Source organism: Drosophila nasuta, chromosome 4, assembly GCF_023558535.2.
Source record: "Drosophila nasuta strain 15112-1781.00 chromosome 4, ASM2355853v1, whole genome shotgun sequence".
NCBI classification, from domain to species: Eukaryota; Metazoa; Arthropoda; class Insecta; order Diptera; family Drosophilidae; genus Drosophila; species Drosophila nasuta.
In genome coordinates, this window is record NC_083458.1 from 18,278 (window position 1) to 122,409 (window position 104,132).

A 104,132-nucleotide genomic window follows, 5' to 3' on the forward strand; every position below is an offset into this window, starting at 1 on the left:
AGAGGTGGGTAAGCTCGTCCGCAAAATCAGGAGGACTCGAAAAGGAGAATTAATATTAGAAATGGAGGGAAAAAACACTGGAGACCGGAACATCAAAGAAGCGATCGAGAACTCCCTCAGCAATATTGCCACCGTGCGCTCAGGATCACAAAGAACGGCCCTGAAGTGCACTGGAATGGACGAGGCAACGAATGCTGAAGATCTTGCTCAAAGCATGATGACCCAATTTAGGGGAATCGGGAGACCGGAAGTGCAAAGCCTTCGAATGATGAGAGATGGAACACAGACAGCAACCGTTATGCTAGATGCCAGTGATGCTATCATGGTGCTCAAAAAAGGGACACTAACGGTGGGATGGTCACGGTGCCGCATTACTCAGGATGTACAACCGAAGAGATGTTACAGATGCCTAGGGTACGGGCACCAAGCCAGCAACTGTAAGAATGCTGACCGATCAGACTGCTGTCTAAGATGTGGAGGCAGAGGACACAAAGCAAAAGGATGCGTAGAGAAGCCTTCCTGCTTAATATGTAAGGAGGATATGGACAGAAACCACGCTACGGGCAGTTCTGGATGTCCAACTTATAGGAAGGCCAAACAACAAGCAGGAGCTAGCAAATAGCACAATGCAGGAATACATTAATGTTGCTTAATGTTAACCACTGCGGGGCCACGCAGAGCCTCTTACAACAGACAGCAGTGGAACGGAAAATTGACTTGTTCCTACTGAGCGAACCCTACATTCCAAGTGGAGGGAACGCTGACGTAGAAACAATATTCGACGAGACAGGCAAGTCGACAATAAAGTGCTGCGCGGGATTTCAAGTGCAAGAAAGACAAAACCCCCCCTACGCGGTTTTGCCTATGGCAAAGTTAAAGGAGTACACTTCTACAGCTGCTATGCCCCTCCTAGTGACAGCCTGCAACAATTTGAGGGGATGTTAGAGGCGCTAGTGGAACACGCAAGAGACCGTGGCCCTGTCGTAATAGCGGGTGACTTCAATGCCTGGGCGTTAGAGTGGGGTAGCAGAGCATCAAACCGTAGAGGTAGAGCACTAGTGGACGCGATGTACATGCTGGACCTGGTTTTGTTGAACGACGGACTCAAGCCGACTTTTGACAATGACAGAGGCTCATCATATATCGACGTTACCTTTGTTAGCAGATCTATAGCAGCGAATGCCAAATGGGAGGTTCTGGACGACGCCACGCTGAGTGACCAGCGCATGGTTCAATTAACGAGTGGGACGAATAGACTGCTGAGGAGGCAAATGGGTCGTGCTTGGGACACGAAAAGAATTGATAATGCAATGCTTAAATACATTATTGACGATCTGGAGAATCCAGTAGGCCAAGCGGACCCTATGCTGGCGAATCTGAACTTGCTACTGGAAAAAACATGTGATGCAACAATGCCGCGAAGGAAAAACAGCCGCAAGAATAAACCCCCGGTATACTGGTGGTGTGACACCCTGGGAAATATGAGGACAGAATGCCACTCAGCGAGAAGAAGGGCGCAGCGGGCGAGAGGGCACGACAACCATCCACAGCTGATCGAGCAGTACAAACTAGCCCGAGCTGCACTACAAAAAGAAATAGCAAAAGCTAAGGCAGGAGCGTTTAAGGAATTACTCACAAGCATAGACGAGGACCCGTGGGGAATGGCGTACAAGATAGTCTATAAAAGGATCAAAGCAACAGGAGGGAAAGGACAATTAGGGTCAGAATTGTCGAGGAGCTATTCCCGATGCAGACCACCCTCTGGCAACCAGCACAGATAACGACTGGTGAGCAGGTCATGAGGATAACACCGGAGGAAGTAGTCTCGGCCGCTAAGAGGATCAAGCCCTCCAAGGCCCCTGGACTGGACGGAATACCAGGAGGGGTGATTAAAGCCATAGCTGAGGCCAAGCCCGAGATCTTTTACAATACATTCCAACAATGCATTCCTGAGGGAATGTTCCCTACACGCTGGAAGAACCAAAGACTAGTACTCATCCCGAAAGGGAAAGGAGCCTCGACCAATACTGTTGGCGGATATCGCCCACTGTGCTTACTGGACATAGTGGGGAAGCTTTTTGAACGCATCCTGTACTGCCGCTTGGAAACGTACACAGAGGGAGCACGCGGGCTGGCGCATCAGCAATACGGCTTCCGGAGAGGGAGGAGTACACTTGATGCACTGGAAGAGGTCCGTGAGATAGCCTCAAAGGCGTTAGCGGGGGAAAGATGGCTGGGAGGGGCCAAAAAGTACTGCGCTGACGTTAAAAATGCCTTCAATACAGCAACATGGGCCAGCATACTCAGTGGCATGACTAAGATCGGTATCCCTGAGTATCTAAAGGCGGTGATCGGTAGTTATTTTAGAGACCGGGTACTTTGGTACGATACGAAAGACGGTCCCAAAAGCTACGAAGTTACAGCAGGCGTTCCTCAAGGGTCGGTCCTTGGCCCGATCCTGTGGAACATAATGTACAATGGGATAATTAAAATAACAAAACCAAGAGACACAAAGCTACACTGCTTCGCAGACGACGTGGCAATCACTGCAGTTGCAAAAACGCTCCCTGAATTGCAAACAAGCTGTAATGACACCATAAGGGCAGCTACAGGATGGCTTAAGAGCGTAGGTCTCAAAATTGCAGCACAAAAGACGGAGGTGGTACTGCTAAGCAGTAGGAAAGCGGTTGAGAAGCTGCAGATAACAGTAGACGGGGTCCACTTGGAGTCGGCAAACTCATTAAAATACCTGGGAGTCCTAATCGACCATAGGCTTAGCTTTAGCGAGCATATGAAATATGCCAGCAGGAAAGCGTCTATGGCAACCACGGTTCTGACTAGGCTAATGCCGAATACGGGTGGTCCCAAGATGCCGGCGAGGAGACTACTGGTATCAGTAGCGAAGGCGACACTGTTATACGCAGCTCCAATCTGGAAGAGCGTAACGGAGAGAACATCCTATCTCAAAGAGGCACGAGCAGTATACCGGACAATGGCCCTAAGACTCATCAGAGGGTTCAGGACCATATCCGAAGATGCGGCACTTGTACTCGCTTGCATTCCGCCCATCGATTTGGAGATCAAGGCTCCGGCGGCAATGCGCGAAGGGGTCAGTAGAACTAGCGCCAATGAACGACTGTTGGTGGACTGGCAGACCAGATGGCAAGATTCACAAAAGGGACGCTGGACACAACATCTAATCCCGGACGTCGCAGCCTGGATTAGATGTAAGCAAAAGGAACTGGACTACCACCTAGTACAGTTTCTTACGAAACACGGCTGCTTCCGTGGATATCTAGCGAGGTTCAAACACGTCGATAGCCCCCAATGCGTGTACTGCGAGGACGAGGTGGAGACTGCAGAACACGTACTCTGCAAGTGCCACAGATTCTCAGACGAGCGAGAGAAACTGACTAGAATGACAGGCACCCAAATGAGACCGAGGGAACTGATTAAGACTTGATGGCGGATACAGACTCCTGGAAGGCGGCCACTATTATTAAGATAATGAGACGAGTCCGTGCCGACGAAATGACAAACCGAGGAGGCAGACAATAAAAATGCGCCTGATGCCCGTGAGGTCGGCGGGAAAGAATACCACCCCAGCCCAGTCAGCTTGTCATAAAATGCGACTAAAGACAACCGAGGAACCGCAAACAGCGTTGCAATAGAAGGAGTGCATAGGAGCACTTATCCTGCTCACCGAAGTACTACCATTATTGACACGTCCCGGTGAGCCGACACAAAGGACAGAGGAGCAGGCGGAGGTTTTTAGTGCGTAAGAATCGCACATACCCTTCTACTGGAGTAGAAGGGATCTTTCAAAAGATTTTCCTACCGTGGTGCATACCAAAAATAAAAAAAAAAGATGTCCAACACTCAGCACTCCAGCCAATCAACGAAACGTTTCTCCAGCCAGCTCCGATTGCCCTGTTATCTGCGAACACGGTTGCCATTCCAAAAAAAATTTAGTGTACCAAAATTTTGCAAAAATGTACCAATTTTAAAAAAATGTACCACAATTTTTTTTTGGTATTTTTTAATAGTATATTTTGTTAACGTTTTTTTAAATTATTTTTTATTATTTCATATTTCATTTTTTTAGTATAATATTTACACACAAAAACAGAACTTTTATTTAATCAATTATACTTTTCAAACATAAAGATAACAAAAACACAACTTTTACTTGAATAATAATAAATCAAATTTTAAACTTAGTTAATTTTTAATAATGAACAGTCTTTTGTAGACCAAACATAGTGAATGTATTTACAATCAATCAATTTCTTGCAATACATTAAGTTATTTAGTGTTTTAAATTCTAATTTATTTGGTAATTTAGTTTTCATTAACGAAATTTCAAAAAACTTTCGCTCTGCTGCAGCAGAGCTGTGTGGCAACGACATCAAATTGTTTATGGATTTTATTAAGCTCCTGAACAGCGGTTCGTCAACGCCGTTTTTTACTTTCAATGTCTGTCCAAAATTTACGAATATCTTATTTCTTTTCCCTGCTTAAAAGAAAGTCGGAGTTGCAACTCTGCAACTAGTTGGTTACGTCGGGATATTATATCATCAGGATCACCATTGTATAAATTTTCAAAGGTTTTCTTAGAGGTACTATGGAAAGTTCTTCTTCGCTTAGAAATTTGGCTGACACAAAACATCGCAAATCGACTGTATGCTATATTTTCCAGTGCTAGTCGATATGAAAAAAAAGTGATCCAATGTACCAACGCATAAAAAATGTACCAATTTTGGTACATTTGTACCAAAAATGGCAACCGTGCCTGCGAATAACAATAAAAACGATATCATTGTAATTGCGCCTACTTATTGCCCGCCCGTAATTAGATGGTCTGACATCTTGGCTACAGATGGAGAATCACACTTCCCGTTTGAAAGAAAAAGGCCATCGGCAATTAACTGCGCGATTTACTCTGGAATAAAAAGCAGACAAATTAAAATTTCACTCAACAATTGAACGCCTCCATTACAAACCACACACAAAACTGACGCTATTACACTGCCCCCACGAAGCACATGTGACGCAGTGCTCAGCCCACTTTCATAGAACGATAACGTTAATAAATACAGCTTACACCCAAGATGCAAATGCACACACACCACTACACGCAGCAACAAACCCTGTTGCCAGACTCTCTGGAGCAAAAATTGCTGGATTTCAGAAAAAAAATTGCTAAAAATTGCTAAAATTATACAAAAAATAGCCAACAAAATTGCTAAATATTTTAAATGGCATTATTCATCAAGTTTGTACATTTTTAATTCATTTAAGAATAAAATCTTGAAATTAAAAAAAAAAAAACAGGATTAACAAATATTACAGTGAACTCAAGTAGCTCATATAATCGAACCACATGGTTAAATACAAGCCCCGATTTCATTGCAAACTGTTAATCGCAATTTTTGCAGTAAATGACAAAAGGAATACATAATAAAAAGGATTTAAGTAAAATAGCTCAAATTGCCAAAAGAGAAATAAAAAGTTGCTAAATTTGTAGCTAATAGCATTTTTAAGTTTAAAAGTTGCAAATTAACTAAAGCAACTAAATTGCTACACTAGCAGCACTGCTTCACAGATTTTACAATTTCACAATTTGTATTTAGCTAATGAGTGAACGAACTAAGTTCGCACATGAACTATAAACAGAATCACACTATAATGCAAATTTTTGTGAGTAAACCTCAAAATACATCCTATCGGTAAAAGAGCTATCGGAACTTTTTAAAAAGTGCCAAAAGTAGCCGAAGCTTTGAAAAAAATGCTAGATTTCTAGCTAATAGCATTTCACAAAATCTTATAGCTTTTGCAGTTTCAAAATAGCTAAGCTAAAATGGCAACACTGCCCTGGGGGCAGACGACTCGCTGCTTCACATAACCACCAACGGGTAAGTGCAACATGCTCGCATTGTACACTCAACACAGACGACGCTCCAATTCGGTGCAGACCCTGGATGAGACGAGCGCGACAGCTGCAAGAGACAGCTCATCGCCATGATGAGAAAGAGCTGTAAAAAACATTTATTTTAATTTTTATAATTGAAAATTTGTATAAGCGTTGCATTGTTTACCTTTTCCAAACGTAGTGTGACCAGAATTGGTAACTAAATAATTCCATGTTCACTCCAGTATATTCTAGTATACTAAGCGTTGCCATTTATTTAGCGTTACCATTTAATTGGCTTCTCCACTTAGCGTTACCACTAAGGGAACGAGCTAAAAACAAAAAACATTTCTTTAAATTTTATGTAACATAAAAATTGTATAAGCGTATTATCACTAACCATACAATACATAGATGCTTCATACCATACAAATTTTTGTATCATTAAAAACTGAATTATGGCGACCCCAGTCGGGTCGTGCGCTGCGATTCGAAGTTCGAACACCAGAGCCTCTTCGGCTCATTCGAAAATTCGAAGTTCTAACCAGTGTTGCCATATTAGCTATTTTATTGCTAGATCTAGCTATTTTGAAACTGCAAAGCTATAAGATTTTGTGAAATGCTATTAGCTAGAATTCTAGCATTTTTTTTTAGATTCGGCTACTTTTGGCACTTTTTAAATAATACCGATAGCGCTTCTATCGATAGGATGTATTTTGTGGTTCACTCAAAAAATTTGCAGTATCGATTCCGTTTATAGTTCATGTGCGAACTTAGTTCGTTCACTCATGAGCTAGATACAAATTGTGAAATTTTGAAACGGTGAAGAATCTGTTAAGCGAAATACTGGTGAAAATATTTAAAAGACAAGTTAGATAATGTCGAAAGTTATCTATAAACAACATTTTCACGACGCGTGGTTGCAGAATGAAGAGTTTAAGGATTGAATACGCTAAGATGTGACAGATACAACGAAGGCGCGAAGCTGCATGACATCAAGTCGCACTTGGCTGCACCTTGTTAAAACAAAAGTGAGGAATGGACGGCATTTGAAAACTCTAAATGCTATTTTAGCCATAAGGTAGGCTACATTGATAACTACAATTCTAAGATTTACACTAATAAAATGAATGTTCATTTACAGATATGGACTCAAAAGAAGTGGAATGTGTTGTTATAACTACACATTGCCAACAAAATATTTAAAAATGATATCTGAATCAGATAAATATAAAGATTCGGTTGAGGACACCATCGATATAGACCGAATTTCTGTTTTATTTTAATAAAAACCATTTAAAAGTAACACACAAACATTAGCAATTTTTTTTAGCAGTTTCATATTTTTTTTTGAGTTATTTCTAGCATATTTTTTCTATCAATTTAGCTATTTCAGCTCATGAAATTCTGGCAACACTGGTTCTAACGCAGCGCGCAGCGTTGAGTTCAGTCGCAAATCAAATGCGGAGCGATGAGCACGGATGTATTTCGTTGCGCTCTGCTTTCGTTTCTATGTATGCGTGTATGTATCTACATACATGCTCGCCTATATTAGTATGTGTATGCATATGAAGTTTTGCAACGTGCAGTTGCCTCACTGACAAGCAGCTAACGCACGACAATTTTGTTTTGCCGCGACGAAAGTCTTGGAGATGAAGACAACAACAATTGCTTGCGTTCTATATGTTTGCAGTTAAATGGCACTTGCACATGCATATGTATATGCATATTTTGTTTTTTTTTTAATGCGATTTAAATTTTTTCATTCCCTTTCAAGTTTACTGACAGAAGTAAAATCTAATCGCGCATTGATTTTTGATGATTTACAAATTCCTTTTTGCAAACACTTTTTAAAACTCTATTTAAAAAAGTTTGAACTTTAAAATTTTTTTTTTACATTTTAAGAACGAAATACACCCGTGCTCATCGCTCCGCATTTGATTTGCGACTGAACTCAACGCTGCGCGCTGCGTTAGAACTTCGAATTTTCGAATGAGCCGAAGAGGCTCTGGTGTTAGAATCGCAGCGCACGACCCGACTGGGGTCGCCGTAGTTCAGTTTTTAATGATACAAAAATTTGTATGGGATGAAGCATCTATATATTGTATAGTTAGTGCTTACTGTTAAAGTTTGCCCGCCAAATGTTAAAAGTTCAAATAATTTATAGAAGTTGCTCAAAATGTAATATAAAAAGGAAACAATAAAGTAAACCTTCAGTCTGCGTGCTGAAGGGAAAGTACATATTTATGCAAAACGCGAAGAGCATGATTTCTTCAATGGATCTCCTCCTTCGACAGGATCCGAATGCAGCCATGACCTGTGCTACATCTTTCCAAGCGATGGCGAATCGGGAACCACAGACAACGAAGTCAACAAGCAACTTCTGCCACCTAAACCACGCCCCGCCAAGAACAAGATGACTCCACTTCAAGAAGACACAATCAAGTCGAGGGATGATGAGCCTCCAAAACCAAAGATTACCCAAAAGACGCACCCCTCCAAACCAGTTAAGACACTGACGACGGCCAATAAGGTAAACCCACATACATATACCACTTACTACATCTGCTCTACAAGCATGCACTGCCGCTTTCCGCAGCGAATGCCCATAAAAGGATCGCCAGCACAAAAACCCCACTTTTCTGGCATAGCAACAGCAGCAGAAACTTCTAAAAATTTTAACGCTGATACAAAAAAAAAACGGCACCCACGCACACCATCGGGCATCAAAAATCAGGAAATATGCAAGAAAAGAGAACTTAACTGTGCATATTTCCCCGCCACTCCGTCACAACTAGGCCGCAGCAGCAATAAAAGCAAAAACGAACACAGACGAACTGAACGCACACACACTACTGCGAACTGACCAGCACCCGACAAGCACAAATTTGTGCTTGGATGTGTAACACAAGCTGCCAACACAAGCACCAATACCAGCAAGCAACAGTCGCACACGAATATGCATACAATTGCGAATTCGGACAGCATAGCGAACAGCCTTTGAACATGTCGACCACTGTCTGCTGTCCTACATCCTATGCAGCCCACAATCCATCACATCGATGGACACTCTGCTTGCAGCCAATACTCCCCTTACCGGAAATAATACGCTGATGGACAATTTGCAACGCCATTCTACTCCTGCACGCAGGCGTGTAGAACTGCACTGTGGCCCCCGCACCACCATCAGCTGGCACTACGGATCCACCTGACGTCATCACACATACACAATTTGGACCATACACATACCTGTAACCACCCCTGGTCTAGGCTGGACCTGCGTCAACACCATGTAAGCGCCATCTGTCTCAACCAACACCACCACCCAACAATGGCGGTCTTTTTTTATTATATTTATATGGTCCTATGGCAAGCTGGCAGACTGTTGCAGTTTGCGATCTATTGAAACATACAGTCATCACCTGGAGTACTCCTGCTATAACCTGTCAGTACGGTTCGTGCGAGTTGCTCGCACCTCGGCCTCTTTTCATTAAAAGAGGAGACGTGACAAGAAGGAATTGGCGAATAGAATTCTTGATGGGGCGACGTTGGACTAACGGCAACTCTCTCTCTCCACTCAAGTCACAAAATCTAGCAACAAGGTAGCTGTAAAGCACATCCCTATGCTTTACAGTACCTAGGCCCCTGTGCAATGGCCATTGCCAACAGGTGATTGAGAGTGTCGAGGCAAGCGGACGTGCGCCGCTCGACAGTTTGCAGTTTGATTTATTAGTTTAACTTAGCTTAATCTACCTAATTGAATTGTATAATTGTATCAAACACTGCCCCGCGCAGAGCGACAAACAATAAAGCCACGCCAAGCGCGCGCATTACTAAATAAAAAAAGACAATTAAGAATATGGGCAAAAAAATGGTGTATTAATTAACCTAAACGTTAACAAAACAGCCCACGTTCTACATACATATATACACTAAAGACTAGGTGCATCTTACCTAACCTAAGACCAAACCCTCTCACAATCAATGGACAAACAATAACCAATAAAAGCTGACATCAATACTTAGGCGTACAACTGGATAAAAGACTAACACTCATTCATCATGTCACTAACTTAACCTCCAAACTAAAATCAATAAATAAAAAACTACCCTGGCAAATAGGTCCTCAAAGCAGACTAAAAAATAACTGCAAGGCAGTCATTATAAAACAATTAATATACCCTCAGTGGCAATATGCCTTACCAGTCTGGGGCTCATTGGTATCCGACATCCAGCTTAAAAGAATCTAATCCCTGCAAAAAAAGAATAATTAGAATATCACTCAAAGCTACACAAAAAATGTTACACTATACGACAAATCCAACCTCAAAACAGTTGACCAAACATTTTATGATTCAAGCCACAGGTTCTTCTCCTCATTGACTTGCCATCCGAATCCATACTGCAGACTGCTTCTCTCTGATCCTTATATCCCTTGTCGCCTGGCAAGACCCAAGTATTCAAGCTGCTCCGAGCTCAAGCCATCTCGGCTCAATCACCCTTACTGCACACCCTGCTCGGTCTGGAGCAAGAAGCATCTCAAAAAAGAGAATCCGAGTTAGCTGCCACTGCAAAAAAAGCAAAAGAAAAAATAATGAGCCGCCTAGTAGCATGTGCGAGATATTAATTAACCACTTCAAGCGTAAAAAGAGATCAAATACTGACACATCAAAGCCAAACATTACAACCGAAACCATTCTTAATCAAACACCCAAAGAACAAAAAATAGCACACAATGCAACACATGCAACCAACTCAATTCATGATACACACAACCTACTACAAAACACAAGTCATAACTGCTTAGCTAACGCACTACATGCTAATAATGCATACCAACTCTCAGAACACTCACACAACTCTAAGGCTGATGTCAGAGTGCGAGCGAGAAGCGATGCGATAATATTGGGCGAGAACGAGCGATAAACCACTGCAACCCTTTTCATATGCAATCGCTCGAAAGATGTCAGAGTGAGAGCGAAGCGAGTTGCGAGTTCAAGCGAGAAAGCGAGAGCAAAGCGAGAGAGCAGTTTGCAACCTGCTTTATCGCTTCAACTCTCTCAGAGCGTACGATTGTTTTCTTGCATTCTGTGATTTAATTACCGTTTATTTTCAAACCTTACAAAATAACAATGTAACTCGCTTCTCACAAAGCTCTCACTCTGACATCTTCTCGCTTTGCTCATCGCTTCTCGCATCGCTTCTCGCGCGCACTCTGACATCAGCCTTACCTACACACAATTAAAAATCCAACTAAAAATATAATTACACCACTAAACAAAGATAACAGCACACCGTCATCAGTCACTAAAGACACAAACAACTCACGTGCAGAAAGATTAACCACCTGGCCCTTCGAGAGCCGAAATAATTTATCAACAGCCATTAATAAAACTCACAACTTCCAATCTCTAACAACTACTCTACCCACACTGACAAACTCTAAAGAACGCTCGTTAATTCAAACCGAGACGGTAAACTTTTCTATCACTAGACAACTACCTAATAAGCAAACTACCACTCAGATTACAACATACATTACCAATGATAACTCTATCACATGTAACACATGTAACACCCAGCAACTCAACACAACCTAGTAATTTAACACCGCACTTTAACCCTACTGGCAGAGACTCTAAACTCACCGAGCACTCACACAATACGAAGACTAAACACAGTGAAGCTACAAAACACATCTTAAACAAAGAGACTTCCGACAATAGACTCATATACGATAGCCTTCACAAAATTGAGTTGCAACTAACACAATTGCTAGACGATGATTAAAGCATCAAAGCCAACAGCTTCTATCTGTGCTCCACATACCTGTCAATTAATAATCCTTCACAAGAAAAAAAACCTGCCAATCGCCAATCTTAACAGCGCTTTGCGGGGCACTGTTTCCCGACTGTCCTGCCCATGTATTGAATATTCTCCAGTGCATGGATGAGGCAGCGGGGATCGGTGTGCCTTGATTGAATCCTGTACGGAATTGCTACTGCACAGTGCCCTTACACCTGTAAAAACAAATACGCCACACCTTTTTTGGAACCGCTTTTCCAACACACCACCTATAAAATGAAAGAACAATTATTAGTATCTAATAAATCTTAACTAATAATTAAAATCTTGTAAACTCAATTCCTTTTCACTTACCCTGTGGGCCCATGTTCCAATTCATACTGTCCACCTGAAATACAAATTAACTCAATTAAAACATGCTTATAAAAAGAAAAAATAAATAAAAAAATAAAATACAAATAATAATAATAATAATAATAAATTAAAATCCAATATTAACAATTTACTAGGTCGAGAATCCCTGCTACTTACCTTTTACTTAAATTTAAAATCCACGAGCCATTTGCCAATAAAAGCAGTGCTACTTTAAAGAAAAACAAACTATTTTTCGCCAGTCTCCTCTCCTCTTCAAAGAATATACTGACAACACATACTGCCTATCGATTGTTTCATGCATTTTATTAAATTAATCAGCCACTAAATTAATATTTACCACAGGCTCCAACCACCAATCAAATAAATTAAAAATTAATTAATTCCTTCCGCCTTGTTTGTTCCTATAATACTGACATCATTTTACTCAATGTGAAATTAATAGCCTATTTCCACTGCACCCAAAACCTCGGTTTTCTTCGGTTTTTTTCCGTTCAGGTCGAATGTTATAGCCTATTTCCACTGCACCCAAAACCTCGGTTTTCTTCTGTCTTTTTCCGTTCAGGTCGAATGTTATAGCCTATTTCCACTGCACCCAAAACCTCGGTTTTCTTAGGTTTTTTTCCGTTCACCACTAAACAAACAGCTGACATTTAAGTGCGCCAAGATATTTCCACTGCACTCAGTTTTTAGGTTTTTCAAAGTCCCGTTTTGGGGTTTCCATTGGCACGAACCGAAAAATATGGGCAACGGTAAATTTCTCAATATGGCCGCTCTAACATTCGGCCTGAACGGTAAAAAACGAAAGAAAAACGAGGTTTTGGGTGCAGTGGAAATAGGCTATTACCTATTAAACCAAGCCACTGAATTAAACACACCGACAAACGTTAATTTTAGCGTTACCAATTTACTGATAGCGGCAGAGTTGCAACATGCACATATAAACAAAAATTTTTAATAAAATTAAACAATAAATATAAGTTCTAATGTATCACTAAAATAATCTAAATTAAACCCACCCTAACGCTAAAACTAAAACTGTAACATATGATCAATACTTTAACTAAAACTGTATTTTCCTAAGAACCAATTGTACCTAAACCTAGCTTAAAAAAAAACAGCCAATACTCATGACTGAAAAACTACAATCGCTTAGGAACATTTGTTCCTAAACCTTAAGTAATGTAACGGATACCATTTATCTAGCTTAAATTAATATAAAAGTTAAGCCAATCCCCTCAGGCAACATATACCTGTAAACAATATCCGTAAGGCCAAATATTGTAAAAATTGCGATAAGAGTAAGAGTACAATAAAGATCACCATCAGTCATTGCTGACTGGCGGGACATTAGCGTCTGGAAAAAACTGTAGCTTTATAAGATCCAATTGTACCTAAACCTAGCTTATAAGAAGCAGCAATTACTCTAAAACTATATTTGTTTAGGAACATTGTTCCTTAACCCTAGCAACGTAACGGACAACATTTATCTAGCTTACACAAAATATTAACGTAAAGTCAATTCCAGCAGGCAACATGTACCTGTAAACATTATCCCTAAGGCTAACAAATTGTTAAAGTTGCTATAAGAGTAATAGAACAATAAAGATCACCATCAGTTGATTCTGACTGGCGGGACATTACCATCAAAAAAAAAGAAGAAATGCTCAGTTTCACCAAATAAAATATAAAAAAAAGCAGTGTCTTCAAAAGTGAAAAACTCCCTCAATACAGTGAACCTTGACCTAATGTCGTCCAACGTGAGTGTAGTCTCTTTATATGACTCCGACGGCACCTCCCGTCCGCTGATCCACTCCTATCCTGACATGGATGTGCCCAGCTCTGACGACGAATACTTCTTAGAAGTACTCTCACCAAACCAAACCGTCCCACTCAGAGAAATCCTCCAGAAACCAGGGTCAAACACCGGAAAATCTCCCACCCAAATCCAACACAACGACAAGTGCCATCATTAAAGGCATACACATTCAACACCAACAACAACCTGACGCCAACGCTCAATCAGTCCAGCAACAAAACATAACCAACATGGCCAATATTGCCAACTTCTCCGCAACATACAAATACAACCAACCAGACAGCCAACACAGAAAAGCAACAACAAAAACTAACCAACATGGCGGCTCCAGTTGGCAACATTAAGCTAGATAATAACAAAAACAACCATCACGCAGCCACTTCCAATCGACAACTACAAAAACAGACGCCAAATCTCGCGCCATTACCAGCACATACACTGTTGATGCCAGATGATGGCAGGAGTGACCACTCAAAACAGCTGACAGTGTGGTCGCGATCGATTGATATCGATAGCGACAAAGTTAGTATACTGTGCGTATACTAACGCCCCCCTACACATACACCAACACAACCTAACAACCCTACGAAGCGCAGCTTAATGCATACCATTGCAAACATGCAAGTGACGGAACCAGTGGCTCCCAAACTACCAACTTAAGTCATCCCTTTGATTGAGGACTGGCTCTTAGACAGCAGAAGCAACGCAAACAGACACCATCCAAGCGCAAACGCGTCGAACTTGACTCCAGCGATGACCTGTTTAAGTTAATAAAAAGACCAGCATTTAAAAGCGAAGCAGCAAAATCTATAATGTAAGCAAGAAGAGATTCCCAAACACTGACTGAACAAGTTCACAAATCAGCCATATAACTTGTTTGAAGTTGAAATCGAGCCCAAATCAGATGGGTCCCACTTAAAGATCCTGCAGCTTCAAGATCTGGGTCTCCAGCTTGTAAAAGTTGAAAGGCAGGCAAAGTCAAATGATCCTGCTCAATGCCACCGATGGCAAGTTTTTGGTCATACCAAAAACTACTACCACATGCCAGAAGAGAAGGGACGAAGCCTCCAAGTGTGCTAACTGTAAGGGCAACCACATCAGCAGCTACAAAGGCTGCCCATCGTACAAGGACACCAGGAACAAATTGCTCATCTCCCGTCAGATGCACCACGCCAAAACGCACAACCTCCATAACCTTCGGAGCCTTCGCCTCCAGCCCCAGGGGGTCAGCCAACAAGTTCGATGCAAGCTACTGCGTCGGCTCCAGCAGCCAACGACAGGCCATCGTACAGTCAGGTTCTCCGCAGCCCTGTGCTCGAGACCGCGCCCCTGTCTCCTGCACCTGGTCGGCTCAACAGGCATCAGCAGCCAGTTCAGCACCACCTGCAAAAAAACACAATCAGTAACGTGAAGATACTACCAGCCAATAAAACTCAACAGCCCTTTGAACTACAGCAGCATCAGCAGTATCAGCATCGACGTCAACTGGCAGATGAGCAGACCCAAAGGAGATCCCCACAGCAACAAAGCAGCAAGCAGCCATACGAAGTCTCAAACGGCGAACTACTTCTGGCCCTCCAAAGATCGGTCGAGATATCGACGCTTCTGGAGGAAAAGGTGAACAAATTATCAAAGACTGTTTATACTGTTCTCATGACACTTATACGTGAAAAACACGGCAGCCCCACAAATTAAACAATAATACTACTCGTGCCAATGACATAGACTTTAATGTTTAATACATCCACTAACAATATTATAAATAGAAACAAACCAGTCGCTAATATTCATAAACCTAACCGCAACTGTGCCCCTTTCAACAAACTAAACATAGCCCACTGGAACTCTAGCCTATATTTTGAATATCCTTCAGTGCTGGGCTGGGGCGGGTGGTGTGGTGGAGTGGTGTGTCTGCTTGGATCCCGTACAGAATTGCTACTGCATACTGCACTTACACCTGAAAGCAAAAAACCAATTCCCTACGCCTTTACAGAACCGCTGTTTCGACTACCTGCAAAACATAAGAACAATATATTAAAATCTAATGTATTTAAAATTAATAATTAAAAGGCTAAAAAAAAAAAACTCATTCACTTACCCTGTGTCTGCACTTACTGCACGCTCCCTCGTTCACTGAATGGTCACAATTTATCAATTTCTAGTCATTCTTCTCATTTATTTACTTAAATAATTTACAAGTGCTTTCAATCAGTTGCATTGACAAGCCCACACGCCGGCCGCCAATTATTATAGCGTTTTGTCCACTCACTGCTCGTTTACTCAGCATGATATCTGCAAAACGAATAAATAAATACATTAACTAACTTGCCATATAACTACAATACTCTCGTACTTACCCTACGCCTTCTCTGGCCTACCGCTCCAACATACCACCTGCAAATAAAAGAACACAATGAATAAACAAAGAACACAATACAATATTAATATTAATATCTAAACTTCAATTTATAAAATTTCCAAATCACTGCGACACTGCAATTAAAACATGTTTAAACATAAACAAAAAATTCTACTACATACCTTGCGTATTAGACATCTGCATGAGTGGCAAAAAATCACATTCAAATGCACAATGCTCAAAATGAGTTGAGTGAATTTGAAAGCAAAGCCAAACTGAAGTGAGTGAGTTGACTCGCTTACGTACGACTCAGTCGCACAAAGAATAGAGAAAGAGAAACGAATTGAATGAAGTGAGAACTCAGAAAACTGAGACGCTGAATTCGAACGATTCAAGTTGCAACTGTAAATAAAATTAAACTGTAAATATAAATTAAAACAACAACATTAAACTAAAAAGAAAATTAAAAATAATGCGGACTACAAATACATACAGATTCGTCCGCTTCTTTTATTAATAAGGTGTCCATGAATGCGTCTTTGAACTGCAGGCCTCAGAAAAAAGAATGCACGTAACAACTCGAATTACTCGAATACACTACGCAGTGCCAAATTTGTCATTTCCCTTTTCGCTTCATTCGTTCTCTTTCATTTCGTTCAACGTCCCAAGCAAGTAAGCAAAACGCGAACTCATACTGATACAATGTCGATTCATTTCTTGCATTCCACTCATTCCATTCAATTCCATTCGAATGTATTCAATGAGACGTATGTTGTGAGTGGTCTCATGCAGATGTCTATGCGTATGTGACAGTGCAGTCCAATCATTGTCTCGTTATACAGCATATAATCTGCAAAACGAATAAATAGATTAAATAGCTTGCTATACAATACAATAATACACTTGTACTTACCTAACTCCTCCTCGGGTCAACTGTTCGAACTTCGAACACACCATCTGCAAAATAAAGAACTCAATGAACAAATAAAAACAACATAATACAATAATAATAGTAATCTTTACATCATCAATTTAATTAACTCAAAAATGACTTCGACTTACCCTGAGCCTGCGCTCGTTGCATGCTCTTCCGACCCCCCGAGTCGCCTAACCAATGGGCCCATGTGCCTGTCCATTCATAAATAGATTTAAAAACACGTATTAACTTATTAAAAATTCTCGTTTCCTACCTCTTGCCCTGCCTCACTCGCACTCACACTGCTCACTTCTTGCAAAACAAAAAAGGAAAAAACAGATAAAATTAACTAATAAATTACAATATTAACAATTAAACGAGGTTGAAAATCTCACCTACTTACTCTGTGCCTTTGATTACATTTTTCATCAATTTTGCTCCATGTGCCAACCTCCAATTCTTATCGATAACTACACAGCACAACAGCAAGCGTATCTTTTAGCTTTTTTCACTGCCATTGCAGTGAAAACAGGCTATTCCACTAATTTCTAAAAATAAATAAAATAAATTTAAAATAAAAATACACTACACAAAACAGCCACAAAATCATTTTTACTACAGGCTCCAGTGACATCCGCCAATTAAAAAATTTTAAACTTCTCTATCGATTACTTTAACGCGCGTACTTCATAGCTTACTTCCACTGACGCTGCCGTGGAAACAGACTACCACAGCCACAAAATAATATTTGTTACAGGGACTAGTGCCAACTGCCAATTAAATAAACTAAAATCAAATGTATCACACTTTTATTCTCCCATACCACCAACATAATAAAACAACTTTACACTATTTAACTTCGGCACACTTTAACGCGCAAATTTAAACTAATCAAATTAAATTATATCCCCCCGCCCTAACACTGACTACACATGCAGTCTCGTTTACCATACTATTTAACTGTCAAATTGCCCACTGAATTAATTACACTGACAAAAGTTAGCGGCAGAGTTGCAATATTTTTATTAGAACTGAAAATGTAAGACATATTAAACATGTACATAAATATAAAAATAAAAAAAAGAGAGAAAAAAAAATAATAATAAAACTTGTAAAACAAAATTTAGATTAATTATGTATTACTAAGTCTAGTCAAACACACTTTAATGCCTAATCTAAATCTGATCTGTCCAATACTTAAATCTAAATTGTAGCTATATAGGATCCAATTGTACCTAAACCGAGCTTATAAGAAGCATCAATTACTCTAATACTATATTGTTTAGGAACATTGTTTCTTATCCCTAGCAACGTAGCGGACAACATTTATAGCCTATTTCCACCGCACGGTTTTCTTTAGTTTTTTTACGTTCAGGCCGAATGTTACGTTCGCCCCATGTAAAAACCCATAAGAAAAAAAAGTCGGTTTTTCTACGTTCGCGAGCTACGTAGAAATAGCGAACGCACTTTTTGGGTAATTATGCGATATTTTGATCGATATGACAACGAAAAAGAGCTCACACTAACAAAACAGCTGACATTAAAGTGCGCCAAGGTATGAAAATAGAAAATAAAAATTTTATTTTGCTTTTTAAAGCAAATTTTTTATATTTTAGATGAGAAAAAAACTCGCAAGCCGTCAATATCGTGGAGTGGCATCCACGAGGCTATGTTGTTCGAGTTGTGGGAGGAGAATTTGACGGCATTGAGGTCTGCCCAAAAAAACACGCACATATTCAAACGTATGTGTGAGAAGTTATTGGCGGCAGGCTTCAATGTAGAGTGGAAGGATGTAAGGACCAAGATAGACAATGTGACCAAAAAATATAAGTAAGTTGTATAAATCATATTTATTGAGTTGAGTAATAACGGATGTATATTTATAAAAAAGAAATGAAATTAAGAAGCGAGGTCCAACTGGCGGTGCGCCATCGCAGTTGCAACATTTTGCCAAGGTCCACAGAATCTTGTCAGCGGTGAAGTCGATCAATTTTGGAGAATGCATCCTCGATAGCTTGGGTAAGCTATGATTTCAAAGCCCTCAACCATCAATAGTAAGTCTTAAATTGTTATTTTTAGATCCCGATGAAGGGAAGTGGGATAGATTCATGTCGTCTATTTCAAATCGTCGGCGCAGGCAGTCCAGTCCTGTGCTAGCTGAACCGTGTGACTCGAATGATTTATATTCGGGTGATTCTAACATCATCCTTTTTGGAGTTGATGATGAAGGTAGTACTGTGCTAAGTCAGCCACTACCGCAAAATATTGTGCTTGAAGCACCGACCAACGCAAATAGCGTAATATTTGAAGAAAGCTCATCTGGCACATTACTACCTTCATCAAGTCAAAAAAGAATGATGTTAGAATCACCCGAATATAAATCATTCGAGTCACACGGTTCAGCTACACATGCTGGGCCGCCTGCAAAAAAAGACGAATAGGCCGACCAATGAGTGAGTTCGAGCGTCTGATGGTCGAGGACGCAAACAGGCGGACCGATATTCTGGAGCGCGGTATCAACGTTCGAAATCAATTAATGGAGCGATTTGTCGTAGCAGTGGAGAGGAAAAAAGCTCTATTTAACAGAGTGAATAGATTAATATTGAAAATTACATTTTTTGACTTTTTGAAATTACTAGTAATGAAGTGCGGCAATTTTTGTTTGTGTGAAGCACTATTATTATTTTGTAAATATTTTGTTAAATAATTTTATATTATTATTTTGTTAAATACTTTTATGTTGTTATTATGATTATGTTAATATTATTTTGTTAAATATGCTTTTGTAAATACTATACTGAAATACTAAAAATTTGAAATAAATGCGTTACATACAAATTCTTTATATTTCAGTTATTTATTGTTTATAATGTATGATGAAATTGCTGAACGAATTAGTTCAGCGTCGCTATCGAAATCAATTGTTTCGTAGTCGTCTTCAGGCTGATGTGGTTCTTCGGGACTAGGTTCCAAAATTTCCGGCATATCGATGTTTTCACGTTTCGTGAAATTATGCAAGATGCAACACGCTGTAATAACAACAGCCGTTTTATTGATATGGTTATCGAGGCCTTTTCCAACTCGCCGAAATCGTGCTTTTAAATGGCCGAAAGCATTTTCGACCACCCTGCGTGATTTGGCCAAAGTATAATAAAAAAGCCTTCATAGATTCATTTTCAGTATTTGAAAAAGCATATGGCTTCATCACTTGAGTGGAAAATTTAAAAGCCGAATCACCAATCATCACAACAGGCACATCAACTCCCGAAATATTGCGCGAGTTATTCTTTAATAGTGTCGACTCATCCAATAATTGACGTAGCCTACTTCGCTCAAAAATTTGGGAGTCATGACAGCGTCCTGGGCCTCCAACGTTTATATAAAGAAATCTGTATCTTAAATTACATTTAACATGAATATACAAATGCAAAAATTAGTATCACACAATAATTGCATATTTACCGAGCATCAACCATTGCAAACAATATAGTTGAGTACCAGCCTTTGTAATTGAAATAGTCAGCTGCATCTGCTGCACGTGGATGAATTTCAATATGACAGCCATCTAAAAAATTCTTTCTTTAATAAAATTCCATGAAAACTATAATTATACTCACCAATCGCGCCTAAGCACTGTGGGAAGCCTAATTCTTCGAAGCCTTTGACACATTCCTCCAATTTGGATTGCGTGAGGAACTTATGCGGGAGGTAGTCGGTTGACAGAACTCTACATGTCTCATGGCAAAATTCTAAGAATATTTTGCAGACCATTGCTGTAGACACACCAAACAACGTGCCCACTGTCCGATACTCCGCAGACGATCCCAAAGTGTATAATGCGATTGCAATCCGCTTATCAAGAGGAATGGCCCTTCGAAATTCTGTGTCTTTTTTGGCCAATCCACAAAGGCGCTCTACAAGGATGCCAAACTCCTCCCTATTCATTCGGAAATGTTCTATAAAAAACGATTCGCTGCTTCCAGGAACATCGCGCTCCCAAAAACACCCATGCCGTTCCTAAAAAATAAAAATATTTATGTAAATATTACATTGCTGCCATCAATTCTACTTACATAGGCCCAAACTGATGGCGATTTCTTTAATAGTGGCAAAGGCCTATACTCGGTTAATTTATCAACCATTTCGTCAAAATCCACATCAAAATCTTGCAATTTAAGAAAATTCCATTTTAAAATCCGCGTGCTGATTTTTGAATTGTTCGCCAACTCGTGTTTACATTTGAACAGCTGATATTTCAGAGCGGCCATATTGAGAAATTTACCGTTGCCCATATTTTTCGGTTCGTGCAGATGGAAACCCCGAAACGGGACTTTAAAAAACGTAGAAAAACTGAGTGAGGTGAAAATAGGCTATTAAACATGTACATAAATATAAAAATAAAAAAGAGAGAAAAATAACAGTAATAAAATTGTAACACTAAATTTAGATTAATTATAAATTACTAAGTCTAATTAAACCCACCTTAACGCCTAATCTAAATTTGATACTCGTGTCCAATATTTAAATCAAAACTGTAGCTTCATAAGATCCAATTGTACCTAAACCTAGCCTATAAGAAACAGCAATTACTCTAAAACTAAAACTTGCTTAGGAACATTATTCCTTAACCCTAGCAACGTAACGGACAACATTTATCTAGCATAAACTAAATGTTAACGTAAAGTCAATTCCAGCAGGCAACATGTACCTGTAAACATTATCCCTAAGGCCTAAATATTGTTAAAGTTGCTATAGGAATAATAGAACAATAAAGATCACCATCAGTTGCTTCTGACTGGCGGGGCGTCTGAAATCGGCAACATTGATTTTTTGTGCTCATTTTGTATGGGGCTGGAGCTGAGGTTATCGTACTTTTCCTGAAATATCTCAAAAACAACCTAGAATAAATTTGTGATTTTTTTAGGGTATATTTATAAAACAATACTCTATAACTTGTCATAAGCCGATTTGGTAGACTACTCGTCAAAGCCGAGATATTGGCAAAAATGTTGCAACCCCAATTTTTCATTCACGATTTTAGTGCATAAATACTGCATGCAATTTGACGAACATGGATTTAATAGAAAGATAATTTAATTTTCTATTGTTTTGCATTTAAACTTTTTTATTTTAAGATTAAATATCACGTAAAAAGACGAAAATAAAAAGTTTATATGTGACGCTAAAGTTGCGGAGCTATCTTGACGCACATAATTCCAACTGCCACTAATAGGCTATTTCCACTGCACTCAGTTATTTTTTAAGTTTTTCAAAGTCCCGTTTTGGGGTTTCCATTGGCACGAACCGAAAAATATGGGCAACGGTAAATTTCTCAATATGTCCGCTCTGCTGTTTAAATGTAAACACGAGTAAATTGCAAGATTTTGATGAGGATTTTAACAAAGTGTAGGAAGTTTGGGCCTATGTAAGTAGAATTGCTGGCAGCAATGTAATATTTACATAAATACATTTACTTTTTAGCAACGGCATGGGTGTTTTTGGGAGCGCGATATTTCTGGAAACAGCGAATTTTTTTTGAAGATAATTTTCAATTTAATAGGGTGGAGTTTGGCATCCTTGTGGAGCACCTTCGTGGATTGGCCAAAAAATACTCTACATTTCTCCTCCCATAACTCGAACAACAAAGCCTCGTGGATGCCACTCCACTCCACTCCAAAAAAGATTTGCTTTAAAAAGCAAAATAAAATTTTATTTTTCTATTTTCATACCTTGGCGCACTTTAATGTCAGCTGTTTGTTTAGTGGTGAGCTCTTTTTCGTTGTCATATCGATAAGATATCGCGTAATTACCCAAAAAGTGCATTCGCTATTTCTACGTAGCTCGCGAACGTAGAAAAACCGACTTTTTTCTTATGGGTTTTTACATGGAACGAACGTATCAGAAAGGGAAAGGAAAAGAAAGAAAATGTAAATAAATATAATTAAATTAAATTAATTAAAAACAAATCTGTTTTTGCTACGCATCTCTACTTTCACTGCTTGTCCCTAAACATTAAGCCATAACTATTGTAAAATTACTAATTACTATAAAAATATCACTCTAAAAAAAAACTTCCTCAACACATATCTAAAATTAGAACACCCTTAATTCTAAGCGAAACTTAAGCAATTCAATTCTCCACACCAAGGAATTTAAAACTGTATCTAAACTTATTCTAAACAATGTACCTGGCCGTTAACCGTTAATGGTTCTATGCCATGCACTCTTGTTTAATTTCCCTTAGTCATAAGTATTGTGTAAGTTGGTCAGGTCAGCACCCAATAAAACTTTTGTCTTGTGCCGGCTGTCGGATCAATCTCCCCTTTGTATATTTAAAATCATTGAAAATTTGTGCTTTATATTCATTTCAATTTTTAATATGTTGTTCGGTCATTATGTATAATTAGTTACGTGATTGTTGAATTTTTTATTTTACTTTATAATATAAATATCTATTTATGATAAGTATATTTTATATAACATTTTATATGTAAATATTTATAACTTATATATATATACATAATATATATATATATATATATATATATATATATATAGGTAAAGTTACAAATGCACATACATATACATATAGATAGGTTCATGTTATATTTAACTGTTTAATAATAAATCTCTACTTACAGTTAGACCTATTAAAATTAAATGGAACAATTAACCAATCAGTTTAGTTATTGACTAAGATTATTTTTTAGAAATATAATAATTTAAGTTTGTTTGTAGTTTTACTCATTTTGCGTGCATAAGAGTTACAAAATTAAATATTGTAATAGTTTAAATATATGCAAATTATGACTTTTGGCTACATGGTGACAAATATTTATTTTTTCTTTGCATCAATAGTTTGGTTTTAACAAATAAACAAATAAATAAAAGCAAATTGCTGGATTTACTATAAAGTATTTTGATTCAGGTTCTTTTTTGTAAGTTTTTTTATCTCTTCAATTTAATAGTCATGAAATATTTTTAAATCAGAATCGGACAAAAAATGCGTATATATTTTCAAATAAATGTAAACTAAAAATATTCATGAATTAAAGAGTATATATATGGGTAATTCTCTGGTAAATGTCGCGTGCGATCTTTACAATGACAAAAAAAAAAATATAAGCTAAAATAATTTTAAAAATTAGTGAAGGTTATTCTTAAAGCTTTCGATTAGCTATATTTTTAGAGCTAAGATTGATTTTAGAAACTTGTTCTGTTTTATGATAAAATATATAAATTCGTTAATTTTTTGGTGTTGCGTACGAATTTGTTAATTTTTGAAATTATCAGAACAGACAACAAAACAGAAAGAAAATTCCAAAACCATTCTTAGCTCTAATTAAAGTACTAATCTAGAGCAATAAGAGTAACCTTTTCTTATTTTTAAAATTGTTTCAGGATATGTTTTTTTTTTTGTTCACTGAAAAGTTGGTCGCACGCGACATTACGCGAATTATAATCCATATATGTGAATATAAAGCCCCTCTTACGTATTTGTAAAATGGTGTACTAGTTACTTTTTTCATTAGCTTAACTTAAAGTTAATGGTAATTCAATAAATAAATCAAAAAATATTGCAGTCAGAGATATAATTGCTTAGACATAAATAAAAACACAGAAAAATTGGAAGCATTGGAAGTAAATCTAAAATTGTAACTTTTGATTAGATTACATTTCATTAGAACTATGTTAAGTATGCGATGTAACATACGTATTTTCATGATGTAAATATTTTGCGCATAAAGTCATAATTTAATTGTCAGAAAATGTATTAATTTATTTGCACAACTAATTATCAATGTGTGATAAGTTTTGCAAATATTATAATCTAGATACTTGCACTGTAAGTTTTAATGTCTGAATGTATCTGTTCTTAAAATATACATTTTTCACTTATAAAATAGTTTTAAATATAAATAATATGCAATTATACATTTGTTTGTTTATATGTATTCACGTTGTGTATGCATTTGTATGTACACTTATAAATATATACTATTTCATTAACAGTCTTTATTTTTATACATATGTATACACGTATACTTATGATTGGCAATGACTATAAATATGAATGTTATTTCTAAAATATAATATTAAAATATGTACATAACATACATATTTACAATATACAATATAATGTTTTTTATATCTAAGTTCATTTTGAATTTATTTTCATCGCCCACTGTTTTTAAATTTTTAAAGCTTAATATTTAATTAATCATCAATTTATGTGCCTTTATGTGTACTAAAAAATACATTCATACTTGAAAATTCGATAAAAACAAATAATTAACAATTTAATTGAAGTTCTCATTTATTCGGATTGTTCAGGTGTGTTGCTTGTGATAAATCGATGAAAACCTCATTTATATATAAGTTTTTAAATTTTGTGTTAAGTAGCCCAATTAAAAAGTTGGTGAAACGAGATAAAATTATTCAATTACTAGCGAGCTGAGCCTGCAGCTTTACCTGCGTTGAGTTTTGATATATACATATGTGTATGTATGTAAATAAATTTCATTTTAGCTGCTTAAAAACTGCGTATAGAAATATTATTAAAACTAACATTTAAAAAATATTATTGTGTTCGTTTTTATTCGATGAGCTTTTATTGTGTGAAAATTGTAGACTCACGATACGACTTCTTGCTGCATATATGTACATAAGAGCAGTAACGAGTATAAACGCGATATTTCAATTTGAATGTGACTTATGTTTTTAAGGCATGTGCATTCCCAGACTAAAAAAAAAACACTGACCAGAACCCAAATCTTAAAGTTAAACGAAATACACATCTGCAGCAAAGTTTGTATGCTTATCGTGTCTATCAAACACGCACCCACCATAGAATTTACTTTAGACTACCGATTCACCAGGTAGATCAAAGAACTTTAAATATCCACATATTTTAACATAATTGTACAGTTAAATCAGTCGTAAATATGCTGTATATGTAAATATGCTGTATATATATATATATAATATATTAGAATATATATACATATATCTGTATATATTTAGATTTGTATTATGTTTTTATCAATTTTTGTTTTTTTTTTGTAAATATTCTCCTATCATATAATGATACAATGCCAATTTATCTACAGACATAAAAATGGAAATTATTAAATTGTAATAGTCGCTATCAGGTCAATGGTCAATAAATTCGTACGTTTTACTTTATAAATATGTGTATGAACCTACAAACTGCTGCCACTGAGTATATACAATATACGATCACGTATGTTCGCAAAGGTATAAATAATATACATATCTACATTGTGTACATTTGTGTATCTATAAATTCATACACATTCTTAAGTAAATGTAAAACTTTATATCATATTTTATTATTTTTCTCATGATCTACTTGGCTGTATGTACAAGTAGAGTAAAATGCCGCAAAATTCTATTACAATTGAACCGAAAAAATATCAAAATTATTCCCAAAATGATAGTCATACAAATTTTTAACCTTATCGAACTCAAATTTTAGTAAGTTGTTAATAACGAAAACTCATACCTAAGGCAATTTTGTATTATACATTATAAAATTACACCACAAAATCCAAATATCAATTTGAGATGCTCTTGTATGATGTAACCTTATTTCGTGAACTCTGAATATATCTGCAATCCTTGTTATGGGAGACGACTAGTGTACACTACAATATAGAATTAATCAATTAATGATTAATATATATATGTATTTTGGTACACATGATACTCATAATAATGATGACAGTAATTTCTTGTTTTTTGGCACTTTTTTAATAATGGCCGCAATTTAAATAGTATATTATTTTAATGGCAATAGTGAGAAAATGGCAAATAACGCTTCTTATTGCACGTTTATTGTGGGTGATTGTTTTTGTTGAAATACATTGATATTTATATGTTGAAACATCAATTAAATCACAAAACTGCTATGAGACGCTAATGGCTCCAGTATCCGAGGTACTGGTTGTCGCAGCAGCATTGCCAGATGCTGTGGATGGAGTATCAGATGTATTGCGACGTTTTATAGTCAAGGTGGGGGTATCAATTGGAAGTACAGCTGTTTGGAGTCCGATTCCAATCCCGTTGACAGTACTGTTGCTGGTTGCTGCGAGATGATTACTTAATTGCTGCTGAAAGTGCTGTGTAAAACTGCTGTTGAATAGCGAATGATGAGGATGCGCTGCGTGAGGATTCATATACGGACTATGACGAAGTGATGCTATCGATGCTGCTGCCGATTGAGAATCGTAATTAGCCACGTCATTTAACACAATATTGTGATCGTCTCGTCTCTTTGTCAGTTGATTGATGCTCAAAGGATTGTTAATGTCGTGCGGATTAGCACCAATTGGATTGCGATGTAATGACGATGAAGTTGTTGGTAAGGGAGTTAACGATGTTGAGCTTGAGGTTACTACCTTACTGCCTGACGTCGTTGCGTTAACAGGCGCGTTATAAGTGTTAAATCCATTCGTTGCCAAAGAGGTAGAGAGGCTGTGGCTTTTACTTAAGCTGATGCTGGTATCCGTGCACGAGCTCGTGTTAAAATGATAGACGTTTGATTGAAAGATTTTTTCCGTAGACAGACTTAAGCCCATACCTAAATGACTGAAACGAGTGCCAAGCATCGTGGCCCTTTCATTAGCTGATGCTGATGTTGTCGTCGGTGCTATACTGGTTCCCATTCCGTTTCCGAGTCCCGACGACGAGGTCGCTGACGATGAGGCACTTGAGGTATTTGGCGTGTTAATTATGATACTTGTTGAAACGCTACTCGACGATCCACATCCTTTCGTTTGCTGAGTATTCGTAGCAGTCGACTGCTCAGCATTGACTGCAAGTGAAAGCATACTAACTGTAGCCAGCGTCTGCGGTGTTGCCGGACTAGTTAACATATTCATATTCAGAGGACTGGCAAGGCTCGTCGTCGTTGAGCTTTGTAAGCTCGACAAGCCACTCAGGCAACCCGGACTTGACATTGACTGATTTGTTGACTCTTCTGTATCCTCAGTATCTACCATTTTATTGGTTTCCGCCTCATCGCCGCTTCCCCCACTGGCACCAGCTAGATCAGCGTCATCATCGTCGTCTTCGTCCTCATCGCTCAGTTGACTCATGTTGCCAATATCATCCATACAACTACCGTCATCCTGCCTCCCGCTTCCGTTCAACGCCTCCATGTATCTGATGCACTTCTTTTTTACGCCTAAGTAAATAAAAAAAAATTATTAGCAACATTTATTAATTGAATCATGCACAACCTAAATACCAAAATACATAAGCATTCCGTAATATAGTACATGATTAACGTTTGTATAAATCATGCACAGGGTGCAAGGACCCAACACTACAAAGTAACAAATATCATATAAAACAATAATTTTTTAAATACATATTGACCGTGCAAGCTAAATCAAAAAAAAAAAATTCTTTAAATTCTTCTATCTAATGCTTATGTAAAAATTATTTATGCCGATAAGTCATTACATATCATGGGTATTTTTTATGAAGAAGAACAAATAGAAATATCTTTCATTTAATAGCACAATAATTAAAATTAAATCCGCTAAATGATTCTTGAGACAACATTCAATTGGTAGTGATTAGTTTTATTGTAAAATTAACCTAACGGTGTAAATATATAAAAATTTCATATCAATAACGTGCTTACTGAGAGTTAAGACTCTTTAAAATGTTTCAATGATAAAAAAAGGTACAGGATTATGAACAGATAAAGCAAAGGAAACAATAAACGGAATGCAGAAGAGTAACAAAAACAAATTTTTGAACACGATTGGAACAACTCAATTAGATAGAAAGCTATTCATAAAACAATAAATATGTAACTGTAAGTAAAATATTAATTAAAACTCAATTTCATATTGACTTTATGTTGTCTATTGCAATTCAAGACTTCATTATTATGTTATCGAGAAATAAAGCAATATATTGACGCAATATTTACAATATACATATTTAAATATGGTTTTTGTAAAACTAAAGATGGTCACATATTCAAATCAAAAAGCAAACAGCAACAACAACAACAATAAGAACATTAATAAATAGCTCTTACAAAATAGCTATCATGGTATAAATATCTCAATTTTTAAATGTATTTAAATTTAAAAACATGTCCAAATTTTTAATTCAGAATAAATATAATATGTTTCCTTTTATATGTACAGTTTAAGTATGCACATACATATATAGAAATGTAGACTTTTAAGAGATATTTCCTAAGTTAGTTTGTTTTTATGCCACATTAGCAAAATTGTCAGTAACAAATTAACTTTAAAAGAAATATTGAAAAATATTGGATTTTTTAAATTTCCACAATTATAAGTCAATTGGTCATTGCCCAAAAAATTCCAAATTCTTTTTTAAAGATATTATCTTTAATACAAAAATAAAAATGTTAGTGAAAAGTATGCTAATATGGGGTAAGCTATTTATTGAAAGAGCTATTTTCTTTTTATTATTTGAAAATATTATTTGATAGCAAATTGGTATACACTGACTTAAATATGTAATTGTAATTTATTTACTGATTTTTTGCAGAGCAGAAGCTCGAAGGTCGAGTGTACCAAGCAGTTCAGTTTTAATTGATGTTATCCTGGAATTTGCCTGCTCATTTCAACGTCATCATATCCAATCTTTACAAGTTGACGTAAGTTGGAGGTGCTTGGGGGGATAACTGTTGAATACTTGCTGTAGTCGCAACTATTCCACCTCCATTGTTACTACTACCAAGAATGGAACCAATAACGGTCTGCTGTGCATGTTGTGTGTTTCCATTAATAGTAGATATTGTTGATCCATTTCCATTGCTATTGGCCAGTATTTGTAAGTGTGTTTGTGCTAGCGATGATGTTGATGAGGACGAAGAGCTCGACGAGGAGTTTGGTAACATCACTGTGCCTCCTACACCAACTATGCCGGTCGTAAGCATGCCGACACTTATGCTATTAACACCTGAGCCCCCGACAATGCCGCTAGCGTTGTTGTTGGACACTGATGAAATGGCGCCCAAGCTCATACTTGGACTGAGGGAAAATCGCAAGTGGGCAATATACATTTTATAGGATAATTGAATAGTCCAATATATATTTGGTATAGCATTAGAAAAAAACGATAATACTTAAAATTATCCTTTGGTATTGTAATCTCAAATATAGAAACATTGTCTGTGAGTATGTGTGCGGGACCTATTAAATCTAAGTAAATGCTACCATAAATGCCTACAACCTGAAGATTTTAAAACGCCATTAATAGCCAAACCTAAGCTGTTTATACCTGAGCCCCCATTATGCCACTAACGTTGTTGTTGTTAACTGGTAAGGCCAAAGCTCATACTTGGAATGAAGTAAAACCCCAAGTTTGCAATATAAATTTTGGGCTCAGAATCATTTAATAGTCTAATAAATATTAAATATAGCATAAGCAAAAATAAAAATTCGACGGGAGCACGGGAGTAGTGCCCAATCATTGCTAATAACTCGAATAGGAATGTCCGAAGTCTGAACATATTAAAAACAACCATAATTAATGTGTGACAGCCCAACATTAAAAAAAGACGTTTAGAGTTACTCTATATTATAGACTCTATAGAACTCTTGAACTAAAAATACAAAAAATAACAGTAATTATAAGATATTACTAATTGTGTTGTAATCAACCTAAAGATTAATATTACATTTTAAATTTTAATCATACTCGATTTGTACAGAGAAATGTGTTGTCTGTGTATACCGCCTACTCAAAGAAGGAAGGTAACAGCAACTCACTAGCCATTAATATAAAAAAGATGAGAAACTTCAATCACGTTTATTCGAATTTGAAACAATTACTACCATGAGAAGTAACTGAGTAAAAAAGCGACTTTGTCGTCAAAATTCATTAAAAGCTTTTTGCAATGATTTGTTGTATAGCTTTGCTGATTGTTCGCTCCAACCGCATGTCAACAAATGAAAACTTAAATAACAATAATTTAAAATTTTAAATCTTAACTTTTCACTCTAAGGTTGTATTAATTTCAAATATTCTTAAAATGTTCCCAGCATCACGTCATTGAATTGAAATTTTCAACTTTAAATAGTGCGTATAAATTTAAAGAATTGTCAAAAATGGTTAGCGGCCATCGCACAATCATTCATTTTGTAACTTTCGTATTTGTTTAAAATAAGTATTGTGATACATTGTGTATACATTTATAATTGAAAAATATGAACTTCATTTTAAACAGTTTGTATATCAAAATCGTAAGAAAAACAGCATTGTATTTATCGAAATTTGTCATAAAGTTGCACACAAGTAACCTGGTTTTATATCAGATATTGATATTAATTTGATGTTAAATTTTATAACCTATAGTATCGCTTTAGATTTGACCATCCGCTATCAATGTCAAATATAAAATCCAATGTATTATCCCTCTTTATCAATGTACAATTAATACATATTGTCGAATATTACAACACTTGTTATAGTTGCACGCTGTTCAAATTGGCTTTAGATATTTGCAACGGCCACCTCCACAGGAAATAAAATAAAATTTGAATAGCAAGTGGAATTTTAAAGCTAGCGTCACGATTCTTTGTACAAACAATAATAATAACAGATGGGTCAGAAAAAATCTTACAAGTAATTTTATAAATAATTTTATATTACAAAAAACGGCTGCAACTGTCAGGTCTTAATTGCTTTGGTAAATAATCATGAATATTTTATATTCTATGTATTCTGTATTCCGCTACCCATAGGGTAGAAGAGTATTATAACTTTTTGCCGACAGGAAATGTATGTAACAGGTAGAAGGAGCCATCTCCGACGCTATAAAGAATATATATGTGTCCGTCAATCTGTATGAACACCCACATCTCAGAGAGATAGACATATCTATATTTTTCGACAGAATTTGTTATGTTCGCAAGCAGATTAAATTACTTCAAATTTTTGGCTCGTCAGGAAATGTATGTAACAGGTAGAAGGAGGCATCTCCTACCCTATAAAGTATATTTATTCTTGATCAGCGTCAACAGCCGAGACGATCTAGCCATGTCCGTGTGTCCGTCTGTATATCTGTCCGTCTGTCCGTATGAAACACTGGATCTCAGAGACTATAAGAGATAGAGCTATAATTTTTCGACATCATTTGTTATGTTTGCACACAGATCAAGTTTGTTTCAAATTGTTGCCACGCCCACTTCCGCCCCCGCAAATCGAAAAATCGAATAAACATGGAATAAAATTTTAAAGCTAGCTTTGGTATATATGATTCCTGAAAATTTGGTTGCAATCAGATAAAAATTGTGGAAGTTATTAAAGAAATACTTTTGGATGGGCAAAAACGCCTACTCTTAGTTGCTTTGGCTGATAATCTGATATATTGTGTCGTCTATGATATATTTTGAATGCGGCACTATATCGATATACCAAATATACAATTTGGTATGTTCTGAGAATAATACCGCAAAATAAAAAATTGCTTTTATTCAAAATAGGTAGCGGGTATCGCACAGTCGAGCACATTCGACTGTAGCTTTCTTACTTGTTTAAATATTGTACTGTATCGATATATATATATAGGTAATTCTCTGAAAGATGTCGCGTGCGACCATTTTTACAGTTAACAAATAAAACATAACCTGAAACAATTTTAAAATAAGAAAAGGTTATTTTTAAAGCTCTAGATTAGTACTTTAATTAGAGCTAAGAATGGTTTTTTTTCTGTTTGTTTTCTGTTTTGTTTTTTATAATTGCAAAAATTATTAAATTCGTATGCAAGACAAAAAAATTAACGAATTTATATATTTTATCGTAAAACAGAACAAGTCCCTAAAATCAATCTGAGCTCTAAAAATAGTGCTAGCTCAAAGCTTTAAGAATAACCTTCACTTATTTTTAAAATTGTTTTAGTTTATTTTTTTCACTGTAAAGATGGTTGTACGCGACATTCGTCATAGAATTACCCATATATAAAATATCCTTTGGTTTTATTTCTACTATTTTTATTATTTTTGCGGTATATTAACTCGGTAGAATTTATAATTTATACCACAATATTTTGCTTTTATTCAAAATGGGTAGCGGGCATATGAAAGTTGAGCACACTCCAATGTAGCTTTTTTACTTATTTTAATATTTTTCGTTGTGAGATATATGTGGGTATTGATTATTTTAACTATAATACAGCTGTTCCATTAGTTTGCTTTCATAGGGCAGCAGATATCTTTCAGACGAGCACAATCGATTGAATCTATTTAAAATGTTAGTATGCCTACACCGCATAAGAGATATTATTTTTTTTTAAGAAAACCCAGAATTTATCCACAAATGCATGAAAAACCTTCAAATCAATCGCTGTTCCTTAGAGCTTGATTTTTATACTTTATACTTCATTATGGAAAATATTTCACATTGACGAACTTATATTATTGCTTGTTGTTGTTTAAAGTTTGGTGTATGGTGGACATTTTTTAGTCGTGACAATTTTCTATTTATTTCTCATGCCCGCAAATTCTCAAAATTGTTCCCGAAATATGTTTAACGTAATTTCAACTAATGAAATGTTTGTAATGTAATTGCATTTATAAGCGAGATTACCATTAGATAAATTTAAGGAAGTCTAGAGGTTTACATACAATGCAAAATCATAATGATTAATGATCGCCGTATCATATGGTAATTGGGGAAGAGCATATGCATTGTGTTCTAGATTTGATAGTGATTTTGAAAAATAAGAATTATGGGAGGTTTGGAACTATTTACGAAATTAAGAATAGCACTTTTTAAAATTTGTTTTGTTTATAAATATCTAATAAAAATTGATAAGGTGGAAAGTCTTTCAAAGAGTATTGGTATCATATATTTAGTCGCTTATTTTATTTTTTTTAGCGGGAAAATTGACGAATAAAATAATAGCATAACTTGGAATATTATCGTGAAAATAAATTTCGAAACTTGCGCTAGTCGTACGTACTTTCCTTAATTTTCTCGCTAAAACCATTTAAAAATAAGCAAAGTAGTAAACCAAATATAAAAAATTATGCCATTTTTTATTTTAATAACTGAATATCAACTGTTCATCAATGAACTTAGTAATTTTGATGACATATGTATATAGCACCTATTGACAACATGCAAAAAAATATTCATTTGTATATGTCTATGTATATGCATATGCATATGCATATGTAGATGTAGATGTAGATGTAGATGTAGATGTAGATGTAGATGTAGATGTAGATGTAGATGTAGATGTAGATGTAGATGTAGATGTAGATGTAGATGTATGTATGTATATGTATGTATGTATATGTATGTATGTATATGTATGTATGTATATGTATGTATGTATATGTATGTATGTATATGTATGTATGTATATGTATATGTATATGTATGTGTATATGTATATGTATATGTATATGTATATGTATATGTATATGTATATGTATATGTATATGTATATGTATATGTATATGTATATGTATATGTATATGTATATGTATATGTATATGTATATGTATATGTATATGTATATGTATATGTATATGTATATGTATATGTATATGTATATGTATATGTATATGTATATGTATATGTATATGTATATGTATATGTATATGTATATGTATATGTATATGTATATGTATATGTATATGTATATGTATATGTATATGTATATGTATATGTATATGTATATGTATATGTATATGTATATGTATATGTATATGTATATGTATATGTATATGTATATGTATATGTATATGTATATGTATATGTATATGTATATGTATATGTATATGTATATGTATATGTATATGTATATGTATATGTATATGTATATGTATATGTATATGTATATGTATATGTATATGTATATGTATATGTATATGTATATGTATATGTATATGTATATGTATATGTATATGTATATGTATATGTATATGTATGCACATGAATATGCATGTATTCATTTGAATGTTCTAATTTATATGAGTGCAGGTTTGAAAAATTAGGAATACGTGAAAATTTCATTCATTGGCCTTATGTTATTAAACTATTATCATCACTAATTACTGAAACTTTAATGAAATCCTACATTCAAAAATACATTGACAGGTACATCGGACTCTTCTGCGAAAATAACGTACATAGGCGCAAAGAAACAAAAGTTTAAGCTTTTTATACGTGTGTTTTTTACATAATTGTGTAAGAAATAAATGTCACAAACGTTCTTTTCAAAGACAGAGCTCGATATTTGTTCATAAAGTTCAAAGCACTCAAAGAAAACCCTAAAGTTCGCAGTTCAAAAATTATAGTTTGGTTTAATGATAAGTTTTTTTGCACCAATCGACCTGCAGAGTTTTATGCAATTTAATCACGCACATTATTAAGTAATAGGTTATTATTCATTCGACCATGTTCGCCTGCAAGATAGCTGGTTTCTATATATCGAAAATTCAATATATTTAACATATATATTTATGCATTTATCATAAAAAAATAATACAAGTTAATTCAAATAAATTGTGCAAGGACTGTATACCTTTAGGTTAACTTTATGTTTTCGAATTGACTAAAATATAAAATATAAGGGAATCAATTTGCATAAGGCAAGTGTTATCTTAATTTCGCAACTCTCTAACCAAAATATAAAGTAGATTATCGTAAATTGTCTTTCTGGATACGGACTATAAAAAGTTGTAATAGTCATGTTATTTCAAGTTTTCAATCTTCACGCATTTTGTAGTTTTTCAAGCACGTTTGTATAACCATACGTAAATGTTTTTGTGCGTATTATAGCTTTTATGTATGTGGGTAATGAAGTATATGTATTTTAGGCGAATACCTACCTGCAGGGCTTGCACCATTGATTTTGCTGATCCAGACCAAATCGAGCTCGACACTTTTTCATATTGTTACCTAAGAAGAAATTTGTTTGTAGTTGTTTTTGTTTGATAACGATAGTTGAACAGTTATAATTAAGTATTATATTGTATTTTTTTAGATTTTATGATTATAAATTAATAATTTATTTGCAACTTTTGTTAGTTTGTTAGAAAATATTCAAAGCATTCATTACAGCAAAACTAAAAAACCAAAAAATAAAAATGGAAGTGAGCTACGAGTACAAGTTTTATGATACTAGCATACTATATTTTTGACTGACGATAAATAAAAGGCAGTATGTATATCTTACCCTTGAATAATGAACTTAATAATAATAAACTAATATATGTACATACAAATATACTTAACGGTTCACGCTGGATTGAAGCTATGTTTATAATCAGAATTTAAATAATATTTAAAATCCTGCTATCCCATTCTAAGCTATTATTAAAATGTCATAAAATGAATACCCTGAACAATAAGATTGTAATTTGTATTTAAAAAACGTCAATTATACAAGATCTGGATTATTAGTATATCTAATTGTGTAAGAATAAAAACTGTGATTTTGACGAAATTGGATGTAAATAAATAATATAATAAATATAAAACATAAATATGCATGCAATAAATGGGTATGAAGAAAGGCTATATATTTTGAATATATATAATGCCTTATATATATGTATATGTATATATAACAATCATGATATTTCAAGTTTTCAATCACACATTTTGTAGTTTTTGCTTTCACGTGTGTAAATATACATAAATAGCATTATATATATGCAAAATAATATAGTCAACTGGGACAATTTTATATATACTAACGGTGCAGCGTTTTGTTTTTGTAAATTTACATTGCGTTTATGGATACTCAGACAAAGAAAACATATAATCCGGTGAATGGGTGAAGAAGTTGGAAGATTAGTTTACCACACTTAGTGAAATAAATTATAAACAATATTTTAGACAATGTCAAATTGTCTTTATTTGTCGAAATGTATAAGTTACCATATCTATTATTTTTTTGTTTGTCAAAATAGTAGTCATTTATTGTATTATTTTCCGATTTATTCTTAAAATCTATTTAACATCACTCAACCTGCCTTCAATTTTAAAGCCTATGCTGCAACGTCTATATATTGTAGTTATTTTTTATACATACATATTAAATAGTGCGTGATGTGACTTTTTTTTGGTTGACTAATTTCGAAGCTCTTTTCAATTTTGTGTCAACACAAATTGATGACATACATATTATTAAGGTTTATATTTGAATAATTGATTTTTAATTGAATAATTGATATAGTACATATGTATCGTACAAGAGAGTTTAATAAAGTAAATCTAACCTCCTCCGTCGTTGCTTGCCTCTGGCTTCCGCTTCCGCTTCTTTCCGCGTGTGGTGTTCGTGCGTGAACTCCAATCGGGATACATTTGCATGTGCAGTTGACGTTCCCGTCGAGCCAACTCGTAATATTTAGCCTGCTCCTCACGCCCCAATGCATGCCACTGGGGTTGTGAGATGGTCATATGGTCATATGCGATTGCGAAGGTGTCGCAAAAATTGAGAATTGTAGGTAATAGTAGTATTTGTATTCAGTACAATCGATGTGGATTGATTATTTTAATTTAAGTCGAGGCGATTGATTTAATTATTATATATTTTATATTATTATAAGTTATATATGTAAACAAAATTTGCGCATATCGCAATATTAAACATACCTTTATTATAAGTATTATATATAAGTATTATTGTATATATTAAGGTAGAGTATATTGCGTTATGCGCAAATAAATTTTTTTTTTTTAAAGTAAGGCAATATAATATTAGATAAAAATAAATACATTATTTAAATATGTATAATAATAACGCCAAAAGGTTAAAGTCCTGTCAACGAAAATATCACGAGATCACGTTCGATTATAATTAGATGATATTCTGCGTAGATACATATTATGGAAAAGCTTTGACTGATCGATCTTATAGACGGTTTCGGGTGCATGCATTAGCCAATTGAAAGTTCACATGTTTAGAGATTTCTAAGTTCGTATATATATTTTGTGTTGTTTTAATTCTTATGCTCAAAAACTATGGAAATGAAAGCATTAAATAAAACGATATTATCTTTAAATATTTTTTCCTCATTTCTAGATATTGATCGCCAATTTTAACGTAAAGAAATATTTTTGTATTCGTGTCATCGTAAGTGTATTATGTTGCCAATAATTTCTGTACACCTATTACTTCAGAGGACAAACCTTGATCAAATTTTTAGTCCGAAAACTTTTTCTACGGACAAGGAGCATACGAAGGGGGAATTCTAATCAAGGTAGAATTGAACGCCAAGTGTAAATCTAAAAAAGCTAAGACATACCTTTTAACCGAGAATACAACAGTTAAAATAACAAAATTGTTTAAGAAAACAGAAAATTTTGTCAATAAATTTATTAATTTTGAACTTCAATCCTACTAAATAAAACTTAATTTTGAGGTCTGCCAGACATCATTGTAAAGAAAATTATAACTCTTTTGAAACACTTTCTATTTTTTTAGAACTATTTTATCAGTAAAATAATATACGTTAAAAATGAAATTCGAAATCTTTTCAAATGCAGCTCTAGACAATATGAGAGTATGATCAATTTTCTATTGCAGTTAATAATACGCTTCTAATTTCTGCATGTTATAGGTGCAAGCTGTATATATATATATGCTAAATGTGAGAATCATACAATCTCCTTTTCTAACACTTCGAATTTAATGTTCAAAAGTTTGTTGCGGTTGTTGATGTTATTTTAATATGATTTTAATGTAATTTTTGATAAATAATATAATATTAGGTACGGTACGAGAATATTTATTCTAAGTATTTACACAAATTACATTGATAAGTGTTACTTGAATTAATTAAATGTTATTAGTTCAAATTGTTGTTATTTTGGTGGATTAGTAGCTGATGTGAAATGTGTGTGCTGTGTGTGTTATTGTTAGTTATATGTGTCGTATGTAAAAATATGCAATGTGTTTTATCAATGAAAGATTTTTTAACAAAATCGAACACAAGGAAAAATAAAAATTGAATGCAGTTGTTTAAAGAATAAAATAAGAAATATAGAGAGAAAAAGTGTTACAAATTTGACAATTTTGTGCAATACCTCCCGAATCCGCAGTCGATCTGTCTTTTTTACGCTTTTTCTTTTTTGACACGTAACCGTAGTTATCTCGTGCGCTCCACCCCGGATACAACTCCATATGCAATTGACGCTCTTGGCGCGCCTTTTCGTAATATTTGCTTTGTTCTTCGCGGGACAGTTCGTGCCACTACAAAAATGCATCATTAATGTTGGAATCAGTTAATTTTTTGGTTTTATTGTATACTTTATCGAGTATATACATATGTTCGAGTATATGCCACTCTTACAGTGTATCTATTATATATATAAAGAAAATGTATATATATATATATATATATATACATATATATATATATATATGTATATATATAAGTATATAAGTCAGTCAGTGGGTCAATTACGTTACATTGTTATTTATAAAATAATTTCCTATTATTTATTCTTTAATATCCTGTTGTGAGTCGAAATGATAAAACTCTGAAAACTTAAAGGCAGATTGTTATTTCGGTACAACCTTTCAAAAAATACTTAATACTGCAGCTGAGTTGTGAAATTTATAATTTATTTTTGTAGTTCTTTGTTAAATAACTTACCCGTCTTCCTAAAATCTGATTGATAGCTGCTGACTCTTTCAGTGTACATTCGGCAACTACTTTGGCACGCATCTCTTTCATGTAGAGCATAAATGCATTTAAAGGTTTTTTAATATGTGGTTTCTTCTTATCATTCGAACTATCTTTACAGTCATTTGACTGCGAATTTGATGAGCTTTTGGTATCCAAGTTTCTGCAGAATTTAGAAATAATACATTAGTAAAATAAGGTCTCCAAATAATAAATAAAATATAAGATGAAATAATACAAAATGTATCACAATTAATCTTCAAAATCATAAGAAAAATCATTTTAAAATTGACTAAAAATTAAGTAAGAATGTTAACGAAAATTATTATTGGTATATATGTAACTATATAGAAGTTTATTACATTAAATAGTAACCGTAAAAACAGTCATCGCATTCTGTATTGTTTATGGGATAACTCTCAAGTTTTTATTCCATAGCAACATTAAGGTTATAGAAATAACAAAGCCCAAGGTGGTAATATGCAAATCACCTTATATATTCGCTACTCATAGATTAGGAGGCCACAGAAATCGCTAGCGGAATTGATTCCGCTGACAGCAATTCCACTTTTATCGTTTTCGATCCAAAGGCGTTCATTATACCCGCTACCCATAGGGTAGAAGGGTATTATAACTTTGTGCCGGCACGAAATTTATGTATCAGGTAGAAGGAGGCATCTCCGACCCTATAAAGTATATATATTATTGAACAGCGTCAACAGCCGAGACGATCTAGCCATGTCCGTCTGTCCGTCCGTGCGTATGAAACACTGGATCTCAGAGACTATAAGAGATAGAGCTACAATTTATTTTCGACAGGATTTATTATGTTTGCACGCAGATCAAGTTTGTTTCAAATCAAAAAAATCGAATAACAAGCGTAATTTTAAAGCTATAGCTGCGAATTGGTATATACAATAACAACTATAGTAGTTTATTATTAATTTCTGAAAATTTGGTTGCGATCAGATAAAAATTGTGGAAGTTATTAAAGAAATACTTTTGGATGGGCAAAATGCCTACTTACTAGAGGTCTTAGTTGCTTTGGCTTTCAATCTGGTATATTGTGTCGTCTATGGTACATTTTGAATGTGTTACTATATCGATATACCACATTAAATTCAGATTAGAAAATCTGGTCGCTGACCTTAACTCAATCTCAATCAAATAAGTGGCATTATTTAACGCAAGCGGAATAAAAGCTGATTGATTTTATTGTATAGGAGTTGTTATTGTTGCACGCAGATGCAATTTGTAGATTCATATTTTTGCCACGATCACCACCCTTGCCCCCGTAAACTGCACAAAAATATCGAAAAGAAAACGTAATTCGAAAGTTTTATACAAGATTGTTAACCCAATAATAAACATAGTTAGTTTTAATGATTTGTTGCGATCAGATAAAAGTCTTATAAGGTATTTAAGAAATAATTTGATATGTCAAAAAGTCGGCTGTTGCTGTCAGTTCTTAATTTGGTGTTTGGTATAATTTGAAATTATATTTGCAATATCGAAATATAGCTTTTGGTATATTTCAATATTTTATTGTTTGAAGTTGGGTAGCGGGTATCTCACAATCGAGCAAACTCGACTGTGGCTTTCTAACTTTTGTTTTGTTTGAGCGGATGAAAAAGAACTATAGGTTGCGGTTAAAAATAATGCTTTAGCTTCGGTACCCCAAACATAAAACTTTTATTTTACTTTTTAATTACATTTTTTGTAGACGGCTTCCAATGCTCAAATCGTAAGGGACGTCAAATACAGTGATACCTTCACAATTATTGCTAGGAGCACCGGCTTTAGTAGTACAAATTCCAGCTGGAGTATTTCCATTTGTAATTTTACTCTCATTAGCCGTCGTCAAGGAGTTATATTGAGTCTTTAACACATTAGAAAGCGTGCGGTCTTGAAATGTAGATACAGTTGCTACTGTTGAGGAGGAAGTGGCGATGCTTGTTCGAGTAGCGGCTGAAGTTTTTGAACACACCGGCAGATTGGCAATTGAAACGACCACGTCTTGAAATACCTTCTTATTATTCGTTGCGCTGATATTTGGTAATAATGTTGCAGGTATATCAATGCGACGCGCAAATCGCGATTTCCGGCGATTATGATATCCACTGTTGTTTGAAGTAGAAGATGCACCAAGCGGACCCGTTGAGCAACTACTGTTACTACTGGTCGGTGGCGTCGATGGCGTTGGAGGGAATTGAATGTCCACCAAGTAACTGGGATCGTTAATACAAGGAACAATGTTTTCTGGTTTAAGTGCATGAGCAGTTATTGGCGATAAGTTTAAAACCGGACAATTCTTTGTCATGCCATCTTTTGGATTTTGAACAGGAGCATTTGTTTCACTTATCATGGTATTCTGCAATCGAGATTTTGATGCGAATTCCAACACAATTTCCGCAGCAGTACTGCAGCCAAGTTGAATTGGTTCTGAGCGTTGATCAGATATAGAGCTAGGATGCCAAATACACAGAGGCGTCGCCTCTTCATCGCTATTACTATCAGTATTTTCACCTTGATCATTGCAAGAGGTTTTTTGATTGAGCACCGTTGCGGCTTGTGCCAGTATGATATTTTCAATGTCGTGCAAGCTGCGTGAATGTATATCGGGATCTTGCGTGTGGGATGCCGACGGATTCCAAAAATTTTCGTGCTTCACTTCCCGTCTATCACATTCAGCAGATAGAGCAATTGCTGCTAGTGCCATCGTGTCATGTGTAAGCTGACGTGGGTTTGCTCGATCTACATAGCAGGAACCATTTTCAATATCTGGTGAAAGTCCAAGACGTTGCAAGCTTCGTATATAGTAAAGTTCTGCGCTGCTCCACTGCTGATAAAGCCTTCGCACTTGCAATATCATATTATCAATTTTTTTCCGATTACTCTTTAATTGCATTTGGACAGTAAGTTCAAGTGCTGTGCTTGAATCTTGTAATTTTCGTTGTTCATCGTCAACGTCATGATCGTTAGCATCGTACGGGGATCTAAATGCTTGTCGGGACGCGCTTAGATTTAATTGAAATTTTTTGCAAAGCAATGCCCACTTTTCCAAGCCCTTCTTAATATCAAAAAGGATATTCTTTTGCTCCCGAAAAAAGTTACTCCTGGAGTCAATGAACGTTTGTTTTCCTATTGGACTTTTCGAATACTTTTCTCTCTGATCATCGAGGATATGATTAATGTTCTCTTCTTTTCGATCACTTTGAAAGCTATCGTCAGCAGCAATATCACTAAGAGTTCTAAAGTTGTTGTTGTTGTCCTGCGTAATTTTCGACGATGATGACGACGATTCAGTTTCTATTGACGTTTTTTCCAATCCAGGGAACTCAAACAAATGAAACCTAAGATCTCTTCCCATCACTTCATGGCGTTGTTGTTGCGGTTGCTGCAGAAATTGTGCATACATCAACTGAGTTGCCAATAGATTTTGATGTTGTGAAGAGCAATTATTGCTGTAAATACGAGTCAATAATGTATCACGATTGTGATTCCACGAGGATTGCCCACGTGTCAGGTCCACGTCCAGTTTCGACCACTGCTGAAATAATTCACGATACTGTTGTTGACGTAATATATTTTCAGACTTCAATGTCAAACTTGTTGCATTATTAATCAATGGATTATTGAATATGTGCTCCATAATAATCGAATTTGCATTTTTAACGCATTCATTCTCTGATTCATTGCAGTGATTATCCGATTCGCTAGTGACTGTTTGACTCTGCTTTTGTTGTTGTGAAACTGATGGGGATTGGGAACCAGATTCAATCAAAACCTCTTCTGGAATCTTATTTTCAGTTCTAATATTTATATTTTGTTTTGAAATCAGTTCCGTATAATCAAGGGAATGTAATTTTGCAGGATCATTAATGCAGTCCTTATCCATAACAGCTACAGTGTTTATGTAGGCTAATATTTAATATGTTTATTAACTACTTCGAAAGGAATTTTCGCGTGACTTGCAGTTTAACAGGTTATTTCACTGTTTACAGTTTCTTACAGTTTACCTATACGCACAATACATAAGTTCAAGAAACACTAAATTCAATTTATTTGACCGCTTTGAGCTCTAAATTTTAACTGTTAACTGTAAATTTTAAGAAAATGGTAGTTTTATTTATATCTAATTATTTCATTATTATATAATAATTCTTTTACAGTATGTTTGCATATATGTATGTTCCTATATAACCACCAAAAACAGAAAGTAACCCAAAATTCTATATATATTCTAGTTTTCAGTGCATGGTCTTACTTGAATATTAAATAAAAATTCTTGCCTACATGGAGTTTGGAGAAGTTATTTGGAGATATTTTTTTTTTCAAGGAATACTTGTTTATGAAATAAGTGTTCAAAATCGAACAAATGCTTTTTGAAAAGCTAACATTTTTATGTGTAAATAGAATTTAAACTTTCTCTTTCATTCTTGACCTGCACCATACAACTTTTTTTTTGCACTTGGTGTTGCAGGCTCTCACCATGTATGTTAATCACATGAAGTATTATTCTCTCCGTATGTCTGAAATTCTCTCTCTCTCATATGCTGTTATGCTAGTCGTTTTAGTTTAATGTTATCCAGATATTTGCCTCCTGCCTTTGTCACAATTGCTTTGAAAATATGATTTTAGAATAATGGAAATTTGTGTATGTATATAGTATAGTACACCAAAATATTACCTTTATGCATATGCATATGTAATATGTGCGCAAACATGTATATAAACATACTATATATACACAAATATACATTCCTTAAATACAGATATACCTAAACCTAAACATACATATATACATTTTTTTTACATTTTTATTGTTATTTAAATTTCTATTATTATTCACAAAACAAAAACACACATTTTTTATAGGCAAACACATTATTAAATATATTACACTTGTACCAATTTCATTGATAGCAAAAGAAAAGTTGTTTAGATTGTGTGTTTCGCGATGAAAAGCTTCTCGCAGTGCTTGGCGGTTGACGGGGGTTGACGGCTAATGAAATGGCTAATTGTTGCATATCGCATTTTATTTAAAACTTATTGCATTTCGGCCGAGTTTTCGATATTTTATTGAAATATTTGATTCTCTAACAAGGATATACGCAGCCTGGCTCAACAATTTGACGAATTACTTCCGACTTTCGTAGCTTCAAAGTTAACCATTTTCAGTGGTTGTCTGGCCACGATAATTCCTACGCTACTCTTCGCTGTCTCTCTCTCTCTCTGCTCAATATGGTTCTCTCTGAGAATGCAAAAAAAAACCGGCGTGCGTCTAAAATGAGAGAGAAAACTTGCGTGTCGAGAGCGTAAGCGCATTTTTAATTTCTCTACTCTGAGAATAAATGATTTTTTTTACTTGGAGTAGCAGAAAGTTCAATTATAACTTGTACCAACTACCCAGTTACCAATTTTCTATGCTTTTGTTAAAATATAGATATTATGGATAAATTAGTTGTTGGTGATCAGATTAATTGACATTGATTTCTTGTTATGGCAGGAACCAAGTTATTATACAACCCGAACGACTTTTATCGCAACACTTAAATAAAAAATGAATAAACCTTATATAACATATATCAGTAATCGTAAATCAATAATTATGTGTGCGGTAGATATAAGTATATAACAAATATTTGGGCAACATTAAAAAGTGCAAAATCTAAAAAAAATTAAATTATTATTAAGGGAATAACCAAAAAGGCACCCTGATTTTTCAACTATCAACATATCGTTCAGTGCTATAAACTGTTCGGCAACTGTTGTGCAACAATGGCGCCATCTATGTAAAGAAATTGAAATAGTGGGATCTTTTTGTAAACGTTCTGAGCAAATTCATCTAATATAATGGGTAACTAAATTTGCTTCCAAGTGTTGGCAATTTAATTTATGTTTGTCATAAAAATACTATGTTGGTCAACGACCAAAAAAATACATAACATTTGATTTTAATATGTATGTTTGTATTTCATTTGCATGACATGAGTTTTTTGGCTTGTTTAAAATTAAATTTCGGCAGATGATCTGAAGCAAAACTCGTTAATTAGCTTGATCCCATAAATATATTGAAAATATACCAGCCTGATCCATTTGGTGTTTATAATTTTTATTACGATGAAACAATTTCAAAGATGATCTAACATCTTAACAAATAGGTCTGTGCAGCTGCATATTGTTGTCAACAAAATTGTAGATAAATTTAATTTAGTCTCTAAAAATTACATTAAATTAATTCAACTATTAGGGAGCAACTTCGAACCATTTACAGCCATTGAACAAGATTCCCAAAACAAATCTTATCACAGTACTATTGAAGGGCAAATTTAAAATACAAGTTTGTTATCTAACAGCACATTTTTATATAAATATATTTAAATTGCACCATAATGCCGTATATTGCAAAAATGCCTCACTTAGTAACTCAAGAAAAAAATATATCTAATAGATTGATTTCGAATCCATATGATCACATAGCGACCATGGTACCATTGGGTTATTACTATCGCTGACTTCAAGGACATGTGCAATTTTTCTGCTGCATTGACGGCATATTGTAGAATTTTAATCTGAGTAATTAACATTTCGTGACACTGAGACTGGGGCGACTTAAAATTTGGGAATTCCAAATACATAATAAATAATAATAATAAACTAAAATTTAAATAACAACACAAAAAATCTTAAGTATAAATTTCATCTTGCTAGCATTGGGTCATGCGTTCTGTAAGTGATTAACGGTCAAATCAATTTAATATTTACTGCTAAATGATACTTAATAAATAGTATAAGCTCGCGAAATCACCAGACACATTCATTCACAATATGAAAATATGATATTATTGAGGTTACTTTACTAATAATAAAAATAAAACGATGTTGAACTATTAGAAATTACTTAATATGTATACCATTTGTATATAATATATCAAAGGCATAGATTTTAGTAATATTTATTTACTGAATTTATTTAATCATTGCCTATCGGACCCTCCGATCGAATGTAAGTGCTTATATATCAAATTGTTTAATTAATATTAATGTATTATTACGAGCATAATTATAACTAAATTTAAGCACCCTTACTCTAAAACTACGTTTGCCTTAATATTAATTTGTTAGCGAAGGCGGAAGAAGGCGTACCTAAATTCTAAACCAAATTCGATCTTTCTTTAAAATTAAAGAGAATTGTCATAATTGACGGTAGTTCTTAGCCTGATTTGTCCCTGATATAATAAATAGTTCAAACATATTTAAGTGTTGTGAGATGCGCAAGTACCCATCGTTTTTGTGAAATCGCTTTAAAATTAAGGGGCAATGCTATTCATGTTAGGGGATGAAATCCAATGCGCAGACGCATAGTTTTTGAAAGGGCCAATGGGAATGTTTAATATATGTGAATGCACATATGTATGTGAGGTGATGTATGTATGTATATTTGTTTGACTAGGCATGTGCGAGATTTTGTGTATGCGTAAGTATGTATGGGGGTTGCGGTTCAAGTGGGTTGCGGAGCGGGGTAAATTAAATATGGCGTCCGAGAAGTCCCCACTTAATGAACCACTGCGCAAGTATTATGGTCGTGTTAATGACCGAGTGTGAAAGTATGAGATTATGGATCTCAGTATCTTAAGAAATTTGTAATAATGTTCAATAGCTGAATATTAAATATTGTTTTGATTTTGAAGACACTCATACATATTAAATTTTGAGTTTTCCAAACTTTTTAGTTTAGTAAATTTGTCAAATATCCTTTCAAAGTATTACAATTTTATTTAATCCGTTTACGTGCAACACGTCATCAGTTTGAAAATATGAATATATATATGTAGCAAACCGACAATCATGATAATTTATTTAATATATACATATATATAATTTGTTCTTACCTTGAAAATCGGTTGTTCGTTGTACTATCTTGTATACTGCCTTCCTGTTTCGAACTAGAAGTTACAATTGATTGATGTGAATTTAAAACGTGGTGAGGAGTCGCATGAACAGAGGGCAAAAGGCTTGGTGAGAACCGAAATGGGAAATCGCTGTAATTATAATTATTTATAACTTAGATATTCAGCAAATATACTATTTAGATTTAATTTTAGTTAATTGCATTGTCACCTCGATAGCGTTGTATTTATTGGCAACGAAGAGGGATAAGGGGATCTAAAACTAGAAGCTGTGTACACTGACGGCGTGTGCCTGAAAATAAATGTTTGAAAATAAGTCAGAAATTGTATAAAATAATAAACCAAATATTATATACTTATATAAACAAAAAAAAAAAATACCACACTAAGTAAAAGTTCGTGAGAGGAAAAAATAACAAGCGATTAGCAAAAGATTTTAATATGTACAGCATATGAAATTATTATTATCTCTTTTTTTCTTCATTTGGTAGCAACTACGTGGCATTTTATTTGAATCTTATTAAATATTTGACAAAAATATAAAAAAACAAATTCGCACCAAATCTTTCTTTCCAGTCACAAAAAACTGCTTGTGTCCTCGACAATATGAATACAAATAATGTTAAAAATGTTTTTACCAACCAATTCGACCAATTTGGCCACTGCTCTGAAGTAGTCTCACAGTTGCATTTGTTGTCCGGAGTGAACAAACGACGCGGCACCCATCGCGCCGACAGCTTTCTCATGCCCAAAATTGTATGCAGGATATGACCCACGCGGTCTTTTGAGATGCCTACTGTCTCATCTTCAATACGAGATCGTGGATTTTTGTCACGTTATCCTCCGTGGCAGCCGTTTTCGGGGCACCAGGGCGTGGCTCATGAAAAACCAACGTGCGACTATGTTGAAACGCGTTAATTTTAGACGGAGAAGAGTAGAAGGAGAAGAGTCACCGTACACAGCATACAAGCGCTTTTTGATTTCGCTGCGCGATTTCCCTTCCAAAAACAAGAATCGGATCATAGACCGATATTGCTTTTTCTTCATTTTTCTAAAATCCGCGGACACGTCCGCACACGCAGTCAAAACAAAACTACGAGTCCGATTCGGCTGAAATATTTCGACAGTAGCCGCCTACGAGAATGTACTACACGATAGTACATTTATCTTGCGATAGTGACGCCATCGGGCGGTGAGGCTAAGTACTTATCGGACTGCCCTCGTAATGCTGATCAGGAATATATATACGAGTACTTTATGGGCTCGGAAGAAACTCTTTTTATATAACATAAAATTGTTCACTTCGTATTTTTAATGGGAAGGTATTTAAATATCATTATATTATATATTTTTTAAGGCGCATAGCAAAACAAATGCAAACAAGAAATCTACAGTCGAGTATGCTCGACTACATTTTTCATAAAAGCAAAACAGTGCGGTATTATTCTTAAAATTTAATAAATTAAAAATTTCTCAAATATACCGAATGTTATTTTTAATAAATTAATTCAGTGCTAAATTCAATTTATTCTAGATTGTCAGTCAAAACAAATAGCCTCGATTGATGTTTTTGACATATAAAACTATTTCTTAAATATGTACATTTTATGAAACTTTATTTGCGTGCAAAAATAACAGATGCTGTCCAAATTATGTCTCATACGGACATACAGATAAACGGTTATGCCTATGGCGTCTCGGCTGTTGACGCTGATTAAGAATATATATGTCTGTTTGTTACATATATTTCCCGAACACACAGTTAAAATACCCTTTTATCTCGCTAAATTACCTCTGCTCCTAGTGTTCATAATTAAACGCGAAATACACATTTTCAATTGAAGAAAATAGAGCGATCTTATTCCAGAAATATAGCAAATGTACGCAAAAATACGTAACATTTGTATATCGATATAGTATGATACATTCAAAATATACCGAAGAGCAAAATATAATCTAGATTGTCACCAAAAAATATGTACTCTAGCTTAAAAAAGTGTTTAGGTGTCTGCTGCTGATCCTCATACGGAGATGACTTTTCTGTCTCTTACATATATTTTCTGTAGGCACAACATACTCTTCTCTGTGCTTAGCAGGTATTAATATCAAGCATATTGAGGAAAAAATTGAAACATATATAGCGTTTGACGAAATAAGAAATATTAAGGACTTTTGTTTCTTTTATATATTAATCATTTTACAAAATGTTTGTAGTAATAAACAGTTCTTTAAACCAAACATTTATGTACAAATTATTAAATCATAACATTCGGGAAGAATAGTTGGCTTACGAAAAGAATATTGTGGGTTTATAAACTTACCAAGAAGCAACTTGAGACATGTCTGGACTTAACATCGGATATGGGTATTGGCCCGTAGTAAATGGATATAAAGCAGGACGAGCAAGACCTGAAAATATATATCACATATAATTTAAAAAATTCAAGTTACAAGTATAATATACAAAAATTATTTATATATATTCTTTATCTTTCCGTTTGTTTGTCAAACCAGCTATATATTTTTTTCTACTCCCGCGGTTGTAAAAATCGAAAACTAAATTCTATCTTATCATGGCTTATCATTAAAAAACAAGTAAGAAAGTTACAGTCGAGTGTACTCGACTGTGAGATACCCGCTACCCACTTTTAATAAAGGCAAAATATTGCGGTATCATTTTCAAAATATACCGAAAATACTAAAAATATACCAAATGATATGTTTGGTATATCGATATAGTACACCATTTAAAATATACCATAGACGGCACAATGTACCAGATTGTCGGCCAAAGCAACTAAGACCCCTAGTAAGTAGGCGTTTTTGCCATACAAAAGTATTTCTTTAATATCTTCCACAATTTGTATCTGATCGCAACCAAATTTTCAGGAATCATAACTACTATAGTTATTATTATATATACCAAAATTCTTGTTATTCGATTTTTTTGATTTGCGGGGGCGGAAGTGGGCGTGGCAAAAATTTGAAACAAACTTGATATGCGTGCAAACATAACAAATGCTGTCGAAAAAAATAGCTCTATCTCTTATAGTCTCTGAGATCCAGTGTTTCATACGGACGGACGGACAGACGGACAGACGGACATGGCTATATCGTCTCGGCTGTTGACGCTGATCAAGAATATATAAACTTTATGGGGTCGGAGATGCCTCCTTCTACCTGTTACATACATTTCCTGCCGGCACAAAGTTATAATACCCTTCTACCCTATGGGTAGCGGGTATAATGAATGGAATAACTCGTACTTCAAGTTATATATATATGTATGTATAAAAGATATGAGCTTACTTAATTGAATGAAAAATACCTGACGAATAAAACAAAAGTCAATTAAACGTGGCTTTTAAGAATAATACATATGGGTAATTCTCTGGTAAATGTCGCGTGCGACCATCTTTACAATTACAAAAAAAAAAAAACATAAACTAAAATAATTTTAAAAATTAGTGAAGGTTATTCTTAAAGCCTTGGATTAGCACTGTTTTTAGAGCTAAGATTGATTTTAGAAACTTGTTCTGTTTTATGATAAAATATATAAATTCGTTAATTTTTTGGGTTTGCAATTATCAGAACAGAAAACAAAACAGAAAGATAATTCCAAAACTATTCTTAGCTCTAATTAAAGTACTAATCTAGAGCAATAAGAGTATCCTTTTCTTATTTTTAAAATTTTTTCAGGTTGTTTTTTTTTTTTGTCACTGTAAAGATGGTCGCACGTGACATATCTAAGAGAATTACCCATATGTATTATAATATATATTTTTTAATTAATACAAACATTTGCGTACAATGCTCATAACATTATTGAAATAAACGTGCCATTATCATTGATTCTGTAAAAATTGTTTGTATAAATAATTACTTAAGAATTTTCAATTTGTCTTGACATGTCATAATAGAGTTTAATTGAAAACTTGTTGTTCCTCCATAATAGTCAGCATCTCTGACAATTTTGGTGGTCTACAGTAACAATGAATTTCTCAGTGATGTTGTCATTTTGAAGTTGTATTACACTAAGCCAATGTTTTATCCAAAAAAAGAAGAGATGCACGTAGCAAAAAATTAAAAAGGGGCTATGGCCACGACCGTCCCTGCTAAAGCAATCAGCCGCGGGCCAACGTGGCATTGAAAGCCGAGGGTGGTGGTGTGGTCGAAAAGGAAAAGGAAAAAGGGATCTAGCGACGGTAAAAAAGGATGTCATTATTATGTGGTTGTGCAACATGTTTTTATTCATTAGGGGCTTTTTTTTAGATTTCGAGTTGAATGCGTTTGGCCAAATTAGTGATACGGATATCTTTCATTTTATGTCTACTGTCGCTACCCTTTATCCAAAATTTGCTTCACAGCTTAAACAACAAATTTGGTTTAGTTTTTTTAGGACTATTGAGTAGACAGTTATTTGCAAGCATGCAACAATAAATATTTTAGTTATATTTGAATAAAACATTATTATACACTTAAATATTTTTCTAATGATTGGTATAATATATAAATAATTCTAGAAGAATTATTATGCTGTAAACTGATAAGTAAAAGTCTATTGATTAAATATTCAATTGTATTAATTGTGGAAGATATATAATAAATATTTTAGTTAAATTTGAATAAAACATTCTAGAAGAATTATTATGCTGTAAACTGATAAGTAAAAGTCTATTGATTAAATATTCAATTGTATTAATTGTGGAAGATATATAATAAAAATATTTTAGTTAAATTTGAATAAAACATTCTTATATACTTGAATATTTTTCTAATGATTGGTATAATATATAAATAATTCTAGAAGAATTATTATGCTGTAAACTGATAAGTAAAAGTCTATTGATTAAATATTCAATTGTATTAATTGTGGAAGAGTATTAAATATTCGTTATGATTCCGTTGTATGCGATTGCCAAAAGTGTCAACCCTGTCTATTGTAAAAATATCTTATTAAAGCTTATTTGCTTTAAAGCGAGGAAAACCGGTCTGTCCTCTTTCTCTGTCGCAATCTCCTTTTGTTCTTTTGTCAATGCATCCATTTTAGAGTATTGAACGTACTTAAGCTGCGCATATCATTACGAGCATCTGAAAGAGGCATGTGCCGATGCCCATGATGATGATGCTGATGACGATTGCGATCTCAATTTCGATCCTGGGTTGCTTAGGGTCACGAGGGTTGATGACAACCCGCTGCTACAGCCTATACCCGATTATTCGTTTTAAGTATAGTACAACAGAAAAACACGCACGACACGGTTGCAACCTTGTAATCGAGTGTGTAGAAAGAAAATACGCCCCTTTTCAAAATACTAATAGCTCAGCAATTAGGCGTTTTTATTGCAGCAGCGGAAATATAATATGCCAAAATACATTTATTTTCCAATATAGAGAAGTTAATTATTACAACAAAGATGTTTACTATTTAAACTGAAGTAGTTATTCAGCTCTTACGCATAAACTGTTGATAGCTTTTGATAATTATTATTATGTGAATAGATAGAATTAGGGAAAACAAGTAATGTTGTATTTGATATGTGATATATATACGTTTTTTTTTTTGTGTACTAATTTGCAATATTTAAAGCATAAAATCGCTCTGTTTTTTTTAAGTCGGTAGCTTTCCTACTTGTTTCGATTTGAGTGAGCGGAGACTTTTCATTGTGTAATTAATCAATCATTGGCAATAAAGTAGAAAATTACGAATCATAATAATGCCCCTTGGAAATGCCTGCCTCTATCTATTAAATTTATTTTCTGTTGACACAAGTTATAATATCTATCTACCGTAAAATTCATTTAATTTTTCTTCTTCTTGCAATTAATTTAAAACATAATTTAGACAACTTGACTATCAAAACAAATACCAAAATACCTTCCTACCATTTTGCAGCATCTAAAAAAACATGTATGATTCATGAATGGCCGGTCGTCAAAAGATAAAGCAGTTATCTGAGATTCTATTGTGTTATTCAATTATTAGAATGCTAGCATTGTTATAGATTATGATGCCGTGTAATCCGTCAGCAGCTCTTAAGTGTATGCCTTTTATTTACGCCGCTGGTTCCCATTAAGCAACCGACTATTACCATTAACAGGCCCTTAAACGGCCAACCACCGCAACCCCTAGGAATAAAAATACGACAATCAAATACACACAATGAGGGAAATTTGGCAGAATGAATGAAAGGATGCCATAATCGGGCATACACACTCACACATAAAAATCGTATCATGCACAATTATTATTTCATAATTTGTTTGCATTTAGCCTTTAGCTTTGCGGGTGAAAAAGTCAATCCTTCTGAATAAATGTAAAAATGCTGACTTAATATAGTATCCTAGATTCAAGATCACAATTTGGGACTTAAAATATTTCCTGAATATTTATTTATATTATATAAATATTAATTATTTATATTATATGTAATGATTTTGAATATATATTTAAAAATTTATGTTTATATTCCCGATACCACAGGGTCAATCGGCACCTTTGCGAAATGCACTTATGTATGACAAAATATACATATGTATATGTATATGCATCTGCAAAATTTAAATTGTTCCATTTGTTATTTTTACCGTTTATTAGTATAACTTACATATATGTAAAGGTTCTTGTAATAAATTTTCCTAAACTAATTTTTTATATGCAATTCATCTAATTTTGAATGCAATAAAAGTAAAATTGGAATGTTATGTTAAGAATCTTTTTTTGTATGGTGAAAATTCTTTGATCGAAATAGTTTTATATAACAGTGCTATTTTTAATTTCGCAGGTGTATATATACATATATACATACATAAGCATTTATATATACCTCGTCATTGATTCATTGTGTTTATTACATATATATTAAAAGGGTCATTTAACTCACCTATAGCTTTTGGATCTAATTGATAAGGAGGTATTCCACAATGTGCAGGCGGCGGTGTTGCTAGTGGGTCACCATTATGGCAAAAGAAAGGCGGTAAACCAATTTTATTTGCCTGCAAATATAAAGTTGATATATCTAATTGTAACATATTGTGAATTAAGTAACTGTTTTCTGTTAGTATAAAGTACGTATAAAAGCGAGTTGTACTACATTTAAACAACATAATATAAATATAATTAATATTATTCATTTTTGCCATCTTTTCTACAAATACTCCAATGTATGTATGCAGTATGAATATTGGAGTAATCGAAGGAATTGCATATTTAAAGCAATAATAACTTGTAAATACAAATATACTTAATCAATAACGATATCTTACAAATTCAACCTTTTAATAGCGAAGAAAATACATACATGTGATATTTATCAAGTTTTATATAAGGGTTTTTAAATTGTTTTCCAAAAAAATGTGCTTACAAAATAAGACATTCTGTGTAACACTTCAGTATTAGAAAGAAGATGTACTTTACATATCTACATATTTGAATTGAATAAATCATTTGTAAACAAATGTCACCTAAGGTATTTTTGTCGAAATGTTTCGATAAGTTTACAAATGTGTGTTGTGAATGTAGTTATCTATCTTCATAAATACAGCGCTGTGTGCATATGTGTGTTTCATATCATCACCTATATTGTTACGAGGTACTTGGGACTTGATGAATAAAACAACAACATGCAAACGACAGAAACAACAACCATAATAATAATATCAAGCAACAGAAATGGCAGCAGCAACGTCGAATACAAAGCAAACGACGAGTCAGCGAAACTGAAAATATGTCTTTGATGTTGCCGCCGCTTAACGAATATAAAAAGTGCCGCCAACGCTGCTCTCTTCCTTTCCCCTCAGCGTTTGCTTGGTCTACTAAACTCACCACGCTTACCACAATAAAAATCATCACTTCATAGACAAACAGAATAATCGACTAACGTATGTTGTTGTTTTACCCATAGATCAATTATATTTGAAGAATGTTTCCTTGTACCCTGTATTAAGTTCTAATTTAATATCGTTGATGATATTAAACAAGTAAGAAAGCTACAGTCGAGTGTACTCGACTGTGAGATACCCGCTAACCATTTTGAATAAAAGGAATATATTTTGCGGTATTATTCTCAAAATATACAAAGTATACTGCAAAAATACTAAAAATATACCAAAGGGCATATGTGGTATATTGATATAGTACCGCATTCAAAATATACCATAGACGGCACAATATACCAGATTGTCGGCCAAAGCAACTAAGACCCCTAGTAAGTAGGCGTTTTGCCATACAAAAGTATTTCTTTAATAACTTCGACAATTTTTATCTGATCGCAACCAAATTTTTAGGAATCGTAACTACTATAGTTATTATTGTATGTACCAAAATTCGCTCTAGCTTTAAAATTACGCTTCTTATTCGATTTTTTTGATTTGCGGGGGCGGAAGTCTCTGAGTTTTAGGTGTTCATACGGACAGACACACAGACGGACATGGCTAGATCGTCCCAGCTGTTGACTCTGATCACGAATATATGCCACCTTCTACCTGTTACATACATTTCCTGTCGGCACAAAGTTATAATACCCTTCTACCCTATAGGTAGCGGGTATAAAAAGCAAGTAAGAAAGCTACAGTCGAGCGTGCCTGGCATATCGATGTAGTACCACATTCAAAATATACCATAGTCGGCCCAATATACTATTTGTAAGTAGACGTTTTTGCCCATACAAAAGTGTTTCTGTAATAACTTCGACAATTTTATAGTTATTATTGTTATAGCTTTAAAATTACGCTTGTTATTCGAATTTTGCTGATTTGCGGGCGCGGAAGTGGGCGTGGCAAAAATTTGAAACAAACTTGATCTGCGTGCAAACATAACAAATCTGTCGAAAAAAATTATTGCTCTAAATCTTACAGTCTCTGAGATCCAGTGTTTCATACGGACAGACGGACATGGCTAGATCGTCTCGGCTGTTGACACTGATCAAGAATATATATACTTTACAGGGTCGGAGATGCCTCCTTCTACCTGTTACATACATTTCCTGTCGGCACAAAGTTATGATATTCTTCTACCCTATGGGTAGCGGGTATGATTAAACATTGGAAACAATATTTATATGTAAATATGTTTTTAATATTTAATTAATGCCATAAGCAAACCAAAGGAGTCTACCAGATTACTAAACACTTGTATGAGTTTAATACGGTTTTATTTATGGCTGGGAATAACCAAATAAAAGTGCTATAATATTAAAGTCTAAGATCTTAAAATTGACAGTACTCGAGTATGTAATAATCAAATGAAGGTAGTCCTCGAATTTGACCACCACCCTTTCTGTCCTGTCAGACGTAACAATTATATATAATAGTATTAAAACTCGAATTTTGCTACCAACATAATATCTATTCATTTCCAAGTTAACAAATTTTTACGCTAAAATTATTTCATGAATACGTTTTATGTATATGTAATATATCGATACACAAAGTATTCACAATATATGTTTACCAAAAAAAAGTTAAATAAAAAAAATATATATATATATATATTGATATATTCTAATATTTTGTTTTCACTAATTTTTTTTATTTAACTTTTTTTTTGGTAAACATATATTGTGAATATTTGAGCGGAATTACCGATTTCGCATTGTTTTTTTTATCAGAATTGGGTAGCGAGTATCTCAAATCACGCACACACGACTGTAGCTAACGTTCCAGTGCATTTATAATTTAATCGAATTCAAGTATTCAATCATTTTTGCAACACTTTAACTAGAGCCTGCAACTTGTGTTGAATCTTAATCGATTAGCAAACAAGCAAGAAATTTTTATGGCGACAATATCCCAAGCACATATTATATTATATATATATTTTTTTTATTTTAAATTTCATATATTATACATATAATATTGCGACTACCCATATTAATTAATGTTATTTCTTTTCACGAAAAATGCTCAGACGCTTTATATTTTTTAAAATTATCGATCGTGATTCATCCACATGCATTCCAGTACTTAAGAAATATCTTATACAATATTTATCTGATCGCTACTAAGTTTTTAGAAATCTTAGGGCATAGTAAAAATCTAAAACTAATTTAATCTGCTGTTATGTTATAGATGTTCAGACTGAAAGCTGAAGACAGACGTGCCTATATCATATATTGACGCTGATCAGAAATATGCTCTCTTTTCTCGTGTTATACTTCGCAAAAGGTCAAGAATGCATCTTTTTCTAAATAAAAACAAAGTTTGTATCATTAACGTTTCAGTATATATCGGAGTCGATAGATTTCTATCTATCCTTTTTTACTTTGAATTGGCACAATGATATCTATTTGGTTTTTTTCTGTTAGAAGCATCTGAAATTGTTTTCAACAGGTTCCTTTTATAGTTGAAAGATCTAATAGGCGTAGCAATTATCAATGAGTTTTTATATATTATTAATCTAGAGAAAGAGTTTTGTTTGAACCTCTTTTTTTGGTGGAGTAAAAATTAATTAAAAAAAAACGAAGCTTAGACGGAAAAACATTTTACTTAAATGATTCTGTATAAATGAAATTGGACGCCATTGTTTAAAAAAAATAAATGCAGCGGAAAATTTGGGGGTTGTTCTATGTCTCTCTCATTATAAGAAACGCCAGAACCCAGGACGTCGGTACTTTGGGGGGTGGTTGTTGGCTGAGGCTGCTATCACTGGGAGTATGACATGTAGCTGGGGTTGGAAGCACTGCTTTTTTTTTAGATTGCTTCCTGAGCTCGTCGGATACTCAGACGAATAGTACGAATGCTTTGATACATACATATGTGTATATGAGTGCATACAATATATACGTACATAAATGGGCCAGAATTCAGGTGTCTCTATGTATGTGTGTTTGCGCCTGAGTGTATGAGAGTTCATAGATTGGTATTGTTTTTATACGTTAGCCAGAAAGAGACAAAGTAAAAGAGAATCTCTATATGCACATGTGTTTTGTGTGACGTTATACCAAGAAGCGGCAGATAGTTTGTATGTGTACAAGCTGAAGCTTGAAAGTACTACCACAAAGAACACCAAACGATTTCAGAAATAGCAAAAGCAAATAAAGTCCAACTACAACACAGAATGAATCAGAGCACTATAAGGAACTGCGTTGCTTAATGAGATTTAAAATCTTATTTATTTTCTTATACACAAGTACTCAATTTTAACGGATTGTGAATTTTGAAATTTTTATCCAGCTTTTCAAATAAATTTCACAAAAAATTTAAGTTTTCAAGATTTAAATTTTTGTCCAGCTTTTCTTTCATCTTTTACAAAAAATAAATCAATTTAAAGGATAGAAATTCGGTTTACTTATTAATCTTTCATTCTCATATTAGGACACATATATAAAAATATTTGAATGTACTGAATTGTCGAAGACGTAAATTATAAAGAGCCAGGTAATAAAATACTTGGAATATATTAAGGAAATATATTTTTACAACATTAGCTTGAACTAACGGTGCCGGAAGTGACTAGAACCTGTTGATGCCATACCATATACCATACCATATGTTGTTGCCGTAATGGCTTAGGATGTTTGCTGATGTTATTGTACTTAATCTTTCTTTGTTATCATTGCCCGCAATGGTCCCCTGACCTCAGCTTCTTTATGCGACTTATGTTTGGGACAACTAATACGAAGTAAATTGAAAGAAAAATGCCGTTAGGGAAACATCCGTACTATAATGGAAAAATTCGCCTGCCTAACCTTCAATTCTTGGGCTTAACAACTTAGACTAATCAAATAATTTTTCCCAAACATTGGGTAAAAAGCAACAAAACAAAATTAAATTGGCACTAGTGGTGTCAACGTATCCGTTTATTGCTCGAATCTAATATTTCAGTTTTTACACTTTGGAAATGTATCTTTTGTTCACCAACCAAGTAAGAATATTACAGTTCGAACGTGAGATATTCGTTATTCATTTTCAATAACAGCAAACAATGTGAAAACGGCCTTTTTATACCCGCTACCCATAGGGTAGAAGGGTATTATAACTTTGTGCCGACAGGAAATGTATTATGTAACAGGTAGAAGGAGGCATCTCCGACCCTATAAAGTGTATATATTCTTGATCAGCGTCAACAGCCGAGACGATCTAGCCATGTCCGTCTGTCCGTCTAATAAGAAAGCTACAGTCATTTTCAATGAAAGCAAAATTTTGCAAGAATATAAATATACCGAATAAATACCAGAAATATTGCGAGAGTGGATATGTCAAAAAATCGAAAACAAACTTGATCTCCGTGCATAAATTACAGATGCTTTCGAAAAAAATATTGCTCTGAGAAATTGTGTTTCATAAGGACACACCAACGGTGTGTGCGATATCGTCTGGGTTACTGACGCTGAATAGGGTCAGTTAGATATATTTGTTGGATGCATAAAGATATAATACCCTTTTACCCTACGGGAATAAGAATTATTTATGTATATTTGGAGTCAAGTGAGCCATACAGTCTGTCCCTAAAAGCTCCTATATACTTCAATAGGCAAATAATATATGGGTAACTCCATGACGGAATTTTTCCCGTGCCGAGACTCTTTACATTGAAAATAACATTAACATTAACGTACATACATGCGGCAGGCCTTCTGTTGAGGTTACACAGGACTACAGTTGAGAGTGCTCGATTTTGAGATACCCGCTACCCATTTGTAATAAAACCATATTTTATAAATATTCTGGATTAATAAACATCAAAATTACTCAACTATATCGCAGGGTATATTTTATATATTACTACATTGAAAATATACCATAGAGTATATATTGTCAGCTACAGCAAATAACCCGTTTGCAATACTCATTTTTTTACTGTACAAAAGTAATTCTTAAATAACTTCCACAATTCTTATCTAATCTAACAAATTTAAATGTTTTTGGGTAGCCGATATAAAAAGTTGCCAATGGTGATTTGGAGTGGATTAAAAGGTTGGGAAATGCCGACATCCTTTTATCAATTTGTTAAAAAGACTACATTAGCAAAAAAAAATGATAATAATCATTTTACATCGTTTTTAGTTAATTTTTACCCCACATAATACTTATCAAACAAATTGACCGCGATGAATATATTATTTATAATATTATAAAGACATTTTCATTGCGGTCAACGAACTTAAAATTGTTTATGCCCTTATTTGCCTAATAATTTTACATTATTAAAGAATATAATATTTTTAATGGTTTAATAAAAACACTTACTGTAACTTTAAATGTAGTATATATGATTGTCTTTTACCATAGTTTACTCTTACTAAAATATGTATTTGTATTAATTAAAAAACATTACTCACCATAGTTACGGGCAATCCACCAGGTGCGCCATTAGCATATGAGTACGGTGATACCAAATATCCCATATTAAAGGTATGAGTATGGGGCTCAAGCTTATCTGAAAGTAAATAGTAACAATACAAATGAATAATTTCACAAACCTTAAATATATGAGTTTAATATGATAATGTTCTTGTACTTAATGTTCGATTTCTCTATAAAAATATATTTTAGGTATCATTTTGTTTTTCACACTTCTTCAAAAATTTCTTAATTAAAATTTGTGACTAAGATATTTTCTAACAACGTTCTTATCGATAGTGTTCGTCCACAGCCTGCGATTTCAATAGGTTTATTGCAATAGTTTAAGCTACATTATGTAATTTTCCTGATACGTTTTAAATGTTTTTAAAAAGCGTATTATTTTTTATTATTAACAAAATTATTAATAAAATCATAATCAGATTAGAAAGACAAAAGGTTTAAAATCAGGATTTAGGTCACATATTCTACTTATCCATTTGAAATTGTTTGATTTTAAAATGTAATACTCTGTAAGAGTATTGATAGTTATCAATTACATACACAGAATGCACCCTAAATGTAATATATGTGCAAAAAATTACGTTTTAAAAGTGTGCTGATTTTATGTAAATTAAGGCATAACCCTTGCTAATATAAGACAAAAAGTAGTGCATATGAAAACAAAAAATATGGAATACAAAAAGGCAGCAATTTAAAGAGAGCAGCATGATAAATCGACCATTGCAAGAGTTACTTCAATCATTCATAATAATTTTACGAATGCCTATCTAATCCACATTATGTTAGTTAAACCAATATTAAAAGTATTATTGCTATTTTTTTTTATAATTGACTTTGTACTGATATAAAAACAACAGCAGAACAATCCAACATCGGTGTCAGGCCCTTTAGCTTCGACAGCTTTTTAGTTTCAACATCAGCTGCACGACGAACGAGTCCAACCAATTCTACGAAAACTCATTAATTTTCAAGGACTCCAATACTAAGGTAGAAATACTTGGAGATATGTACGTATGTAAGTATATGGCAGTGTGTATTATGTATACACAAAAAAAAACACATTTATGTGTACATATGTACATATATTTTTACAATCATACTTAAATTGGTGCCTAAAAAATTATACTGATTGTGGAAAAGGGGAATATGGAGTTTTATGCTATGACGAAATATATTTTCACGTACATATATATGTATGTTATGTATCAAACAACTAAAAAGCCCATTATGTTATGACTATGTTGCTTACAAAAATCCTATAATACAAGAGAAAAAAAAATATTAATACAATTAACCAAAGTAAAGTTGATTTTAAAAAGACGGTTTTACAAACTTAATGCCCTCTACATCTATCTTTTAAAACTAATATTACCAAATTTGGTTGCTAGCCCTTCTGTTGTACTTACGAGTGAATGTCCATTGTGTGTTCAATGAATAAACTTGTACTTATATACAAGTAGTATTAAAGTATGAGTATATATTTTTGGAAATCTAAAATGCATGTGTACGACGTTCACGTTCAAGTCGTATATATGCCAACACATATTCTGGATATGCATACATGTGTCCGTTTATATACGTTTTATTTATTTACTCGTTCTTTTATGAAAACATGCTTGCGCACACAAACATACATGGGTACGGGGTACGGGGTACGGGTACGTACACCCCGCTGACGAACACAAGAAAAAGAAAGCAAAATGTAGCAAACAGAAAACAAGAAATGAAGTAAGTAGCGTGTCGACGAGGCGATCTGCATCACCTTGTTAGCACCATGGAAGCCGGCCGATGTGAACAGTCTCGACGCAACGCAACGCGACGTCGACGGATGTTAAGGTTAAAACTCGACAGCGGCGGCAGCAGCCGGTTATTTATCCGACCCACACCAACTATGGCTGAAAGGCTGTGGCTGTGTCTGGGCACATGTTGGTACTGAAGAATATGCCTATAGAGAGTGAGATCGATTATGTGCAAACCAACTTCAAGATACTCTGTATTTGTGGGATAGTACTTTTACATGGGTATAATACTCTAATTCTACGGCCTCCAAATTAACTTTATCAATATTAATTTTATAGAAGATCAAATTAAATTTAGTCAACAATTCTATATATTATTTTTTTGAGTTAATTAAAGCTAACGGACTAATTCTAAGAATAATACCTCACTATTTGAAATATACCTCATTGTTGACCTCTTTAATATCAATATGAACAAGAGTTAAAATAAGTCACATTTTAGATTTTCTAATAATATTCCTAAAAGCCAATTTAATGAAATAAAAATTTTAAATGATTAAATACATTGTATATATTATATATTGTCAATGTAATTTAATGAAATTCTTTATGATAAATAATAGTAAACAAAAATATATTTTTGTGATATATACTTACTAAATACGGGGCTGTGGCCTGGCCTCGAAACTGTCTTGGTGCCCTTTTCCTGTATGTAAAGTTTGATTATATATTAAGCGAAATTAAATTAGCTAGACACTTAAATTTAATACAAAATAATTCAAGTATTTATTTAACTATATGTATTTATTTATTTTCAATATATTCCAGGTTAACCGACCTTATTGTGTAAAACTATTTTTGAGTGCAATACTTACTTACGATTACTAGTATGTATGTCTCCCTATATAGATTTAAGACTCTTTTTCAAAGGTACAGTTACAAATCGGGTACGTCTTAGTCGGCTATACGTGCGACTAAAACGAACTCATACATGATTATGTGATATATTATATTTAATGCAGTAATGCTCCATGTCATAGTTTAAATCAAATATTTTATTTATATTTAATACTTTTACACCTAAATACTATTCACTTCTGTGATGAAACTTTTGAATAAGTACAAAATATATATAAATATATAAAATATATATAATAATATAATCGATTGTCAATAAAAATTTATCATTATTTATTAAATACTAATAATAAGCAAATCTATATTTAACTTTCTAAATTTGTTGGTGTTATGCCTAAAGACTTTTCATAATATTTTGATCCGTTACCTAAGATATTCTATGAATCATGAATTTATCCCGAAATCTGTCTTGTGTATAAATTATAGTCTCTAGTATATGAATATTGGGCTTTGTGAGAACAAGTTATTAATTTTCCGTTTTAACACTAAATATCATTCTTATATCGAATTTTCATTCTTATTTTATTTTACGTCCGCGAATTACGGTTTTTACTATTTAAGTATCTGGTTACCTCCATTTCGGCCAAGCCTATGCTTGTTGGTGGTAAATTTAATTACAAACCATAATAAAATCATATTAAATATTATAGTAACGTTCATAAAATAAATATATATTATATATGAGACAATAAGTAATTCAAATTGTTAAAGGCCTACCTCACTTTCAGTTAGATCAATCAAACTTGATTTTTCTTCGACTAAAAGGTTCTCGGATGATATTTTCTCATCTTCGCGGTCGCCTTCATCCTTAAATATCTTGACTTCATCGGTGCTGCCTAAATCATCTCCAGATGATCCATGTCGTGTATGTGTATGTGGCATGATTCAAATCTTGCCCAGCTATTTAGAAATAGGTGACCGTTACCTAAATTATTTAAATATCGCTGACGCCTTGCTTATGATAAATGCATAATACAAATTCACTTCGGATAACCTCAGTAGAATATTATGTAAAATTGTTTTTCTATCCATGTCGCTCCAGACATGTGCTATCCAAGGATTTGTTTACTTCTGTATTTATCGATGCCAAATATCCATCATGAGTAAATTTTCGCCACGTCGTGTTACTGTAGGATCAGAAATAAAACGTAATATTTACAGATCAATCTCATCATTTTACAAATTTAGAAACTTTATTTCAACAAATTTTTAGTTAGTGAAAAAAAAATATTTTATACCAAAATATTTTGCTGACAAGTATTATTGCAGCTATTGCTACGTTGTATTTATATCGCTCTTCGGTTCACATTCTTCTAAAAAGCGTCTATTTCCGTGCTATTTATTGGTTGAAATATTGAGACAACTTACTAACACTTTTATTACTAAAGATTTAAAAACGCCTTTATTCTTGTTTCATATGTATACACACATGCAAATACATATTCAACATTTAAAATAAATCACCTACTATAATTTTTAAAACTTCAGGAATGTACGTAGGTAACGTCATTTTAATTAACATTTTTACAGAAAATGCTTTAAAATTGCTTTCGATTAAAAACTAGTTAACATTTTAATGAATTGTTTTTTTATTCGAAGTTCTTTGTTATCGGCTTGTTGTGCAAGCGGCCGATCAGGACTAAGAACGGCAATCGATGATTATAAGTTTTGGGATTCTAGCAGCCTATGCCTCTACACTGTCCCTTTAAATGTTCTACAAATATACAAAAAAAAAAAGGTAAGAATCAAAACATACATACAACAGCACACACTGGTTTGCTTAAGTCGCATATGGTTGTGTACATATCTATGTACATATGTCTATAAAGTATATCCAATAAAGTGAGCGTATGTATGTACTACTTGGTGAAGAAATGCTAGATTTAAAGCACATACACTATTATTAGGGTACACACTCGTAGTAGAACATAACGTCAACTATTAGTTCAAGGTAACAAGCGAACCCAAAACCACGACAACAACAAAGCACCGTCACAACACTAATGACAACGAGTTTCTATTTAGAGAAATGATTGTGGGATATCAACAGGTAGAAAAAGAAACGAACGAAACAAAACAAAACGCCGACCAAAGAGAATTCGAAAAATATTTTTTCCCGAAAATATTCACAAACGAACGTATGTATATGAACGCACGTTCGTACAAATCATCTTTTATCTTTTAAATAGTTTGTATATGATGAATGTAGTACAAAAAAGGAATACAAAATTCATTGAAGCGACTTACCTTTTTTTTAAATGCAATTTAATAAGATTATACGCATTCAATTATATAAACAATATTTTTTTCTCCGTCGGCAAAACAGGTTAACATGTTTGTTGTGCCTTATTGTTTTAAGATGGTCTTGCTTAAGATTAAGGCACAACCAAATAAATAAATTGGTGACCAATCGCATTAATACAAAATTCTTTAAATCATTTACTTTTTTAAATGATTAATTTGCATTCATTTTAGATTTTTGCATACTATTCATACACCATCAAGTGTGCATGAATTCGCGCGCGCGCGTGAGTGTACATAAGTACATACATATAAAAATAAATGAATATTTTGTATTTGTTCACTTATTCAGTGTGATCTGTTAATATAATATACACTTTTTTATTTTTGGTTGATTTATTCGTATTTCATCATTAAAATTATTTTAAAAATAATTTCTTCATATTTATCTTTTATTTTTTTGTATTCTTTGAAACTTTTTCTAATTACACGCACATGCCACCACACACATTCATATACACAAATGAATTGAGACGATGACGATCCCGATCACAATCGCTGTACTTTATACACTTGCACATACCATATAGATACATACGTGTATGTATGCATAGGCTAACACATGGGAACAGATATAATATCATCTGTATTCTTGCATGTGTTTGTTAATTTTCATATGGGTATGAACACATAAACATGCGTCAAAATGGTATATATATATATATATATATATATATATATATATATATATATTCGTATGAATGAATAATGTTTAGCAATCACATCAACTTATAAATTATTACGACCCTTTACGAACTAAATATATTTTTTATTGTGTGTTTCCTTTAATTGTATTTGATTACAATACAATTTAAAATATTAAAATACAATTCAATATACATCGAATAACCACGAAAGAATTTAACACGACCGCTCGCCAAGCCTCGCGCACTAAAAACTGAAAATTTTACAAATGCTTCCACAACACATTCCTGTTATTAACAGAAACGACAGTACATTCAAAACGTAATTTTAAACCAACGAGTATTGTTCTGTTAGTCGAAATTGCTCGCTACAGAAACAGCTGATGGCTTTTCGTATTATATCGATACAAACTATTATCGAAATGTTGACTCGAGTGTTATAGCCAAGTTACACTAACCGCACTTTCTTGAAAGATTCTTAAGCCGGATATATAAAAATATCAAAGAAAATTAAATTTAATTAAAAAAAGTGACACAGTTATAATCAAACATAAACTTTTTCATTGACACTGGGTTACATAAACTACAATTTTTTATTGACACTACGTCACATTATTTGTTTAATCCGTAAATATTTAATTTAATATTTAAAATTTTACTGTATATTTTAGGTTTTCTTCGCATACAAACTGTTACAAAAAAATCACTCAACAGTATTTACCAAAAATACAACAAAAAATCAATTTTTTCCCGAACGATTATTTTGGTCATAAAAACTTACTTATATGTATATGTTCCCAAAAGTTAATTTAATTTTAAAGCTCAGTTCGCGGATGAACGAAATCGTATTATTTCTCGTCTTTTTCATTAACAATAAAACGAGAATTTTTTTAAAACAGGATCACACACCTTCCACTATCGATAAAATCGATGCTATGCTGAGACTGAAAAAACGTGTACCTAATGCCCCGTAATATGACCGCTCTGAAATGCCAGCTGTTGATTTCTTTTAATTTAAATAGGTATTCGCAGGAAGATCTAATTTAAGAAAGGCCATTTGTAAGTAGAAATGCTGGCGGTTTAAATAAAAACATATACTTTTTACTTCTCACATATTGAATACATATGTGTGTGAGTTTTTTGCGCAGACCTCAATGCCGTCAAATTTTCCTTCCACAACTCAAAAAATATTTTTTCGTGAATGCTACTCAACGAGATTGCTGGAGATTTGTTCTAAAAAGCAAAATATATATTTTTTTATATTTCATTAATACCTTGGCGCACTTGATTGTCAGATGTTTGTTGAGTGGTGAGCTCTATTCGATATTTCTACGTTCGTTATCGATTTTTTTATTTAGCTCGCGATAGTAAAAAAACAGGTTTTTACTTATAGGTAAAAACCTAGATGGGGCGAACGTAACACTCGACCTGATCGAAAAAAAGCGAGTTTTTTGGTGCAGTGGAAATAGGCAATGCAGTGGAAATAGGCTATTTCTCAGGGGAAATTATTTTGGAGTTCACGAGAAATAAAATGATTTAGTTCATTTACCAACCGTCCTCAAACAAACAATTTAAATGCACCAATTTCTTTCCTCTTCCTATAATCAATAGAAAATTTGAAAGCGTTAAAATATCCCGAATTGAGTTTACCCCAAAATACTAAATTGTATTAAAAACTACTTACCTTTGGTCAGGTGTTGCCAGAATTTCATGAGCTGAAATAGCTAAATTGATAGAAAAAATATGCTAGAAATAACTAAAAAAAAATATGAAACTGCTAAAAAAATTGCTAGTTTTTGTGTGTTACTTTTAAATGGTTTTTATTAAAATCGATGGTGTCCTCAACCGAATCTTTATATTTATCTGATTCAGATATCATTTTTAAATATTTTGTTGGCAATGTGTAGTTATAACAACACATTCCACTTCTTTTGAGTCCATATCTGTAAATGAACATTCATTTTATTAGTGTAAATCTTAGAATTGTAGTTATCAATGTAGCCTACCTTATGGCTAAAATAACATTTAGAGTTTTCAAATGCCTTCCATTCCTCACTTTTGTTTTAACAAGGTGCAGCTTTTGCAGTTTCAAAATAGCTAGATCTAGCAATAAAATAGCTAATATGGCAACACTGCTTTGGTGTAACGATACAACATTTCATCCAACAATGCCTCGTTTTCACATGCTCGGTTCTTATCTTTTTTTTTTTGACTTCACACACAATGTTAAATATTGGACACCCACTTTCGGTATATTTCTTCAGTCAAGCGTTATTTTATCGACGTAAAGTCGAAACGGAGCTCACAACAGCAAACACATACATATTGATAATACAAATACATATGCACTATACAACATTGCACTACTGATTACTTATTTATAATTTGGTGGTTTTGTTTACATTCTGCGCAGTTGATTTTCATCAGAGTGGACACTCAAAAAAATTTACCGTTGCCCATTTATTTTACAAGCTTGGCTATTAAAACAGCAAAACGGGACTTGATCAAATGGGAAAAAATTGAGTGACGTGGAAACGAGTCATAATTAGACTAATATGCGATTCAAGTGTAACTCTAAGACCGCATCATTTAAACAACTGTTTTAGGATGCAAAAGTAAACGAACTCCGACAGGAAGATGAAGACTATCAACGGCACATCAAACAAAAATTAGGTAATTAAATTATGCCATACTGTTGGGCTCAGCAGTTTTTTTGGGTTTTCATTTTATTAAGTGAAGAATCTGTACAGCAAACTTAAAGTACCTTAACAACACAGGGGTATAAAATATAAACAAGTAAGAAAGTTACAGTCGTGTGTGCTCGACTGTGAGATACCCGCTACATATTTTGAATAAAAGCAAAATATTGAGGTTTTTTCAAAAGATACCAAAATACAAATATACTAAAAATATACCAGACGGTATATTTGTTACATCAATATAGTACCACATTCAAAATATACCATAGACGGCGCAATATACCAGATTGTCGACCAAAGCCACTAAGTAGGCGTTTTTGCCTATCGCAATCAAATTTTCAGAAATCATAAATACTATAGTTATTATTGTATACACCAAAATTCGCAGCTGTAGCTTGAAAATTACGCTTGTTATTCGATTTTATTGATTTGCGGGGCGAAAGTGGGCGTGACAAAAATTTGAAACTAACTTGATCTGCGTGCAAACATAACAAATGCTGTTGAAGAAAAAATATAGCTCTATCTTTTTTAGTCTCTGAGATCTAGGTGTTCATACGGACAGAGACACAGACAGACAGACGGACATTGCTAGATCGTCTCGGCTGTTGATGCTGATCAAGAATATGTATACTTTATAGGGTCGGAGATGCCTCCTTCTTTTTGTTACATACATTTCCTGCCGGCAGAAAGTTATAATACCATTCTACCCTATGGGTAGCGGGTATAAAAATAAACCAAACCTCAACACAAATATGAGGATTACATACATATGTGTCAGCGTTATTGGCGCCTAATTGTTTTGGCATAGCCTTGCCGTTTAAGATGCCTTAATGGTCTCGCTGGAAGTAACTTCCTGGCTAGTAGGCTGCGGCGTCTTCGAAGTATATCACTATAACGGCCACGCACGAACCAGGGACAGTCTGTTATGCTTCGTAGTATCCGATTCTGCAACACCTGAATCTGTTTATAGTTGGATTTGGTTGCGATCCCCCCAGATCTGAATACCATAAAGCCAAAGGATGCAATACGCATACAATGCCCTTTTGCATCTTAGCAGCAAAGTGCTTTGTCTTTGTATAAGCCAACGCAGTTGCTGGAACCTTAGGTTACATTTCTTAATTGTGGCTTTTAAATGTTGCCCAAAAGTAAGGCGCTTGTCCAGTGTATTTCCAAGATACTTGGCTTGCGAAACAGGGGTTCGCTGTTTTTATCGGATTTATTTTCAAAAGTTCCACCGTTTGCACTAAGGTGCAAGAGTTTTGAGGTATTCCTGTATTCCATTAGGAGATTATCTACGGCAACTGGAGTTATAGATGACTGCAATGTCATCTGCATAGGTCGCAATAAGAGCTTTGGAAGGAGCTATCATATGTTGGCTGTTTGGGTGGTTATATCAGCAGTGTACAATGAATAGAGCAGCGGTGCAAGCACACTGCCCTGTGTTACTCCTGCTCTCATACGATAGTTATTAGAGTATTGAACTCATGTCCATCCAGATATGATCTTAAAATTCCATAGTAGGGAGCAGGTAGGAGGTTTTTAATTTTGGACAAAACGCCATCATGATACACCTTATCGAAATCTTACTCCATGTCTATAAAGACTGCATTGGGAATACTCCAGGTCGCCAAAGGCCTGCAATATATGCTTTTCCAATCTGAGGACTTGTTCTACAGTGCCGTGTCCTCCCCGAAAGCCAAATTGATGGTCTGGAAAGATATTGGTTTCAGTCAAAATCACTATAATTCTGTTGGCGACGAGTCTCTCCCACAACTTAGATAGGGAGAATAAGAGACTTATTGGACGGTATGACTCAGGATGAACCTCTGGTTTACCGGGATTGTGAATCATCAGAATCGCAGCTAATTTCCATTGCTTTGGGAACGCTTGGATCCTAATAATAGCATTCAAAATTAATGCTATTTATAGAATTGCTCTTGTAGGCAAAGCCTTCAACGTTGCGTTACAAATCCTATCAATAGCTGCTACCGCTTTATTTTTTGGCAAAAATTGAATGACTTCAGATATTTCCTCAATCCATATAGGCTTAATGGGCAATGACATCTGCAGCGGAGTATCCAAACTTTGATGGGTCTCTCTACTTTGTTCTATTGAAGAAAAGTTATGGGGAGTGAAGCGATCCTCTAAAGGTTGACCGAAAGCATTGGCCTGCTCCACTTCATTTTTTTGCAAGTTCACCACTAGGACATCGAACGGGAACCTGTCTAAAAGATTGTCGTTTAAGCGATTGTGTGCACTTCCATAGTGAATAATTTGCGTCAACTGTATAGTTCATGGAGGACAATTTTTGCTCGAAAAAATCGCTTCGGAGTTCCCTTAAAAGGGTTTGTAGTTGTTTCGCTGCCCTTTTGCTTCCCTTGTGAGAACAATACCATAGATTATGGGACGAAAATCAGGATCAGGTGGCGTTGAAGCAGAAGCAGCTCTATGTATATTATCAATTAGAATTTCGACTGCATTCTCAATGTCTTCTTTAGTGTCCAGAGTTGAATTTAGTTATAAAGAGTTATAAAGGATTTGTTTGAAAGTGATGAGATCAGTACGACTTGTGATTAACCGAGGACTTGGTCTGACATTAGTACCATTTGTTAGCAGATTAACAATAAGGGCTATGTGATCAGACTCCAGGTCCCAGCTTTCACATATATTTATTTGAGAATCCAGTATTCCATGGTATAATGCGAAATCAATGAAAGTAGCTGTGTGCTTAGGTACATATGGGTATCTCGTTGGTGAACCAGTGGCCAGTATTTTAGCCCCTACTACTAGCTCACACCCTCTCGGTGAATTATATGTGTCGCCCCACATCCAATGTCGACCATTCCAGTCACCTCCAACCAGAAACTTCTGGCCACAAGAAGCCAGTATTTCAGTAAAATGTCTTTCTTCAATTTTGTGCCTTGGAGGACAGTATATTGCGCTCACTTCCATATATCCCAAACCTGTCGCAACTTTTTGGAAGACATTTGAATAGTTTGTGTTTCAATAACACTGTGTAGGAAATGACTAAGAGAGCTCCTCACCAATACCGCAGCTCCTCCGTGGTGGTTTTTACGCTGGATAGAAGGAATATCCGAATATTTTAACAACTTCACCTCGATTGTTGTGCGCAAAGTCGTGCGCAAAGAATTTAACTTCTCTGGCTTTTCCTGAAATGCCATTGACATTCCAGATGACGATCTTGAGTGTGTTTATTTTAAGGCGGAAGCACTGTTGTGGTTCTGGAGAACTGATTTATGCCCAGTCCATTGCTTGATAGAGTTGGCCATTTAAAAAACCATATTTTCGAGCCGTTCAAGTCGTAGACTATTCTGCTTGTTTTGCATTTGTTGTTCCTACTGCTGTTGCTGTAGCCACAACAAGAATTGCTGCTGCTGCTGTTGCTGGAGTTGTTGCTGCCATTTAAAAATTGCCTTTGCTGTTGCTCCAATATTGAAAAACGTCAAGAACATTTTGTTGTTGGCGTTGTGTAGTGATTTCCTTCGAGCTATGTACTTGTAGACGGCGCTGAGCCGTCAATCAATTTTTTGCAATTGAGGCATAAGATAAGCCTATACTATTGCAGACAGAAGGGTTAGGCATTTGCTGAATTGGTTGCTGTCGAGTTGACTGTTGTTGCTTTTGTTTTTGTTGTGGTTGTTTCTTCGAACCCATAGATCGCCTTAGGTAATCTTGATACCACCGGCAACCCTTGTAGCTTGCCGTATGATTCCTTCTACAGTGCTTACATGTAGGCAGTTGATCTTGTGGACGTACACACTGCGTTGTAAAGTGGGATGACGACGGCAGTATTTCGATTTCCGCATCCTTTCTATCCTTACTCGTTGGCGGCAAAGCGTGACTATATCATATACATAATTAATTTCAGCAAAAGGTTTGATATTAATAAAAAAAATATGTTAAGATTCTCATCTCGGCTAGACCTTGATCTTGGGTTATGCACTTGAAGGGCTTCAAAACCTAATGCTTTAAAATTGGCAACAATTTCTCTACTTAATGTGCTCTGATGAAGCCCCTTAACTACTATTCTGTGAGGCTTCTCTTCCTTCAATTGATACGTATGGAATTCAATTTCCATTTTATCAAAATGATCAACAATGGCTCTATAGTTTTAGAGTCCTTGGGAAAAATTCTGGCTGTTACTCCTTGGTTAATTTCGACTAGTACGTTATCAAAACGAGTGACCTCCGAAATGACATCAAATAGATCATTAAGGTTTGTAATACTTAAAACTATTTGCAGTAGTTTTGAAGTAACATTAGAATTATTATTACTATCAGAATTAATAGGTTGAAATCTATTGCTTGAGTCATATGTTTCCATATTATCATTTGATAAATTTGTTTGTGGAGCTGCCAAAGAGCTAGTAGGGCATTCCTCTGCAGCACTACTTCTATCATCAACATGTCTGTCACTGTTTAAGTCGACTTCCATGTCTAGAAAGGCAAACCTATTCCTAGAGCTTGCCTTACTGGTTGATGCTGAGGGTGATCCAAATGACAATTCTCTGTGCACCTTCTTAGAGTTAACAATTGGTGAAAGTGTATTCTTCCTTTTACTCGACAGATGGTTTTGGCTAACCTTCAAGTTGGTAGCAGCATCATTAAATGGAGTAAATGAAAATGCAGAAGTTTTATTGACAGTGAAAAATTGTATTACTAGTAGCAGTAGTAAATGTAAGCGTTATGGTACTAATATTTTGAGTTACAGAACACAAACGGCGATGATCATTAATAGTTTTTTACCTTATCTCCAAAGGGAATTTACCAGCAACTTGGTGCATTTTTGCATAATCAGCCTGCTTATTGCTAAGCTGAGAGTTAGAAAAAATATTTCCGTCCATTACCAAATATTTACCTAATTAAATATAACTTATTAGTTGCAGTCTGCAGCAAAAATTTCTGCTTAGTTTTGTCAAGGACAAAAGTAAGTCAGATAGCTTAACAGATAAGCGCAGATTTAATTACCCCTCTTTTGCGGCTGCGCGCAGAGTGAGGGGTTACGTACTGCCCAAAGGGACACAGAATCGTACTACAGTTATGTTTTTGTTGTTGTTCAGCTGCCGACACTGCAGAAGCCAGCGTCCGAAATTTTACAATTGGCACACGAAGAGCGCGCAAAAGAGAAACTCGAATAATAAAAAAAATAAACGAGAATTACACTTGCTTTGTGTTTGCTTATTCCCGACACAACCGATCTCATCAAGAGCAACTTAGCGACTCGGGTTCAGCAGTAACCGCCAAAACAACTATGAGACAACGTAAATGTAAAGAGATTGTAAAGCACACCGCGCTCTTAATTGTCAGCCCTTTTTCGCTGCTTTCGTTGGCCATTGCAGTTTGGTGCAGTTTGAATATTGTAATTTCGATTACTCATCTATTGTAATTCGTTCATACCGGTTCATGCCGCTGTAACTAATTATAGAACTTGAATTGCCACTAGCTGCAATATTATAACGTTTGAACAATTCTATGATTCGAGTGTAACACCAAGCCCGCATCATTTAAACAGATGTTTTGGGATGCAAAAGTAAACAAACTCCGAATTGAATACCCACTAGCTGCAATGTTATAACGTTTGAACAATTCTATGATTCGAGTGTAATACCAAAAGTAAACGAATTCCACAGGAAGATGGAGAATATCTACGGCACATCAACAAAAATTAGGTAACTAAATAAATTATGCCATACTGAGGGCCTTAAAAAAGTATAAACGTTGGGTTCAGCAATAGCCGCCAAAATAACTAGGAGAAAACGTAAGTGTAAAGAGATTGTAAAGCACACCGCGCTCTTAATTTGTCAGCCCTTTTTCGCTGCTTTCGTTGGCCAATGTTTGGTGAAGTTTGAATGTTGTAATTGTGTTAAAAGTTCGGTATAAATACGAAGCTAGTGGCGCTATTTGTCAAACACGGTTTTACTAACTATATAATACAAAAATACTTCATCTGTTGAATCATAGTGTGCTGACTTTCAACAGCCGAGCGCTGCAATTAGAACCAAAGCCGCTTCGATCTTTTTGAAATTCCAACGCCACAATATGTTGCGCTACAGAGCAATGCTGTAGTTTTCATTCTAGACACTTTCGACACGCACAATAAAATTAATTTGCACTAGCTGCTACCCGCGCAGTTGCAAAACTTCATATGCATACACATACGAATATATGCGATCATGTAGATATATGTATGCATACATATAAACGAAAGTACAGCGCAATAAAATACGCCCATGCTCATCGTTCCGCATGAAATTTGCCACTGAACTGAGTGCTGTGCGTTGCGTTCGAAATGAGACAAAGAAACTCTGGTGTTATAATTACAGCCTTCGGCTTTACTGGTTGTTGAAAGTGAACTCATTTTACTTTAAGAGATGAAGTATCTTGCTCTTCGAGCTCTCGTTTGTGCCTTAACTTCGCTGCTTTGCTGCATTCGTTGCATTCGTTGCATTCTTAGTGTTGTAGCTACCAAGTTCAAGTGCAAAAAGCTGGGTGTGTTTTTGACTCTTAAAGTCAAATCCATCTATGACTCTGCAATCGGGCTTCTTGCCAAACTGATAATTGACAATGTAAAATCATTTTCAACAATAAACGCCTTTTCTTCCATCGCACTTCACCGATATTGTTGGCCTCGCCTCTTTTCGAACCAACTGACTTCGCATATGTGCGACTCATGGCCATGGTTTCGGTTTGTGAGAAATTCTATAGTCGCCAACACTATAGTTTTAGTTTCTGCGGCTGACAATCTGGTATATTGCTTACTCTATATTAGTATATAAATATTGTAAATATAACCTTTGATATATTTAGTATTATGTGGTATATTAATTATAATATTAATGTGGTATATTTTCAGAATAATACCGCAGTCGACAACATTCGACTGTAGCTTCCTTACTTGTTTATTTATTGTATGTTATCTTTCACTGAGCCTAACATTCTATGATTTTTAACAAGGTTTTCTTGGATAATATTGATATAACCATTACCATTACGAACCACTAATAGAAAAATTTGGGATCCAAAATTAAAACAAATTTTAAAATATATAACTCACTCTAGGGTTAAATGTCGTTGACGCTACCTAATACTACAAACAAACAAGCAATAAACACAAAAAAATGCAGACGATCGAAGAACCGCAAAACTAAAATGAGAGAAAGATAGAGAGAGAGAGCGATAAACAAAGCTAGAGCGCCGTCAACAAAACGAGAGCGTGGTCAACGAAATGACAGCCCGGCACTACCAACACTCACAGAGGTAATGCGAATCTGGCGGAGAAGCTTAAAAACCAATAAGATTGTTTATATCGAAATTTGGCATGTACAAGGAAATCAAAACAAAAAAAATATAGGTAGACAATGATCCGGAAGCAAGTATTGCTATAGTCCACACATTTAACTCGGTATTTTGTAGATGGGAATCTTTGGGATTGTTATTCTCGCCTTGACTATCAAGTTGCGTGTGGCATGTGGAGTTAGTATACGAGATGCTGCAAACCAAAACGGGCTTATCTAAGTTTATAGACAGGTTCATATCTGCTTCATCATCCAGTCACGGCGTCAGCTCTAAGTGAGAACTTATGTACATACTTTTTGCATGAGAGCCAATTAGTTCTTCTCGATGCCCTTCTCGATGCCATTCTGAATCAATTTGATACGCTTAGTGGGTGTTGGTGCATTTGAAAAAGCAACCACGAATGATCTGACGGATCGTATATTATGTTCAGAGGCATGTTTTTCGTAACTTCAAATTTTTTTAAATCATGTTTTTCTTGCCTTTTTATATATTGGATGTCACATATTAAAATTTCTATAGTTTTTATGATCCTTCTCTTACAATTTCCAATTAATCTTACCTCTCAATAGTTTTTGTATTGGGCTGAAAACAAGGTCAGTTATAACCACACACGCTTATTAAATGATCTCGTCGCAAGCACGCTTGCTTTCCACATGATAATCGAAAGACTATAAAATTAATGCAGGCCTTAGTTGTTTCCTTTATTACGCTTCCGCAAGACTCATTAAATTTCCAAATTTTTGGGATACATACATTTTTATACCCGCTACCCATAGGGTAGAAGGGTATTATAACTTTGTGCCGCCAGGAAATGTCTATCGATCTAGCCATGTCCGTCTGTATGAAACACTGGATCTCAGAGATTATAAGAGATAGAGATAGCAGCTTTTGTTATGTTTGCATACATTTCAAGTTTGTTTCAAATTTTTGAAGCACACTGTAACTTTCTTTACTTGTTTAATTCATAACTTGTGTATATACTAAATCTCTATCTAAAACTCTAATTATACCCGCTACCCATAGCGTAGAAGGGTATTATAACTTTGTGCCGCCAGGAAATGTCTATCGATCTAGCCATGTCCGTCTGTCCGTCCGTATGAAACACTGGATCTCAGAGATCAAAACCGTATGCGTATACGTATATACATGCTCGTCTATATTAGTATCTGCATGCATAGAGGGTTCACAAGCAATGCGATAGCTCAGGTGGTAGAGTGCAACCCGAGCATGTTGTGGTGCTCGGGTTCGAGCCCGCTCGAGGTACAATTTTTTTTTTAACCACCCGGTCGGTGATGCTCGAGTTCAAATCCCGATCGAGAATACATGCATATTTATTTTTAATATTTTGAGATTATTACCGTAATATTTTGCTTTTATTCAAAATGGGTAGCTGGTATCTCACAGTCGAGCACACTCAACTGTAGTTTTCTTACTTGTTTAAAATTTTTTCGGAATCTTGAATTATTGACATAATTGCAGAACTAGCAAGTGTAAGTTATTGCCAGTTTTGTGTTATTTCAAAGTAACCAGTCTTTTAAGCTAGCAATATTTGCAGTGCCTCAAAGATATTTCTTTGAGAATTACTGTTTCATCTCTATTGCGAGACCGAACTTTGATCTGTATGGAGTAGATTTGTAGATTGACATACAGTTTTCTTAACCCATTAGAAACCCGTTCAGAAACCCCCCTAACACGAACTGGGTTTCAAAACGGGTTCAAAACGGGCGGCAGAGTCTGGACGAACAGCAGTGTTGAAACTCTTAAGCCGGTGCTCAAATCTAAAGAATAGTGATTGACAGCTATTTCCTAGTCTCCCAGTTATGAAACCGTCTGCCGGACTTTCGCCAACAATGCTGCAGGACATCAAAACTGCGCTTGTTCCATGGCTATTGGAAATTTATTCGCGTGTCTCGCATGGTGTCCTATCCATACTCTTTGGAGGACATCTAAAATCATTTTCCTGCCGAAGGGGGGCAAATGCAGCCACGTGGTCCCCAATGACTTCCGGCCAATCAGTCTAACATCTTTGCTGCTAAAAATGTTGAAGAATCTACTTGATATGCACATCAAAAGCAATTTCATCTTTTGCCTCCCAATCAGCTACTAAAGGACAACTCCATTGAGACGGCTCTCCATGCTCTTGTAGACCACAGGCGCCTTCAATAATATCATTACTGACGCTATCATGAAGGGCCTTACCTCAGTGACCACGGCTCCAGCGATCCAATAATAGGTTAACCCTCTTCTTTACGACAGGTAGGTGGTAGCCACGTGGAGCGATTCGACCATTACAAAGGAAGTGCGAGGTGGCACTCCCCATGGTGGGGTTTGCTCGACTCTGCTTTGGAATCAGGTTGTAAATGCCGTGCTACAAAAATTTACTAGATGGGCTCCCAAGTTAATTGCCTCTTTCAACGACATAAGCATATTGATAACTGGGAAATGCCCAACCATCCTCAGTTCCGTCATGAAACTTAATTTGTGGGAAGTTAAGTCATGGGCCGAGGCAGCCGGGCTCAGAATTAATGCGGACAAAACGGACCTTATCCTCTTCTCGAATAGGTATAAGGTATACATGTGGTCCCCCCCAAATATTGGCTGCACTACGTTAAATCCGAGCCAAGCAGTAAAATATCTGAGGGTGGTCCTGGAGAGCAAACTGACATGAAAGCTTAACGTGCTAGAAAGTGTAAAGAAGGCGACCAGAGCTTTGTATATGGCGAAAAAGATGCTTAGCTATACTTGGGGCTTTTCTCTCTCTCCTTTTCTCATGCGTTGGATATATATTTGTGTGTTTTGCATTAAAAGCTGTTCATCTGGTTGCTGACTTTTTCACTAACTGTTTTTTATTAACCCTAAAAAGCTTCAGCGCAAGGCGTGGCGTTCCACTTCGGATGTATTCGGACAACGCCAACAACTTCATCGGGACAAACAACCTACTCAAGGAGCTACAGATGGAGTTCTCGAAGCAGCAGGAGAAACTGCAGTTGTTCGCGTCGGAGCTGGGGATGGAATGGCACTTCATCCCTCCTCGAGTCCCACATTTCGGAGGGCTGTGGGAGGCCGCGGTGATATCCGTAGCATCTCCTCGTCCGGCAAATGGCCAAAGCGTGGTCAGAGCTCATCTGGCAGATGTCGTGGCCATTCTCAACTCGCGACCTCTCACTCCACTCAGCTCCGATCCCAACGATGGCGAGGCTCTAACGCAAGGATCCGTGCCAGACAGGCCCAACAAAGAGCTGACGTATTTGCGAAGGTGGCAAATGTTATCCACGCTCAGACAGCGGTTTTGGCTCGCGTGGTCGAAGGACTACATCCACAACCTCCAAATCCACACCAAATGGAAGTCTCCACAGCCCGGCTTGGAGGTCGGATGCCTCGTCCTGGTTCACGAGGACAACACGCTACCTCAGCGGTGGATAACTGGAAGGGTCGCAGGCGTAACCCGAGGAACAGACGGCCAAATACGGGTGGCCGAAATTAGAACGGGCACTGGGAAATTCAAGCGCCCAATCCACAAATTAGCACGGTTGCCAGTAATTTGAAATCCCACGTCGGGTATTCCAAGGTGGCCGGTGTTAAATCAAGCGCCTTGTCCACTGTAAGCCTGCTCAGCCTAACTGAGCAGTTACATTTTTTTCTCAATCTTGCGCTCTTCTTTTTCTTATTGTTACATTTTAGTTATAAGCTTTCGCTCATCTTTTTTTCCTTTAACTAATAGTGTCGGAATAACCGGCAAACAATAAATTGTCGCTCTCTCCTTTTGCAACTAGCAAACTATTATCAGAAAAGGCGGGTCTATCCAGGACTCTTCACTCTTCTACATTAGTGCACACAGTCGCAATAGTTAAGTCCAGCTCGTTACGAAAGGTAGGACCTACATAGGTAGATTCCTCACCTCTGTTAGTTAGTCTAAGCTTATAATTTAGGATAAAATCAAGAACTGACTCACCCCTTTCGTTTATGTCGGGACTTCCCCAAACGCTATGGTGGGCGTTGGCGTCCGTTCCGATTATTAGTTGTTTGTTGGAGGAGCAGACCATGTCCACCAGTCTCCGCAGGTCTTCAGGTAGAGCCAGTACGTCGTTGGCCATGTAGCAAGATGCCAGCAGCATACATCCTTCACAGCTCTACAGCACCACCTCGGTTAGATCATCATTGCTGTAATTAGGTAATAGATGAGCTTTTAGCCCCTTTTTTTTACAAGGATGGCAGTTCTCGATCTACTTACTAATGTCGGGACGTATAAATCGTAATTAGGCGACTTCAGCCCAGCAACCGTGTTGCCCGACGCTATCCACGGTTCTTGGACCAAAGCCGCGTAGGCGGACACTTTCTCCAGGGCGAGAAGTAGCTCCGCCGAAGCCGTTTTGGACTTATGGAAGTTGAGTTGCAGCACACTCATTAGAGGTTTGCAAACTCGCGGGGGGGCCGTCTGCATGGACAGTAACTCCCCCACCTCCTCCGTCTCGTCAGTCAAGCTCAGGTTCAGGGTGACGTCGGTCACGCTCTCAAGACCGAGATCCGCCTCAACCTCCCATGACGTCTGCGTGTGGGTGTCCTGGTCGTTGGTATGAATTTTATTGAGGCAAAGGTACACGCTCCCTAAGCCCCACGCCATCTTGCCGTTGCGGTTGTAAAGCAGATCTCCTTGGCCTCATTGTTGATCTGAATGATCACGTGCTGCCCACCACTGGGTAAAGGTTCATCAATCTTCAGCACGAACCAATCACTCGTCGGAATGGCCGGGTTCTGCTGCCTAAGCAGTTGAAGCGCTCGCTCGCCCTGCACAACTATAGGGAACAGGACCTTAGCCTTCCGTATGGATGGAATGTTATTCCTATCCACCTCGTCCAGCTTGGCCCCCTCCCACAAACCGTCCAGTTAGGGGACGGTCGCCCTCAACCAAAGCAACGTTGGGTCGTCCTTGCATGTTAGGATTTTGACGCCATTCATCCAGCCCGTACCTTCGAAAGTAGGCATTGGGCTGTCTGGGGCACTCTCCATCCTAACAAACAGGGCGTCGACCAGCTTGCCATGGGTCAACCGCCACCGCTCTGCAGACATTTTCCCGTTAGGGTTCCCTCTGTCGATGAGAGCAACGGCGAGATGCCGCCTAGCGGTTTCCGCAACAGTTGCTCTCTGTCTGTGTTGATGTTGGTGGAGCCACGTGCTCGCTGCCTCTTGGTCACTGGAGCCCCTTGCGTGGGACTCTCAGCAGACCGTTGAGTTGGCAGAACCGGTCTGCGCCTTATTGTCTTTTGGGAGGGGGCTAAGTTGGCTTTCACGCATCTACGCATTAGCCCAGGCAAGACTCTCCTTGTCCTGGACGGACAGGTTAGCTACGCCACTGAGCCTAGCGTTAATGCGGGTCGCCGTCTTATTTTTTGCCTTCTCCTTTAGCCATTGTCTTTCACTTAGTCCGACTGGTTATATTATTCCATATTATTTATTATTATTATTATTTTATTTATTATTTCTTTAAATTTCCCATTTATTCTCATACAAGCGAATATATTTCTGAACTGTTGAAAGATGCTTGCAATGAGTTTGGTATTGGAAAAAATAAAAGGAGGACCTTAACTACAGACAATGCGAACAATATAATAGCAGCGTCACTTGGTCGTGGACGATATTATGAAGACCATTCAGTCCTTTTCGTGCGTTTTAGACAAAGTTAAGCGTATCGTCATGCACTTCAAACACAGCACAGCTGCTATGGACGCACTACGAAAATGTCAAATGCAAAAAGGAGTGCCAGAAGGACGAATCAAAATACACTTGGCCCTCGCTTAACACCGTGGTGACGTTCCTAGAAATCCTCGTGTTAAGCGAAATAGTGTTAAGCGAAACATAGATTCAGTACAAAATATGGGGTTACGTTCGCAAAATTCAAAATTGGCAGCAAAAAAAATGTTTTATTGTTCAAATTTGTCTGTTTTTATTAAATTTTTATTTGTTCAAAATTAACCAAAAGTTATAATGCATATGCCTTTAACATTCATATTTTCATAATTAAAAGTTGGTATTAAATTAAAAAAGTTGCTTCATATAATTAATTAACAGGTTAAACTTTATAAAAAATGTTAAAAAGTAAGAAGATCATATGTTTCAATTCATATCAAATTTGAAATTCATTTGGTGGCATTTATAGTTTAAGCCAGTTTGTTTCAACATGTTTTCTCATTTTGGTGGATCTTTGGGGATGGGAGCAAATTTGTAACCGAGCTCGTCCTAAAAGAGTCCGAGTTAAGCGAGGGCCAGGTGTATTAATTCAAAACGTGAATACTCGATGGAACTCGTGCTTGGATATGCTAAACTCGTTCGTTGCGCTAGCTGACGAAGTTGCATTTGTTATTTTGAGTAGACGAACCCTCCGTAACTCACTAGAAATGCTCTCAGTGGAGGAGCTGAATATATGTCGCGATTTGTGCCATGTTCTCCAACCTTTTAAAGAAGCCACTAAAAATGTGAGCGGAGACTCTGATGTGACCGTTAGCTTAGTGATTTCCTACAAATAAAAAGAAGCTAATGTGGTTAGCGCAGAGGGCATAGAAGCAAAAGATACACTGCTAAAAATATCAGAGAAGCGATTAAGTGGTTTTCTACAGAATAGCATACTGATGAAAGCTACAATGCTTGATCCACGTTTATAAAAAATGTACTTCGATATGCCTCTTCGTGTAAAAAAGGCCACCGAGGAAATCATTAAGCAGATGGTCGAAAATAAACAAAGCGAAATGCTGCCTTCAACTGAAGAAATAAATTGCGGGGAATTGGACATGGTCTCATCAAACATACCGGAAAGTTTTGTAGACCTGCACATAAGAAGCATAGAACTGCGAGACTCTGCAGCCCAAGGTTGCGAGAGAATGGAAATGCGGCTGGTAGTTTGGTTCCATCTGAACGATTAGCTTCTGCCATAAAATGAAATGTGTTGTCTGTGACTCCCGTAGTCGTATGGCAGAACGAGCTTTTCTAAAATCGTTAAATAAAGATTTGTTTTAATTAAATTATTGATTTCTTAATTAATTGATTTGTTTTCTAATTAATAATTAAAAACATTAAGTACGTATTTCATGAATAAAATTGAACACAATAAGCCGCAGTCTATACCATGTCCTTAATCATTTTGATTATTTTTTTTATTTCAAAGAACGTAAATAAGAGTTGCTTGACAGTGGGTATAAATATTTGTTGTTTTTCCAATTCACTTTTTAAATAACAAATAGTCTATTGTTTCAAATAGCTCTTATTTGCAGTTCATGGCAGATGAAATCAAATATGAAAATGATTTTTTGATTATACAAATTTGCAGCGACAGGACTCCAGTCCTGTCAATTTTAGCTGAACATTAAAAAATATCAAAAATACTCGATATATCGATTTTTTTTATGTTTCTTAATATCATCGAGTGATATTTTTTACATAGCAAATATCATCAATACGATATTTTTTTCAAAATCCAACAACCCTATTAGAAACAGTCTTCTGACGATCAAAATACGAGGGCCAAGGAAAAGCATGAGCAGGAAATAAAAGTGTCGCTAAAGTGGCAGTGCTAAAGATAAGACGGAAACTTCTGGAATTGAAGTTTTCTTTCTTTGGCACCTTGAGTGACTAACTCTAATTCGATAAGCGGCAGTGCGTTCTTTTTGTAAATTAGGAGGATGCGGCATTGGTACGAATAACAAACAAAAAAACTGGAAACGTCGTTTTCACATTTCAAACAAATTTCGTGTACAAAACTGCTTATAGAATCTTTCTGCTTTTTTGTGCAATCAGAAGAGAAGATATCATTAACCTGAAACTGTATAGCCAGAAAGCTGTTTTTAAATTTTCAATTTTCAACGTGGAATTTCAAACGGCTTTTATTGAAAATGTTGCTGTTATGTGTGATCCGGGCCATCTCACAACCACATCATGCAGGACTAAGTTTGCATTGCAGACTGCCCGTACATTATTGAAAAGTAGCAGTACTTTGCGGTATTTCCCTTGAAGTAGAATTCTTGCTACTATTAGGAAGAGAAACCGGAGACCGATTTTTCTTTTTAGCAACAAATTCTTTGACTAATAGGTGCTCCGACCAAAACTCTTTACTACACATCACGCTAAATTGTTCAGCGGGATCACTTATTTTAAAAGATGAAATCTCTTGTTCGTACGAGAAATTAAATTTGTCCACTTTAACACTGGCTTGAGATTTGGACTTAATATAAGCCCGAACATTATCGGAAGTCGTTTCAGGGGCAAGTATTGAGACAAAAATTCGTTTTAAGCTGAGGTACCACAACTAACGTGTTGTGGACAGCTAAACAGGAGCTGGAGGCGATTCTTCAATCGTTAGAGCACTGATGATATCGACTGAGGATTGTGTGACGTAATGTCATGTTGTGGAGCTTCCAGAGCTACCGAGGGTTGAGGGGACGGAGAACTAAATGACATTAATTCGCCTGCAGGTGGTACGGATAAACTTGAGACATCAACAGGGACAGAAAGCTCAATCGGGGCAATCGACAGACGCGTATTGGCCTTTTTGAGCTTCGGAGACTCGGTCAAGAGCTTCATACTCTTAAACCCAGAATCCAAAGCGGAGAAGCTATCGGAGAGTTTTGTAAAGCCCGCCAATACATCTTTAAAACCATTTCGCGTCTGCTGTATAAACCCAGCAATATCGCGTTCAGAGTCCCTACAGTGTTCACAAGTCCATCTCAATCCGGCCGTTAAAGCCAGCACATTTCTCATGTGCAGCGTTGTCGCATAACCAGCAACAAACAAAACCCATTTTGGGACCAACCGGCACCCGGCATTTATTGTTATAGCAGACTTACATATTGCTAAAACAAAGATTATTAAACCAATCAAAAAAATTAGAAATATAATCAAATATAGGTAAATTAATTGCAAACTAATATGATCTGTACTTACAAAGAGCACAAAACACATAGAATACAGTGGTGTCATTTCCGCTTTTTTCCCGTCAGATTTGGATTTTTTTGTAGTGTGATTGCGGGAAAAATATAAAAACAGCGGGCAGCGGGAATTCTGGACCAAATACATATAAGCAGCTTTTGTTTTAGTTTACTATTACTCAAATTTTAGTGATGTTTAAATTGAATTTAACAGCTGAAATGTTAAAAATATATTTCTATCGACAAAATATCGATATTTACTTGTATCGAATAACTTCCCTCAAAAGTTTGCACCTAAATTGGAGCGACTTGTAGAATAAACATTGTGAAATTCGCTGGCGCTAAAACAAATTGACGATGCCAAAGGAAGTCTACAAGCTGCGAATGGTTTTGGAATTTTTTTTTCTGTTTTGCTTTCTTATCTGATAATTGCAAAAATTAACAAATTCGTACGCGAAACAGAAACAAGTTCCTAAAAGTTCCTTCACCTATTTTTAAAATTGTTTCAGTTTATGTTTTTTTTTCACAGTAAAGATGGTCGCACGTGACATCTGTCAGAGAATTACCCATTACATTTTATATTACGTATTGAACTGAAGGTTTATAAATGAAAAACATACACCACATTGCTTTATAAAAAATAAGCTTTTTTCTCTGGTATTCCGTTTTTTTTAGCTTTTTATTTTCGCTGATCCAACATTTTTTTGCTTATAAAAAAATAACACCACTGATAGAGTAAGCACAGGTCGAGCGAGACGCAAGATAGAACAATAGCCAACTACAACACCAAGAGAGGGAGAGTTACTATTCTAAAGAGCATTGTGAGCACGGTTGCCATTCCAAAAAGATTTTTTGTACCAAAATTTTGAAAAAATGTACCAATTTTAGCAAAAATGTACCACAAATTTGTTTCGGTATTTTTTAAAATTATCTTTTATTATTTCATATTTAATTTTTTTCTTCAAATTATAGTATAGTATACAGTATAAAAAGAAAACCAAAAACAGAACTTTCATTTAATCAATTATACTTTTCGATTTCCTACTGATACAAAATTTGTGTCTGGTGAAACAAATCCATTTGTTAAAATAATATGTGTGAATATAAATTTTTATGAAAACTTTAATTACTAGACCAGGCATATTGAAAATGTACCAATATGAAAAAAAGTGATCCAATGTACCAACGCATAAAAAATATACCAGTTTTTGTACATTTGTACCAAAAGTGGCAACCGTGATTGTGAGCACAAAGCACAAGCACAGAGAGTAAAGCGCGGATCGAGCGAGACGCAGGATAGACGATAGCCAACAAAAACACCAAGGGAGGGAGAGTTAACTATTGTAATAGCGTTGAGTGTTGAGCGCAAAAGAATAGCAAGTGAAAACAAAGAGCGCAAAAGTAACTAAAAATAAAAAAAAAAACAAAGTGCAGCGGCAAAGAAAACAATTGTTTTGCTAACAAAGCAAAACTAAGCTTGACCACACAGTTTGTTATTATATTTTCGGAAAAAATTAAAATAATATAATTAATACAGGAAAACACACAGCGATTTAACAATCAGTATTTAAACACAAGAAAGTAGTTAGTTACGCACAAGTAATATAGAGATGAAATTGTATGTAAATCACAAGGTTTAAAGCAGGCTATCCACGGGCGAGCATGTTCGCGAATATGTTGTGCTCGACGAAATTTTTCTCGTGGATGGTAGCGTTCGTCGTCAAATTTCGTGTTCGTCAAAATGTTCGCATGAGATTAAAATTATTCTATTTTGTCTGTGTTTGCACGAACATGTTCGCCAATGGATGGCAACGTTTGCACGAACATCATTTGCGCAATCGTTTTGTAGAGAGAGCACGTATTTGCGCAGCGCAAAATGAGCAAAAAATATATGAAAGAATTAATTTTTTGTCTGCAAAATCAATTATTATATTATTATATTTCAATTATTATGCGCCCAAGGCTCTGGGGAGAAAAATCCTGTTAAGAATTTCAGGTCTTCATAACTTTGGCCATTACTAAATTTAACAGTTTTTCATATATGTCGTTATCCGTTGACATGTTGACTGCTTGAAAATTTGCGACAAATGATGTTCGCGAACATGTTGGCCCTAGTTGGTGGGCAAATGAAATACAAGTTGGCGAGCATATTCGCGAACATTCTCGCCCGTGGATGGCCTTCTTAAGAGAGAAGAAAAAAAACACGTCCGACTGCGACTGCGAGCGAATAATAATATCTATAGTCTGTGATTCGCTTGCGATCAGATAAAAATTGTCCAAGTTATTGAAGAAATACAAAAACGCCTACTTAGATGGGGTCTTAGCTGCTTTCGCTGACAATACCAGATTTTGTACTCTATAATATATTATACACCCAGTCCTTTTTTTACGCGATCTCTTTTTACGCGATTTCACTTTAACGCGGTTATTTTTGCAGCGCAAATTTCTTTTTTTACGCGGATTTTTCACTTTATTTTTACGCGTAATATTTTTTGAATATGATGTTAAGATATAAAGAACTACATCGGGATTTATTGGGTCCAAAAAAAAGCATTCAAACAAATTTAACTGAATTTATGGTGCAAACTAAGTCGGATCAATCAGAGCATCAATCCATAGTTCTTACTATTGATTCTGATACAAATTCTAATGATATCAGTGCCGGCCATCAAAATAAGCGGCAAAGAATAATTTCCACTTCGGATAATGACAGTGATTAAACAGCATTCAACGATTTTTTCAATAAATCTACCTATGTTTTTTTGTTTTCTTGTCTTTTATATGTATATGGTTTCTGTTTTGTTTTTTTATTTTGTTATGAATGAATAAATCATAAGTCTGAATTTTGAAACTTATTGTATTGTTTTTGATTTTTTTGCGCGTATATTTTGTTATACGCGATATTTTTTCGGAACCAATTCGTTAGTTTATATTGGAAAAGTAACCATTTTTACGCGATTAGTGGCAGAACCAACAATCGCGTAAAAAAGGACTGGGTGTATATTGAAAGCTCTTATTCCAATTCCAGGGAATATCTACATATGCCCCTGTTGTTCAAAGCTCAATATCAGGAGATTTCCAAAGAGCTATAACATCTGTTGGTAGCCTTTTTATACCCGCTACCCATAGGGTATTATAATTCTTGATCAGCGTCAACAGCCGAGACGATCTAGCCATGTCCGTCTGTCCGTAAACACTGGATCTCAGAGACTATAAGAGATAGAGCTATAATCTTCGACAGCATTTGTTGTTTGCACGCAGATCAAGTTTGTTTCAAATTTTTGCCACGCCTACTTCCGCCCCTGAAAATCAACAAAAATCGAATAACAAGCATAATTTTAAAGCTAGAGCTGCTTACAATAACAACTATAGTGATTTCTGAAAATTTGCGATCAGATAAAAATTGTCGAAGTTATTAAAGAAATACTTTTGTATGGGCAAAAACGCCTACTTACTAGGGGTCTTAGTTGCTTTGGCTGAAATCTGGTATATTGTGCCGTCTATGGTATATTTTGAATGGGGTACTATATCGATATACAAATATACTATTTGGTATATTTTTAGTATTTTTGTATATTTGGTATCTCACAGTCGAGCACACTCGATTGTAGCTTTCTGATTTGTTTATAGTTTTTCCTTGCATGACAAGGCCTATCGCGTTTGTACAATTTATTTCGCGCTTCTGACGCGTTTTCACCGAGAACTCCTAGAGGAAGTACGGAGGTTTCCATAATTTGGGGCCCTTGTACCAATACTTTATACAAAGTCGGATACCACTCATATATACCTACTTGTAAGTTTTAATAGGCATGCCTCATTGTACCTCGAAAATTGTACCGAGCGGAGATATGTCGCTATGCCCACTTTTTGATTTGACATTTTAGCTTTAAAATTGCCTCGACTGGTCCAGGCTCACAAGTTACACTCTATAGAAAGACAGATACATTTGTTAGTTTGACAAAACGAAGCTAGTTTAGCTAGACGAACGAAGACTTATTGTGACATTGAAAAATCGGCACTAACTGGAAAAATTATAAAACTATGTACGGGTACGTTAAATAAACTGAAAGATTGTAATTGTTTAGACAAACAGGAAAAAACATTATGAATTTTATTTTAGTTTTAAATATTTTATTCACTTCCAAAAAATATTTCAAATACAATTTTCAATATTTATACACACTGAAAAAAACCGTAGTATTTAGACAATTTTAATAAGCAATTTATTTTATACGTTAGTTACTGAACAGTTCTCTTCATGGCTGGGTACGTTTGTCATCACAGTTGAACATCTTAATTAATATGTCAAGCAAACTTAAATGATTGATCACCTTTGTATAAAAATCCCTTTGCTAAAGTGATACAAATTCAATACATGTGATAGTTGTACCTTGGGTATCTGGCATATATACAAAACGGGGTACATTTCGTAAATCCTTATTATAGACTGCAAAAAAAAACACAAATGGGAATTAGAACATTTTAACGTATCGTTAAACTTAATGATCAATAACAAATGTGATTATATCAGCAATGTATTTTATGCGTTGGTTAAGGAACAGTTCTCTTCATGGCTTGTCGAAGCGAGCTGGGTAAGTTTGTCATCATAGTTGCACATCTTAATTAATATGTCAAGGAAACTTAAATGATTGATCACCTTTGTATAAAAATTCCTCTGCTAAAGTGATATATACAAAAAGGGTAGACACATCGTAGATCCTTGTTATTATAGCTGCAAGTATGTATACGAAACGGAATTTATTTCGTAAATCCTTAATATAGACTGTAAAAAAAAAAACAAATGGGAATTAGAACATTTTAACGTATCGTTAAACTTAATGATCAATATTCAAATGTGATTATATCAGCAATGTATTTTGTGCGTTGGTTAAGGAACAGTTCTCTTCATGGCTTATCGAAGCGAGCTGGGTAAGTTTATCATCATGGTTGCACATCTTAATAATTATGTCAAGCGAACTTAAATGATCACCTTTGGATAAAAATTCCTTTGCTAAAGTGATACAAGTTCAATACATGTGATAGTTGTAGCTTGGACATCTGGCCTTTATACAAAACGGGGTACATTTCGTAAATCCTTATTATAGACTGCAAAAAAACACAAATGGGAATTAGAACATTTTAACGTATCGTTAAACTTAATGATCAATAACAAATGTGATTATATCAGCAATGTATTTTATGCGTTGGTTAAGGAACAGTTCTCTTCATGGCTTGTCGAAGCGAGCTGGGTAAGTTTGTCATCATAGTTGCACATCTTAATTAATATGTCAAGCGAACTTAAATGATCACCTTTGGATAAAAATTCCTCTGCTAAAGTGATATATACAAAAAGGGTAGACATATCGTAGATCCTTGTTATTATAGCTGCAAATATGTATACGAAACGGGATTTATTTCGTAAATCCTTAATATAGACTGTAACAAAAAAAAAAAAAACAAATGGGAATTAGAACATTTTAACGTATCGTTAAACTTAATGATCAATAACAAATGTGATTATATCAGCAATGTATTTTATGCGTTGGTTAAGGAACAGTTCTCTTCATGGCTTATCGAAGCGAGCTGGGTAAGTTTATCATCATGGTTGCATATCTTAATTATTATCTCAAGCAAATCTAAATGATTACTCACCTTTGCCTTTGACACCTTCGTTGAGTAAAATAATATATGTAGATTCAAGACTATTATTGAAGCTTAGGAATCTGGCATCTAGAGAAAAGACTGCAATTGGAGAAATTGTATCGCTGACACATACATTTTTCTGTTGGATGTGTAAATTGTGAACCCATGCAGTGGATCACAGCTAATTTCAACTAGCACTGAGTGATTTTAAATCATACTGGCCAAACTATGCGATATATTAAATTTATTTAAACGCCGAATTTTTGTTTAATGACTTAACCCAAAATATATTACTTCATTTCGAATACTGTGCACAAAGCAATTCATCAATTCCTAGGAACTGACCGTCGCACAGCTGCAAAGTTGTTGATTGTAATAAGCTATGTCACTTTTTTTTGTATGTTTTCTTTTTGTGGAGAATTTATACAGAAAACAAAAAGTACGAAAATAAATGAAGTAATATTTTTAAGTTAAAACATTAAAGTAAAATTCGGCGTTTAAATAAATTTAAAATATCGCTTAGTTTGGCTAGTATAATAATTTAAATTTGGGGATACTGCTGGTTGAAATAAGTGATCCACTGTATATTGTGCTTTTGTGAATTGATGTTCATAACTAACACCAGATCCAGTTAATTATAATATTAAGGTAAATATTTATTAAAAATGTATGTTTCAAATTGTTTTTAGAAAGTCTCACCTGACATTACAGTTGTAAATTACGGTCTGCAAAAGAAAATATTTGTCATTAATAACTAAAACAACAAAATTTAACTGTGCAATAAAAATAAAGCTCAGAGTATCTGGTATTCATTTATTTTGTAAATGATGGGGAATCCGTAGATATTTCATCATAAATGTATAATATTAGAATATGTTACAATTGACATTCAATAACTAACCTTGTATAACGGGAGATTCAATGATCGAATACATTCGCTTCCGAGACTGAAACTGTACGAAATGTTAACATGTTACGATATATTCTAATTACAACATAATTAAATTATATAAGAAATATATTTTTATGCGTTCCTTAACAGTTCTCTTCATGGCCTCTAGAAGCGAGTTGAGTAAGTTTGACATCATGGTTGTAGAACTTAATTTTTTTTTTAAATTTAATTTTCTTTACTAAGTATCGACCCAGTATAGCAGGAAGAAAATAGTACTAATACACAGGGAAAATACTTATTGGAACAAAACCTCATATTCATTTAAGGAGTTTATGTAGAATTTAATTGTATTAACATTTGTAAGTTTAAGTCTACTACTACTCCTTCAGTTAACCAGAGAAAGAATTCTGAAATGAAATTAAAATGTATAATAAACATTAATTGCGAATTGAAGTTTTCTACATATCAAAACTATATTAAATAGGATCAGTTGAACAGGTGTATGTTTTCAACATTGTATTATAGTTCAAGAGTAGCAAATAAAAGACATCACTTTGAATTTCACAATATTCTATAAAAAAATATAAAAAATGCAATATATCTTACCATTTTATTAGAAATCTTGTGACATTTAAGACGCCTGAAAAGTAAAGAGTAAAGTTTATCAATTGAAGGATTAACAATTACAACTGAATTGTATATAAATGATGTCTCTCAGTAACATAGGTGAAGTTTCATCAATTACAAATGTTCAAGAGTAGCAAATATGAAATCATCATTTTATTTTTAAAAATTTGAAAATATTAACGTATACAACTTACCTGTAATTCGACATGGAGAGGCACTTTCCATCACGGATCATTCTGAAATTATTGAACTGAATTATTTAAATGGCCCATCAATAAATGAAATAATTATTTGTCATTAAATTTCAGGAAATTATTGTTTCATCAATTTAATGGCAGAGACGAAAAATAAATCATCATATTGTAATACATATTGTGTTATTATTATTTACTAACCTTCTATAATCGGAAAGCGTAGTCAAAACTGCAAAGAAATAAAATACCCAAATCCCATACGCGAACGATTTTTTTATCATTGTATATTTTATTCAATAGTTTGAATGCATTGGAAATTTACAATAGCACTCCAATTTAAACGGCCTCTTGCACAGGTGGCTCATAACCTTCTGGACGATCAATGACGGCTCCCTCAGCGGATACTACAGCTTCAGATGTCTTGCCACCACCGTCGCCATGCAGCTCCAGCAGTTTAGACACATCGAAGCGGGGCTTCTTGAGCACTTTGACCTTACGGATATACACATCATGCAAGGGATAAATGCGCTGACAGCTCTTCTCTATATCCTTGGCGATCGAGTCGAGTGCTAGCTTATTAACCAGTTGCTTAAGATCGGCACTGCTGACTTCATTGTTGATAATGTCCGTCATACGACCGCGAATCTTACGGACCTGCGATTGTTGGGCATAGCACGTCTTGCGCTGGGACTGCTGATCCTTGGAAGTGAAGCCTATGCAAAACACGCGCAATAGATATCCATCGATGGTCTTGGCCTCAACGATAGCCTCGATGAGGGTTTGCCATTTCTTGACCATCGATCTGTTTTCAGTATAACCATACAAATTTTTTACGTTTAACATAAAGACATACAAAAAAAATATATTAAACTAACCTGTACTTGTCTGTAGTTAAATCCATGCCATGGAAATTACACAGCACATTGCGGTCCTGCACATCTTCAGCGATGAGACGGAACTTGCGAAAAGATCTCTCGGGATCAATATCTTTTTGCAAGTCGGCCAACGAGACTTCAAAAACGCGACCTTTCAAATAGTCAGAAGCAATGCGTTGTCCTTGCGTACGATTAACCAAGGTTTTACCAATCTGCCTGGTTTGGAACATGTTTGGAGCCTTAACATCGTACCAATCTTTGCGAGAGAATGGATCCACCACCTTCTTTTTACCACCTTTCTTTCCACCTTTCGAGAGACCCTTATTTTTACCGACCGCCATGGTATACGCCTAAACCGGAAAAGGTCGAAACACGTTGAATGAAATCTCAGGCGTCTTACAAACTATCGTCAGGGTTGCTTCGTTTCACATCGATATCACAAGGCATACTTACACCAAATTACTATAAAATTAACTTTTTGGGACTGTGGAATAGACCGTATAATGATATCATTAGCTTTAATTTAATTAATATACATATATATTTTCAGGCACGCTGTATTTTATCGATTATAATAATATTATAATATTATATTAATATTATAATAATTAATTGATTTTAAAAATCGTTCTGCTTTAATTTTTTGATTATTTTGGTTGATTTTCGTTCCCTATTTGAAATTTGTAGGTAAAACTTTGTTAACTTTTTATTCGTCAGACCGGCCATACACTACAGTTTCAAATTCTTTTCCATTTGTAGACAAAACAAGACTTGATAAAATGTGGTAGAACTGAGTGCAAGTGGAAACGGAGCAATTGCCCTACTTACTCACAAAAGTATGATTTCGACCTGCTTTCGCCTTGCTCTCATTTACACAAGTAAAGTTATAAGTGTACTTATTTATTTATTTACTTAAATTTTCAAATTAAAATAAACATAATTCATTTAATTAACAACAAAATTAATGTCATCCCTTTCATAATAAAAATATATAATAAAATAATAATAATAATAATAATAATAATAATAATAATAATAATAATAATAATAATAATAATAATAATAATAATAATAATAATAATAATAATAATAATAATAATAATAATAATAATAATAATAAAATCGAGAAAATTTGTCTTGCCGAAATGAAAAGTAAATGCCTTTTTCTACATTAATCGGATCTTATTGCGAAAGGAAAAAAAAATGACTCATTGGTTTATAGTCGATCTTTTCAGATCAAGATCAAATTTAGAAATAAAATTTTGTCGTCGCCAACAACAATTTTCGAATTGGTGACCGACCGATTAGTCCGACACAATCAGGCATGCTCCGGTTTTCACTTTTGGTTTTCGTTTTCGTTTTGGGACCAAAACCGAGATTTTCGTTTTTAGGTGCTCCGGTTTTCACACGTTTTTGGTCATCGTTTTGCTATCGGAGCGTTTCATTTTTTACTGCTAAAACAGCTGACTTGTGCTTTGGTTAAAAGTAAACAACGCGAAAAAATGTCTTTGGTGCGTGGATTGAACTCACATAAGGATTTTTTTATCCTGCAGAGTTTATTTATGCTTCCCCTGAATGAAATATATTTGCCTTTTGTCTTTTTTGCAAAGAAAGATTTGAAACTTTCTTTAAAAAAATCAGTTGAACGGCAATCAGCTGTTTTCCACAAAAAATGGGGATGCCACCTTTTTAATGCATTTCATTCCGGTTATTCCAACAATTTTTTTTTATAAAATGTTAACACATAAGTAATTAAATTAAATAAATTAATTTTTAAAAAACATATTTTACCCAACTTCAACAAATTTATCGCCATCCGTTTGATTATGCAAGTATTTTTAACTTGCTTTTTCATTCTGTCAAAGGTATGGCAGCGTAGGCGATAACTCATGGTGTCGGACTTACGCTCACCAAAACGAAAATTGTTGTTGCCGACGGCAAAATTTGATATCCAAATTTGAGGTGGGTTCAGAAATTAGTCGTTTTAAAAAAAATTACAAGCCTAATTGATCTGCTGGCGGTCTTAAAAGAACGACAATAAACCAATGAGTCAACTACTTTTTTTCCTTTTGCAAATAGGATCCGATTTAATATAGAAAAAGGCATTTACTTTTCAATTCTACAAGACAAATTTTCTCGTTTTGGAATTCGAAAAAATCTTGTGAAAGTGAAAACGGGAGCACCAATTTTTTCGTTCACCGGAATGAAATTCATTAAAAAGGTGGCATCATCTTTTTTTTTGGGATACAGCTAAATGCCGTTCAACTGATTTTTTGAAGAATCCTTATTTGCAAAAAAGACAAAAGGCAAATATATTTATTTCAGGAGAAGCAAAAATCAATTATACAAGATAAAATTATCCTTAAGTGAGCTCTATTTACGCAGGAAATTGAACAAACGAAAGGATTTTTTTCGCGTTGTTTACTTCTGACCAAAACACAAGCCAGCTGTTTCAGCAGTATAAAATGAAACGATAGGAAAACCATGACCAAAAACTTATGAAAACCGTAGCACCTAAAAACGAAAATATCGGTTAAGGTCCCAAAACGAAAACGAAAAGTGAATACCGGAGCATGCCTGTAAGTGCGGAAATGCAGTATCGATACGCCTTATATTAAATATTGTTGTGCTATTAATGTTTACCAACATTCCCTTAAAAATGTACCATCAGCTAATGCTTTATAGCCTATTTCCACTGTACCCAAAACCTCGGTTTTGGTCGAATGTTACGTTCACCCCATGTAAAAACCCATAAGAAAAAAGTCGGTTTTTCTACATTCGCGAGTTACGTAGAAATAGCGAACGCTCTTTTTGGGTTATCACACGAGATCTTGTCGATATGACAACGAAATAGAGCTGACCACTTAACAAACAGCTGACACTTAAGTGTGCCAAGGTATGAAAATAGAAAAAAAAAATTGTTTTTTTCTTTTTAAAGCAAATTATTTATGTATTAGATGAGCCCAAAAAAATTCGCAAGCCGTCAATATGGTGGAGTGGCATGCCCGAGGCTTTGTTCTTCGAGTTATGCCGTTGCTAAAAGTAAATGTATATATGTAAATATTACGTTGCTGCCAGCAATTCTATTTACATAGGCCCATACTGATGGCGATTTCTTTACTATTGGTAATGGCCTATACTTCCTCCACTTCGTTAAAATCCTCATCAAAATCTTGCAATTTAAGAATATTTTCCATTTTAAAAAGCCGCGTGCTGTTTTTTGAATTGTTCGCCAACTGGTGTTTACATTTGAGCAGTTGACATTTCAGAGCGGACATATTGAGAAATTTACCGTTGCCCCGTTGGAAACACCAAACGGGACTTGGACGAACGTAAACAAATTTAGTGCACTGGAAAAAGGCTATTACACATTTCACATCTGTAGAATTAAAAATTAAAATAAAGTCAATAATATAAATAAAAGAGCTTAAAAATATTTATTGGTTTTTTTCAATTACACAAATTTTAAGAATAAGTAGAAAACTACAACAAAATAAAAATCTGTCTTTTCCATTGCCATAAATTGTAATTTTGATGATGTAACAAAAGGCTATCTGCGATCTCTAATTATTGCTTGAAAGGGGCCAATAAAAATATTTGTTTTAGAGAAAATAAGAATATTTATGGCGGCTTATATTAAAACTTAGTAACATCGGTTAATATTGTTTTCGTTCCATTCTATTGTATCATTAATTTTGATATATTGCACTGAAAAAGTTTGGTCACATTGTAGGTTACTAATAGCATCCATTTCAGTTTTACTTGGTTCGTTTTAAATTGTGTTTGCAGACAAACAAGGTTTTACATAAAATGGATAGAATTCGATGGATACAAAAAAATACAATTATTTTGAAAGGTATCATTCTTTTAACATACTTTATAGTGCCACGTGTTAAATTATTTATAGTGACAAGAGTATTCGTCATTTTGAAATGTTACTGATGGAAATGGATTGAACAATGCCTACTACTATTTGTTCTTGATATTATTTTGGCAAGCAAAGGTGTATAAGTTCAAAATATCTATATTTTTTATATGTGAACATATAAACAAATAATGTGAATGCTCTTATTTACAGTGTATTGCAGATAAGAAAAATATACATTTGTATAAAAAACGGACTTTTATACCATCATCGCTCAATTTCGCTCAGGAATTTGCCTAAAAACAAATAAACATTGAAACACATTTATGCAGTGAATTTTAAAATTACATTAGGAAAAAAAAAAATATATATATATAAGTAATGGATCCAAATAATTTTACGTATGAACATTTCGGGATTCTTGTTCATAATGATGAAGATGATGTTGCCAAATCCCCCGATGAGCAGGCTACAAACGTTTCCAGTCTAAACGATGGTGAGCTTGAATATTATTATAGTCATTTGACGTTACACTATATGGTTCATCCATTAATACACAAAAGCAAATGAAACAAAAATTCCTTCTTTCCTATTTAATTGTTTTCATCATATTTCCATGTAATAGTCTTGGGTACAGATGCCATTTGTCAGAATGCTAACATGTTTCTTGAATCACAAAATGACAAAGTTTTCACGTATGTTCAGTCGGATCAACACAATGCTATTAACAACTATGGAGAGAAATCCTTATTAAAGATAGCTACAAATGTTTGTTTGTCCTCAGCAAAAGAGTAAGTCACTTTAAAATGATTATTTTTTATGAATATTTCATTAGTTTCCATTTTAAAATAGGGAATCGAAGTCAAGCGAAAGTAATTTGCAAATGCAAGACAATGAGGTTATGATGATGTTGAAGGCTTCAAAAGCATCTATCGAAGATGTTATAGAGGATGTTCCTCCGCATGACCTTATGAATTATATGCATCAATTACGAGCACATGAAAGCCGATCCAGATGTACAGAACCAATGAATAGAAAAAATATAGCGTTGGTACAATCAGTTAATGGCAAGTCTCGGCGCTGGGAGCAAAAATTGGTACAAATCAAAACAATGGAGGGGGGGAATTTAGTGTTACAATGTGGGCATCTGGAATGTCGGATGACGAGTATAGTAGCCTTAATGAAAATGCTTCCACCACCGCTGTGTCAACATTACTGATGCCACCTACAAACAAAATAACAGCAAGCGATGAAAATATTCACGAAAATAAGGACATAGTATTACATGAACATGAGCATTTGCTCTATCAACATCAACAAGAGAATTTTCTGCAGATGCACCAACACATGGCTGCTCAGTTGGCAACGTATACAACTGACAAAATCGTCGATCGGAATTCTAAATTAAGTGAAGAAAGTGAATCGCATTCAAATTCGAATGGACATATTTCTCACGAATGTGAATTTGTTATTAATGAACAAACGGTTTCCGTGATAGATAAACATCAAGGCGTCAAACAAAGAGATAAGAACTGTGAGCGATTGTCAGAAGTCGCTATGTCGGGATCATTACCCATAGGTAGACTTATATACCATTATTTGACGATGATTTTATATCAACTTAAAGAATGCATTTTTTTAATTCTTTTAGCAACGCCAGTTGAAAATATTGCAAATGATACAGATGCTTCTGATTTTCCGCTATACGTCAACGATAAGAAAATTGCCTGTCCCCATAAGGGCTGTCATAAATTCTTTCGGGATTCATCTGCAATGCGCAAGCACTTGCATACACATGGACCTCGCGTTCATGTCTGTGCGGAGTGCGGAAAAGCTTTTGTTGAGAGCTCCAAACTAAAGAGGCACCAGTTAGTTCATACGGGAGAGAAACCATTCCAATGTACTTTTGAAGGCTGTGGGAAACGTTTTTCATTAGACTTCAACTTAAGGTAATTTATCTTGTTTTATTATTTTATTTATCACTAACATTAAATATAATTTCACAAACAGAACCCATGTAAGAATACACACAGGAGACAGACCATTTGTATGCCCTTTCGATGCCTGCAATAAAAAGTTCGCTCAGTCTACAAACTTGAAGTCACATATTCTTACACATGCAAAAGCTAAGTATGTTAATTTATTTTGAGCCCAAATAAAGTAAAGTATTAATAATTATGATACTACTATTTTCAGACGAAACCCAAATAATCCACGTTTTGCCACCTGTCCTAGTACGAATGAGCTTTGTACCAATGAAGAAAGTTCTACAAATGTAATTAAAGTCGAGTTACGTGATACTATGTCGGTTAACCAAGCGTCTTTTGTAATGTATGCTGATTAAAATATATGCATATTTTAGTGTGAGAACTATTTCAAATGTACATATATACATATATACATACGTTTTATGGTGAATACATTTTAGTTATTCAAATAGTGTTTAAGCGTAATTTAAGGCCATTATTTTTATTTACATTATACACGTAGTATGTCTGTTTAACTAATTATAGATTTAATAAAAATCAGTGAATTGAGTTTCCAATATTAATTTATTTAGAACCAACAATTCGATGAAAAGAAACATTAATATATGGGAAATTCCAAAATGGCGCTACGTTATTTACGACAGAATATTACAAAAATAACGACTATCGCATGCACAAAATTAAAAAATATTTTGGTGGAAATTGAGTGAATCGATTCAAAGAGAGAGAGAGCGATGACTCACTGCTTATTTTTTTATGTGCAATTGCTCCAGAGATGTCCGAGTGAGAGCGAAGCGATCGACTGCAAGGCGACAAAACAGTTTGCATACAATTTTCTCGCTTCAACTCACTCAGAGCGTACAGAGTAATGCAGCTGGCTTCTCGCGCTCACTCTGATGTCAAAAATAAGTCAATAAAGCTGATGGCGGTACTTATCGAAAAACAGGAGTGAGTTTTGAAGTTGTCTCACTTAATCGCTAAATTCCAAACTGGGTAACATTTGTTTTTGTATGAATTTGAGAGATCGTAGTTCTTTATACCTATTCATTATTTTGTATCTCATTTGGTGATATATTACAAAAATTTTGAGTGAAATGTTGCTGGGTACACGTAAGCCATAAATCACCTTCTGAATTAAACAAAATACAGTTTCCAAAGTCTGGAAGTGTCCATATGGAAAACCATTTGTCCCGATCGACTGAACCATCAATCCAAAGTCTAATAGCCTATTTCCACTGCACCAAAAAAACTCGGTTCTTTTCCGTTCAGGTCGAATGTTACGCTCGCCCCATGTAAAAACCCATAAGGAAAAAGGGTTCAAAACGTAAAATAACTGAGTGGCAGTGGAAATAGGCTATAATACTCTATTTAGACCAAGTGCATCTGCTTCAATGACGCAGTTCTACGTTGCAAGAGTTAATACCAATACTGCATCACGCGAACAGCTGTTTATGGGTGAAAAAATAAACAAATTTATCCAGATAAAACAAAAATATTAATAGCAATAAAAACAAATCCATCGAAAATAAGCTATTAAATAAATTATGCGCTTCTGAGAGCATTCAAAAAGTATAAGTATTGTACATTTTGTTTATTATTCATCAAAAGGCTCGACTTCTTTCCGTTTTACATCATAATAAGCAACTCGCTCTGCAACTTAATATTTAATCGCGGATGGCTTTCTTTATTGATTTTCGTATTCCTCTGTTTATTTCATTTCATTTTTTGACTTTTGCTTTTTTCAAAGAATTGCAAAGCAGTTTGAAATTCTTTTAAGGCGCCAAAATTGGCAAGTGAATTATCATATGATTTCCATAGATATCGCACAAAATATACCAACCTTTTCAGAATCATTCCTTCTCTTAACCCTCTAAGCCCCAATTGTAGAAATATTAAAAAAAAACTATGTTGGATATTATTTTTTTAGGGTTATTGATAGCTTTTAATTTGAAATATGACCTCAAGAAGTGTGTACAAATCTTAGTTTACCTGTAAATCGAACAAAGGTAAATAACTACCTTAAGGCACTTTTGGGGCTTTAAGTAAATTTTTTCATATATGATTTTGATTATGGTACTCAAGGAAACAACTTTTATTTGCCGTACAGCATAAGTGCAAATTACATTTTGTGCACATATGTACATTGTGTTTGGGATTTCTTGCAGTTTGCAGTGTTTGCGCCATCTTTTGCCACTGTCTCGACTCATCCAAACAGGAAAATGGTTGACTTCATCAAACCGTACATCCGAAACTGGAGGCTTTGACTTTTCACCATCTGTGAGCGATGGCTTTGAAGATCTCCGCGTGGATGGGGATTGCATTGTCCAACCTGGTTGTGCAGTTCGCTGGGATGATGGTGACGGAAATTTCCAATCATAATCACGCTTGCTTTGATATGCCACTAAACCAGCAGTAATTGATACCCGAAACTCCGGAAGCTCCAACAATTTGTCTGTGCTCTTGTTTGCCTTTTTTAATGGTCCTGTATAAAACATTCGCATTTGTCGCTGCCAGATCAACCAAATGGTAAAAAATTCGTGTCATTGCATCTTGTGATTTTGCTCGAATATGATAACGACCCATAAGTCTATCCATGAGGTCAACACCAACCATGTGGGCATTATAATTTGTGGACAGACATCAACCTCAATGCGTCTTTTAGATTTCTTGTCATAACGAGCTATCTTTGCTATTCCTTCATTTGCATTTAATTTCAAAAATGGCTTAATACCAACATAAGTAGATAGCAAGCAAACGGCTTTATTGTCTTTCCATAATACATTTGTTATATCGATGCCTTATGACGAACCGACATACTCAGTTGAAAAACCTCTCGGCTATTTCCTGATCGTAATGTCATTCGGAAGCTTGCAATTTGGAATGCGATTAACACGCACTGTTCCTAGGATATATATTCCTTTAGCACGCAGACAAACCATCAACGGTAAAGAAGTATAAAAGTTGTCAAAATAAATTATGTAGTTTTTGAAACTTTCTACCGTTTTTGTCAGGCGTACAACAATGTTTGCCGAAGCTCCAAGATCTGGATGAGAAGGCAAGATAACGTTGGCACCTGCACCACTATAATTTTCAAACCGGTAAACATAATCAAATGAGTCGCACAACACAAACAGCTTAATACCCCACTTATGAGGCTTATTGGGCATATACTGCCGAAGGTGGTGTCTCATTTTTGTGGTGCACATGGTGTGGTTCATCGACACAGAGTCGTGCTTGCCTTGGCACGGAGTCAAACCTCTGGTCAAGGTGATCTAAAAACGTACGCGTGCGATACAGTGAATCGTATCCTGGCTCACCTTTCTGGATTCGCTTGCTCTCATCCCACAGTGAGAAGTATTTTTTGATTTCTTCAAACTTGTTTCGCGACATGGTGTGTTTTACAGGTCCAAATGCATTTATACCCCAGTAGCTTTTTATATTCGGGTATCGATAAATTGACATGTAAATTAAAATTCCAATGTAGTGATGGATATCGTCAATGCTGAATTTGAATTGATTGGCTATGTTTTGCGTTAGTGCTGACCGAATGGTTTCTTCAACAAGCATATTCATAATCTGTGAATCGAAGAAGTAACAGAAAATCTGCAAAAGTCCCGAAGTCCCCTGCAAAAATCCCGAAAAGCTATGTCGTTGACATGTAACTGCATCGACTGCTGCCTCCATGTTACCTTAGTTGGCACCTTGTTTATTAATGCAACACCTGTTCATAAAATAATTACTTATTTGAGTACCACTTTATAACTTAGATTTCTTACCGGCACAATTAAAACCACCAGAAGAAGGCTCAGATGTACACACTGAGTATTCAATTGTCGGCAGTGGTGAACGAGGTCTCTTTACAGGATTTAGGGAATTTTCCAGCTGCTGTACGTTTTCTTTGTCATTATCACCGCTATTGTCTATAAATGAAATAGTTTCGGCGTCCTCTAATGCCGCGTTAAGTGCTTCTACTAAATCCAAGCTGTCTTCATCGTCATCACCAAGAGTTCCTCGTCCGTTTCAACATCATTAAACAAATCCAACAACTGTTCATCGGTCAACTCGGATAATTTAAACCGTCTACGCATTCGACCTGCCATTTTGGTTTGTCTTCAATGAGAAACCATTTAATAAACAGAAACAAACACAAAAATTGCATGCAGTTGTGAAATAAGCGGAGTTTGTAAAAGGTCGCGTGGTATCCCAACAGTGCCTCAAGGCACTCATCACAATTTCACCGCTGCAACGAATTATTTGTATACAGTTGCATATATACAACTTGATTTGTATAATATAATAACCTTCAAGAACAATAATTTTTATTTGGCTGATTTTGAAGTTATTTCACTTTTATTAATTAACACAAACACACTACGCATCACACAGTAATTTTTGCGCGCGAATGCATGATGCATTTAAACAACACGGAAAACCATGATACAATTATAC

The 104,132-nt window shown here is 34.9% G+C and overlaps 6 protein-coding genes and 1 long non-coding RNA gene across 20 annotated transcripts; 3 read left to right on the forward strand and 4 right to left on the reverse strand.

Moving 5' to 3' along the window:
* Positions 1-4,230: 4,230 nt before the first annotated feature.
* LOC132794902 (uncharacterized) lies at positions 4,231-12,506 on the reverse strand. Of its 6 annotated transcripts, XR_009633361.1 has the most exons (9): positions 12,429-12,506; positions 12,248-12,372; positions 12,071-12,104; positions 11,955-11,985; positions 10,237-10,479; positions 10,115-10,164; positions 6,099-6,243; positions 5,004-6,035; positions 4,231-4,942 (listed from the first exon to the last, which is right to left on the reverse strand). It is a non-coding gene; the product is annotated as an uncharacterized LOC132794902 (long non-coding RNA). The 6 variants fall into 6 exon arrangements; XR_009633360.1 differs by having other exon boundaries at positions 4,232-6,035; XR_009633362.1 differs by lacking the exon at positions 12,248-12,372 and having other exon boundaries at positions 4,232-6,035; positions 12,429-12,480.
* A 3,106-nt stretch (positions 12,507-15,612) lies between these two features.
* LOC132794952 (protein pangolin, isoforms A/H/I/S) lies at positions 15,613-66,652 on the reverse strand. 8 transcript variants are annotated; one of them, XR_009633392.1, is made up of 16 exons: positions 41,565-43,951; positions 39,823-40,015; positions 39,251-39,416; positions 36,046-36,115; positions 21,256-21,532; positions 20,800-21,199; positions 20,645-20,747; positions 17,881-20,577; positions 17,578-17,730; positions 17,457-17,494; positions 17,329-17,394; positions 17,180-17,223; positions 16,760-17,116; positions 16,449-16,685; positions 16,265-16,301; positions 16,063-16,199 (listed from the first exon to the last, which is right to left on the reverse strand). XR_009633392.1 is itself a non-coding variant. In XM_060805288.1 (13 exons), exons 2-13 carry the CDS (start codon positions 64,607-64,609, stop codon positions 27,112-27,114), a joined length of 2,445 nt encoding a protein of 814 aa, XP_060661271.1. In that variant the 5' UTR covers positions 64,610-64,854; positions 65,975-66,643; the 3' UTR covers positions 23,746-27,111. The 8 variants fall into 8 exon arrangements, 6 of the variants coding, with proteins under 6 accessions (XP_060661269.1, XP_060661271.1, XP_060661268.1 ...); XR_009633393.1 differs by lacking the exons at positions 17,881-20,577; positions 20,645-20,747; positions 20,800-21,199; positions 21,256-21,532 and adding an exon at positions 15,613-15,918 and having other exon boundaries at positions 16,006-16,199; XM_060805288.1 differs by lacking the exons at positions 16,063-16,199; positions 16,265-16,301; positions 16,449-16,685; ... (9 more) ...; positions 39,251-39,416; positions 41,565-43,951 and adding exons at positions 23,746-28,380; positions 29,073-29,082; positions 37,441-37,600; ... (6 more) ...; positions 64,445-64,854; positions 65,975-66,643.
* On the forward strand, positions 18,852-19,739 carry LOC132794955 (uncharacterized). Its single transcript, XM_060805293.1, has 3 exons — positions 18,852-19,012; positions 19,074-19,201; positions 19,262-19,739. The coding sequence occupies exons 1-3, from the start codon at positions 18,852-18,854 to the stop codon at positions 19,621-19,623; spliced, it is 651 nt and encodes a 216-aa protein (XP_060661276.1). The 3' UTR covers positions 19,624-19,739.
* Positions 65,774-80,433, forward strand: LOC132794954 (uncharacterized). Of its 2 annotated transcripts, XM_060805291.1 has the most exons (4): positions 65,774-65,865; positions 69,086-69,345; positions 76,451-76,648; positions 79,551-80,433. In XM_060805291.1, the coding sequence occupies exons 3-4, from the start codon at positions 76,617-76,619 to the stop codon at positions 80,230-80,232; spliced, it is 714 nt and encodes a 237-aa protein (XP_060661274.1). In that variant the 5' UTR covers positions 65,774-65,865; positions 69,086-69,345; positions 76,451-76,616; the 3' UTR covers positions 80,233-80,433. The 2 variants fall into 2 exon arrangements, with proteins under 2 accessions (XP_060661274.1, XP_060661275.1); XM_060805292.1 differs by lacking the exons at positions 65,774-65,865; positions 76,451-76,648 and having other exon boundaries at positions 68,963-69,345.
* Positions 80,434-82,797: 2,364 nt separating this feature from the next.
* On the reverse strand, positions 82,798-83,711 carry LOC132794939 (uncharacterized). Its single transcript, XM_060805265.1, has 2 exons — positions 83,489-83,711; positions 82,798-83,198 (listed from the first exon to the last, which is right to left on the reverse strand). The coding sequence occupies exons 1-2, from the start codon at positions 83,609-83,611 to the stop codon at positions 82,962-82,964; spliced, it is 360 nt and encodes a 119-aa protein (XP_060661248.1). The 5' UTR covers positions 83,612-83,711; the 3' UTR covers positions 82,798-82,961.
* Positions 83,712-93,224: 9,513 nt separating this feature from the next.
* LOC132794881 (small ribosomal subunit protein eS1) lies at positions 93,225-94,203 on the reverse strand. The gene is made up of 2 exons (XM_060805172.1): positions 93,831-94,203; positions 93,225-93,757 (listed from the first exon to the last, which is right to left on the reverse strand). The coding sequence occupies exons 1-2, from the start codon at positions 94,169-94,171 to the stop codon at positions 93,292-93,294; spliced, it is 807 nt and encodes a 268-aa protein (XP_060661155.1). The 5' UTR covers positions 94,172-94,203; the 3' UTR covers positions 93,225-93,291.
* A 3,539-nt stretch (positions 94,204-97,742) lies between these two features.
* Positions 97,743-100,223, forward strand: LOC132794910 (polycomb protein PHO). The gene is given in 8 exon segments (XM_060805204.1): positions 97,743-97,833; positions 97,909-98,191; positions 98,321-98,486; positions 98,548-98,812; positions 98,815-99,274; positions 99,347-99,644; positions 99,706-99,825; positions 99,892-100,223. Coding segments are annotated over 7 exon segments (1,572 nt in total). The 5' UTR covers positions 97,743-97,833; positions 97,909-98,076; the 3' UTR covers positions 100,040-100,223.
* The last annotated feature ends 3,909 nt before the right edge of the window (positions 100,224-104,132 follow it).

Coding starts and splice junctions, on each gene's coding strand:
- LOC132794939 (XM_060805265.1), bottom strand. CDS start 83,611: ATGGCAGAAGCTAATCGTTCAGATGGAACCAAACTACCAGCCGCATTT. Junction 83,199..83,488: donor CAGGTCTACAAAACTTTCCG/GTATGTTTGATG, acceptor TTTTATTTGTAG/GAAATCACTAAGCTAACGGT.
- LOC132794952 (XM_060805284.1), bottom strand. CDS start 43,750: ATGGATAAGGACTGCATTAATGATCCTGCAAAATTACATTCCCTTGAT. Junction 40,016..41,564: donor GGAAGCCGTCTACAAAAAAT/GTAATTAAAAAG, acceptor TAAATTCTGCAG/AAACTTGGATACCAAAAGCT. Junction 30,232..36,045: donor CAATGGTGCAAGCCCTGCAG/GTAGGTATTCGC, acceptor ATTTTCCCTCAG/TCCAAGTATGAGCTTGGGCG.
- LOC132794955 (XM_060805293.1), top strand. CDS start 18,852: ATGTTGTTCGAGTTGTGGGAGGAGAATTTGACGGCATTGAGGTCTGCC. Junction 19,013..19,073: donor AATGTGACCAAAAAATATAA/GTAAGTTGTATA, acceptor TTTATAAAAAAG/AAATGAAATTAAGAAGCGAG. Junction 19,202..19,261: donor ATGCATCCTCGATAGCTTGG/GTAAGCTATGAT, acceptor TGTTATTTTTAG/ATCCCGATGAAGGGAAGTGG.
- LOC132794954 (XM_060805291.1), top strand. CDS start 76,617: ATGACAGCCCGGCACTACCAACACTCACAGAG. Junction 76,649..79,550: donor CACTACCAACACTCACAGAG/GTAATGCGAATC, acceptor AACCCTAAAAAG/CTTCAGCGCAAGGCGTGGCG.
- LOC132794881 (XM_060805172.1), bottom strand. CDS start 94,171: ATGGCGGTCGGTAAAAATAAGGGTCTCTCGAAAGGTGGAAAGAAAGGT. Junction 93,758..93,830: donor TTAACTACAGACAAGTACAG/GTTAGTTTAATA, acceptor TACTGAAAACAG/ATCGATGGTCAAGAAATGGC.